The sequence below is a fragment of the Poecile atricapillus genome, chromosome Z (genome assembly GCF_030490865.1).
Source record: "Poecile atricapillus isolate bPoeAtr1 chromosome Z, bPoeAtr1.hap1, whole genome shotgun sequence".
Classification (NCBI taxonomy): domain Eukaryota; kingdom Metazoa; phylum Chordata; class Aves; order Passeriformes; family Paridae; genus Poecile; species Poecile atricapillus.
Window position 1 is genome coordinate 80,505,969 of NC_081289.1, and position 144,179 is coordinate 80,650,147.

The 144,179-nt window shown below is 39.6% G+C and overlaps 3 protein-coding genes and 1 long non-coding RNA gene across 6 annotated transcripts in view; 1 reads left to right on the top strand and 3 right to left on the bottom strand.

Annotated features, from left to right (window-relative positions):
• The window catches only part of RGMB (repulsive guidance molecule BMP co-receptor b), a 14,119-nt gene extending 11,055 nt beyond the window's left edge, over window positions 1–3,064 (bottom strand). Inside the window, exons 1-2 of the mRNA XM_058826002.1 lie at window positions 2,649–3,064; window positions 320–831 (exon numbers count right to left, since the gene is read on the bottom strand). Coding sequence (XP_058681985.1) covers window positions 320–831; window positions 2,649–2,757 — 621 coding nt within the window. The 5' untranslated portion in view covers window positions 2,758–3,064. The remainder of the gene's footprint in view (window positions 1–319; window positions 832–2,648) is intronic.
• Window positions 3,065–35,094: 32,030 nt separating this feature from the next.
• LOC131572709 (uncharacterized) lies at window positions 35,095–43,399 on the bottom strand. The gene is made up of 2 exons (XR_009276037.1): window positions 43,312–43,399; window positions 35,095–37,156 (listed from the first exon to the last, which is right to left on the bottom strand). It is a non-coding gene; the product is annotated as an uncharacterized LOC131572709 (long non-coding RNA).
• Window positions 43,314–97,635, top strand: RASA1 (RAS p21 protein activator 1). Its single transcript, XM_058826001.1, has 25 exons — window positions 43,314–44,182; window positions 59,846–59,995; window positions 61,338–61,473; window positions 62,254–62,324; window positions 65,124–65,241; window positions 66,103–66,134; window positions 68,068–68,120; window positions 68,753–68,903; window positions 71,842–71,920; window positions 74,832–74,952; window positions 76,999–77,155; window positions 78,744–78,831; window positions 81,000–81,077; window positions 82,894–83,051; window positions 83,323–83,399; window positions 86,809–86,981; window positions 87,188–87,347; window positions 87,524–87,666; window positions 88,397–88,512; window positions 89,632–89,718; window positions 92,051–92,118; window positions 93,780–93,868; window positions 94,661–94,738; window positions 95,889–96,023; window positions 96,662–97,635. Exons 1-25 carry the CDS (start codon window positions 43,323–43,325, stop codon window positions 96,743–96,745), a joined length of 3,462 nt encoding a protein of 1,153 aa, XP_058681984.1. The 5' UTR covers window positions 43,314–43,322; the 3' UTR covers window positions 96,746–97,635.
• On the bottom strand, window positions 97,331–108,299 carry CCNH (cyclin H). 3 transcript variants are annotated; one of them, XR_009276036.1, is made up of 10 exons: window positions 108,144–108,299; window positions 107,928–108,050; window positions 106,694–106,767; window positions 106,209–106,419; window positions 105,725–105,888; window positions 103,915–103,985; window positions 101,431–101,542; window positions 100,810–100,870; window positions 98,891–99,012; window positions 97,331–98,785 (listed from the first exon to the last, which is right to left on the bottom strand). XR_009276036.1 is itself a non-coding variant. In XM_058826004.1 (10 exons), exons 1-9 carry the CDS (start codon window positions 108,258–108,260, stop codon window positions 98,968–98,970), a joined length of 978 nt encoding a protein of 325 aa, XP_058681987.1. In that variant the 5' UTR covers window positions 108,261–108,299; the 3' UTR covers window positions 97,331–98,785; window positions 98,922–98,967. The 3 variants fall into 3 exon arrangements, 2 of the variants coding, with proteins under 2 accessions (XP_058681987.1, XP_058681986.1); XM_058826004.1 differs by having other exon boundaries at window positions 98,922–99,012; XM_058826003.1 differs by lacking the exon at window positions 97,331–98,785 and having other exon boundaries at window positions 98,825–99,012.
• Window positions 108,300–144,179: the final 35,880 nt, after the last annotated feature.

The following is a 144,179-nucleotide window of genomic DNA, read 5'->3' on the forward strand; positions in this document are numbered from 1 at the left end:
ATTTTTTTATATTTCTAGTTAGTGTACAGGCAGTCACAGATGTTCAATAATCAATAACTGTTTCAAAGTGTTACATCAGTATCCTTACAGGCTTGTATGGTGAAACGCACAGGTTTTCTTGTAATAAGCAGGAGCAGAGGAAAGAAAAGAACCTGTTTTGTTTGATGCCCATTAAAGAAGATGCTAAGAGTTTTACTTTTTTATACTACTGCAGAGAAGATTCTCAAGCTTCACTTCACTGTTAAGGGCTAAATAGCTTACTTAACTGACTTGGCCTTTTACCTCTCCGTGCATGCACAGTGCACAAAAAAATCTGTACCTTGTTTATAGCAGTCGCGCTGGATCCTGGGACCACAGGCACATTGGTCACTTGTACTGATAAGTAGTTATTGTCTATGAGGGGCCAAGCACCTTCCACTTTGCACGTCTGGAAGTGATCCTTGAAAGTCCTCAGATGAGGATCCCCAAACAAGCCACAAAACAGATAAGTAGGAGGAGGAGTCTTCTCTCCCCCATGATGCTCTCTCGCTTCTGTGTAGCCACTGTAATTGCAAGGATCACGGGTCATTTCAGGGTTGGTGGAGGATGTGGGTCCATCTTTGGTACAGTTTCTCTGGGTCATGAGATCACCGATCCCAAGCACTGCAGAATGGTAGACTAGGTTTCCACGGCATACTTTGGAATTGCGATAGGTACACACAGAGTACGCCCGCAGGGCCTTGCAGAACTCCAAATCAAAGTCCTCAAGAGCTGCATTTAGATGTGAAGTGAAGGATACAAAATCAGTGGTGCACTTCTGGATTCCACAAGATGTGTGCAGCTGACAGTCACCTAAGCACAAAATAGACAGCAGAAAGACATAAAAGCAAACCTCTTAGGTGCCAACCCCTTTCCACTCCCACAAGTACTGTAGAAAACAACTTGAAAGAAACTTGGAAGAAACTTGAAAGAGAGTGCTCACCTGTCAGGGAAATACTGCATTTTAGAAAAAATTAAGCCTAATTCAGCAATAAGACAAAGGGGAGAGAAACACTGTCCCAACAAAAGCCTGAAGTACTTATCAGATGTATATAACTGCTACACAGTTCCGTTTACAGAGCAAACTAGTCATGCCCTGGTTTCAGTAAAAAAGCACAGTTAACACCCTTGCAAGCAAACTGGAGTTTTTACAGTTGTCTCCTCCACAGTCTCTCACAGTATGATCTGAAACCCCTCCAGATTCCCAGGGGACTTAACAACGGCTTTCTGAAGGTAACTTTTACCAAAAAAGAACTTACCAGGAGCAAAAATTAAATTAACAAGACACACTAAGGGAAACAGAGCCACACTTTTCACTCAGGTTAAAACCAGGAAGTCCACAATCTAAGACAGATTGCATTTTCTGCCATCTAAAGAGAAAATGGACCTTCATAAAGAATATGTGCACAACTTCATGCAACAGCTGTCCAAGTCTGCAAAACTATCTACTCAAATTCATCTGTAGGAATATTTATCTGCAATTTTTCACTATCCTAAAGCGAGTTTTGAATGCCACAAAAATGCCTACAATAACACACTGAAGAGCTGGGAAAAAAACCAGGAAAAACATAATATATCTATGAAAAACTCATGAGCTGTGAGAAGTGGAAAATAGGCTGAATAACAACATTTTTCATTTTTAAATAGTTGTTTTCTGCAATGCACACAGTAACGAGAGGATACCAGCAATTTCTTTGCCTGCCCCTTAGCTGACCTTCCTATGTCAGTGCTCACGTGACTTACTCTGAATGGCCAAATCATGAATTTATAGGGGCAATACGTTTTGCCAGTGATGCGTAGCTAACACAAATCTGTCAAAATCCCAAGACAAAACAAAGTAGAATGAGGAACTCTCCACCTACAGCTATGCATGACCATGATTCATGTAAGCAAGATGAACATTTCTTGGTGCAAGCCATACATATTCTCTGCAAAATACAGAAAAAAATCCCTAACAACAATCAACTTCTGTGTTTTCAGATACACAAAAAACACCCATGCCAAGCAAAATGATGGAGGGAATCCCGAGTTTAGAGCCAGACTTTCAAAGCATCAAAAATTTTATTTCCCTTCAGCTGCATTCGTAATATTATTTTAATCACAAAAAATCAGGCTAGGTGAGCAAGTCTGTCAAGTTACCAAACAGTCGAATAAATCACATAATCACAGAATTTTTAGGGCTGGAATGGGGATCACCTAGTCGAACCCTCCTGCCAAGGCAGGATCACTTAGAGCAGGTGACACAGGAACGTGTCCAGGTGGGGTATGAATGTCCCGAGAGAGGAAAACTCCATGACCTCCCTGGCAGCCTGTTTCAGTGCTCTGTCACCCTTAATACATAGAAGTTCTTCCTCATGCTGAGGTGAAACCTTCTGTATTTCAGTTTATAAGCCATCGTTCCTCTTCCTGCTGCCGTGCACCAATGAAAGAGTCTGGTACCATCCCCTCGGATGGAGATATTTATACGCATTAACGAGATCCCCTATCAGCCTTCTCCTCTCAGGACCAGGCCCAGCTCGCGAATCTCTCCTCATTAAAGGCTCTCCCTGAAGGAAAAGGACCCGCCAGCTCCTCGCGTCTTTGGGCACCCGGCTGTGCTCCCGTCCCTTCCAGCCCCACACTCCCAGTACCTGCGCTCAGCAGCAGCAGCAGCAGCAGCCCCAGTGCGGCGAGCAGCAGCCGGAGGGCGGCGAGAGGTGGCTCAGCCCTGGGGCCGCGGGAGGGCGCAGCGCTCCTCATGCCAGGCCATGCAGGTTGCCGGGCCGGCGACAGGACAGCGCCGCGGCATCAGGCGGCGGCGCGGGCGGGCGGGCGACGTTCTCCACGGTGCTTCTCCCTCCACCTCCTCCTGCTCCTCGGTGCTTCCCGCGCCTCCTGCTCCAGCGGCGCGGCCAGGCAGCCACGGCAGCAGCCAGAGCAGCGGGATGTGACGCGACGCGCACAAAGGCACGGACCCCCGATGGGGCGGTGGCGGCTGCGCCCTCGCTGCGTCCGTCCCGCCCCTCCAGCTGCGCTGCCTTCTATTGGCTATCTGAGCTGTCCGTCACGGCTGGCCCCGGCGCCTGCAGCCCCCTGGCGGCAACGACCCGCTCGCCGCGGGCTCCGCCGCTGCTGCGTCAGAAAGCGTCGAGGGCGCCGGCAGAGCGGGCCGCGCCCCTGAGGCGGAGCGGGTGCGAGAGGCCGCTACGGGGCATTGCCGGGACAGGATGGGGAACACCGCCGGGAGAGGAGAGAGGGCCCCGCCGGGATAGGTCGGGAGCACGGCTGGGACAAGAAAGGGGATAGCTCAGGGGCACCTCAGAGATCGGACAGGAAGACCTCTGACGCAGGCAGGGGACACGGCCGGATAGGGCAAATGGCAACACCGGTGCACTGTCGGTGATAATAAAAGGTCTTAAAATCTTAGAAAATTCGGGGACTTAGGTTTGGAAAGCCCTAGGAAAAGCAGGCCCTGGGAAATGTTAGGCCTTGTGCTTGCTAAAGACCAGGTCAAGCTGCACCTGTGTAGTCAGTATATGATAAATGATACAATTGTTAGATGTGGTTAGATATAATTATTGTTTAGAGAACGTGGGGAACTATGTTAGGGGGCTAAGGGGGGATCACGAGAAATTCATGCTTGGGTAAAAACAATGCATACAATAGAACAATGTAAGTTTAATAATTAATATGTAAGTTGCATAACGATAGAGTATAAAATATGTTCGACTCGAAAACTCAAATCGGGTCAGATTTGGGTATGTGTACCCCTGACACCCAGAGCTCTTTAAATAAAGCACCTTCATATTATAATTCGTGGTTATGTGTGTTCCTGAACGCTAACATCGGGAACAGAGCAGGGGATATCGGTGGGACAGAGGAAGTGGCAGCGCAGGGACAGGGTGGGTGACAAAATACTGGGATAAAATAGGGGACCTCACCGGGGCGATAATTAGGAAAAGAATCTGCAGGAGAAGGTAAGTTCCATCATGTCAGGATATTTTTTGAGCATTCAAAGGTAAAATTCCCTTTGAATATGCCATAACAACACCCCTGGACAGAGGCTTTGTTTCGTTCTGGCTGAACTGTGGCCAGATCTAAGCAGAGGCAGAATCTTCTCGTGCTGAACTACATAGTATACAAAGTTCTACAGCCTTAGATGTTCATTATTCTGTTTTTACCACTTACCTCAATAAATAGCTTAGCAAAGAAGATGCTTCACTAGAGGTCATACAAATACTTCTTTTCTCTTAGGATCTAATACTGTCATACTGCTATGGACTTTTTTACTGGAGCAAAAAGTATGAAGAAAACAAGATAACTGACAGGGTGATACATGTAATTATGTTCTCTTAACTAATGCTGATTCATTCTACAAGCATAGCCATTGATTTATAATATCCCGTTATAGGATAACAGATTATTTTATCCTATATCATGCTCGTTTAAGTAAATTGGAACTAAAACTGAGTGCTTTTACCTATAGCAAGAAATTTTTCTCATGATCTGTAATATTACTAAATTTTTAAAGCATCCGAACACCCATCTAATGCAGTAAAAATTCCCTAGGAGTAGGAGGATGGATAGCTTGTGAGGGGGTTTTAGAAGCTGAGGCAAATTTCTATTTTACATGTCTGAAACTGTCTGAAAAATGCTAAGGGTTGTATTTTTAAATTAATTTCTCAGCACACAAATCTACAAATACACTGTAGACTGAACGATGGATTTCTTGGACTCCAAAGTAATTACAAGTGTAAATATATCTGAAGAATTGATACACTGTATGTGAGCTTGATTTATGTTCGTCTGCTTGTCATGTGGGAAAGTAATGGTGTCCTGAAAGAAATAAGATGTCCTCTTGGATTGGGGCTTTCTTTCCCTTTTTTGAAGTTGCAGTTGGAATGCTTTCCTTAGCAGGCCCTAGCAGTGTGTGTATCCCTGAATGTGTGGCTCCACTGCCTATCCAAACCCTACAGTTTCTTTCCCTGCCTTTATGGAACTGGGGGATCTGTGAGGCATGCCTGCCTATTTCCCCCCACCCCGCCCCTATAATCACCCATTGCCAAAATCGCCCTGGATCCTAAGGTAGGCATCTGCTAATTGCTTCAAATACCACAATTCAATACCCCTTTCAGTTTAAACGTTTCATTGATTATCCAATGCTTGTGACCAAGCTGCTTATATACAAATACTAGTTTCATTTAAAAGCTTACTACAGATTGGTACAAGTGCACTGACCATTTATAAAGATATAAATATCACTTTCAGTTCACACAATCAAATGCATTGCAGGTATAAAGTAGTGCATATATATGTGTATATACAAAGAGACATACATGAATTGAACTTTTTAAATATCCACAAAGCAATAACTAAACTGTACAACTCTACACAGCTTTACATAGAACTCCATACATATATAAACATAACAATCTGTGGTATATAAATATATTGACATCTGTATAAATGTAGCAATATAACGATATACATGGTGAACGTATACATAAATATGCAAAGTACCTACCGAATATACTAAAGTACCTATCTAAATCTCTATATACCCCTACTAAATAAGTATAATGGTATATAATTTGAAATACAACTCCTGACATATAGAAACATAGCTATATATAGGCAGAAACATAACTGAATACAGATATGTAGAGAACAAGATAAGGATGGAACTCGGCCTGTACATTTCCGCTAAGTTGCAATGATTCCCCTCAGTTGCAGTTCTGGAGCAGACGGAGATTTAGGAAGCAAAGGAAATAACCAAGTCACCTCCACCATGCCCTTAGCCTCGCTGAAGTCTCAGCACACCTGCGGCTCCCCCAGTCCCTTCAGAGCCTCCAAGCCCGTCGGTCCCCACAGTGCTGCCATCCCCCTCAGTGTCCCCAGTGCCCTGAGCCCTCCAGCCCATGCCACTTCTCTGTCCCTTCAGTCCCTGCCGTCACCCTCAGCTCCCCCAGACCCCTCCGTTTCAGTGCTTCCTCTCAGCCCCCAAAGCCTCACCATCCTCTCAGTACCACCGCCACCCACAGTAGCACGGTGCCTTCAGCGGTGCTGTCCCCTGTGGCAGCCCCGGCACCCTCAGCCTTACCGGCCCTGCAGCAGCTCCCCGGTGCCTTGAGCCCCGATACCGCCCGGGGGACAGTGCCCGGTGCCGCGGGTGGTTCCCTCTACTGCCGTCAGATGCGAGCAGCCGGGACCGGGGGCTGAAGGTGCTGCTCCGCCCGGCCTGGCTGCCAGCCCGCTCCCCAGCATGACAACAGGGGACAGAGGTTCACCCCACGGCAGAAGAAGCAGGAGCCGGCTGGGCTCCGGCGGCGGCAGTGAACTCTCTCTCACAAGCAGCAGCTCTGACGGTCCTCCGCCGAAGCCGCGAGAGCAAAGAAAATAGGGGTTGCACCCAACCCAGTTCTCCCCGTCGAAATCTTTCGGTGTCTCTGCCCCTCCGAGAGATACCCCTGTAAGAGAAGTGCAGCCTCCTGCCCTGAGTTTGGCCACTTCTTTTGTCTCTCTTAAGTTCCCAGTTGCTACTGTTTCCTAGCAATTTATGGGACAAAATTCTGTGAGAAGAAAAACCACAACAAAAGGAAAGATTCTAATCCCCAACAAAAATTTGCGTGGAAGCTACACGTAAATACAACTCATCAACGTAGCTACACATGTCCGGCAGGAAGGAACTTTGCACCAAGCATTGCTAGGCTGTACTGCCAGGAGACTGTAAAGGTATTGCAAGCACTAAGCTTTCCACGTTTTTTACTATCTCACAATGATTCCTGCTCCCTGACATAAGAAAACCCTTTCCTGATGTTTGGAAATTCCTCATTTAGAATCAAAGAGTCATAGACTCATTCAACTTGGAAAAGACCACGAAGATCATAAAGTCCATTCTTTTACCAAACATTACAATGTCAGTTAAATCACAGCACTAAGTGCCACATCCAGTCATTTCATAAACACCTCCAGGTATGGTGATTGATGCATTCATAGAAAAAAATTGATCCCTACCATAAATAACTGAAAATTAAAAGATTGCATGTCCATGTATTTTTCTTATCCTTTTTGGTTTTTTAGTGAGCAGTCTAATAATTAGCTCTACCTGAAAAGCTTTCTTCTCTTAAACATCTAAAATGATTTTCAGCTGCAAAAACTGGGGGGAAAGAATGTAAACTGGTTAAGCCACCAATTCCATCTTTAAATTTCTGGTTATTTCCTTATACTTGGTGGTCACTGAGATGGTGGGCTCTGTTGATCCTGAGCAGGGGCTGAGCGAAGCTAGGGCTGCCGATTCCTTGTCTCATAGCTACACTGGGTGGCTTGCGTGTCCTCAGTGCGGCTGTGAACACCAGCATCGAGCTTGGGATGCGGGACGGCTCCAGGTGTGGCTGTTGTCATGGTTTTCCATACCACCTGGTTTGGAAAAATAGGGTACAAGCACTCTTTGATTTATGACACACATTAAACTGGTGCCCAACTTCAACAATCTTAAAAACAGTTCTCTTGCACAGCCTCGCAGGGTGGGCAATTCTCTTGCGAGGCTTCTTGCAAATGGCCTCTTCAGTGGCATCAGGTCCCAGGATGAGTGCTGCAGGAAGCATTGGCTTCTGCATTCTCGAGGCTCAGGAAGGTGCTTGAGTAACCTTGCTGCACCCCAAGCATCAGGAAGGTTGCTGCACTCCTCCATCAGGAAGGCTCTATGTCAAGCGGCTGTCAACCAGAGCTTGTGGGGCCACTTGGTGGGCAGCCCCATTAAATGGGAGGGTCTCAACAAGATTTTCTTCCAGAGTTGCCCTTTTTCTCAGAGTTGTGTCATACAAGACCTTAGCTGTAGCATGTGTTCCCTCTGGAGATCTTTATCTTCCTCGGAGCCTGGGCTAAGATTATTATTTGTTGTAGTTTACACTATTGGCTCATTTCTCCTTGAAGGGACAGCCTATCAGAGAGATCCTATTTGCCATTCCCTTCCCCTTCCCCTCGCAGATGCAGGTAGACATGTCTATATGAAAGTGTGTTGAAGCCTTTCAGTTTTTAAGAAGTGGATTTTTAATTAATAATTGAATGTTTTAATCCCTTTGCTTAAATTTTGAGTATATTTTCTTTTTCTTCTTTCTTTCCCATTACCAATAAAAGAAATCATAGGAAAAATAAAATACATGGGGAAAATCTAATAATTTCAATAGTTTATTATAGTGATTATTATAAGTGGGATTGAAGTCTGTGTTACATTAACTTTCTTTGCAGTGTCCAAAGCCAAGAAATTGCCTGATAAGACATTCCTAGACACTTGTATCATCTTGTATATTTATTTATATTTTTTAATTTTTAAAAACTAATTCCTTATGTTCTTTGCCCTTCCTTTTGGTTTGCTTAGACCAGTGGAGCCTAGACATTTTTCCTTTTACCAGAGGGGTAAGAAAAACAGAGTATTTGAGTATACCAGATTAAAAAAACCTGCAGATTCAATAAATCGTGAGTATTGTTTTGGGCCTCATCCTGTTTGCATGGAAATCTTCTGATTTCCAATGTAGTTCTTAAAATTTACTTATAAGAAAAGTCTCAAACTGAAATAATTATTTCAGTTTCTGCTTCTAAGTCAAGATCACTGCTGGTTAGAAAGCAACAGTAGATTTTAATTCCTTCACAATTGTATCTTACTTTGTCAAAATATGTTCTTTAAGATCTTACCCTGTATTGAATCACCATCTGTCCAGCTGACCAATATTTTGGCAGACCTGGAGGAAACTTACCTATTACACCACTCTTCCAAAACTTTGTTCTCTGTGGCACAAAATACATTATAGAACTTAATTATTTTTAGCAAATAAACAGACAGTTTTTCTGCTGACATTCAAACTATAGGACATCACTTTCTATCCAGCTAATGACTACAATTTAAAAACAATTTAACTCTGGGTGTTGGTAATCTTCTGTTGCTTCTCATTTCAGGGGCATTAGTTTTCACTGTTTTCTGCCTGTCTGGACTTTGGAGAATAGGGTGAATTCTTTACCTCATCATTAATTAAATATGCTAAAGTCAATACATGTACCCCTAAAATTATTGGGAATGATTCATTAACTACCAGTGAAAAAAACTGCCAATAAGATAAAATCATTATATTTTTCAACAAAGAATTCAAACAAAGAAATTTTAGTGAAATGACCCATAACACTTTCCAAAATAATACAAATGGCAAAATCTACCTTTGATATTTTATTTTAAAAATTATAGTCTCTTGTGGAGAGACAATTTGAGTTTCAGGGTAAAATGGCAGAAGTACTTACTTTCTTCTGAAAATATAATTAGATGTTTGTCTTGCCAAAAACCCTTTCTTTTATTATTTTTGTTCCAGATGTTCCTAGAAGACATTTCATAAATAAATAAATAGGTGATATTATATACTTTGTGCTTAATTAATTAATTAATTCATGCTTAATTTTGTGTTTGAAAACCAGTTCAGATAAAGAGACTTGTAGTTTAGAAAAATTCTGCTTTATAACTGTGGAAGCAAGATGGTACACCATTGTAGAGGCCTTGTTTCTTCTGGTACTTCTTATCTTTGCTATTTATGAAATATTTTAGAAGTGTCTTTGTAGTTCAGCCTGTAACCTATATGTTAGGAAATCCTATTTTTATGTATAGAAGTCAAATATGAGAAACATAAACTACTGGGATTTAACCAATAAATTACAGAAATCATCCCATTGTAGTATACTTTAAAGTCTGACTAAACAAATATAAGTTAAGAATGACTGTTCCTGTTAACCTAACAGAAAAGGTACCTAAACAGCAGGTGCAGGATCAGTATTTATTTATGAGATGCTTAAATTGCTGTTTATGAAACATTGGGCTATTAGGGGAAATTACAAGGATTAGTCAGTGTGAGAGACATATTTGTAGGTCACTCACAGCTTTTTGCTGTTGCAGCTGCTGGTACTGGCTCTTACTCTTTTCCAGGTCCATTGTTTTCTAGTACCCCCAAGTACAGTTAACAGCAGAAATATTTTAGAGGGTTGCAATGCAGATTAAGATTGAGAATTAGTCACTCAAACTAAATGGGAATTGGTGGGATATTGTGTTTCAGAAAGGAATGGGTTGTAGAGCTAAAGTGAAACTAAAAAGGGACTTTGAGAGTGAGATAATTTTAAAAACTGAGCCAGAACCAGCCTGGACCCAGAGGAAAGCCATTCTTTAATACAACATATGATACTTCCTTAATGCTGAGGTTAATTTAATAATCTTAAAGCCTTTTTTATTTGTAACATTTGGCTCTGCTTTTCCTCAGCAGACTTCTTTACAGACTCAGATGCATCAATGAATTTTGAATATACTTTCTGGCATGAAATCCTTTAAGAATGATAAATTTACATTTACAAATGGAATAATTAGGTATGTGTAGCACTTTAACCATTGCAGCAATGCCTACACCAGAAACATCAGAAACCATAAAAATATTTAAAAAATGAAAAGTAACTGGAAGGCCAAACCCATCTAGAACAAGAGCTGACATTCAGATGGGTGAGATATGGCAGATCTCAGCTTGTTCCTGCTGCTGTTCTATGTTTAGAAACTAAGGGAAAACTACAGACATAAATGAGTTTCCTGGAATCTCCCACTCTTAGTGGGTAGTTTCACAGCAGGTATAAAACCTGCAGCTGCCACACATTTAATGCTGATGTAAGATAGTGGAATAAAGGGATTTGTTTAACATTATTTCTAAGCAGAAGTCTGTTGAAGCTGTCAGCTCTTCATCTCCATTTTCTTTGTAGATGACTTTTTTTTTCTTTTTTTCCTGTTTTTAGTCCCTGCTAGAAGGCAGATCTAAAGAAGCCATCTATCTATCCCCGTTGAAGTTTTTCATCAAGATATTGAGAAAATAATGCTTTGCCTGATCACCTAGGAAAATCCTAGTTTGCTTTTGCATGTCTCATCTATGCCTAACACTTTCAAAATGTACACACAAGTTTCTTGCAGTTTTCTTGCACACACCAGTAAAGCTATCGGAGAAAAGTCAGCCAAAGAGGGTCTCTTTGATTTTCTTACTGTGAGCACAAAGCAGAAGTCTTCAGAACAAATGGACTCAAATCTTTAAGGCTGAAAAAAAGATATTTTAACTGAGCTGAAGAGTCTCATGAGATGAAAACACAAATGGGAATAGTAGATCATGTAAGTTAGACACACCATATAATTTGTCAGGAACTCTAAGACTGTATACAGACATTAAGTCTGTAAATAGTAAACCTGCCATCTCTCAGGACAGGTCTGTTAACTGGAGAATCAGGGTAGAAATGTTTTTCAAACTAGTCTTCAGAACTTACACTGGGATTTACATCACTTTCCTTATTGGCAGCAAAAAGAAGTATTACCAGTCAGGTTTTATTTCTACATTTCATCCATTAGACTTAGATATTCATCTGTGCAAAAGATTAAGTCCTCAATTTAAATGGATTCTATCCCTATTTTGTCCCTTTGGTACATTACCTGCATTTCTCAGCAGTTTGCCAACTTTTCTAGCTCAACCCTTTCTCTTACCATATAAACCTTTCCCTATAATGGTATTTTGGGTTTTTTGTGGAAGTAAGTCTCCCATTTTTATTGTTTGTCTCTAATAGTCTAGTAATCAACATTACAGTGTGTTCCAGACAGGAAAGTGTCTCAAAAAAGTGACATTGTATTGTGTGCTCATTGCATTATTTTGTGCCTTAAATGACATAATATTGTATTGGATGTTCTTAATGACACAACTGTTTTGCCAAGCCTAAAGCTTGCATCCATGTGAATATATTAAAAATTACTTTGACCTTTTCTTTCTGCAGTAAACTATACTTACATTGCAGCAATGCTGAATCATATGTTTTAAAGCCTTTTATTCACCATGTGTGATATGAAAAGTGATTTTGGTTATAATACTAGGAAATATGATTGGAATATGATTGGAAATAAATAATTCAGTCTTGGAAAATAATTTCTCACTTGATGCCTATCAGCTGAAAGTCGTGTTTTGCAGCTTCACTTTCTTTTAGTTTCCTCACTTACATGTTTCAAATTAATCCTAAAATAAAGAGGGTATAATTTTTTTTAGTTCAAACCACCAGTATACAATTTGAGGTTTATGTTCCTTTGAGGTCCTTTTGTGGTATTCCTCTTTTTAAAAATCTCACAACTCTTCCTGGCTTAATAAAAAATCTGCACATTTCCTAATGTGGTGTTTGTTCCCCTTTCTGGAAACTTAATGAAGTTATTGAATAAGATCATACCTTTTACTAGTGACTAGTGTCCCATAGCTTGCATATCTGCAGAAATTAGTATGTTGTAAACATAGGTGTGAATTGTCTTAATGATAATTGTTTTATATCCTTCCCTAGATAGATGTTGTTGATGCAAAGGATGTATTATGCTGATTCCTAAGTCAGAGTTTGGCTGTTATTATGAACATATCCTTTCTTACTTGCTCCACAGTTTGTAGCTAAACACAATGTCTGCGGGCTGTTTTTTACAGCGTATTTTTAGAAGAAACAATTGAGAATTGTAGGATTGCTTCAACTTGACGCCTACCCCTCTTGCATGCATAGGAAACAGGTGAGACAAAATGGAATGAGTATCTCAGAAATGGAATCGCCAACCTGCCTGATGTTCTCTGGTGGTTATGGGTCAGGTTGAACTGCTGGAGGGAACCAATAGGATATTCCTTTAAATTAGGTTCAACGAGAGAGAAATCAACTTTGCATATGTATAAAAAACCTGAAGAAACAACTTTTAAATTTTAGATTGTAATCTTTACAGTTTGTCTGAACATATTTTGTATGTAAAAAGGTGGAAGTTAAAAATGTGACTTGAACATAGAAGTTGGATAGAATGCATCTCCAAACATCAGGTCACAGCAGGTTGCTGAAAAACACTTGGTGTGCTACCTTGAACACTCACTGTACATTCTAGGTAATGGTGGCATTGTAATTCTGCATCCTAGCCTGTGTGAGCAGGCTTTGCTAAGAAACTAAAAATATTCTGCTGTTAGAGTGGAACTCTAAATGTCTGCAAGAGAAAGGGTTCCAGTGTCAATTCCAGGAGTGGAAGACCTGGATATTTGATACCTTTAGGTCAGACCTAACCACAGTCAATGTTTGCATCACTGGAGACTCTGTCCCACAGCAGAATTTTCCATTATCTAACACTGGTCTCTGTGATCCCATGATGGGATCTTCCAAATAAATGAAACTGGCAGAATCAGAATCAGACCACTGAAATAAGTGTCAGCCTGTGGGAGGACACTGTAAAACTTTCCCTGTGAAGAGTATCTTTAAGTAATTAGATTGCTTATTAATATGTGTTTCTTTTGCGACAATCCCAGCTTAGAGACGTTCACAGTAAATGTGGGACTGTGAGTGGGGCTTCTAAAAAAGATCCCTCTCATCATACAGGTAGATGTATACTTCTCACCTACTCAAGTGAGACCCATTGATCTCAGTGTCCTTCAGTCTCAGAGTTGCTCATTCATCTTATGGCTAGTATTGAATCTTTCTGTGGTCTGAGGTTTGGAGCAATTTTGAACAAAGGAAATGTGCACTGTGACCAAAGCTGTTCAGCAAATTTGATCCAAATATGTGACTATTTTCCATCAGCCTGAACCAGTAAACTGTACAAAGCTCTGAAAGACCAGTAGTGAGAAACAAAGAAATTATAAAGCTTTATTGTTAAGCCACAGCTCTTTTGAACTAAAAAGACAAGTATCCCTTGCTGGTATAAGACAGTATAATTTTTGCAATTTGTTAGGCTGACAGCAGCCACAGTCTGACATTAGATTACTTTTGTCAAATTAAATAAAAAGTATAGTAGTGAAAGCCCTTGAAGACTATACACCAGGAAAGGTCGTGACACAATACAATGCACACTTCTGCAGTGCAACAACACAGAACCTTTCCCCTAGAAATACACTTTAACAGGAAACACAGAGTATTTTTACTGGGTTTTGTGTTGCAATGTTACATCAGTAGCTTCAAAAATAATAAATAATTGCCTATATTACTGTCTGCTGAATGAAAATTCTGTGAAACCTAATGTGTGACTTTTGATACTTGTAAAACTGCTAACTTTTGTCACTTTAAAGATTTTTTTTCAGTTGGAAAGAAGGTAAGGTATTAGCAGAGCAAAATACTAACAGTAGCTACTGAAGCAAACACAACAAGCTTGTATAAAAGCATTTTTAAACCCAAATATAAAGCCTTCTATGGGTGTGGTTCACCAGTTGCTTTGGCTGCCATGCAGGAACCCATTTAAGGAGAGAAGATAAAAACAAGAGCTGCATGCAGCTAGAGGTGACTCCCTCTGGGGAGTCATTGACACTGCACTGGAGAATGACATTCAGTTGTTTGTTATGTGTCTATAAAATATCTTACATTTGACATGCTTGTGAAGTATTTATTTTTCTGTAGTATAATTTTGATTTTATTATGTCCACTTAGGACTTGTATAAATTTCAGAATAAAGAAAATATTTAAGTAGATCACCCACATAGACGTAAAACCCATTAATCTTTGTGTTGTTTGCAAGAGACATCATTCTAGATGCTTCTCCAAAAAACCCTTTGTATTTGCGTCACATCCAAAAAAAACCTCCAGAACACAGAATACTAAGCATAAATGTCTTCAGTATCTTAACTGTTCCTTTCATATCAATGAATTTCCTCTTCATGCTAGAAGCATAACTGAGGACCACAAATGGCATTCCTTTTCAAGCAAAAGCCATAACATAATGTTTATTTTGAGGGCAGCCTATAGTGGTTGTAGAGTAGTTGTAGGGTTTTCAGTCCAGACATTCATGAAACAACATGAAAATTGTCTGGTTACCCTAAAAAGGATACACTCAAGTCCTATGCAAGGCCATTAAAAATGTGTGGAATAAATGCTCCTTGGGGAACTAAAATCTGGCTTTTGAGAGAAGGAGAAATCTGTGTACTAATGTAAAGTCTGAATACCTGTGAAATGACAAATCAAAACCCAAACTGGGAATTAAATCCCAGTAAAGGAAGAGCAGTCTGGTACCATTATTTCTATTGAGAATATTTAAAGGAATGGGAGTTTGACTGTCAGTAGGTGGGAAACTGAGAGAGCTTTTGCTTCTGGGTGGTTTAGATGGAGTCTAAATGAGATCATTAGTCAGTGTCATTTTTAGCAAACTGTTAGAGAAGACATCTTCAAAGGCTTAAAAACAATTTCCAATTTAGGAATTTTAAGAAGACTTTATTCCTGAAATAAGTATACTACTTGAAAGAGAGATACAGAGTTTTGATTGGTAACGTGTGCAGCCCTTCAATTTAATTCAGCAATGATGTAAAATTGATATCCATTCAAACTTACAAGCTATTTTTAATTTAAATGGTATAATTCACCATTCTGTGACCTTCTATTGCCTTCATGGATGCTCAAATCCATTTACATACATGTTCTTTCAGGGGAAAAAAAATGAAGAAATTGTTTTTTCAGGCACATTTCCAACAACCACAGTCTATAAATAAACAATTAAAGGCATATCAAGGTTCCACCACAAGCATCCTAACAAATTATATCCCCATTACAAAATGGCTAGCTATGAACTAAAACCACACTAACTGCAATAATTTTTGAACCTTAATACCAAGGCCAACTCCTTATGAAAGTCCCAGACCATCTGCCTTCTCAAATAAAAGACTACAAATTGTTATCTCCACCTGCTGTCCTTCTCATTGAATACCATGTGTGCAGCAGGTGCATTACAGTTAGTGATAGAAAGCACCGAGCCAGGCACATCAAGTCTATATTCTTCTAAATCTGACCACTGTGAACACAGAAATTCCCGAAGCACCTTCCACCAGTATGTTCTGAGACAAAACCCACTGAGCCAAAAATATTGCATAACCACACAAGAGATTATGTGTTATAGAATTAAACAGAGGACAAGTCTGACTTCTTCTATCAAGGATGTACAAGAGTCTTCTTTGTAATCATTTCCACTTTTAAATAAGGTCACAAATAATAAGGAATGTCACTAGGAATAAAGAAGATTGCTATAGGCTGGCTTTAACACTGCTCCACAATGTTAATGAGGATTGCAGAACAGCTCTGTCTGGAGGGGACCTGAAGAGATCATCTGGTTCAACTTTTCGTGGAAAAGGGTACCTAGATGACATTGTCTAGCACCCTGTCTACATCTGTAAAACCTCTCAAGATGGAGACTCTTCAGTCTTACCTCCTTCTCCAACCCTCTGACCCATCATGGCTTAGCTCATATGCACCAAAGCAGCACAGCAAAGGCAAGCTTAGTGTATGTCACCATGGTGGCTGAAGGCAAGAGAGTCCTGTTAGCGACACAGATGTCATCCTTTGATTGTAAGCCTGGCCATTTGGATGGCTGATGGAACATCACAGATGTTCTATCAACTGAGATACAAATCTTTGCAAATTAAATATAGGTAAACTGCTACCTTTTATTGCCCATAAAATTACTGACACCTGTGTACAACTTCAAAGTTTTCACTTTTCTCCTTAAAAATATGTTTTTAGAGTTGCTACACCATCGCTCTAAGGATTCTGTTCTGTGCATGGATGTCCACAGGCTGCAAATACTCAGCACAAATTTTTTGAGCAGTAGCTTTCTACAACGAAGACACGTCGTACCTATCAACTACTTGAGGCTTCAGAACAGGACAAGGGAAAACAAAGGAATGCATTTCAGAGCTGTGTGCAGAAGATAAAATATTCATGTCCTGATTTTTTATGAAACTAAGAAGATATTTATGTATTCTTTGCAGATTACTGTGTTAATTCAGCTGATACCATGTGGGTGGATTCAATACTTACACTAGCATTGCTATGTTCACTTAACTCTGAAAGTAAGTCCTACTGCACAGTTCAACTATAATATTCAATATAGCATCAGAAACCACATTATTTCCTCTTCTTGCATAAACACCTAAACAAAAAGAACTCTTATTTTTTTAAACTATGTTTGTGTCTTGTGAGGGAATTCAAATGTTTCTGAAAAGACTTGGAGTTGCCTATACTGAGTTCAGACTTTTAATTCTTCCTCCCTCGTAAAAACAGCTTTGTAAATTGGGAGATCTTTCCACATATGAAGCAAAATAAAACAAAAAATATTTCTGAATTATTGCAACTTGTAGCATCAGGAATTGAGGTTGTGTATCTATACATACACATGTGAATGTATCTAGCTTGAAAATTCCACTTAATTTCCAATTTACTAATAAAGCAAACTGCTGTGTTCTTATGTAAAATGTAGTAATAATCTTTCATAGATGATAGCCTTTTCTGTTCCCAGGTAAATAAAAAGCAGTTGTAACTTTCCTTGTCCTAAAGGTGTTCTTGACACCCTTCTCAGGGTCAGTAAAGAATAGAACAATAAAGTATAGAAAAATCCTTTTTTTCCCCCCCCTGAGGTTTTGATAGGGTTCCAGATTGAATTAAAAAAGGATGAAAAATACTACAAATTTAAGATATCCAGGTCCTTCAAGCAAGGGAAACTATAGGTTGGGCATTGCAAATTTACAAGTTGAATGAATAATAATTAAAAGTATCTGCTGTTTGAGTAGAAATATTCAGTGATAATTTTTTCATCTTATTTCCACAGTATCTCCTTTTCCTGACTTGAAAATAAATTCAACATTTGTAATAATTTTGATTTTTCCCATTTTAGAACAGATAATTTTGTATTTTTTTATGCCAGTGCTATGTTATGAAAAAAAAAAAAAGGTACAATAAATCTGTAACTTGTTTTGGCAGAGTTGCATGCAGGGAATTTAAATGCCAAGGTGTTGCTTCCTGCCAGTCTCATAAAACAAATGGTATTGTAAATCAGCGTAAGGGTGAATATACACTCACATGAATGTCTGCTACATTCCAACTTAAGGCTTCATATCTTGTTTCGAAAGTTGAACCCAAAAACCAGAATTGTAAGCAGCAATGACAGCTGAAAGGTCTTGCAGCCAGCCCTAGAAGCTCGGCTGTAGTACGTCCAATGGGGTTTACTTGCCATACAAAAACCCCAAACAAAACCACAGCTATCCCACAGTCCGTATCTGTAACAGCGTGTGCTGCAATAAGATCCCAGAGAGCGACCTGCATCTCTGAGCTCAGAGCATGCTGTAGAAAATGCTGACCATTTAAGACAAAGGGATGGCAAAGGGATGACACAATCTGACAGCTGGTTTATTGAAGAGCACAGCCTCAAATAGGTTCAGGGACGAGAACCAAGGATTGCGCTAAGGGCACAGGGTTAAATGAGGGGCAAAAGGGGCAGATATGAGGGTCAAGGTCCAACAGGGACGAGGGACAGTGGTGCAGGGAAGTGGCTAAAGACTAGGAGAACCAAGGGGATAACAGGTGGAACAATGCAGCAGAACAGAGCCAGTGGGGATTAAGGGAAGGAAGAACATTCTAGGAAGGGTACATAATGGTAAACAGGGGCTGAACAAGGGTGACATCAATCCCCACACACTATCAGAACACCAGCACCCAAAAGGCACCAACATATGGCTGCAAAAGACCCATGGAAGGGAGGCCTTTTCTTGTTCTATTCTAGAGTTTTCTTACTCTATTCCCCTTTTGCCTCTGCCCCACCAGGGCTGAGGTATGACCACCCTGGTGGCAGACCCTTGGGCCTCCACATTTATCCAAATAAATCTCTTACATAACTCAGAGTTTGGTAGACTACTGGTAAAATATTGATAAACCAAATTTACAGTAAGAATAGCATCACAGAGAAGAAAGAAGTCTTTCAGTTGTTGGTTCGGGCTTTTTTATTACTGCGTTCTATTAGAGCTAGTCTAGAAATGTAAGTGGTTCTTCTACAAAAAATACCCAAACAACACAAGGTCTACAGGACTGGCAGATAGTCATGTCTCTGAAGAATTAGAAGTAACATTTGTATTAGGCTTGTATCTGGTTCACCCAGGCTGAAGAAGGAAAGGGGTAAATGAGTTATGTATATATGTTACAAATGCACGAGGAAACAAGGTCAGATTTCATAGAATAGCTTGAGTTGGATGGGATCTTAAAGATAATTTTGTTCCAAACCATATGTCATGGTAAGGGACACCATCCACTAGGTGTGTACTTATTTCCAGTAAGTGTAAGTTAAAATTAAAATCATAATTCTACATTGTGAAAGACACTGAATATGGGAGATTGAATCTAACAGCATTATTAAAAGGTACGCAAGGCTGCATGTCATTCTTGGAACAAATAAAACCACTTTCATTTAAGAAGAAGATGAAACAAATTGTAAGAAATTTGGCTTCATATCTATGGGATCTTAGTGTCTGCTTCTTGGCTTTGGTTGTTTTTAAAATATAAATGTTTCTGATGTCTTTGCAAAACAAGTGAAGGAAGGATTACTTGCTTTACATTTGTTACTGCACTCTACCCAGACAGCTCCTCAGTGACTAACAGACACATGATTTGATTCAGCCTCACCCAGAGGAACATTGTCTCTTTTGCTAGGATATGACATTCTGCTGTTCAAGCAATCTCACAAACCCCACAATATAGTCTCAAAGACAAATGATCTTATGAGAAGAAGCATTCACCAATCTTGTATAGTGAAGGCTATTGACACCTGACAGTGTCAATACATCTATGCCCATGGTGAGCTCTCCTGATAAAATCTGCAGACAAGATTCAAAGCCTGCTGAAGTCAATGTGCGTATTTCCCTTTTCTGCATTTTATTTCAGTTATAAAATCCTAATTTTTACTTTTTTTAAAAAAAGTTGCTTTTTCCTTTTTCTAGCATCCAAATATCTTGGCAATAAGCGGCTTAGTGCTTCTGAATGAAAAGAAATAAAGGTCATATTAGAGCAAGCTAGAAATTGACTTAGTTTACATTACAGTGGTGCCCCGTATTGTTACTAGATAATCTCCAAAGAGGGATTCACCCCCTCTTTAATATCTGTCTCATGACGCACTGGAGGTCCTTATGTGCCTCCATTGATTTTATAAAGAATTCCCCCAACTACAATGGACAGGAATAACAGTCTTCTCTTTTCTGATATTCAAATACAATACCATCTGTTTACTTATATTTTAAATACATGTGTGATGACAATCTACGATCTTAACTTCAGAGAACATAAGGGTGCAAAAATTATATAAATGTGGAAGTTGCACATTCTGATGTAGCATATGGGATGGACAAAACCTAAATGCTGCTCACAAGTAGTTTATGGGAATCTTACTCTAGCCACTCTGAAGCAAGTAGCTCTGCATGTTATCTTGCAAGTTTTAAACTCGTGATATATTTTTAAATCTTTCAGCATACACTGTGCTTTTGAACTCCAATGATTTAAAATATGTAAATAGAATGAAAGCCATCAGAGAAACATCAACCATGAGAACTTTGCTGCATAAAAATTAAGTATATGAAGGGTATAGATTTTTCTACTATAAATTGGTTGCTTTTAACAAATACAGGTAAGCAAGAGTAATTACAAAGTCATTAATTATACAGTGGCTTAAAAATGCAAGTCACATAGCAGTGCTGCACATGGCGCCTTTCCACTAGCTGGAAACTAAAATAGGATTATTTCAGTTTTGAAAGAAATCATGAATGGTATAGAGCAGTTGTCTCATTCTCATCATAAAGAGAGGTGACACCATGCACATACTGCTTCAGTCTTCAGATATTTTCTTTATAAAAGAATCTGAACATATATTATTGCATTGCTCTAATACCATCTGATTTACTTATAAGTTCTTCTTAATTTATAAGTGATAGATGGGTGGATCATAACAAGCTCATGCATACAACAGCTGATGTTCACAGACAATCCCTCTGAGTGCTAATGCCCTTATAAATAGGAAGAAGCAATAAAAATAAATTAATGCATCTTTTTGCAACACTGAAAAAAGCATAAATAAAAGGAGAATTCCAGCATATAGATTTTAAATTTTTTTTGTATTATTTGTACCAAATGGTCTCTTAGTCTTGCCTTGGAATGCAGGTGAGGACAGAGATCATCCTTCAGTTATGACTGTCTGAAATGGCTGCTCTATGGGAAATCAGAAGCTGAATGGGATGCCAGCTTGAAGTTTGCTTTTAACTGACAGAGGGTAGGCTTAGATTAAATATTAGGGAAAAGTTCTTCCCTGTGAGGGTGGTGAGGCTCTGGCACAGGTTACCCAGAGAAGCTGTGGCTGCCCCATTCTTTGAAGAGTTTAAAACGAGGTTGGACAGGGCTTAGAGCAACATAGTCTAGTGGAAGGTGTCCCATGGCTGATGGGTGGAGCTGGATGACCTGTAAGGACCCTTCCAACCCAAACCAGTCCATGATTTTATATATCTACTGAACACTGAAACATGAGGTCTATCAGATAAAGAACTGCTGAAAGATGCTAACAGATTCCAAGATTCAATCAAAAGTCCTTCAAGGACTGTTGGATATGGTTGTTCTCAAAGCTGTATCACGATAGATTTACATTTACATGTATACATACACACACACACACACACACACATGTGAAGTTGGACTCATCTTATTTAGCTGTAGCTATTTATGACAGGGCATGGACATCCCCCATTAGACCAGGTTGCTCCAAACCTCATCCAACTGCTCTTGAACACTTCCATTATAACTCAATACACTGAGTTATATACACCAGTTATTGTACTTTTATCACATAGCCTGTGGACATATCTAAGTGCTTTAATGTGTTTAACTATGCACTCAAAACACACAAACAATAGCCCAGGACATACTAATGATTACTGATGGCATGCATTTATAAAATGTTTAAAGGTTTGTTGGTAGAATATTTTTGTTTCCTATGACATAGCTGAACTGAAGCTCCAAATGAGCTGAGAGTAATTAGAGCTGAAGGCATCTGATGGAAACTCTGGCAGCTGTCCAGCTCACTAGAATTTGAATAAAAGCAGCAAAACTTCCTTGCATCTGGAACAAAGAAATGCCATCACTGAAGTATATGAGAGAAAAAGGGGGAAAGGGATCCCACACAGAGCCCTGGAAAAATTAAATACAAAAAAAAAGAGCAGCACTTCCAGAGTATTTAATACAAAAAAAAAAAGGGTAAACTAACTTAATTTCAACACAAGTGACAGGAAGAAATTATTTCTTTGTTCTTCCTTATCTTTTCTGTTTCAGAAACCCTAAACAAACCAAGAACAAGTTCTTCAGGCTTCAAGCTCTAACTCATTTGCTTTAACAAAAAAATCTCAGATAACAGATAATTAAAAACAAATATATAAATAGGACCATGTACATGTTAGTCTTACAGATCTTGACCTGACAGTGGCAAGAAGGGGAACAATTAAATTAATTTTTTAGTTTATGTGTTATATTTGGTCCAATTCTTAAAGTTGATTCATAGGCAAGGCTAAATATGAGTACCATATCTTGTATTTATAAAATAATCTCAGACTTTACAGTGCACCACACACATTAATTTGGTATTTACTACAATATAAAAAACAACATTCCTTCAGCTCTAAAAAAAAAACCCACAAAAAAGGGTTAAAAAAAAGAAAAAAAGAAAAAAGGAAAAAAAGAGAAGCATTCTATTAATTTCAGGGAGTTATTACTAAGATTATTTTTACTCACTATAATCAAATTCTACATAGGCTGGGATTTTTCTTCTCTCTGAATGCCATGAATAGAGTTGGAAATATGTTTTCATTGTGCAGCAGCTGTATCAGCTCTTTGTGCTTTTTAATTAAACTAATTATTTAACTCATTGTGACTGTTCCTGGAATTTGTTTTGAGGAACATATATCTCTGGAAATTGCTTCCACTCATTTTCAGGAGAGGTACTGTGCCTAAGTTTAGCTACTTGTGTTAAGGCATAGAGTACTATCTGTGGAGAATCATTTACTTACGGAGATCTAACATGTCTGTTTCACAAAATTACCCTTTCATTCTTTAATGCCCCGCACCACCTTCTGCTGCCCTCATAAGTCTATTACATTTCCAGGTCCTAACTCAGGTTTCTAGGTTTAGCTACAATTTACCTGTCCTGAATCTGTCCTAAAATGAGTGCATGGTCATGGGATATGGCTCAATGACAGCAAGTCTCTACACATACTTCTTACAACTTTAGGCTGAAAAATTTAAGGTAATACTAAAACTGTTGGAGAGTTATGCTTTCAAAATTATTCTTTGCAATGTTATCTTGCACAGAAAATATGGCAATGTAATTTCACAAACTGAAATAACAAAAATAAAGAAAACAACTTTAACACCTCTTGACTGGTAGATGAGCAAATGTTTAAGTAAAAGATGAGATAAGGATCAGATCTTAAGCAGCTGAGTCAGGTAAGAAAGTGCAAGACACTTTCCTAGAAGAGGAAGTTATATGTCTAAATGGAAGGTTGGGTAGGAAGTAATACAGAGAGAGGATTCAAAGGCTGCACTATTTGTTTGTTTAATTGTTTTGGGCCTTTGATATAAAAATTATAGTAAAGACACTGAACACATGATAAGAGAAGGGAGGCAAAGGGTACTGAGTAGTAGCAAATTAAAAGCAGTTTGGTACTACTATGGCACATGTAATTTTTTGTTTATGTTATTGTTATTGTTATTGATAATTTATTACATAGTTAATAATAACGATGATGAGATGATGATGATGATGTCAGTAGTAAAGAAGTTTAACTAGTAGTGCTAATTAAATCTATTTAAAATGAAATTATGCTATCTGATTTGCTTGATAGGTTTCTTGGATTATATAAGATTATCTTTACTATCTTTATATAATATCTTTTTATCTTTGCTATAGAGAACAGCCTCCTCCTCACAAATCATTGGTGAGAAAGTCAGATAACAATACAGGGGGGCATAGGGAAGAGAACAAATATCTACAATAATTCATAATATATTGAGTGAGGTCACATCCTGAATATTTTGTTCACTTCTGATCTCCATAGCACAAGACAAGGAATTACTGTAGAAGGTCCAGATGGGCCACAAAAGATGATGAGGGGTTTGGAGCATCTCTCATGGTGAGAGACTGTAGGAGCTGAGCCTATTTAGTCTAAAGAAGAGAAGATTGAGAGGGAATTTTGTTAACGCAGATAAACATCTTGAAGTCGGGTGCTGAGAGAAAGGTGTCAGACTCTTTTCAGCGGTGCCCACTGACAGGATGAGGAATAATGGCCATAAAATAAAAGACAAGAAATCTCATCTCAACATGAGGAAGACCTTTTTTACAATGGGGGTGGCAGAGCACTGGGACTGGCTGCCCAATAAAGTTGTAGGATCTGTCTGGAGATATTCAAAACCCACTACAACCTTGACTTGGCAGGGGGGTTGGATCTGCAGATATCCCTTCCAACCCTAACTATTCTGTGATTTTACGGTATTTTGTTTAAAAATATTATATTCTTTTTTTCCCCTCTAGTTATGACAAGGGCATGAATCTGAAACTGAAGGAAATCTGGTGTAGATAACTCACATGTGAGCCAAACCACAAAAAAAGCAACATGATGGAAATAGCACCCTGAGACAGGATGCTCAGATGACTTAGTGAGTATTTAATGACTCAGAAATTCTGAATTACTTTTAAAAAGGATGTGGTTATTTCTGTATGGGGGGAAAAAGATATCAACTGTTGCATGACACTTCACCCTACTTTTACTCAGGACCCTAAAGAAATCGCCTATGGTTGCCAAAATATAAGCACAATGTGCTGAACACATTTCTCAATATTGCCATTACAGGAGTAATGTCAGGAGTAAAGGAGGAAAAAACACTTAAATTTAATCTAATCTTAGCTCTGCAACAAAGAAATTATACCTTCTATTGTTTGTTTGGCACTGGCCCTCAAAGTCAGAAAGTTTTGGCTTTAAAGAAGCGCCAGACTCTTCTAATGAGAGATAATTCTTCTCCCTAGCCATTTACTTAGAGAAAACCAGGACTAATGGATACAGCAATAGGACAGAGTTTAGCTTGTCTAGATGAATCTTCAGCCTGGTGGGTTTCAAATGTTTAGGCTCACAGTTTTGAATTAGCTGGAGGACTTGCTGAATTCTCTCTTGCACATAGAGTTGGAAAAGAAAAGTCAGGCTTTCACTCTCTATCACTGGACTATGAAGGAAGACCATAGTAAGGTAACATTATTACACAATTTTGTATGCCAAACATTTGCAAAGCATAAAACAGTTGTAAAATTTGTACATCAACAATTTGGTATACAAACATCTTGTCAAGCCAGCCATTTATTATTATTATTCCTGTATGACTGTATTGTTATGCCTTACTTCTTATAAGAACAGGTAGTAACTCACTATTCCAGTGCTTGCCCACCCTCAAATCACATGACATGAGTTAAAATACTTGCAAATTACCTGGATGGTGGTGGAAAGTGCACCCTCAATTTGCTGGGCTATGACACTTGTGAGGACAGGCAGATACTGGGAGGAGTGGGTGACATGCCAGAGGGTTGTGCTGTCATCCAGAGGGATGGAGAAATGGGCTGACATAAAGATTGTGTAGTTCAAGAAATGCAAAATCATGAAGCTGGGAACAACAGCACCAGGCACCAGTATATACTGGGACCACCCAGCTAGAAATCAGCTCTGCACTAAATCCTATAGGTCCTGTTGGACTAGAATGTAAATGTCAGTGAGGTTGTTAAAGTAAGCACCCAAGAGTAATAAAATTATAAAATTGCAGAATTTGGAGAAATGGTACAACTTTTTAAATTTTTTTGGGGGGGGGGAGGATGTATATGTGTGTGGGTATATGATATGAGGTTGTTATTATTCACTAGGTTACATGGTTTTTTCCCTACCCCTTCTGGGATTTTATAAACGAAAACTACATTTTGGCATTTTGCTGCGATTTGTAAAATCTGCTGGTAACTTCTGAAATAAAGGAAAGTTTTTAATGATTACACATAAATACATGGCTCAAAATACAAGAAATTATAGGATTGGACTTGTAAACAGAGTAATTATAACCTCCTTTAATGCTACAGCACTTGTGCATTTTTTATTCCCTTGACAGCTCTTTCCTCTTCAGGTTAATCTCCCAAAACAGTCAGACAACTGGGTTCTCCCTGTATTTCACTAGAAGCATTAGGTTTTCCCTTGCATTTGTTAAAAGCTGGGTACATTCCACTCAGAATGACTAGATTTGCTATTTGTAGGAACTGATATTTCAAAATTGTAAAACAAAACTCAAGGCTGAAACACATACTTAGGAAAGTAAATGTTATCCACATAGTAAAAACAAAATCAAGAGAGGAGACCTCCTTTTCTTTTTCCTTTTTTGCTTTTCCTTTAAAAAGCAATGAGATAGATCAAATCAAACCATGAAACACAAAAAATGGAAAGAAAAATCCTTGTATTCTTAGATTATAACAATTATATTGTTACAACAATATTATATAACAAACAGTTATATTTACAAGTGCATGCCTGAACAAATCTCTCCCTTTTCTATAGTACTAGATCTTATTGAAAAAACAGAACACTTAAGAAATGACAATAACCCAGTACTGTAGTAAATGTAAAATACAGAAAAACACATAAAAGCTATGGTCTTCCATGTGCAAATGTTAAACCTTTACTGTTGCCTTTAAAACTAAATGGGAGAGAAGACTTTGAATACAAAGAACATTAATTCTCTCATCAGTGAAACTCAGTGGTATTTTTCTGGAAGATAAGTATAACCAAAAAAAAAGTTATTGCAGTTTTCAGTGAAAAATAATGCCTTTGTTCAATGGTATAATAGCTGATAAATGACAGCTATATAGAACACCAAGAATACTTTGTGTTTTTACACAAATTACAAAGCTGGTTTAAGAGCATTCCCAAATATGGAAATGAGCTAATACATTAGCTTTAGTGATGGTTTCCTCTACAGATGGACAGTGTGGGATATGGTTCTGTCAGACAAATTCCAGAGGGTCAGCAGAAAAAAAATCTTAAAAAGAATACCTTTTTATCAGGCTCTGCTATTCTTTAGTCCACTCACCTTCTATGCAAGAAAACTCCACATGACTCCCCCTTTTTACTTCAATGGAGTGGTTACATTGAAGTATAGCCAAGTATAAGTACATATATGAAGTGTGTATATGTGTATAGACATATATACATGAAGTATGTATAGCCAAGAACTAAAGAAAGCAGATATACTCTTCGTTTGGTGTAGTGTGATTTTGCCTGAGTGAGAATGCTTAAAATACAATTCCATGTATCTGTTATCATTTATATTAAATAATTGCAGCAACACTTTTTAATTAAAGAAATTATTCCCACCTTTCAACAATTAAACATGAAGTATTGTTCCTTTTATGAAAGCAGAATTATTAACTGCCAAAATCAGAAAATTAACTTGATATTAGTCATTCAAGATATATAATTTTGTTTCTAATAGCAGCATACAGATTTAAAGCACTTTATCCAGACTCCTCCTTGTCCTCCTTAGTTACCTCCTTTTTATGTACTTTTTATGTGACTGTACTTGCTACCTCACAAGTATTCAAATAACCATTGTTTTACATACTGGTTTTACAGAATCTAGCCCACTCTTAGAGGAACATTTCAATAGAATTTAGTGCCATATTTCACTACACAGGATTTGAAGGCTTTCATATACATTGGTGCTTGGTTTTGTTTGTTTATTTTTTTTTTATTTTATATTACTTTATTTTTAAATAGGTACTTGCACTCAAAGAATTCAGTTTTTTAAAGGAAAGACTGCAATATGGTATTTCAGATGGAGCATCTGTACAATTTTTCTTCCAGGCAGTATTTAGGATTATTTCAATCTCTGCTCTTATAACCATCCCGACTTATGTTTCTATGTAAATGCCAGCCAATGTGGGGAGAAATATTCATGGCATACAACCAAGCAGTTTGCATACTCTGAATAAGAGAAAAGACACACTAATCTTCATTGAAAAAAAAACCCCACAAAACCAAAAAACCAAAAAGCATAATTATACATTCAGAGGGCATTAGCAATTGTGCAACATATCCTCTAACTGTGAGTGAAAGTGCACATGGTTTTCACTACAGAGAGTCTGTAGTCCATCAGATCCTATTTGTGCTGGTTTTGTATTAATTGTTTTTTTGGGGGAGGAAGTGATTTTCTAAGAGAAGCTGCTAACACCTTCCTCTGTGCCAAGCAAAACCAATTGCTGGTTTTGAATATTGACACTAAGAAACTAGGAACGCCTCTGTGGAGACACATGTAATACACAACATAAATAAATTCATGCTGAAGTTATAATCTTGTCTGATAAAGATCGTAGCACGTTTCCAGGAAACCTTCTATGATGAGATTATAGTGATATGCAGCAAGGCCAACATGAATATTCATCTGCAAGGAGCATACTTCCAAGAAACCTCTGTCCGATAAGATTGTAACTCATGAATATTTGTCTGCAAGAAGTGTATTTCCAAAAAACCTGACAAGATTACAACGCATACACCCAAACCAACATGAATATTTGTCTACAAGAAGTGTATTCCAAGAGACCCCAAAAAACCTAAAAACATATAAAAAGCACCTTGGGATGGTTGCAGTTTGTGAAGCATGGTGAAGTGGTGCTAGCAAGCCCTTCCCTGCCTCACCCGATGCTGTTCACCTGGTACAGCATCTAACTGAATTTTGCTTATGGCTTTTCACGATTATATTTTTTAATAAATTCTTTTTTATTAATCAAATTGGCTACTCATTTATAACACATCTAAAAGGAGGAAAGGCCAAGAATCTCTCTCTTGCTTACCTTGAAAAAGTAAGCGGAGGCAGGGCCGGGCCCCAGTGGCTGCCAGGCAAGGGAGGCCATGGGCTGCTGAAGCCTAGCATGGCTGCTGAGATCCAGGCCACTGCCGAAGGATCCTCCACCATAAACAGCTCCGGCCGTAGGGTCAGTCCCAGCTCTGTGGAGATCATGCAGCTGAGACCAGGGGAGGCTCTGCTGCCCACGCAGAAAGCAGTCCTGCGGCTGGAACTGAACACAGCAGGGGCTGGAGACCAGCCAGGTGGCCAGAGCAGCCTGAAATCCATCACTGTGACTGCTTCGTCCACTGCCCAGCAGAGATGACATGGGCATCTGCAGGCCCAGGCGAGATACTAACCTTTTTAATGCACAGATGAGACCTGCGAACATCAATCTTCTCATGAGTGAGGAAACATATAATGAAGTCACGTATAGAGAACAATATGAGATATGAAGGTCAGTAAAGAAGGAGCTGAATCCCAGATGGAAGGAGAATGAGGAGATGCCTTAGTCTTGGTCTGAAATTCTTTGTAAGGCCATGGTGATAGACTATTTAATGAAACATGGGGGAATGGAGCATTCATGCTCTACACATGAGCAAAGGCATCCATGCTGAAAATAAGCTGATGTTGAAGTAGCTGTGATCCAAATCAAGAAGCTTGAACAGAGAGAGATGAGAGTGATGAAGACTCTCTGCCCCCATGTAAGAAGAAAACCTCTGTTCACAGAGATGAAGATGATCTTAGAGACAGATGAAGAGAACTTTTGCTTCTGAACAGCTCATCCTTAAAATAATACCCAATAAGTTGACATAGTCCATAAAAGCAGCGGTGGGAAGGCTGTGGAGTATGGGAAGGATTTTAACACTGCGAACAGATTTTCCTTTCTTGGGTGGCTAATGTGCTGTGACATTGAAACCACAAGAGAACATTTTCTTGTGGAGGAAGTCTCCATGGCATGGCAAGAGAGACTCCTCTCCCTAAAAGAACTGAAGAAAGACTATTTTAGAGGGGGTAAACTGACTGAAAGTCCCAGGTTTTGTCTCTGCGTTGTCAGTGGGAAGGAAAAGAGGCTGTGGGGGGAGGGGAAGTGTTTTGAAGGTTATTCTGATTTCTTACTTTTTATTTTTCTTTTAGTTCTTTTAATTTTTTTTTTATACCCTTTAAAGTTTGAGCCTGCTTTGCTCTCTTCCTAAATCCTATCTTACAGTAGAGAAATGAGTAAATAATTCTACTAGGTGCACTGGCATTTGGCCAGCATTAAACCCACTACATAAATTGGTGTGTTGGCTGGGAAATTCAAATTGGTGAACCAAAACCACTACACTGTTTGCAAACAAAGTTGTAAAACCAGCTTTTATTAGGGTGAAATTATAATGCCATTTTTATATATATTGAGTGGAAATCTGAAAAGGTTGAAATGTTTCCTAAAATACATAGAGGCTTTGGAATTTAGCTTTGCTCTGCATTATCCTCTCAAAATATCTGAAAAAGAAGATTCAAGAGACTGAATTACGCCTTTTTGATTATGACAACATACTGTATTTCCTATGCAACATGAAAATCAGAACAGAACTAAACTATTTCAAATTAACACAAACATTTCCTTCCCAAAGCAACAGAATCTTAAGCAATCAAAACAAGGGTGAGTTGATATTCCTCCTTTGTTCCAGAGCTTGAAAATGTGAGGCTCCCACAAGCTTTTAAAATGGTTTGGTATTGACTACTTTGCATCACTCTGATCCATTAAAATAACTCTTCTAAATTGAGTGGGTGTCTACAGGAACACTGTTAGCAGGCTTTGTTCCTTGTCTTAACCTAAATAGGTTTTAAGGAATGACACATCCCATCTGGATTTCTTAAGTTTATTTCACCCTTCATCCTCCATTTCTACAAGCAGAGGGAATCAGTTCCTGAAAAATGAGATTACTTCAAATAGGTAAAAAAATTGATTCTCCCCCTCTGCTCTGGTGAGACCCTGCCTGTAGTACTGTGTTCAGCTCTAGGGTCCTAATTATAAAAAGGATGTGGGTCTGTTGGAGCAAGTCCAGAGGACCCACAATGAGGGTCAGAGGGCCAGAGCTCCTCTGCTATGCAAATGGGCTGAGAGAGTTGGGGGTGTTCAGCCCAGTCCACCTGGAGAAGAGAAGGTTCTGAGGAAACCTTAGAGCGCCTTCCAGCACCTAAAGGCCTCCAAGAGCTGGAGAGGAACTCTTGGCAGGGGCATAGAGTGACAGGACAAAGGGGAATGGCTTTAAATTGTCAGAGGGCAGGGTTAAATATTAGGAAAAGATTCTTCAGTGCAAGGGTGGTGAGGCCCTGGCACAGGTTGCCCCATCCCTGGCAGTGTTCAAGGCCAGGTTGAACAGACCTTGAAGCCACGTGGGATAGTGAAAGATGGCCTTGCCCATGGCAGAAGGGTGGAATTAGATGATCTGTGGTTCCCTTTTAACCCAAACCATTTCGTGGTTCTGTGATTCCATGAATTGCTGCGTTAACTTTCCACATTCTTAGCTATTTTAATAATTTCTATTAGCCTTTTATGCTGTTACTTTTTTAAAAACAAAATAAAGCAATGAGGTACAGTTAACATTGGTGATTTTCAAGATTTGGACAACAGTCTGCAATATTAAATTTCCATTACACTAAAGACTGTGGAGAATGTTAGTACAACTTCTGTCTTCCCAGAATGCCATTTGTGTTGTTAGATTCTTTTGTTTGTTTTTAAATATTCAAGGCACATGCCTTTCTATCTGTCTTTCTATGCACTTTAAAACATGCTGTGGAACCACCCATGTCAGAGATATCTCCATTAGCAGAGTACAGCCTATGTGCCATATTGGATACACTTGATTATAGATGAGCTGCTCTTCAACTAAAATAAGGATACAGAAAGATGGCATAGGTCTCTTAGTGCCATCTTTGAATTAAAAAATAATTACAGCGTGACATTGAGTTAAGAGGAGTTTTTATTTTGAGGCTTGTTCAATTCATCATTATACATGATTTTTAATATTGAAAGATATTTTGCTAATCTGTGCAACAAAACAGCAAAGGAAAAATGTAACTCAGTGAAGGCTGAGGAAGACATGACAAAAAATACAACTGAAGGTACAAAAAATACAAGCAAAGGTACAAAAATAAAACCAAAGGAAAAATGCTTCCGATCTCCCTTCTTCCCTCTTCCCATCTTGGGGGGATGTCTGATAATTGGTTTCATGACACAGCTGAGAAACCCTTCTTCCAGATGTGGGCCTGTCTTGGCCCTTCATACTAATTACTATCACCTTGGAAGATATTTAAGAAAGCAAGATGGAGATAGGCAGTTCCTACTGCTTTTATATGGCAATTTTTACAACTGAAACATGGTATCTTGTACACTGTGGATGGATTAAAGTCTGTGTGAACAGGATTGCTGTTTTTCAATGAGTCTCAACAATTTAAGATCTTAAGCAGTTGGTAATGTGTAAAACTCTTGATGTGACACTGATAACAAAGTTTTCATATTGCTGCTTATGGAATTGTTGGTATAGTACTCTCACAATAACACTGCAGAGCAACTCATGTGAGACCTTGCTTCTCCACTGACATGGTATTACTCTCAAATATGCCATATTTTCTGTACCTGCTAGGTAGGAATCGCCTAAATTTCATCCTAGAGTCTGATATGATCCATCATCGTAAGTTATGTGATGAGGCATGGTAAAGGTCTAACAAAAAGAGTGTATATTCTTGCTATGCTGGCATCCAAACTCAGAGACAGAAAAAGGCAGAATATGGCCAAATGCTGGTATTCGTACAAGGAGGTAATGCCAGGCATTCCTGTTGTCCAGGTACTCTATTCCCCTGGAAACACAGGTGATGCCAATAGGTGGATTGGCTGGTTAGGACAGTAGAGTGGTTGGAAGGGTGAGAAAGAAAAGGAGGAAGGCAAATGCAGAATTACTAGAAGGTTTGGCATAGAAGTAACTAAACAAGTTTATGTCAATGCAAATTTTCATTCTCACAAGAATACATTATCCAGAGGAAATCTGAGTTACAGATATGTGAGTTCAGTTGTAGACTGGAACGGTATCTTGTGCAGTATCTGCTGTAAATCACATACACAAGCCTGTAACTTTTTCAATTATTATCTGCTTTGATTGAGGCATGAAATAGCCAGGCTTTCAAAGGTAAGCCCAATTACCATAGGAGGTGATCTGTCAGTCCTTCTCTCCCCTGCTAATGAACAAAACCTCAGAAGCATCAATATTAAGAAGCATCCTTTCTGAGTGACAAGGGACACTTGTGCAATGTAATATGAGCTAATCTGCTGCTATAGAGAGATCTTTCCCTGCAGTGAGAACCCGATTTAAAAGATGGAGCAACAGGTTCAAATACCTACATGGTGAAGACCAGTGAAGACCACTGCCAGCTCTAAATTCATTAGAAAGTGACTGTAACCTTATCTGAAATCTGCCAGTCTGACTTTGTTCCTCTGGGAATTCCTGACCATCACCTGGCATGAACTTAAGCAGAAGCTAGAACCCTTTATTCCCATAATGGTGCCCCTATGCAGACTAGATGTGCCTAGTCCTTGTGTATTTCAAGGCATCTCCTTGTTTCCTTTTTACCATGTACACTGCAATTTCTCATTAGTTAGAAGGATACTAGTATTTAGCCTCCTCTAATTTTCCATTCACTGTGCTAAACCCTGCTACTGTTATAAGCATATATACAGTACAGTTTCCAAAATACAGCCAAAGCCTCTTGTATTTATATTATATATTCTGTGATTAATACACTTCTCCAAATGGCTCATCTTTCACTGTTTTACAGAAAAAAACTTTGAAGAATTAATGTGTCATTGCTCATTATGAGAAAATGGATATTGTGGAGGGTGACAGGCCCTCCAGCCTAGAGACTCCATGTTCCCATGGAGAAGACGAAGCCTGAAGTCTGGAAAGCTTGAAGAAGCCCCCTAAGTGAAAGCCCTCGGGCAGGCACCACTCTCCGTCATGGTGGTGTGAGGAGCTGCCCCCAGCGTGCCTTGCAACACATGTTAATCTTATGAATCCTATTTGCCCTTCCCCTTTTGTTCTGCCCCTGAGCCCTCAGTCCATTCGCCTGCTGCTCTACCCCACCCCCTGCTTTTCCCATATAAACCCCTGCACCCTCACTTCCCGGAGAGTTCTTGTCCCTGGAACCCTTCATGGAGTGCTCCCTTTATAATAAAGGCTCTGTCTCTGAGGATCACCATACCAGGCTCTGTCTCTTGTCTCCGCATCACCCAGAGCCGACCTGCTGCTCTGCGCACCCAGCTTGTTGTGCCAGGGTCCTGCCTGTGCCTCGATAGCGTGCCCATTAGGGTGCTTCTATAGGAAGGTCGTGGCATGTCAAGACCACTGCCCGTCGCTACAGGATATCCCTGCAAGTTGTGCAATATCAGTGAAGGTTGCAAAGCTATTCACAGGTGCTGACAAAGCAGCAAATGAACAACTATATACCAGAACATCTTGGAAAATCTTAGATTAAATTTAAACAGTGTTAATGAGTTATCATTTAAATGTCAAATGAAACTAGCATTTTTTGCAGCTAAATGCTGCTAGAATAATTGCCCCTATGGAGCAGATGCCATACATCAGATGCAATGTTTAAATTTCCCCTTTTTTGAACGTCATGTTAAAACATATTTATAAGACTTCTATGCCTTTCAAAGCAATTGGGTTCAGCATTATCACCGTTACATTTTTAGGTACCTGTAATTTAAATAGAATAGTGAAATGACTGCTAGTTTAATTGTTTAATATCTTTTGGAACTCAATCCACAGTAAGTAAAAATTTAGTAGTCACTGTGTGAGTATGTTTAGGTTATTCTAGAATGAGTTACAATACTCCTTGAAACTATAGACTACATATGTTCCTACTGCTAGTAGTTTCATGCTCTGGAACTGATTTCAAAGTCAACAACAGAAATACAACTACTTTAAACAAATTGCTTCATAAGTAAATTCTATCACAAACAATAAACATAATAGTACTGGAAAGAGTGATAAGTAGACTATGTGAGAAGTCAATGTTTAGATTAACACATTATAAGGTTATGGATGGGCTTAGCAGCTGGTCTGTAGGCTCAACAACTGAGTTAGTGAAAGAAGAAATTGATAAAATACAACTTTATCCAAAGCAAGGCTGTTAGTACGGAAAGTGATAAAATAGGTACATAAGAGATATTTGCAGTTAGGGGATACATGCCTTCTGAGCAGCATACATGCCTTAATAATCTGTTGTAAACCCTTGACAATTAATTATTGAAATTAATTGCTTTGTACCAACAAAATACAATTATTGAAGGACCCCCGAGCTATTCACCAGTCTTCATAGAAGTAATTGTGAATGCTGTTTATTTCTATCTTTAGCACACCTTTTATAGGGTTCTACAGGGTCTGCGGGCAGAGCAAGATACACACACACAGTTTACACACAGGCTAACACACACAGTTTACATTTTTTCTCCTACACACAAGGATATTGTTTTACTTTACTCTGTCTTCTGCATGAAGGTTTCAAGGACTTTAGCCTTTAATATCACGACTTATGTCGAAGGCTGGTTTGTGCATACAGGCCTTTACTAATATATAAAATATATCAACAATTCCCCCTTTCTCTTTTTGCACAAACCAGGCTTTGGATAAGATAACATACAACCTAGACTGTCATCCTGATTAACATTGTAAGTAAAGTCCATCCCCCTTCTAGCACAAGAGACCTCAACCATCCAGTGATGCCGCAGCTGGCGAACCAACCTCCGATGGGATCACTATCTTCTTTCAGGGCATGTAACCCATCCTGTAGCTGTTATAGTTGTTTATGGATGGAAGCTGAATGCTCAGTAAGATCCAAGCAGCACATGCCTTCAAACTCCTCACAACCATGTCCTTGTGCTAAGAGCAAAAAGTCAATTGCAGCTTGATTTCATAATACTGCATGACATACACTACTCACATCGCCTGAAAGCTCACTTAACATTGTGGAGGTTAAGTTTAATTCTTTCCTAGTCCAGCAAGTGAGCCTTTTTAGAGTTGCTAAGTTTTAATTCATTCAGGCTTCGCTTTGACTGTTTGATGTTCTTCATTTTGCTAGCTGTATTCAACAATCGGTGTAAGCTTGGGTGGAACAAAGTAAATCTCCCAAGATAACAGGGTCTTCTATGTGGACTAGCAGGAATCTAATTCCATGCTCTATCTCCACAGATTAGGAATATGGAACTAGGTAGTCGCCTTGGTAATTGTCTTGTGAGATTGCACCACGAACAAAGGCTTTACTTTCAATGGTAGTAACGAGATCAGCTATAGGGCTGACTGCAGCTCAGTGCCACATTACTTTGTTAGAATGACTTTTTGTCGGGGGTTCAAACATTATCCATCCACCTGAGGTATTGGTGGACCTTAACAAATCTAATTCTTCTGAGGGTTGTAACATTGAGAACTTTGGTAATTTTTGCTTGCCAACAGGCTTCAAGTTGTCTTAATGTGAAGCCAACAGTGCAACTGCACTCTTGCAACATTGCCAATCGATTCAGTTGAGTCTCATTACTGATTAAACCTTTAAATGTTGGAGGATCCCATTCGGGACTCCTATGAGACAGGTGCAAAAGGATCTCCAGGGGTGGCTAAGCTTAGACACATTGACCTTTGGCCAGTTCAATGTGCCAGAGTGACCCATATGTTCTGTCGCTTTTGGATGTTAGTTAGCAGACAGTTGGTCACGACTATACACAACACAATTACCATAAGCATTTTACCATATAAATGACACCATATTTGCAAACTCACAGCTAAAACTTCAATCGTTAAATGAACTTTCAAAGATGCTTACACTACCTCTTGAAGGGGGAATACTTATACTTTATACTAACATAGCAATTACTACACAAACTAAACTCTTTATCTTAAACCATTATCTAACCACTTTTAACACACGTGCTCTGGTATATATGTAGTCTAAGCGTGAAAGCAATTTGCTGAAAGAGTAAACACACAACTACAATTTGCTTTATATACAGTTAGATGGAGTCTCTACACTTTTCTTAGATCTTCTACAGAATTTCTCTAACACGATTCAGTCTTGGAACGTTCACTGCTCCCATGATGTCAGCTGGCAGTTGATCGGTGACTGAGGGCTTTGACGTTCAAGTTGTTCTTCACATCCTTCTAAATCTTAAAACAAAGGATAACTGAAAAATTGATAGAGACACAACATCATAATAACAACATAAAATTTCTGTTGGCAACTGTCTATGTAGTGTTCAGACACAACTGTGTCCTGACAGGTCCACTTCTGATCCATGTGTGGAGTACCAAGGCTGTGTGGTGACTTCTCTGTTCACTGGATCTCGTGTGTTCAGAGGCAGACAGTCTGGTCAGATGGACAGGTGACCTTTCTGAACCTGCCAACAAAACACAGACACGTCTCTCCTTAAAGTTAATAAATTACACTAATTAAATGCTTTTAGGGCATCCATTTCCCCTGTTTTCTTAAAAAAAAATAAAAATGAGATGTACTTCTGTTATAAACATCAACAGCAACACACAACCATATACACAATTAATAAGAACTTATACTAGTTAAAAATCAATTAAATCATAAACATTATTAATAAGACATGTAATATAAAACTACTATTAATTACTAAAATACTGCACTAGCATCCCATAGTTAGCAAACAAACAGAAACAAAAAAATCATCAGTGAAGGACTGGATTATCACCTCCGGAAATGATTCTCCAAGCCCACTTCAAAATTGATCCAGCTGTCATATCAATAGGGTCAAATTGTTGAGTCAAAAAGTGACTCAAATACTCTTTTGGTACAGAAAACATCTGGATCTGTTGACAAACATTCCATCCAGGTAAAGTCAAGGCTTGGCCAGGGCCTTAGGCTTTAAACTGGAAAGATGCCTCTTAACATATTTCTAAAACAAAGTTCTCAATAGTAGCAGCTATGAGATGCTTACAGCTCAGCAAACTGTTAAAATGCATTTGTACAAAGCAAATGATCAGAAGCTTTAGGTACCAGACCAATTAAACCATGCAGCAGTTGGTTTAATCTGAAGTCTCTCCCAGGGCAGCTGATCCTCAGCAATGGTACATCTTCTTAAAATTCTGGAAACACTGAAAATAAGAAAGCTATGACAAACAAAACTGCAGAGATTGCAACAACCAATAGAACTCCCGATGAAGTCAAGGGTGTCACAGACTGCATTCACTTCTATCCACAAGCAGGTGCTCACCAGTGTTCCATCACAGCTGTCTCAGCTGTGGCCGTCCTTCTCTCTCTAGGAAAACAACTATACTTTGCAGTTTAAACAAGTGTCTCCAACAAAACACAAAACAATTTCAATCAAACAATATCTAAACTCAACAATAATTATATATGACAAAAGGAAATAACACACTTAACCTTAAAAGAATATCTAAGTTAGAAAACTTAACTTAAAAACATTCAAGCCTAAACATTATAAAACTTGACTATCCTTAATTCTATTAACACTTAATCTATATTAAATAAAAACACAACTTAATCTTATTCTGTTACTACAAAAGACAACTACAAGTTTGATATATACCTTTTAAACACAATATAACAGTAACATGGATTCACTATAGAGATTATAAAAATGTAACAAATCCATCACAATTCTATGTCATCTAGCTTTGAGAATAACCCACAATAACTGCAAATGTAAATAAAAATACTTATTCATAACAGGAATTTGCCTAGTATATGTTTAAATTGGTTAGGATTTTAAAGTGCAATTTTTCTAAAGAAAAACCACAACAACACAAGATTTGGCAAGTTGCCATCCAGCTTTTGTAGCACTTTTCAGAAACATTAAGTCCAATTCTTAAACTAAAACCCAAAATCCAAATTGCTGTATATGCAGTTATATGTGTTTTATATAACAAAAGAACTCGCATTGAAATTACCTTATTAAAATTGTGGAAAAAATAAGCAAATAGATAAAATATGCTCTAACTTAACTTTGTCTTGTACAGTAAAGTTCTCTTAACTAATTATTTTTAAACCACAAATCTCTTCTGTAGATAACATTAATTGGAAGGTTTTCTTAGGAGCTGTAAATCACACCATGTTTTAACCTTGGGTTCTAAAAGCAATTATTGCAAGGCAACTTCTGTTAATATTCACCTTAAACACTTTTTTTTTTTCCTTAACTTTTAAAGAACCACAATAATTTCTGTAGTAAAATCCTAAAAACTGCAATTGCATAAACCCATAACTACTCAAAACACAAAACTAACTCCAAAAGGGTATACAAAAACACTCTGAAAACCCAAAGCCCACTTCAAAATTGATCCAGCTGTCATATTAATAGGGTCAAATTATACTGATCTGATGTCCAGGGAATTAGATCTGGCTACATCTTAGTATAAAGAAAAATCTGTTACATGAATCAGCATTTCCTCTCCTTACTTTTCATTTTTCAGTGACACAATCCATGAAGATGTTAATTTAAAAATGTAAGTCAAAAAGAATTAGTTTTTTTTCCTAGTAACTTACATGAAAATTTTAAATTCATGTTATCAAAATTCATTCAAATTATCAAAGTGACTTCCACTACTGCAATTTTATAAGCTTCATTATATAAACATTCCTTGAAAAGACCGATCTATAGCTTACATATTACACTACATTATATTACAGCTACATCTAGAGTTTTACCCTTTAATGGTTCCATTAAGCAGGACATCAATTTCTACCATCAATGCAGAATATGAGCCTGCTGACTAATATATGCATTAAAGATTTTTCTTGATTTTTACAGGTTATATGTATAGCTACGCCTGACAGAAATATCCTTTATTTAAATACAAGGTAGAGGTAGATGTTTTTTATTAAGCCATTTGAACTAATAACCACAAACTGAGAAATTATTTTATTGAAATGAGTGAGAATGATGCATTCCTCAATGGTGTTACTGACTGTTTATTTAAAAATTTCAGAGTAAACAGCACAAAAAATTACCCAAATTTAAAATGAAAGACAGTCTTCCATGCAACAGCTGGGTTTATCCTGCGCAGGTTATATCACTGGTCTCAGAGGAGGTTCTGTAGTTATTAAGAGTGTAGCTATATTTTCCTGTTTGTTCATTCTAATCATGCTTTTTTTCCTTTCCTAGCTGCTGTAGAAGCACCTATACCATCATCCAAGATACCTAAGCAGCTACAAAAATACAAAGATGTTTGTCAACATGTAACTTTTGTCCATCAACAAGCCAGAGGTACACTGCAGAAACCTAAGCTCCATCATTACTTAGAACCCTTATGGAACTTAGATGTAATTAACTAAGCATGAAAATTATTGCATGGAAATATTTTCATGTTTAAAATTGAAAAAAAAAAAAAAAGCTGTCCTTTGCAACTCAGTTTTTCATTTATTCTTACTGAAAAAACTCAATAAAAAACATATCAGCTTCCAAAGATGAGGATAATTTTAGTGCTGCTTAAAATGTAACACAATTGTTCAGTGTATCTATACATGGAGTCAGTATATACAGGCTCATGGGAGAATCCAAACATGCTTTCTATGAAGGCATAAATTATAAATACAGATAAATATAAAAAGAAATGTTTCACTTGCATTTATACACAGACAATAACATGGAATTTTAATAAAAGGGTCACAGACATTAAGAAAGACTGGTAGAGCAATCATGTAGCACTTTTTGGTATGCTACTAAAGGTAAAGGAGTGTTGGGCTGACAGGATGTCATGTACACAAGCAAGGAATCAATTCACCACTTCCCAAGGAAATATAGTTGTTCAGCCATCTTCAGGAGAGTGGGCCCCATCATTTGTAATGGTGACTTGGGAAAAAACATGCCATCACTCTGAATGTTCTTCCTCCTCCTCCTCCTTATCTCTGCTTTATGTACTGAGTCCGATGTCACATGCTCTGGAATACCCCTTTAGACAGTTGGTGTCGCCTGTCCTGGTTGGATCTCCTCCCAGCCACCATGCACCCACAACTTCCTTGCCAGCGTGGCAAGTGTATGAAAAGCAGAAAAGCAATATATGTAGCATGACAGCTGTGCAGGTAGGAAGAGACAGCACTCTCTGTAACTGTTTATTTTACACCTGTGGGAGTACAAGGGGAAGAACTGGAATAGTTGGAGCATTACAGGTTCTTCATTACGAGAAAGCTGCTTTCTTATCACTCCATCCTATGACAGTAAGACTGAACATTCCTCTGCTGCTATTAATTTCTGAAATAGCATATCACTTTAGAAAAGCGGAAATAAACTGTGTTCAGACAGAAGAGAGAAACAGGAAATAAGGAGTGAAAGTTTTGTGGTATTTGTATCTACTATCCAAGCAACACCTTCTATTTTAATAACTGAAATACTGTGTTACACTGGATGTGGCTTTTCACCCTAATAAGCATTAATGTTTAACAGCTTTCAAATGTTGTAAAAAACCCTAATTGATTCTCTGACACATCTGTGAAATAGCTTCTTACTTTACTGATGGAGAAGGAATACCCTTGCTCAAATTACTTGCCCAATGCCATACAAGCCAGTGATAAAGCCTGAATACCTGAGCTCCTAATTAGGCATACATCTGCCTGCCTGTCACTGTTCTCACAATATGTACTATTATATTAGCTCAAACTAGGGAACATACAAATAAACTTTTCAGGGAAGCTAGCCTGACATCATTCTGACACAGCAGGGATGAAGGACTGACTATCCTAGTGTCATTTATACCAGGGATTTCAGAAAAAGACATATTTGCAGAAGATCAAGAAGAATCAATAGAAATATTGTTATGCTTGCCCCTTCATCCAAATACATCCATTAAAAAAAAAGTCCCATGAAGGCTTATAGCTATAGTTTTGCATAGTCCTGAGAGAAGGATGGAGTTGGACTCAATGATCCTTATAGATCACTTCCAGTCTGAGATATTTCATGATTCTAAACAGGGAGTTGACTTCCAATGCTTAAGAACTGACACGAGGTGATGTGTAAAACCTCCATCAGCAACTGACTTGGGATGGCAACCTTGCCTGCAAAGTAAGCAGAAAAGGTGTGTTGGGTGCAGAGAGATAACAGCTCAGCTTTTCAAATTTAAAACTGTTCTCACCAAAATAAACCTCCTGAAAGAGTGTTGTAGACACATTACCCCCTCCTGAGTGAAATTCTTAGCACAGCTGTCCTAGTCCCCACACCTCCACACACATGCTGCTGCCCTGGAAGGCACTTAGAAAAGCTTGCCTCATAAAGGGAATCTTATAAATATTTACACTGCACTTCTATATTTAGGCTTATTGCTACTACTGCAGTGACAAGGCTGTGTTAAAATTATTTTGCTTAGAAATCTGTGAGGGAAAGCAAGAAGCAGTAAAGGGAAACCCACAGAAAGAGCAGCCTACAATATTCTTTGAAAATACAATTTCTTAAAGCAAAAAAACAGCAGTAAATGGATGTATTCCAATGGTATACATAAAACTGAGGGCTAGAGCCAACTTCTCTTTTCACTGTGACTCTGGGCACAAAACCAGCATAACTCCATATATCTTAATACTGTAAGTTGGAAGAAGAGTTTGCCCTCAGAAGGAAAGACATGAAACAATTCCAGTAGATAAAAAGAGCTTGAGAGCTGTGAAAGTAGTAGCAGTAGTTTGTTTTACTGGCCTTAGGAAAAATTCACTTAATACTTTTGGGTAATGCAAAGCTTTGAAAACCTGAATGTTTAGATGCCTTCTGAGAACTATAGAGAAACATGCAAGTGTAAATGTGCTGCTATTTGTCAGCTCTGTTAACACTGGGGAGGGAAAAAAAAAATTAAAGATATCTACCTATTGTATTGCCTGGTAATGACAAATATATGATCCCAGAGGTACTTCGGTGTAAAGTGAAGCTGATGTACCAAGCAAACCCGCTTAAGAGAGAAAAATGGTTGATGATGAAGGTAGGTATAGGTTTGCAGAAGATGGGGTTGACAGCTTACAAACTTGAATAACATGAAAGACATAGTTTCAGGGAAGTAGAGAGTAAGTAACAATGGAGTCACAGTTCTTAAAAGGTAAACAGTACCACCTACCAGGATGTATTTTTAAAATTTATTTTTAGAGTAGAATCAGAATCATTAAGGTTGAAAAATACCACCAAGATCATCGAGTCCAACTATCAATTTAACACTGACAAGTCCACCATGAAACCATGTCCTCATGCACCACATCCACGGTTTATAAACACTTTCACGGATGGCGAGGCCACCGTTACCCCAGAAGCCTCTTCCAGTGCTTGACCAACCTCTAAGTGAAATATATTTCCTAATATCCAGCCTAATCCTCCCTTGACAAAACCGTTTCCACTTGTTCTATCAATACTTGAAGGGAGAGCGTAGTGAGGTGGGGACTGGTCTCTTCTGCTGTGCCTGCATTGGTAGGACCAGGGGAAACGGCCTCGAACCAAGACGGGGAAGATTCAGATTACACAGAATCATACAGAATACGCTGAGCTGGAAGATAGCCAACGGCGCTTCTTCACTGTTAGGGCGGTCAGGCACTGGAACACGTTACCTAGGGAGGTAATGGAGTCATCATCCCTGGAGGTGCTCAGTAGGCATCTGGATCTGGCGCTGGATCACACGGGTTCACAGTCACAGTGCTCATGTCGGCTTGAACTAGAGGATCCTACCCTAGTCCCGCGAGTTCCCAGCCCCTCGGCTCCGCGCCCGCCGTCCCGCACGGCCCGCCCGCGCCTGCGCCACCCGCGCAGGCGCAGAGGCGCCGCGCAAGCGCGGAGCTCCCCGGGCAGGAGGGTGGCGCTTCCCTGGGGCGGCCGCGGGCCGAGGCAGCCGCGCGGGGCCCTGCGGAGCGGCCCAGCCCCCGCCCAGCCGGGCATTGTTCCCGGCCCGTCTCCGCCGGGAAGTTTCGGCCGCGTCCCGGCTCCGCTGTCTGCCGGGGCGGGGGGGGGGGCGGGGTGTGGGCAGGGGCCCGGAGCCCCTTTGTCTCCTCCTCCCCGGCGTGAGGCGGCCGGTGGAGGGGGGGCGAGGCTCAGCATGATGGCGGCCGAAGCCACGGGTGAGGAGGGCGGCTCGGGCGCTGCGGCCGGGACGGCGGGAGCCGTCGCCGCCGGGGAGTCGGGGCACTGCCCCGCCTTGTGCCGGGGCCGGGCGCCGGAGCCGCAAGGCCCCTTCCTGGCCGGCGGCGGCCCCTCAGGCGGGCCGGCTTTGTGTTCGGTTCTGGGGCTCCTGGAGCTGGGCGCAGGGCCGGCCCCTCCAGGGGCCGCTGGGGCTGCCGATCCCGGCTTCCCCCCGCTGCCGCCACCGCCGCCGCCGCCCCCGTTGGCCGGGGGTCTGGGGACAGTGGACGAGGGAGACTCGCTGGACGGGCCGGAGTACGAGGAAGAGGAGGTGGCCATTCCGCTCAACGCGCCCCCGACCAATCAGTGAGTACCCACCGCCCCCGCCACCCAATCCTTGTGGTGAGTGGGTACCGCACCGCTGGGCCTCCACCGCTCTCCGAGGAAAGTGTGTCAAACTCGGCTGGAAGTCTCGCAAAAGTTCTGCGTCCCACCCCTTCACCTTCCGTCTCTCCTCCGGTTCCGTTCCAGCAGGAAGTTTCTTTCATGGGGACACTGCCCGGGGTCTGCGGAGGGCAGCCCGCCCACAACCCGGGAGGGTGGGCGGCTGCAGCAGGGAAGTCGGGCTCCTTCCCTTCACCGGGAGCTGGTCCTCCGGTACTGACTGGGGTCAGCTCAAGGGAAAAAGGCGGTTGACTTAGTTTCTTGCAAGTTTTCATAGCAGTATTTCAGGCTGCCAGGAAGAGTGAGCTGTTCTGATTGTGGTTTAAAGTACCTGTAGGGGAGACTTTTCCAGTCACTGGTAGCCCCTTCTTAGTAGAGCCATAAACTTAGCTTGTGTAAATGGATTAAAAATCCCTATCCGTGGCATAGAATACTTTATTTACCGTGTCATCATTTTGTATTGCATTGCTTTCTGCTAAAAAAAAAAAAAAAAAAAGGTAGCTTATTTTTTCCATATCATATAAAAACACAGCCAAAGTGATGCCCCCATGTTGGATCTTTTTAAAAATTCAGGCTGTCTTGAATCAACGTATATAAAATGAATGAAAATAATTTCTAATTTTAAGAGCATTCGCAGAGGGATATTTTAATAAATGTTTTAACTGCCTTGCTGCTCAACCAATTTAAAGTTGTTTCATGTAGGTGATGCTTAGAGAGAGGAGACATTTGGAATAAGCTATAAATTTATAGTTAGGTCTTACTGTATTTATCCCTACATCAGGTTAATTTGGATTCCTGCAGTGCTGGTAATAGAAAGAATCTTGCACTAGAGGCAGACTAGTTCTTTGTTTATATTGTGTGAAATAGAAGATCAGATAATGTTATATAGGGTCCATGTAATTAGTAAGTACTCTAAACACAACCTTTGGATTTCACTGTAGAAAATCTGCAGGTTTACACAAAACACTTATAAGGTGTCTATTAGAGTAGAAAATAAACCTCCCATATCCTTATCATATTCTCCCGAAAATGAAACTTTTTCAGAGTTTAAAATTTTTTCATTAGTACCATTAATATAAATATGTTGTTCCTGAAGTTCTCGCGAATATAGTGGATAATTAATATTTGTATTAAAAGAGATATAGGCCAGAAGATTAACCTAAAAATCTGTATGAATTTTGGGTTCCTTCTTTATATTCTGTCATAGCTTGACTGACAGTTAACTTCTGTGTTATATGCTTTAAGGATTTCAGGGACTGTTACTGCTTTTAAGTAGGACATAAAATTGTAACATTATAGGATTTTTTCTGAAATTAATCTCTCTAACCTTGACAGGCTTCCTAGCAGTAGGAAGTAAAAAGGAGTAGGAAATAAAAGTAGCCTTTTAGTTCCTGAGCTTTATGTGAAAATTTGTAAACATTAAAGCCTTATTTTCTGAAGACAGTGTTTGAATAGTCTTAAACTTGTAGAGGGCCATAATGAGCTAGAAATAGGATTAGGCAGTTTTGAAAGAAATCTGGGAAATGGAAGCACATAAAAGGCAAAGTTACTTCTTCAGATTGTGTGCCGCCTGGCACGTTAGGGACAGGATTTTGCTTTTCTGGTTTGTCTCTCTGAAAGGTTCAGAGTGCTTCTGTCAGGCCTGACTAAGTTCCTCAGAGAACTGAGGAAAAAGCCAAAAAATCAAGCTTTTAACAATATTTCTGGAAAGCAGGGCAATTATTCATAAGTAATCAGATTTTGATACTTAATTGTAAAATCTACAGTTCTGAGTGAATTTTTCAGTCAAAACGTCATCTTATGGAATACCTTAACCATGTGCAACCATCATGGTTAGCTTTCAGGAAAGAGTGTTAACTTTCAGAAATGGAGTACAGGGTACTCTTTGAGGGGAAGACATCAGTCCTGATTTTGTTTTGGCTGAGAAGGCTGCTTACCTTATACAGGACCAGGGCATAGCTCTGTAGCTAAAGGGTCTTCTGTTGAAGAATGTAATACTGGAGCAGACAAGAAGTAAAACACATTTAGAAATTGATTCAGAGGTTTTTACTTCCAAATACTTAAATTTTTTCTTCGTAATTTTTATCCTTGCTGTGTGACTTTTCCATAAAATATTTGTTTGATGATTTAGAAGCTTTTTTCTGTTTCATTAATCTCTTATTTATGGCATGCAGCATCAGGTTTTACCATTCTCAGTTAAGTCATAGAGTTACAGTAAATTCTATCCTTTCAGTACTGCTGTTTTATTTTGGAAATGCTCTTTCTGTGTAATTATACCATCTTCTGTAGAGTTGAATTCCTGATTTATTACCAAAACCAGAGATCAGTATTAATCTATCATCGTATATAAGGGAAGCTCTGATACGAGTCCTTGAGAAGACTAACTGATCTTTAAATTTGTGTTACATTTCTCCAGCTGGATGTGATTACAGGACTGCTACTCCATTTGTTTAAGTATGATTGTCGGCTCCACCGTTACCCACTTCTTCCTTATTAATTCAGTTTTTATAGAGGGAATTCAGAGTAACTTGATTGATAATTCCATGATTCTGTTACATGGCTTTTTTGGTCTTAATTGCTTACAATATCTTGTGTACATCTGAAATTTGAGAGTGCCCTTCATTCCTGGTGTTTCCATAATACAAAATTACTAATCTCCTCTATAAGAATGGAAGGGTGTTATTTCTTTTATAATAGTAACAACTCACTAGGTTTCTTTGCCTTCTCATGCACTTGCTGTGCATTTTAGGATTTCCTGCATGGCTACTGTCTTTACAGAGAGAAGTATCTGATAAATGTTGCTACTGGTGTTTCTAGGTTCAAATTCCAATCTTAGATTAGATTTCTAAGAATAAAATAAAACATTCTGCATGAACTTGGGTGCAACTTTATCACTTCTTCTCAGAGCTTCTTTTGCAAATTAAAAAACAAGCCGAAAGAAAGCAAAAAACCTCAAACAAAAACCAGAGGAAATATGAGTTCCTAGTCTTCCAGGTTTTAGGCTGTAAAAATGTTACAAGTGCTTTTGAAAACATGAATATGCTTTTAAATAGTGTAAAGTTAACATTCTGGCTTTCATACTAACTAATTCTAAGAGATGGGAAATGAAGCACATGCAGGTTCTGCACTTCCCATCAGGATGTTGTAAATATAGTTTATTCGGGGAGGTCTCGGGAATATATCTTCTTTTAGTGTGTATTCTTTATTATTCAAGCAGTGGGAGGATACTAGCATATAAGAATTCTTTATTCACAAACTCAGAATTCCCCAGTAGGGTTGATTTTTTTAATCTTTTATCTGGAGTGAAACTAACTTGAGTGGAGGGGGGGATGTTTCATTTTTATGGAGCACACCAGTGGTGTGTTTATGTTGCAGCTTAATGCTAGGTGGGAGGCACAGGATACTAGGGAATAAAGTGGGCAACTCTGTGTTTGTTTTGGTCATTTTTTCTCTTGCTTTCTGCCCCATTTGCAGAGTTCAGTGACAGCTGCTTAGATAATGTAATGAAATGCCTTTGGATTTAATAAATGAATGCTGATTCTGTTACAGATTTGATTTAAAATCTTAGTTGACAAAATTATTATATATCCCAGTGTTGCAATAATGTGGCAGGAACAGTTCCAGTATTGCAGCAAAACTGCCATTTTCATATGATATGTTTTGAGCAGTGCTTATCAGTTCGAAATGGAAATCAGTTGAAATCTGAAAGTGATCAACCACACAAAATGAAATAGGCTGTCAAAATACCGTCTGGTTAAAACAAATCTTGCCCAAGGCAGATGTATTCTTAATAAAAAGAAAAAGCATTGAAGGTGAAGACAAGTAGAGAAATATTAAATAAGAATGGATTGCATTAAAGTCAGACATTTTTCTGCCTGATCATAGAGTGAAGTTCTAGTCTCTGCATATGAGTGTTGAAGGTGGCAAGCTGAGAGTTTTGTGTTTGTTTCAGTTACATTAAAAAAATTAATACACATTAAAAAATATTTCTGAATAATTGTAGAAAGCCTTTTCCCTAGACTAATGAACGAATTTGTTGCACTGTAAACTGTGAGGGAATAAGGTTCGCATGTTCAGTTAGGTACTATACAAAAAAACTGAAATGTGATGTCATTTTAGCATATGAGGTTTCTTTGTTTAGCTGTTAATGTAGTTAGCATCGAATAGTTTCTTTTTTAGACAATGAATTTCTTCATGAGTTCCTGTTGTGTGTGGAAGAGAACACCTTTTTTTTCTAAAGTTGGTGGGTAGTGTACTCTGGACTACTTCTGGCTGGATGTGTGGTGTGTACTGTCTTAAATGAGTGGTTAAACACAGCAGTACAACATTGTACCTAGCCTGCTACAGAAAGTGAAGCAGTAAATAAACTGAGTGCATTAGTTTGTAGGTAAATAAAAACTTCAGATAAATGAAACATTTGAAGCCAGAAGTTTGAAGATGATTTTTCAGTAGTTTAGTCAGTATATCTATTTAACATCAGATAATGTGATTTTGTTTAAACAGTTGACTAGAGTCTCTTGACCTGTTGTTAGAGTTTTTATTTTGTGTCATAGATTGAGCCCCATAATATCAGTGTGGGACTTTGGCAGTTCATCTACTAGCCTACCCCACTGAGAAGCATGGTACTGTGCTGTGTTTTTTCACCCTTTTTTGTCTATATGTTTTGTGGTTGTGAAGGGAAGAGGAACACAAATTTTCTAATGGGCTCTTAGGTCTCTTCAGTCTAGGACTCCGTATTTTGCTTCAGGCATAAATTCATAAAACTTCCATAGTAGTTTTCCAGTTTCTTTCATATCTTTCTCCCAGACAAAGTAAGCATCTTGTCTTATATGTCTTGCTGGTAGGCACAGTAGGAGGGAGGAGAAAGTATCTTGTTTTAACATAGTCTTTGTGCTGCACATAAGTACTGTAGGGTTGGTTCCTCAGTGTTTCTCCAGAGTATGGTCAGTAGCAGTAAAATGTTACAGTGCTTGGCCTAATTTATATACTTGACCTGCTTTTTACTTCTGTATTCTATTTGAAGACTGAAGGTGGCCTTTAATAGTTTTTATTTTTATATAAAATATATGCTCTATCACTCTTGATGGTAATAGAAGAGAAAAAAGTTTCTGTCATTAAATTAGTCTATCTTTAAGTCATATTTACTTCTGAAGGTGGTGAGGAGTAATCAGCATGGATTTATAGCGAGAAAATTGTGCTTAAACAACCTAAGAGCCTTCTGTGATGTAGTCATTGACTTGGGAGGGAAAGGGAGAGAGTTTACCATAACTTTAGTAAGGCTTTGGACACTGTCTCCTGCAGTCTCCTTATGGACAAACTGACACAGTACAGGTTAGGTGAAAGGACATGAGATGCATTGAAAACTGGTTGAATGTCTAGGAACAGAGCATGATGATCGGCAGCTTGAAGTCCAGATAGAGGCAAATTACTGGGGGTATTCCCTAGGGTGCCTCCAGGGGCCAGTACTGTGACCTGGATGCTTGGACAGATTGTATGCAACCTTAGCAAGTTCACAGATAATGCAAAACTGAAAGTGGAGTATAGCTGAAACACCGGGTAGTTGTGCTGACATCCAAAGTGATGTGGACAGACTGGAGAATTGGGAGATCTTGTGTAGTTAAACAAAGGGAACACAAAGCTCTGGCACTGGGGAGCAGTAACCCCAAGTACATGGTGGGGCTAAACAGCTGGAAAGCAGCTCTGCAGAGAAGCATGTGGGTGTGAGGATGTGAACAAAGCCAGCAGTGTGCCTGTGTGGTGAGGAAGGCAGACGGTATCTTGGGTGTCACTGGGAGGAGTGTTGTCAGCAGCTTGAGAGGGATGATCGCTGCGCTCTGGTCAGCACTGGTGAGACATATCCAGGGTATTCAGTGCTGGGCTCGCCAGTACAAGACAGACATGGAGTTACTCAAAAGAGGTCTGTGCAGGGCTGTCAGGGTGATGAAGGGGCTGGATCATCTGTCAGGTAGAGAGATTCAGAGAGATCTGAGACTGTTGAGCCTGGAGAAGAGGAAGTTGAGTGAGTCTTAAACATGAGTGTAAAAATCATGTGGGAAGGGTTGAGGTGAGAGTACCAGACTGAGCTCAGTGGTATGAGGTGACAGGGCAAGAGGCAATGGAAACAAATGGAAAAACTTGAATTTCCATTTAAATACAACAGCATGCTTTTGTTTGTTTATTTGTTGTTTTGTTTGGATTTTTTTTATTGTGAAGGTGATCAAACAGTGACAAAGATTGCTCAGAGTGATCATGAAATCTCCATCGTTGAAAATGTTCATGACCCAATGGAAGACAGCCCTGAGCAACCAGATGTAGCTGATCCTACCTGAGCTGGAGGTGGAAGGGGGACAAGATTGAACTAGATGATCCCCAGTGGTCATCTCAACTCAAGTGATTCTTTGTATAAAAATACTGTTCATAGGTGAGGATCCATTTTACAGGAGCTATTTGTTGAAAACTCTTACTGTAATTAGTCAGGAATGGAGTCAGGACAGTTGCTAGTAAGGGAAATGTGTAATGAAAGTACAATAAATTTGTAGGTTGGCAAAAAAAATATTTCATTACTTTCTGTATAGACACATGTCTTAATTTCTCTGGTAAAATCTCATCTTTAAAAAGATGAATGTGCATTAAAAAAGATTTTTCTAAAGTAGCTAACTAGTGCCTCTTAAATATTCAGTAATTTGTTTCAAATACTTGGCCGTTCCATCTAGGGTATGTTTTTATTATGATTATTCACATGTACAAATTAATGTACCCAGTGTTGCTAGATTAATTTAGAAGCTCCACTCATGTTTCAGTATTGGGATATTAAGGTTTCCAGGACACTTGGTGCACACAGTGTGTTATGCCAAGTTACAGTCTGATTCTTATGAGGATCAGACACAGAAAAGTAATTTCTGTGTTCAAATTTCAGTATTTTCACCTACTTTTCAGGCCAACTTCACACCTTTTTTTTTTTTTTTTTTTTTTTTTTTTTTGTGGTGGTGGTGGTGGTCTTTTTTTTGCTAAACTGAAACAGCAATAGTTGTTCATCCTCAAGTGCTAATAGTTTGTGGCTTTTTTTGTGAATATAAAATTTTATCAGGGTTGTAATATATAAAATCATAGAACTGTCAATCAGCCCATATTGGGACAGACATTCAAAGTTCTTATGTCCCAATGTTTTGGGGGGTCAGGGAGTAAACTGAGATTGTCTTCCAACCTGTCCAGTCACATCTTAAAAACTTCCAGTGAAGTTTTTCTTCTTACTGAGGGAGGTTGTTTCAGTGAATAATTTACTGGAACATTGTGATGATGTGCCCCTGAGCCATTTCTTCTTCAGAGAGGAGAGGTCTGGCTCATTCATTCCTCATGGGACAGGTTCTCCAGCTCTTTGTTAATCTTAGTGTCCCTCCTTTGGGTCTTCTCTGGCCTGTTCACATCTTTCTTGGATTATGTAGCCCAGAACTGGACACAGAACTCCAGCTGCAGTTGCACAGCTGGGTGGAATGGGATGATCTGGGTTTAGCCAACTCTTGATAATCAACTTGGGAATCATATGGTGATTATGTGTAGATTTGTGTAAGATGTGTCTCTGAAATTTCGACCTTTTTTATTATCTTGAGTCTACCTCTTGCTTTCCATAAAATTATGCATCTGTATATAAATGTTTAGCCATATAAAGGAAATTCAGTTTATGGCTCATTAGGCTTTGTATGGTTATTTTATAGATAAATGGCATTATATTTTTTATTTATAAAATGTAGGAATTATCATAAGTCAGTCAATTTCTCTTCAATATTGCCATCTGTTAGCAGAGTTAGCATGGATATGTTACAAGATTCTAAGCTGGATACTTTCCTGATACTGAACATGAAGGAATTCTTGAATTATCTTATTTAAACCACATTTTTTCCCTCAGTTTTTTTCTTGCATGGATTTTTGTGCTTTCTAAACATCTGTGGATTTTTTTGTTATTTCCTTTCCTTAAAATAAAACAAAAAGGATGCTAGAGAAATGTCTTTATTCGTCTAAAAGCAGCAAGTTACCAAGCCTCTGTAGGAATCATCTCAACCTATATTCCAGTCTAGAGACAGTTTTTTGTTCTTTTTCTCAGTTTTACACACATTTTATTTTTATGTTATGCTGTGAGATTTGTTCTGTATGAGTTCTGCTCGAGGTTATATTCCCCCACTGTTGTTCCTAGGGCCTGTTGGAAGATGTGAACATGTTCAGATGTTCACAATTCAGGTGGCTGTTTGATTTCCAGTGTATAAATAACTGTCAGGGTTTTCTCATTATAGAGGCTGTTAATCCATCTGTGAGTTTAACAGATCTCTCTCTCAACAATCCAGCTTGCAGGAGGAAGTGAGAGTAGAGCACAAAACCAAAACCTATGTTTGGTTAGAGAGGGTGAAGTGCAAGGAAGAGGATGAAGATGAAAGAGCTTCTAGTACATTTACTGAGGCTAATGGCAGACAAATTGAACAACATCTTAGAAATTCCTTAGTTATTATCAAAAGTATCTGATAGTTTATGTAGCCTTATTAACATTGTTTCAGAACTAATTACTCAAAAAAGGTATGTTTTTCACCTGAGAGCACAGATACTTAGCATGTAAAAACAGAAAAGTTCTTGCTAAGGCCTTTGATGAGTTCCAGAATTAATTTCCTAATCTGATTCTTTGGTAAGAAAAATGCAGCTGTTTCAAGAGCCATTTTTCATGGAGTTTAGCTGTATTTCACTTGCTTATCGGTGGTTCTTGCTAAAATGAGATAGGCAGTCAGTCTTTTTCTCAGTGTTGGATAGTGTGTGGTTGTCACACCTCTGCGTCTTCTAAAATTATGGCATTGTTTGGTACAGTATTCTGCCCTTTGTGAATTATGTAAGTGCATTATTCTTTTTACTGTATACTTACCTTCCTATCTCATGTTTTCTCATAGTCCCTTTGCTAACATACTGCGGTTTTTGATTGATCTGTTTAGTTCTAGCTCAGAGATGACATAAACTCTGCTGTGTTTTAATGGCTTTTTTTGTGCAGGTGTGTGCAAGGCAGAGGTGTAACAAGGTGGCTTTTTTTGTGGAGGTATGTGCAAGTCTCACAGTTAAGAGTTTGATACAGCTAGTGTGCCAAAAGGTGCCTATGGTGGTGACTTTCCATGTTAGTTGGCTGGTCTTAGTCTTGTAGCACAGCACAGTTCAGTTTTCCCCTTGCTGTTTTTCAGGGATTTTGGAATAGTCAGATGAGGAAAGCAGAATGAGTCTTTGTTAGTCTTACATGGGTATGCTTAAGTGCCTCCTAGAAAAATGCATAGGAAAGCAAAAGGGATGAAAATCTCACCCTCATGTTCCTCGAACTGTATATAACACTCAGGGTCATGCACACTGGACAAAGAACACTTACTTGGCTAGAAGTTAGTTTCAACTGCTTCTCTCAAAGGTGCATCTGTTCTGGTACATTTGTAGGTCTTTTTCTGGTAGCACAGTTTTGTGAAGTGGAGAACTGCAAAGACTTGGTTAAAAGTTGGTAACTACTGAATAATAACTAACAAGATGGAAGAAGGGTATGAATGTAGTATAATCTAACTGAAATTTAGTCTTATCTCTACAAATTAGGTGCACAAAGGCAGTATCACATCTTACAGATATGACAGAAATGGGGAATAAAGTGACAAAAGGCAGAATCTGGATAAAAATAGTTAAACTGAGAGTGCAGTTTTAGGCTGGGAGATGCTATAAGACTGAAATTAAACTTCAGCAGTAAATAGGAGCATTAAATCTTGTATTGGCTTAAAATCTATTACGGTTAGTATCTGCCAATGAAGGTGCAAGCCTTCCTGGAATTGAAAAACAACCCCTCCCTCCAAACTATTGTGACTTCAAAAATTACAAGGCTTCCAGGTAAAAATATGGGAAAAGGAATAACAGTTCTTTACTAGCAAATATATATATATATAATACATACACATACATATGTGTACATATATATATATATATATGTCTCAGAGCAAACAAACAAGCAAAAAGCCCCGAAGTGTTCTAATCTGTTGAGGGCCGCTTTTCCTCTTGAGTGTAGTTACGACCACGACCTGCAGGGGCGCCAGTGAGTGGGCAGCGGCAGTGGCGGCGTTGCGGCCGGCAGGAGGCGATAGCGGGCCCCTGTGTGGCAGGGACGGCGCGGCCGCTGTCGTGTGGCCAGCGGCGGTGATCCCATACAAGAGTGGCACCTTCGCGGGTAATGATGACCTTGGCCCCTGGCAGTATCCAGGCGTTGGCCCCGGGCTCCCATGCGGCAGAGAATGAGAGAAGCAAGCAGGCAGGTTTTGGTCGCACTGCTGAAAACCACAGTGGGGTAACAGTAGCCTACGCCAGCCACGCTCACCTGCCATCCATGTGGCCCTTCTCCTCCATTGCTGAAGGGAAGGGGCAGTCCTGGCTCCACACCCCACAGGATTCCAGGCTGAGTTTACACCTCTTGTTATATCCCCTGAGCTTTGGGGGTGCTGGTGGGAAACTGACAATTCCTGGCATACATGACTGCGGTATATCCCCATCACCATGAGCCACCCCCCAAGACAGTCTTCACATTGAAGGCTTGAGAGGAGGATGATTGATGTTCAAGAATAAGAAGACAAAAATAATAATTCAGGATTTTTTGTTGTGTAATTTTTTTCCTTTGTCTTCATAAAATGCCTTGAGATTTTTGTGTCTTTTTATACTGAGGATTTCCCCAGTTCAAAGAAATCTTTGCTCTCTTTTGCCTCTAATTGAAACAGAGCTCACAGTCTAAGGTGGTAACAAGAATCTCTAAAGTGTGAAAGTGGCAGTAAGGCAGAGTCTGAACTCATAGTAATGGAGCTCTGACCATGAGTCCTACAAGTTCTCCATCGTTACTACAGGTTTTCTTGAAGCATTATGGTATGGCTGAGAAGAGTCTTGAGTGAAGTGGATGTGGCATTTAAAGACTGTTTTTCCTGTGTGCCATAGCTTTTGCTAGATGGAAATAGAGAATTCTGTAGCGGTTACCAACATCTGTATTTGTACTAAGTTACTGAAACTGACTTTTACTCCCCTTCAGCACTTCCTCTTGCATTCTCTTCTCCCTTACCTACTGTGTTCCTAAGTAAAAATCGCAGTATACTGTAAGAGCAGAATGCTTTAGTAGAGCAGCAAAGCTTCATACTTGCTTTTCCCACATGTAAAAAGGAAATATGTAAATAAAGATTTGGTTGTACAATTTGACATGCTTCCACAGGTAAGAGCAGCTGCCTCCTTCCTTACAGTAAATTCACCATCTGCTACCTCTTTGTGAATGGCTTGTTCCTTGCATGGGCCTTGTGGTGTTGGGGGCCAGAAACTATATAGCTATACTGTGAACTTGCTAAAGGGATGCAGTGTAACTGCATTCCTCTTCACAGCAAGAGGGGCTGGCTGGGCCTAATGGGGTTGGTGTGACCCAACATCTTCTGTAGAGCATGGGAAAACATAGGAATCTCTTGTTTGTGTGTGGACCAGAGGTCACAGCTCTGCAGTGCAGCTCATTCCATGAAGTTCATAACTTGGCATATGGTTGTCAGCCCTTCAGTGTGGCAGTGGTATAGGCACCATTCTTCTGCATACCTGCATGTTGCTTGTGTGGATATAGAAGCTCTTTGTGAAATTGTGTCTTTGTTCTGTCTGCTGTAACTAAATTGTGATAGATAGGGTTGGAGTTTTGAACATGCTGCATTTGAAATAAGCTGGCAGATGGGAGTATTTTCATGCACAGATTTGATAGGTTTCTGAAACGTGGAGGCCTTTTACTGATATTCTCTAGAAGCAAAGTAAAGAACAATTACACAAGTTTCTTAAAGCAGGCAAGTTAGACAGGTGGTCACAGAAAAAAACACCTGAATTGTAACTTATAATGGATAGGACATTTTATAGTTAAATAATTTTGTAATATATGCTTACAAGGCTACTTACTGTCTTTCAATGCATATCATAACAGCAGCTGCATTGTTAAAGTACTAGCTGATTCATAATGTCACTGAATTATGTTTGCTCAAAATACAATTAAATTAGTGGATTGCCAGCATTTAAAAACATGCAAAGCTAATGTTAGAAATACAGAAGGGTTCCTAGGTAGCATTAGGAAAACAAGCAGAGGTGACTAATGAAAAATTATGGGCACCTTGTCTTTGGCAATAATGGGGGATATACATCTAAGTAATAATGAGTTAGAGTTTTGAGTGCAGGCACTTGTAAGTCACAGTCTATTGGCAACTTATTTATGAACAGCTTGGCAGGTTTTTAATGTGATACTTTCCTACCTTCCTATCTAAATCTTAATTCCTTTCATGAGACTTAGAGTATACCATGTGTAGCAATTCCTTTTACGTCCATTAAGAATCTCTATTAGAGATTGCATTGCTCATAGCTTCTGAAAACATTAAACTTGAAGCTGTTTCAATTGCAAAATATTTAAGTTGTAAATCTTGACATAGAAAACTCAGAGGGAGAGGTGTTTTTTTGTGATGTATTTTTGCATAACTACTGAGCTCAGGCTTCACTCAGATACCTGATTGAAGCTTAAAACCAAAGGATCTGGGGATTATTTTATTTCACTTCAGAAGTTATGGTAGCCTGTTTTATATCCTTCAGAGTGTTCTGCACTCTATTCTTAGATGAAATTAGGAGTATGGCTAGCTCTGTAGCTTACTCATTTCTGTTGTACTTTCTTTGGATAGCACTGACTGTTGGAAGGATCTTTCTTCGTAACTGATAGTACAGAATTAGAGATCTTAAAATCTTTCATGAGTGTTCATTAGATTAGCCAATATCCTCCAATGAGGTTGAGTAGTACAGTTTTGTAAAATGGTCTTTACTGTTTGCTGTCAAAGTCCTTGAAGATAATGATGGGAAGTTGCAGAGTCTATCTTTCTATAATACTGAAAACTGGTGATAACTGGATAGATTATAAGACATGCACTTCTGACATTGATGTCTTTCAGTGCTCCTAGTTCATATATTGCTTGAATAAACTGTTTTCATCTATGATGAAACTTTGCTCTCTGAAAAAATGCCGTTATTTCATGACAATCATTTTGCGTACTCTAATAGTATATACATGTTTGCACTTAAGTGTGTATCCCATTTTTTTAAAGATGTGTCAAATCTACAGAGGTTTCCTGAGGATATCACTTGAGCTATTTTCTCATATCTTTGCTCAATATTGACTGCTTTACTGTTGCTTGTATTAAATTTAGGGTTTTTATTTCTCTGGCTAGTGCTATAGAGTAATTTGGTACGTTACACTAATGAAGAGTGAGCTGTAAAATACATTGTTTTTTTGCAGTCAGAAGTTAACATCTTACATATGGGCCCAGTGACACTGAATTTAATTGCATTCAGAAATTAATATCTTTATTTCAGAAAACAAAGTTCCTCTGCTTTACCAGGTAATAAATGTCTTCTGGTACACTTGATAGAAAAGTGTAGAATGGGACAAAAGATATATAGCCTGTTCAGTGTTAGAGAATGTGATCTCCAATATGTGGGATACACCAGTATATATATTTTGCTGTCACCAGCAAGGAGGGTGTCCTTTTTGTTTGAAACTTCTTGTCTGAAAATTGGAGCACCTGAATTTGTGTATTGTTGTTAGAAATCCTGGTCCTTACAGAAAAACTATTTCATTTGCATAGAATCCTGCCTTTCTGTTTACTCTGTAGGTTTTTTAGAGATAATTTGTATTCTTATTAAGACTCCCACTTGTCCATTTTGAAACTGTGCCTTTCTTTAAGTTTGGCATTGTAATGCAGTGTGTCTCTCAATAGAATTAAGATTATTTTCCTCGAGTGGGTGATAAATAGGAACAAATAAAAGCTCAATGAACCTATTATTAATCTAAAATAGATTTCATGAAATGGAATGTTCTTTTCTTCATCAGGGAAGTTTCTTTGGTCTCTGGGAAGTTTTATACTTCATGAAAGTCTGTCTCTCCAGGAACGCAATGCCTAATTGTGACCTGTTGAGAACAAACTTACTCAAGTTTCAGCTGTGATGTGCACACGGATGCACAGAATATTTCATCCCAGTTATTCAAAATCAACAGTCTTGATTTTGCTTCATTTCCTAAAAGACCCTCATAGTAGGGAAGGTGTGATCCACTTCTTTGTGGACTGTCTTTGAACAACAGGTTTCTATTCATGAGGCTGCTTTGCTCTGGAACGGAATGACACAGGCTCTTGCTAATATAACTAGGCCTGCAGCAGTTTCAAGTTTTAAAAGTTGTACAGACACAACAGTGCTTCTACTGGTTTAACTTGTTTTGATCAGGGTGAGGAAGAGAAGCGAAGGGCAGCAATGCTAGCAAACACCCAGTTTTGCCAGGTTAAACTATATCTATGCTTGTGCTGCTCCTGCTGGTGAAATGGTGTTTTTTGGCTTAGTTTATCAGGGTTCTGTTCTGATAAAAGCTCTCTAAGCTTTCGTTTCCATTTTGTAGGAAAAAAAATTGCTTTTGTTCTTTTTATCATATTTCAGATTTTATCAACAGCTCAGCTTTTAATTTTTTATTTTTTTTGAAGTGGTATGCTGTGTAATATTTGATATTTTTGCATATATTAGTTCAAGAGATCATTTACATATCTTCTAAACTGCATGTTTGTGAATCTTGTAAAACAGTCTGTGAACTATTAGAACTAAGTGGTATGTGTTCTGAAATGGTGAAGGATTTAAATTGTCTGAAACAGTGTCTGTTTTGAAGCTGACAGTTTCTGAGTGTAAAAATTAAAGGTTTAATCAAGCAAAATTAGGTGGAGGAGCTAATGAATTATTGCAGTATATAGCTCTGGAACATGCTGTGGCTTGGTGAAGGTAATGAGAGCAATGGCTGTCTATGAAAACTGCTCTCCATACAAAAAAAAAAGAGTTATACTTGATAATTTGGAGTAGAACAAGTGTTCTGACAAAGGGTGTGTAAATAAACTGAGATAGGTGATTGAATGCTTGAATGGTAGCAGTAGATTAAAGATTTCCTTTGTCATATTTTGCAGTCTGTGATTTACCATGTATTGGCACTCACTTTTGATTGATAAGGGTGCACATTGTGATTAGGAAGGGTGGTTTTGGGGCTGGATGGTGGCCTGGTGACTGTTGTCCAGTTCTTTACTGGCTTTGCTGCAGCAGCATCTTTGTCAGCTGAGGAACAGTCTGACAGAATTCAGTTCTCTGTGCTTTTGAAATATCCAGCCTGAACTGATGCCTGTGTAGGCTTAAACTACAATTCTTTCAAGTCAGGTCAGTCACCTCAGTTCCTGTTTATTTAAAGTTAACAAATTAGGGAGGAGCTAGAAACTGATGATATATGTAGAGCCTCTGCCTCTTAGTGCTGTTCCTTGGGAAAAGCAGGTTATTTGAAAAACTCTGCTGTATTAAAAATACTGGTTTTTTGGAAAGAAGTAAACTAGGAGGTTGAATATGTAACAACGTGATAGCTTTGAAACAAACTTTTGGAGTTATATGGGTTTTGACTGAAAGATTTTCTTTCATAGGTCTATTTTGTGAGAGTAAACAAAATCTTTAAGTTCTAAGGCGATACATTGTTACTCATTTTTTCAGGTGGTATCATGGAAAACTTGACAGAACAATTGCAGAAGAACGTCTTCGACAAGCAGGAAAACCTGGAAGTTACCTTATTCGAGAGAGTGATCGGAGACCAGGTTCATTTGTGCTTTCATTCCTTAGTAAAACAAATGTCAATCATTTTAGGTGAGAATTAAGTGTTTTATTTTGAATACTGTGATCTATCTACTTTATGTTTCAGAACACAATAAAGTGAACAATGATTGTATTATAATGCACTATTTTTGACTCTTTATGCTTTCATGGTACAGCTTTTTACTTGTGTTTGGTTGTTTTAAAACATGCTACTTCAAAATTACTTTATAGGATGAAGAACGAAGTGTGAGGAAACCAAAAATATCTGGGTAGAGAATCTTGCCTAAAGTGGTTTGAATAGACTTAAATCACCATGCAGGTTTCATTAGTCAGTCAGAGATTGTTTTGTGTCTATACCATCACCATAGTAATCATTGTAGTTAGCACAGTTAAAGTGCTAGTGCGTCTAGTTGCTTCCTTAATTTTGAGGGGAAAAAACCCCACCCAAACCAAGTACCCCCCAAAACAAACAAAACAAAAGCCACCAAAAAACAAACAAACAAAAACCCCAAAGCAAAAAACACCAATAGATTACATGTTTAGTGATCTAAAGCTTTGCTGGAAACAGCTTTCAGCATATATCCTGAGCATTGTTTTCTGATTCCCCTTGCAATGCTATATGCTTATGAGCTTGGATTTAATTTCTGAAGATTCATCTTTGTAGGCATTTTACATTACTTCTTGTGAGAAACATCTTTTAATTCAAGTTATGCACTAAAGAATCTCTCCTTTAAGAAAATATGCCTTTAAAGAAAATAAACAGTTTTGTAAGAAGGCTTTGTTTTTTTAAACTGCTGAAATGATTATGTGAGCTTTTTCCCATTAGATATCAAGTTTTTAAATTGAGTTTAAGGAGATACTTTGATTATTCAAAAGTAATTTCTGAACTTTTAATATGGATGCTAAACCAACTGTAATAAAATGACTAATTTTCGATGGTGTTTGTTTTTGTCATTGTATAGTCTTGAAGTGTAGTAATTTTTTGTTAAAGTACTTTGCTACTGTATGCCTGTTATAAAAGGTGTATGTTGTGCAATTAATAATGCTGTTGTGTACAAGTGCATTATTTCATTTTTCCAGGATGTTCACGCTTACATTTTTTTTCTTTCTGATTTCATTTGGTCCTGACAAATGTACCATCTTTTTCTGTGAATCAGCACTTTCGATAAAAAAATGATAGATCATACTATATATATATATGTGAATATTTTGGTAAAATATTCATTAGGTTTACTTATATGTTTACAGAGAACCTGTAATACTGTATTTTGCTGTGTATAGGCACTGTTTTAAGAATTAAACATGATCTTAATCTTCTTTTCTTCAAAAAAAACCAGAAACTGGTAGCAAAAAGTTTCCTAATGTCAAGCTTCTGGGGTTTTTTTATTAACAGGATTATTGCCATGTGTGGAGACTATTACATTGGTGGGCGTCGCTTTGCTTCACTCTCAGACCTGATTGGTTATTACAGTCATGTGTCCTGCTTGCTGAAAGGGGAAAAGCTCTTATTTCCAGTAGCACCTCCAGAGGCAAGTAAAATAAAAAATTCTGAAGAGTAATTTACTAAAATGTTTGTAGCTTTAATCATTATTCGGAATTTTCTTTGGGAAAAAACTTTTAGACAGTTACCTGTAGTTTTTTATAGGCATATGTGGAACTATAAGTGATATAAAAATGTATTTTTTGCATTTAAATTATTAAAATTATAAAAATGCATTAAATGATTAAAAACATTTGCCATTTAATAAAATTACATAATGTCGAGGATAGAAGTATTGCAGTTATTGCACAATGTAGTAAAATAATTTTAAGTAGACAGAGAAAAATAAGATAAATACTGAGCTCTTGGCTAATAAAGAGCACTGTTGTAATGTAACCATCGCTGTTTAGTGACATTTTGCATATCTAACAGTGGTTTCAAGTATGAATCTTGGAGATTACAAAGGTTTCTTTCACATACCCATCTTTAAAACAATAGAAGTAATGAAAATGAAACAAAACACTGCAAAATATCCCCTGTAACAAAACCCAAAACCTGAATAAAGATGTTTCTGAATGTTAAAATTCTGGATGTTCCTTCTGCTCTAAGTGAAAAAAAAAGTAAAATAAATGTTCTCTTAGCCAACAAATTACACATTCCTAGCTGACAGTGGTTTTGAGCTTTGGAAATATAAAACTGGCAAGGTGGGTATTAGTGATGTTACCAGTTCTTTGCTTCAGAATAGCATAATGCTGGGGAGAATGATTCTGCAGTACAGAATATACAGTACACGGCAGAGAAAAAACCATTGCTCTCTTTTAAACTGTAGCCTGTGGAAGACAGAAGGAGAGTTCGAGCAATTCTACCTTACACCAAAGTGCCAGAAACTGATGAAATAAGGTATGTTTGGATAACAGTAGTCGCTGTGAAATTCTCAAGAGTATTTATAAATAGTAGTAATTTAGGTAGGTGTTTGTATGCAAATACTTTCCAGTTGCATCTTAAACTTGACACAGTTAGATTAAAGGATGGTTTATCTGTGTTCTTTGGGGAAATAAGACATTTTGTTCTTAGCATATATGTTTGTATTAATTGTAAGGGAACGTACATTACATAGAATTAAATTACATAGAATTAGGTACATTGAATTAAAATTAGTGATGTTATAATTTTGAAATACATTGAAAATAATAAACTTATGTGCCAAAGAATTCTATACAGAAATGCCTTATCTGAGTCTGTGAAAGAAATGAGCTAGGCTTTTTTCTGAACTGCTACAGAACTATTAGTAGATGTTATAACTAAGGGAAACAATTCAGATTACTAGAAAGAGAAAGTGAGCCTTGACTACTTACAAATTTAGAATTGAAGAAGTGAGTCTTTCAATAGAAGACCATTATCTGGTTACTTGGGATTGATACTGCATTCTTGAGATAATTTTTTCCAGATGAAAAAACAGGAGGATTTCAAAGTGATTATGGTGATTTCTGGTCTCTCTAATGAGGCAGATTTCATAAGATGATGTAATATACGAGTTTAAGAAATATTGAATTGAGAATTTTCTTAGGTTTTGGATTATTATCTTAAAATGTAGAGAACTTTGAATGGAAATTTATTCCAAGACTCACAGTCAAGTCTCATCCTTTAAAGGATGATATGAGGATATTTGTTTTTATAATTATGTGTTTTAGTAAGGTACTAGGACTGGGAAGGGCTCCCTAATGGCACATTACAGCTAAGGCTTTCTAATACATGTGAGAACAAAAAAAAAAAAAAATGGAGTCCTTTACATGCCTTATTGCACCTGTCAGCTTAAAAGGAAATATCATTTTACTGTTCGCTATCATAACAAAAATTGTAGGCAATTAAACCTTTTCTTCCTCTTTTAGGATAGAGCTGAAATGCACACTTGGTATTTGGGTTTTGAGGTCTACATGGCATAGCTGAGACCAAAGTTCTCAGTTTGTTCTAGATTTAATTAATATGCTCTTGAAGCCATTATGTATTTCAGAGAATATTGACAGAATTCTAATATCATAGTTAATATTTAGTAAGTTTGAAGTATTACTGGATTAATTTCAGCATGTCTTCCATGCAGTAACTATACGGTAATGGAGGGTGCTCTCGTCTGTCACCTGTTAAAGCTGAATAGCAGTTAAATTTATTCTTTGTTTTTGACAGTGGTTTGTTGCTTTTTTTTTTTTTTCTATTAGCCCACTTCAAATGCAAGCCATGCCATAGACTTTTGCTATGAAATTTTGAGTTGAAATGGTACTTAATAGTAGTTAATAGTTCAACTGTTTATTGTTTTTCCTATACCTTGGTGCATCATGAAACATGATTGAGAATTCTGTGCTGCAGTGAAGGTTTTCTTGTGACCTGAGTGTGTGTTCTTAACATTTAAGAAGTAACTTGCAGTAGTCTTCCAGGAATGAAAACTCCCTCAGACCAGGTGCTGGGTCCTGCACTTTGGCCACAGTAAAACCCTCTGCAGAGCTACAGGCTGGAGGAGGACCAGCTAGAAAGCTGCCCAGTGGAAAAGGACCTTGGGGATGCTGGTCAACAGCTGGCTGAAGATGAGCCAGGTGGCCAAGAGAGTCAGTGGCATCCTGGCATGGATCAGCAGTTGTGTAGCCAATAGGACTATTAAAGTGATTCTTTCCCTGTGCTCAGCACCTTGAGTACTATGTCCACTTCTGGGCCATCAATTTAGGAAAGACATTGAGGTCCTGGAGTGTGTTCAGAGAAGGGTAATGGAGCTGGTAAAGTGTCTGGAGCGGCTGCAGCACCTCAGCCTGGAGAAAAGGAGTCACAAGGGAGATCTTATTGGCCTCTACAACTGCTTGAAAGAAGCATGTAGCCAGTCAGAGTTCAGTCTCTTCTGCCAGGCAACCAGTGACAGTATGAGAGAATATAATCTTAAATTCCCCTTTAGTCTACAGGGCAGCTTTAGGTTGGACATTAGGGGAAAATTTTTCCCAGAAAGGGTGATTAGATATTGAAATGTTGCCCATGGACGTGGTGGAATTACTGTCTCGGAAGGTGCTTAAGGAAAGACCGGGTGTTGCACTTAGTGCTGTTATTTAGTTGACATGTGGTGTTTGGTTGTATGTTGGACTCAATAATCTCAGAGGTCTTTTCCAACCTATTTGATTCTGTGATTTGCTGATTTTGAATGTTAATGCTTATGCTTGTAGTTAATTGCATGGCATCTCTGGTAACTGTTCCCTATTCTCTTTGCATCACTTGTTTTCATATGTGAGAACATAATGAATAAGTATTCCACAACGTACATTGTGCAAGGTAATTTTACAATGAAAGAAATATTATTTTCTTATAGACTACTAAGGATTATTTTACTTGTGATTCCTATTTGAGTTCTTGATAAAAGAACAGTATTACTATATTTTTATATTGCTGTGTTATTTTTGTTTTATACATTATCACACTTTGACAGCACTGAAGTATATATTAGATACTAAACATAAATCAAAACTATGAAAACTTGTTTATGGTAGCCACTTAACTGTGAGGAAAAATACACATGTGTCTGGAATATCAATTCCTTTGATATTTCATTTGTTGCAAATAGGTTTTCCCAAATATATTGTGGAAATTATACTCAAGAATTCATTGTGTTAATTAAACTTTATATTATGATTGTATCTCTGATTTAAATCTTGCTGTAACCCTCTTCAGTTTCCTTAAAGGAGACATGTTTATCGTCCATAATGAATTGGAAGATGGCTGGATGTGGGTTACAAACCTACGGACAGATGAACAAGGTCTTATTGTGGAAGACCTAGTAGAAGAAGTGGTAAGTAATTTTTACATTCAGATTTCCTAAATGAATGGGATTTTTTGATAAAACAATATTGAACAAGACTTAGTGAAATTTATTTGCTTGTTTTCTAATTATATATTTTTCTAAACTAATAAATTTATCTAGTAGTTCTAAAATACTAAAACAAACCTTTAAGCCTAATTCATTATCAAAAAATGTTTATTCATATGTTGTCCAAAGATAAGTGCAAATGAATGGTACTGTAAATTTACTAGGCATTTCCCGAAAACCTGCTGTCCTGGTGAAGAATCATTAAGTTGCATTTCTTTCTTGGAATTGCCATGAAATGTTCATTAAATTAACAGAATGTAATTGTGCATTATTGTAGGTCTTTCTCTTTATTCAAGGATGAAATTTGGTTTAAAAATTTATTGGTGAGGAAAAAAACCTGATTTTTTGTAATATCTTCTTACATAGTCCATATTTTGCTAATAGCAAGGTTACTGGAGATGCTTCTTATAGATGGCCTGTGTCAGGATGTGAATAGCTAAACTGAAGTGGCAGTACTGGACTGTTGATCTGCAGACTGATAGGTCTGTGGGAATTTAACCTTAGGAAGGCTGAGCAGGTTGAAACTTTCTAACGAGTTACCGCCTCTAAAGCACTTAGATCATGACTGAAGTAATCATCAGAAATAACATTTTTGCTGAATTTTCACGTAATGAATGAAGAGGAAGATTTTTCATAGGGCTGCAGTAAGCCCTTTAATTAAAAAATGCCTCAGACTTCTAAATGTCAATTTTTTTTTCCTACAGAAGGCCTTAACTTACAATTTTTTTTTTTTTAATTGAGTTGTACTGTTGTCATTCACTTGATATGTTAATTTTCTCATAGGGAAGAGAAGAAGATCCCCATGAAGGCAAAATGTAAGGACTTTTGTTTTGTTGTTTAAAAGGAATTATAACTGTTTGTAACCTTCCACTATGAGATTTCTAAGTTTTTGAGAAAGTGGGCAAAGACATGTATTTTTTAATCTCAAGATATATACTAACTGCTGCAGATCCAGGGATAATTAACATGAAAAAATCCTGTGATAGGTATGTCTGTTGCTAATGGGTATTGCAGTGCTGAAATCTTAGATGAGGCTATGTATGACCACTTTCAGCTAAAATGTGCACAGTGGAGTATTTCTTGAACACAATTGCCTTGGAGATACAATGCTGTAAATACTCTAAATACTGTACCAGAGTGCTATTAGAATGGGGTCTCAGTTTGCCTCATGGGCAGGAGTGTTGATCTTCTGGAGTGTAGGAGGGCTCTGCAGAGGAATCTGGAGAGGCTGGGTCAGTGAGGCCAGTGGTATGAGATCCCACAAGGCCAAGCGATGGTTCCTGCCCTTGGCTCACAGCAATCCCTGCAGTGCTACAGGCTGGGGCAGTGGCTGGAAAGCTGCTCAGCAGAAAACACCTGCTCAGCAGTGGCTGAACATGAGCCAGTGTGGGCCCAGGGGACAAAGTAGGCCAATGACATCCTGGCCTGGGTCAGCAATAGTGTGGGCAGCAGGACCAGGGCAGTGACTGTCCTCCTGTACTCATGACTGGTGAGGCCACACTTCCGAGTTCTAGGTTCAGTTTCGGGCTCTCACAGCAAGAAAGATGCTGACATGATGAGGTGCTGCAGTGAGTCCAGTGAAGGGAAATGGAGCTGGGGAAGGATCTGGAGCACAAGTCTGATGAGCAACTGAGGGAGTTGGTGGGCTCAGCCTGGAGAAAACGAGGCTCAGGGAGAATCTCATTGCTCTCTACAGATGGCTGAAAGGAGGGTTGTAGCCACAAGAGGTCTCTTCTCCCAGGTAACAAGTGATAGGACATTCACAAGTGAAGATGAGTGGCAGATAGTTGTGAAAAATGTCTAGTGCCTTGATGACTTAATCTGCTGTCCTCACTTGTTTATCATATTGGTGCTTGCTGTTTTTTTGCTATTTCCCACTTTCCAAGAGGCTGGTGGCAGAAGGAGGCATTTTAGTGGTCTATTTGGTTTACTACGTTCTGCTAGTAAATTTGGCAGTATGGATTTCTTCAAAAGTGGAAATTTTCTATTTGGAAGGTAGCCTGTAGGAGAGACCTGGAGCTTTGATTCTGTCTTGCAGCGGTTGTTTGTCTTTCAGAGGAATCCTTAAATTAGTATCTGAAGGCAGTAGAGAAAGAGTTAGAGTTAGAAACTAGGATCTTTTCTCATAGATAAAAGCACCATATCTTTAGCTTTCCTTTAAATACAAATTATTAAGTTGCAGCATGTTAGGGTTTTCTGAATAGTGCTAAGTATCAGGCCGAGACTAGGCAGAGGCTGTGAGCTTTTGTGCGGTACTGCTTGATGACGCAGGACTCTGGGAAAGGCCAAGGTGTGAGATCAAAGCAGTTTGTATTCATTAATCTAACAAAGCTAGATTTTCTTTCCACAGCTCTGGCAAATTTGAGTTTGAGGTTTTCTGTATGTGTTTAACCTCTTGTTTGAGCTTTAGATTTCATGATTCTAGTACATTGCTGTATGACTTCAAATAATGCCTATCAAATTATCTACTTTTTGGACAATTCATATCAATCTCTAAACAGAATTGTATTTGAACATCAGCTCTACATGTTGGATATTTTTATTGAAAGTAATTTATTTATATACCTATGAATGCTAATCTTTTTATGCTATTGGTAGAAGAGAATCATTAAGTAGCATATACATTGATATATTGGGTCTTTTTAAATAAAGATTAATTCATAGGTGCCAGAGCCCTGGATGTCACCACAACCAAAAAAAGAGAGCTGGTAGTCTTGCTTTCTAATTTTTCTCTTCATCTTTGTTAAGATGGTTCCATGGGAAGATCTCCAAACAAGAAGCCTACAATATGCTGATGACAGGTACATGTATTTCTGATGTGAAACATAGTGATAGTGAAATGGCACAAAGTGATCCTATTAATATTAAACCGTGGCAAAACTTCCTTTTATGTCTGAACATATGACTGTTTTACATTCCTCCGCCCCTCTGGGTGCTGTCTCAGTAGAATACTACACTGGAAGAAAACTTTAGGGGCTGTCAATACTGAATATATTCTCAAGTAAAGTTAATTTAATAATTTTTTCTTTAATTAATTTTAAAATTATTATATATGGACTCAATTAGTTCACTTTCATAAAGCAAATATTTCTTTAAATGAAAACAGTACTTCTGACCCATATTGTTTAATACCGTCCTTTAAATACTGGGACAGAGATCGTGATTTTTTGAAAGTGTTATCAAACTTTGTTTGTGCGCTATTCTAAAGAGATGGTGAAGATGTGGCTATGTTGCAGGCTACAGCTGAACCATTTTTCATTAATTTTGGTGGTTTAGTACTAGTTCTTCTAGTATGAGATCACTACTGAAATTTACCTTTGTAGGGTTTGTATTTCTTCAAGTGTGCTGTCGTTCCTAGTTTATGTAGAAATAGATTTAGTAAGGGTTTACATATATCACTAAGAAAAATAACACTATTATGATGTCTTTTCAGTTGGTCAGGTGTGCAGTTTTCTTGTGAGGCCTTCAGATAATACCCCTGGTGATTATTCACTTTATTTCCGGACCTGTGAGAATATTCAGCGTTTTAAAATATGTCCAACATCAAACAATCAGTTTATGATGGGAGGCAGATACTATAATAGGTGAGTTCTTGTGGCAAAAGGAATTGTGCATATCCTATGCTTGTATAACTTGTTCCTGATAATTATTTACTATGATTTTAAGACTGTAGTTTCCTTTATACTAAATATTTTCCCTGATTTCCTTAGTGGTTACTTCTAACTGAGCAAAATCTCACAGCTTAAATAGTCTAGGTGTAACTTGTTTGTCTTGAAGTATTTGCGCTTCTTCTGCCAACCAATTGCTTCACTCTGTAAATTGAATGGATCGTGTGACTCCATAAATTGTGTATCTCTAACTAAGAGATTACTCTATTTGAAGCAGCTTGGAAGCATCTCCATGTGTTCTTGTCTGTTTGTAAAGGGGAAGATAAAGTAGTAATTTTATCTGAGACAATCAATAGAGTTTCCAGATAGAAATAGGTATTTACAAGAAAGGGGAAAAACACCTTCATTGTTGGAAAAAGTTACTAAACTGCATTGAAATATCTACTCGATACTTGGAACAGAAATACAGATCAGTTCATTTAGAATGAACAAATCTAAGATGCATTTCTTTTACCATTTGTGCAAAAATAGAGCAATTTGTATAAAAAGAAAGAGATATAATGAGGTGTTTCCCCTTTTGTGGGAGAAACTATCAGTGCACACCCATCTTTGATAGTATTTTTTTAGAGCTGTTCTACCCAGAAGACTTCTCAGTAGTGAAAACTCACTTTCCTCCTTAAACAGAGGTCATTGCCTGCCTTAAAAAATCAGCATTTTTCCAGTCCTGCTCACCCTAGGACTAGGGCATTATTACCCGCACAGAGAATTTCTGTCACTTCCAGCTTGGCTTCTGATTTGGGTAGAGATTCAGCAGCTCAGGTGTGTCTGAGAAAATGTCAAGGTCTCCTCACTAAGTTAAGTGGTCTTTTTCATATGACTTCACTCACATGATGATGTGAGGCTAAACAATTGGATCCTTATGAATCTGTGCCCATTTCACACCCAGGCTGCTTGAATACCTTTTTCATTAATCAGTCTGGGCTCCAGCCATCCTCAGTGAAAACCAGGCTATCAGCAGGGTTAGGCTTTCATGAAGGTAAATGCTGATTTCCAGTTGCATGGCTTATTATGTGGATGATAGGCCAAGAGCCCCCCACCCTTGGTGATATCAAATTAATCATCAATTTATCAGAACTCTTATTAGTCTCAGATGGATTTATAGCATTAAATAGTATGCTTCCGGAAAGTTACTATATTGTTACTGCTTCAGATTACTTTTTAATATGGTGTTGGATTCATTTGGGGTGTAGATTACATTTGTCTGAAAAGAGATTCTATGCAGCTGAATAGAAAGTAAGATTTTAAAGTTAAGCAGCAATAAATTATGGCAAAGTGCTTAAAGAATATTTTTTAGTATTTTGGTACGTAGTTTGCAGACATCTTCCTCAGTCTGAAAGAAAATCTTTGTTTTTGTTGTGTGTTTGGGAGAATTATCACTATACTCTTAAGTTTACATTCAGTTGGTAATTAGTTGGAAGTTCAAACATGTAATGAAGAATAAAGCCCTGAGGTGCTCCATCAGGACTTATCCTAGTCTATGTTACTCTAACTACAGAATGAGTTTTTAAATGGAACTGAGTTTATTCCTCAGCCTATATTACAAAATTGCAGAAATTTTGCAGGCACCTGCTTCTTACGTTGAGGAACTCCTAATGGCATTTTTAATCAAGGAAGCAGATGGTGCGTTGAAGGTCAAGGTATTCCTGATTGGATGAGTGAGAAAATTCATACAATGCTGTTTCATTGATGAGAAAAGGTTGGTAGTAGCTGTTCAACCTGTGAAGTATAATGACCGAGTCATTATTTCTTGTAGTGTGTCACAGTTGAAATTCTTATGTAGAAAACGGCACATGCAGACAGCATCTCAGTAAAAATTGAAATTAATTACTTAATTTCATTAGAACTGGAAGAAACATTAATCTCATTTTTGGTGCCTGAAAAATAAAAACACTTGTGGGAAGGTCATTTTATCAAGTTCGCGCTAGTTCATCACTTCAGAATGAAATAGAAAAGCCTACCAAAATGCCTTGATACAGCCTTATTTAGAAGTTTTTGAGATTTTTTTTTATAGTATCAGCTATTGTTCCTGTGTTGCACACATGCCTTATTTGTATCTTTGCACACACAACTGAGTATGCATGCATTGAGAAGACATGCTGAGTATATTTTATCTACGTAATTACTTAGCTCTTTTTCTAGATTGATATTTTGCATGTAAATTATTAATTTCTGTTGATGTCCCTGTTGCTGTTCTTTATTACAGTGTAAGTTCCAGTAGTGTGAAAATAAATTAGAGTAACTGAAATGCCTTGAATTTCACCTTGTATCTGTCACTGCTTCTCTCCTGAACCTTCCAAGTGCAATTGCAGTCTGAATTGAGTAATTAGAATGAATGCTTCCCTGCAGAGAGGAGTTCCAAAAGGATAGCTTAGTGATGTCCAACAATAATCTGTATAAGCCCTCTTACAAACCTTTTCTGTTTTCTGTTCCTGTCCTCCTAAAAAGAGATTGTGCTTCACTCAATGTCCCGTTCCACTTAGCTTATTACTCTAGGACTTCCTTGGAAAATTATTGCCAGTGGAATAGCAATTTTCAGCCTGGTTGGAAAGTAGGTAATGCACATGTACTACCTGAAGGTGGAAAGTGCAGTGTCCTCATTTGACATTTTAAGCAAGTCATTAAAATATTTTGCAGAGTTTAAGGTTAATACATTCTGAATACAGTTTTGTGAACTTTCTTGACTTCAGTATATTAGTAAATCCTCATTCCTGCAAATAAGATTATGATGATTAACACCTAATTTTATTAAAACTTTGAGGGAAAGTTTTCTGTGGGTTCATGGAAAAACAGATTCTCAAACAGTGGAAAAATTAATGTGTTTAACATTTCAATATTCTTTTTCTTACTGGAACAGTATTGCTGACATCATTGAGCACTACAGAAAAGAACAGATTGTTGAAGGATATTACTTAAAAGATCCTGTTCCAATGCAGGTATGATTTCATCTCTGAGCCTTTGATGTTGAAGTCACAGACTGAATCATTGTCAAATCAATTTATGTTCTAAATTACAGCTGAGATACCAGTGGTAGTTAAGGAAGATCATCTTGAGTAGTCAGTCATCAACACTTTCAATGTTTTCAGCTCATCTGTTTCTTTTGTTTTATTCTCAAATACATACACTTACTGAAGACTGGCTTGTAGTCAACAGAAAATATGGTAAGTTCTGTCTCTGGTGTGAGGTGTTCAGCCTCTGCTCTGTGCCCCTAGCTCTGTTCCTGGGCTCAAGCTTTGATTTAGTCCCACGTTAAGGGGAACCAGGCTGCCTTTCTCTCTTCTGTGTCTGAGGTTTTTGCCCTATCACAGGAAGCCTGTACGCACTGAAAAGCTTCAGGGATAATTGCACAGCTTGGGACTCCAGCACTTGTTCTGAAGCACTCTTGTCCCATAGCAGAAGTTGATTATAAGAGCTCACCAGTAATAAACACACCACATAATTTAGCTTTTCATGAGCTTATAGCTAGTTGTAAAATTTAAATGCCTATTTTTTTCTTTTTCTGTTTCCAAGCTTTCCTGTTTCAATGGAAATCAGAAATTTTCTCTTCCCTAAAGAGAGTTGCAGTCATTTCTTACCTCTGTGTGGAATCTTTCTTATTAATATGAGAGCATTTCCTCTGTTCACCAAGCTAAGCACACAGAAGCTGATCCTGACTCTGTAATATTTTCATGATTGCCTTGCTGCTACCAGTTTTGGTGTGAACTCACCTTTCTTGAAGATGTACCAGAACAATTTAGAGTTTATTCCCTCCAATTTATTCCCTTCCCCTCTGGAAAACACTTAATGAATATACATGTAATTTTGTGTGGTGGGTTGACCCTGGTGAGCTGCTAAGGACCTGCACCTTTCTTTGCTGTTTCCCTATTCCTGTGGAATGGGGCAAAAGCAAAAAAAATCCTGGGTTGAGATAAATACTGTTTTATAAGCAGAGGAAGGGAATCACTCAGCGCCTCTCACTAATAGACTGATGCCCAGCTGCTCTCTGAGACGTCCCTGTGCCCACATGCTTACTGCTGGTCATGATATTACATGTCAGGGAAAATATCTGTCAGATCAATTGTCATCATTGATGACAATGTCTGTGCTCCTGGCATCTTGTCCACCAAACCTCCTCACTGAGGATGGGGACAAAGTGGGAAATGGAGAAGGTCTTGAGGCTATAGCAGGTGCTGATCAACAAGAGCCAGAGTACTGATGTCTTACAAATGCTATTTCAGTCACAAACCCAAAACACAGCACCTTAGGGGCTGCCATGACAGAAGTTTTCATCCTTGTTGAGGCCATTATGTTGGCATAGCAAACAGTATCACAGCCCAGTCCTCCAATAAGTGACTCAGCTATTCGTGTCTCATTTTCTGTAAGTACCAACAGGTGCAACTGCTGTCTTGCACTAGGAGATGTGTATCTTGTTATTGCAGTCTTTCCTACACTGCTAATTGTGTTGTGTCCTTGGTGCTTCCCCATTGTTGCCTCCTGTTACCTTGTGCTCAGTAATGTGATTGGGTCAGAAAGCAAATAGGAATTCTGAGACTCCTCCTTGAAAAACTTGTAACTTCATGCTCCATCATTCCTCTTTAATCATGGCAGTAAGTCTTTATTTTAGCTTTTCATATACACAGAACTTAGTTTCTGTATTAATAAACTCTGCATTGACTCATTTTCTATGTGAGAATATGTCAGATTCTTTTAAGCTAGCCAGATACACTTGTGACTTCATTTAAAAGTTTAGTTCTCAGTGGTGCAGTTTATGTTCAGCTTTGTGTTACCTCCTTTCCACATAATACTGTGCTCTGTGGTTTTGAGGGGAAAAAATAATTCAAAAGTTTTGCATCATTTTAGGGTCAGTCTGACAAAATTCCTGTGTCTAATATTATATTTACTTAAAAATATTTGTCACTAGATCTCTTGTTTTGTGTACTGTTCCTTGTGTACTTGTGTTACAGACATTATCTTGACAGATAATTGTTATGTTACATTATCATTTCATAACATGTGGATATAGCTTCCATTGTAGGTCCTGCAGTTCCTCTTGGTATTACCAAATTATTTTTCATCTATTGTTGTTTTGAATAAAATCATTATTCTTGCAGATATATGCACAGGAAGTAAGGTTATATTATATAAGAGCCAGTTCGTATGTCTCTTTTCATATCAGCGATGTCCTTACAACTTTATAGGCTTGCTTTTGTTTTTTTTATGGCTAAAGAATTTGTTGATCTGCTTACTTAATAAGGTCAGACCTGGCTTGGGTTTTGAAAATATTTATTACTTGCATTTCTAGATGCTACCATTTTTTGTGTGAATTTCTTTTTTTTTTTTTTGTTTCCTGTTTCTGCTTTCTTCTCTTGTCTTGAGTTCTGCTCAGTTACAACATGTGAGTTCTAATGAGTTCTAATGAGATTAATGAGGGACTGTGCCACTTTGAGTCAGTTTTAATTATGATCTGTACCATTCTTATTGCTTCAGAGTTTATCCATGATTACCCAGGCCTATGAGCTTTGGTAGAAGACAGAAGCTAGATAAATCTTCAAAGACTGGCATAAATTTAACACTGTGAAGTCACAGTGAAAGATCATGTTTTTTATTTTAACATGAAAAAGACTTGCTTAGTAGAAGTTGGTCTGTATTGAAAACTTGTATTTTCTTTCAGCTTTGGAAATATGGGAAGAGTTATAGTACATTTCTAGCAAAGTGTATTGTATGATAAATGGATGCTTTAGTAAAATGTGTGAGAGAACAATAGTAGTGTTAGCATTCAGTAAGGTGATCCTGATCGCAACTTCATAGGATGCATTTTTTAATGGCAATTTCTGAGCTTAAAGTATGTTTTTCTGACATGTTTTCTAGCACCAAGAACAAGTGCTTAATGATACAGTGGATGGAAAAGAAATCTACAATACAATTCGTCGGAAAACAAAGGATGCTTTTTATAAAAATATTGTCAAAAAAGGTTATCTTCTGAAAAAAAGTGAGTTGTGTTTGCCTCTTATTTTTTTTTTGAAGGGAGAGAAATAGCAGATAAGGATCACAGAATCATACAGTATCTTAAATTGGAAGTGAGTCATAAAGATCATGCTCCTCACAGGTCTATGGAATGCTAAACCACATGACTAAGAGCATCATCTAGATGCTCCTTTAAACCCTGACAGGCTGTGAGCATTTCCTGCGTATCCTGTTCCAAGGACCAGCCACCTCCTCACTGAAGAACTTTTTCCTAAGATCTGATCTGAACTTTCCCTGATTCAGCTTGGTTCCATTTCCTCATGCCAGATGTTGGTCACTAGAGAGCAGAGATCAGCACCTCCTAGCTGAATTTAGTGAGTTTACTGGTACTAGAAAGAGCAATATTGAAGTGGGCAAAAGGTTCTAGAAAGTGTGTAAGGAGTATGACAGATCTTTTTCCTTAAGTAGTAGATAAACAGAGCAGTGTGATACATGAATTTACATGCAGCATGAACATTTTGGTTGGCAGTTCTGAAAAAATCAGCACAACTAGGCATCCTTGTCAAAGGTATTCAAAATCATGAAACTATATTTTCATGAAGTGTACTTAATATGGAACTCACTAAGTTCTAGCTGATAGAGGTTTGAGAAAGCTAGAATACTGTAAATCTGTACATTTACTGCAGAGAACAGCTGTTTTAATTTTATTATTCCAAATGAGGTTGTATGTTTTCAATCTTAAATTTAAAATGCAGCCTGCTGTACAAAGGTTATAGTGACTTCTTAGGGTTCTAACACTGACACAACATTACATACAATAAGCACATTAAAAGCTGACAGCTTGACTTATTTCAGTGTAACCTTCAGTATTACCACAAAGCATTTCCATTGAACAAGTCTTTTGAAGTTTTGAGGAAGCTAGTGCCTTGCTGAGTATTATATTTCTACTTTTTGAAAAAATCAACATTAATGGACACAGAAGAACAATATCAATAACAAAATTTCTGCAAATGACAAGAAGGATAAGTTACAGGTGGTTATCTGGATAGTGACCAAAAGCAAGAAAGAAGGTATGAGTTTACATATAGCATAATAAAAAAATTAAAAAATTTCCAAACTACCCCAAACTATATGGTATGAACAGAGCAAGGGAAGCATCTCATTTGTTGAGACAGAGAATGCTTATTCTGAGAGGTGTAGAGTGATGTTGTGAACTAAGGAATGAAATGAGAATGACTTGGAAAAATCAGGTTAAAAGACGCAAATTGGAGTACTGTTGTAGAGAGATGTCCATAGTGTATATGGAATAAATGCAATAAAATCACTTTTCCATCTAGGAGTCGTAGTATAATAAATGAGTGTTACATGTGTATTTTGAAAACAGTGTTGCTACTAGTTTATTGAGGCCCCAGTGGATTTATGATGATTAAAGTATAAAATAAAGGCTGAAAGTTTTTCTAAATAGTACTCTGATTTAAGCATTAATTTGTTGCAGAATGCTCCTAATCCATTGTAATTCAAAGAACTGTTCTCTGCAGCAAGTGGAACCAGCCAGATTCTTACATACGGGTGTGCTTGCAGGTTGATTCTGATTTAAGTTTACGTATATTTCCATTTCTGTTCTTCACCTATATGTTTTAAGGTATTATAATGCAATGTGTTAAACATCAGTCACAGTTTAGGAGTAACTTTCTAATTTCTAGAGTCCATTTCTTAAAAAATATATAATGAATGGGGTCCACACTGTCACTATTTGCCATCTGTGTAAATACAGGTGTAACACTGAGAAGAAATTACTGTTGGGGCAGCTCATATGCACTTGCATAATGCTGTTGAAAGCACTGAAGATGTTTGAAGAACCTTTTGCAACTCTACCTGCATCTGTGAAGAGGATTTGGTTTTAGTCACATGTTATATAAAATAGAATGTGTATACTGATGTTATAACTCAAGTGTGATTATCTGTACATTGCTCTTCTCTTCAGAATTTGACAGAAGCTTTACTGCCCTCTTCTGTTTTCTTAATTTACAAAATTGACGTGTTGGTAACTGTTTCCCTGATTCTTGTACAGGTAAAGGAAAGAGATGGAAAAACTTGTACTTTATATTAGAGGGAAATGATGCCCAGCTTATTTATTTTGAAAGTGAAAAACGAGCCACAAAACCCAAAGGACTAATAGACCTTAGTGTGTGTTCTGTCTATGGAGTACATGACAGTTTATTTGGCAGGTAGGACATCAGCTTTTTGTAATATAAAGAATTTTTGTAAGTTCTAAAAGTTCTACATTGTTTTGATAGGTATTTGAAAGCTAACTTGGTTAGAAGTCTGTCGGTGCTTTCTATTTAAAAATGAGTATTTTTTATTATACTAATTCATGTAAGTAAACATCCTCAGAGATTGTTTTTGCACAATTACTATACTCAGTTACTTACACATCAAATCTTATTTACTGTAATATTTTGATATTCAAAATATGCTGACAACAAGGGATGTGGTTATCAGCAGGAAAGTTGAGAATCAGAAGCCTTTTAGATATTACTAGAAATAAAGAAGAGAGTTTATATATTTTTTTCATTGGTAGTTACAAAAACAACTCCACTGCCCTGTATTATAGTGTTTTATAGAAGAATTGACTACATTTACTTATATAATAAATGATAGAAGTTAGAAATTCTGGTTATCCTAAGGATCTTAATTCATATTTATTGAAAAATTATATATAGTCAACTTCTAGTTATTTTGTGAAAAAACTTAGAGACAGATGTTTAAAATTAGTGGCATGTCTTGATCTGCAAAGACTGATGCTTTGCTCTGTCTGTTTGGGGGTTTTTTAAATATTCATAATAATTTAGAAGAAAACCTCCAACAACTAACTACTGGAATGAGGAGCACAGATACAGATAAAGATTATTAAAAAACATTACTGAAATGTTCCCTATGTAGTTGACAATTAGGCCAAAAGCTTTGGGATATATTGTAATCAATAAATATTCTGTTTTTTTCTCTTAAACGGCTTTTAAGAAACCCTGTGTTGTGGGTTGGAGCAGTTCGGTGCTAGGTGGTGTGTAGGAGGACATGCATGGCTGCAGCAGCTTAGGAGGCTGCTAGTGAGGAGCTGCAGCTGAGACAGAGTTCCTCCTGCACTTCAAGTGTCTGGTAAAAAGCTGCCATTTCCTCAGGAGTACAGTGAAGTCTGTACTTGTGTGGCATTTAAGGTCATAGAGGTTTGTGTCACATACACTCGAATGTTTTGTGTATGATCTAATACACATTTCACTGGTCATGAGAGCTGTGGAGCATGTTCATATAGGGGAGTTCTTAGGTTAATAGTTTCCCGAAAGAAAAATCCTTACTGTATGATTAACTGGTTGTGAAATAATGCTGAACCTCTGCTGCTTTTAAACTGTCTAGGAATAATCCTTGTTGACAAGTTTTTTCAGATAGCTGATTTTTTGCTGTGACTGTAAGCCAGGAGATATGCCTGTTCAGTACACACAGTTCTAAAAATGTGTCAATATTCTGAAGCAGGCTGCATGTACTGTAGCTTTCTTGAAATGACATGATACATTCAAAAACAAAATGCAGTTTTGGAAGATCTGAGAAATCTTGTTGGAGTTCTTCCTGTTTCCATGCGATGGTAATATGTAGATCAACAAAAATTGATGCAGTTGTTCAGTGCACCTTACAGACAGCAGAACAAACAGCAGAAAACTGTTAGTTCAGTGTAAACTTTGTTTTGGCACAGATGTAGTAAAGGTGTCTGTTAACATGTGAAGATTAATTAAACTTAATTTTTGTTGTTTTTTATTTTTTAAGGCCAAACTGTTTTCAGATAGTAGTTCAGCACTTTAGTGAAGAGCATTACATCTTTTACTTTGCAGGCGAAACTCCAGAACAAGCGCAGGTGAGAGCTTTTATTTGCTAAATGTAAAAACAGTAACTTTTTATCTTGTGGTGTTCAGCGATGTTGCCCTTCTGAAACAGGAAGCAAATGTATCACAAATATTTATTACTTATATAGTAGTTTAGTAGTTACATATTTTAGTAGTTGTATAGCAGGTGTTAAAATGGACTAGTAGCAGATCTCTGAGGGGAAAGGTAATACAGCACCTGTATTACCTGTTCTTCAGAGTTTCAGTTTTGACAAATTCCAGTCAGGTCCCATGCACAGAACTTCCATTATTTTCTGTTTCTGGAGAACATACATGTTTTTTGACATAGTTCAGTTCAGAAGAAAAAATTTACTCTCCAGGTATTTTCCATGTTACAAAACACAGCATAGTAAGTGAAAATTTTACTTCAGAGTGAAATAAATTAAGTGCTAATGCATGTATGTGTGCCCAGCAACCAAAGTGCATTGAACTGCCTGTTCCAGTTATTTACTGTGTATATAAACTGGTAGTCATGCATAGTCTTTGGCCCTGATGGTGCACAGTTCTGGCTTTATATGGTATCTTCAGTTGCTACCTGTCTTAACAGTTGTGTGCACTGATTAAGAATTGTGGGATAGAAGCCTATTTCTGGGAAGTTATTTTGCTAGCAGATTGTATCTAAAATGGCACAGAGTTCATGTTTATTAAGTTTTAATCTCTGCAAATTCACAGCTCTGATGTATATGCTGCATTAGAAGTTAAGCTTTGCAGTTTGAGGTTATTTGGGTGGAATTGAAGCATTTTAGAGCATTCATAACAGACTGTATTCACCAGAGCAAGAAGTCTGTATAAATATAGTAATTTTTCATGTGCTGTATATGAAGGAAAGCACAGATTTTCTTGTTAAATTAATGCAAGTTGTTAAATTTGGAGAGATGGCATAAGAATGATGTAGTGACATTTGTCATACAACTGTCAGTGTACTGTCACTTATATATATGTCAGTTTATATATATGTATGTATGTCAGTGCATATATATACATGTCAGTGCTATATTGTAATTGAGAATATATAAATTAAATTCCATGCTTCTTAATTAATCTTTGTCATATCTGTAAAATCTTTTGTTTTCTAAAAAGTAAAAGAATTCAGAATGTGTAGAAGATAGAATACCCTGTTTTGTTTCCTGAATATTTGGTTAAATTTGTTTTTGGTTTTGAAACTGCTTAACAAGCTATTCACTGCGTTTATACAGAGCACTGTTGTTTCAGGTTTCTTTATAGTATGGCTTTGGGTCAGAAAAGTCTACAAATATTTCTCTTTTGAGAAAACTCAGCTTTCTTTACTTTCTAGCATTTCATAGAAAAATAAAAACTTGGTGGGGTTTAGCTGAAAGCTTTTCCGTAGAAGGAGGTCAAGCTGAAGCCAAACTCACATCGGAGAATAAGTGCAGTATATATTCCTGTATTTTCAAAATGTGGAGGATATTGTGAATAATGGTTGAAGTAGTATTGTGGGAGTTTTCATGACATTGTTAAATTATACTTAGAGAGTACATGGCATATCTTTGAGATACTGACTGAAGAGAAGACTTGCTCAAAACCTAAATTTTGTGCTTTGCAAGAAATGTACAGAGTTTAATGGTAAAAGTAGTCTCCATTCTCCAGTAACTAGAGAATGAGGCTGTACTATATCTTCCACCTTCCAAAGACAAGCTGGAGAATATTGAATATATGTGCTATGTTTCTCTGTTAATTGTTCAGTTCTTGTTCGAAGTATACAGTGTTACAACTGCCATACAGGAGTACTGGAGAGAATAATCAGACCAGTTTGGCTTGTTGAATGTAATTTTCTCAGAAGTAAACAAGTTTTATTTAATTTTATAAACAATTTGCAATTTCTTGTAGTACTGCTACACTGGAAAATTGGCAAAGGCCACACTGTATATCCATTAGTAATGCTTGATAATTCTAAAAGAGAAAATGGTTCAGATTTGCAAATTTTTTATGAGGTTTTGCTTAGTAAAGATAATAAATTGGCTTTAATATTCAGAGTTTTATACTGTGGAATTACAGAAAACTTAGGTTTTGCCAACCTAAAGTGAAAATTCAGCTACTTTTTGCAGAACAGGTCCGTTCCACTGCAAGAAGCTGTATCTGACTTTGTTTCATTACATTCTTCTGCATCCTTCTCTCTTAGGACTGGATGAAAGCTCTGCAGGTGTTTTGCAGTTTAAGAAAAACCAGTCCAGGAACATCAAATAAACGTCTGCGACAGGTGAAGCTGATATTGTGGGGTTGGAGGTGCATATGAGGAAGGAGTATTTTGTCTCCTCTGTGTAAAATGATATTCATAGATCTCAGAATTTTCCTTTCAACAGTAGCAAATCCTGAATAAAAGTCTAAAGATGTCAGCAGCTTTTCCAATATGACTGTCCTGGTTTAGGGGAAATTTGGGAGAAAACCTCCAAATGGGGTCCCTCCAGAAAGCAAATTCAAGCAGCCCCTGCCTCCGTTGGTTCAGAAAAAGATTTCCTTAGAGAAAAGTGTTTTTTTTAAAAAAACTGTTTATTTAACAGAAATTGAATGACATTAAACAATAGAACTTCTTGCTGTTTGATGAAATGGCAAATCCAGAAAAGTCCTTGTCATGGGGTGTAGCTCAGCTCTCTCAGGTATCAGTCCCTCTGGCACTGGAAAGTGCCGAGGCCCAGGCCCCAGTGGGCCGCAAGTGTGAGCTCCTGGGGTTTGTCTGAGTTTTCACCCAGAGTAGGTTTGAACAGATCTAAGGAAAAAGTTAAAAAACAGTCCAGGGAAATACTCTGCCTCAGCTAGCTAAAAATTGACTAAAAGCAAAGGAGAGCTCTGTCCCGCTGTCTGTCTGTGCTGCAGACAACACCGTCCAGGAGCAGGATGCAGGGCAGTGAGGGCTCTTTCTGAACACAAAACTGCGGCTTCTTCTTCCTCCACTTTGCTCTCAGAGCTAGTCTTAAAGGTGCAGAACTTAATGTGTAATACAAACAAGATGATTGGGGATACAAGCATCACAAAGTCACCCCATGACAGTGCCTTACATGGCAAACTTTAAAAATTTATATGACATGTAAACAGAAAATTCTGTAAAAATTTATATGACACATACATAAAATACTCATTACTTAAGTCTTATTTACATATAAATACATGTTATTTAACATGTATTTGTTACATAAAGTGATACTCATTTTATGTAACAAATACATGCTGAGCCATGCTTGTGTCTTAATTTCTCTTGGCCTCTTGAAAGTGCCATATATGCCAGAATTTCTTGAGAGAGAGAGGGCAGTCAGTCTTAAATGGCAATGACTGTAATTATTGGAGAATAACAGGGAAATACTTCAAGAATTCCTAATATGATTTAATCTTAGGAATGTTGAATGTACTTATTTGTTACAGGCAATAGAGAAGGGAATAAAATGGTGATTAAAAAGTAATAAACCACAACTGTTTGCTTGTGAACATTAAAGAAGTTCGGATACTTCTGAATAAGTGAACTAAATTAGGTGAATTTACAGATAAAGTGACAAGTGGAAGTGGGAGCTTCAGGGTGCAAAAGCTAAGCAAAAAGGGTATTATTTTCTTCAAAAAGCAAAGAAAGTGCTTATCTACATAAAAGAATACAATGTAGTTGTTGCACAAGCGAATTTTACATAATCTGTTAGGAAAGCACCAAACAATAAACCACTGTATTTGGCATTGTTAATGGCTCTTACTCAAAGTGTCAGTTTTCCATTTCAGTAAAATTTTCTGTGTCTGGAAAAGTTGTTATTTGCAAATCGTAATGCCTCAAAAATATTCTAAAATAAAAACCCAAGATGTCTTAAAAACATGGGTCTGGATATCTGTTTTCAGTAATTGAGTTACTCTTACTTGTTCCTTGTGCTTCTTAAAATGTTCCAATACCTTTGGTCTTTGCTCTTCTAATAAGGAGTTTTCACATTGACATTATTCAGTATTCACATATTGACATTAAGCCTCTGCATAAAGGATTGAAAATAATTCATTCATGTGCTTTGTATTTTAGCAGCAAAAAATAAATAGTTTATTTTTTTCAGGTCAGCAGTCTCATTTTGCATGTAGAAGAAGCTCATACACTCCCAGTAAAGCATTTTACAAATCCTTATTGCAACATCTACCTGAACAGTGTCCAGGTAGCAAAAACACACATCAGGGAAGGACAGAACCCTGTGTGGTCTGAAGAATTTGTCTTTGAGTAAGTCTTAATTATCTTGAATTAGTGAATTTCACTTTTAATTTATTATTACACTGGTTTATTGTTTTACAGTATTTTAAAAAATACTATATATGTGTTCATACAGCAGCAGCCTTTCAGACAAATTCTGCATGGGCAGAACTTTCTGTAGGCACCTATTTTGCTAATATAAGTGGCTGATAATGGAAACTGGGGATCGAAATGCAATTAGGAAAAGCTTAAATGCCAGCCATATATAGTATTAATTGAGGCTCTCTGTCTTTTCTCCTAGTGATCTTTCATCTGATATTAATAGATTTGAGATAAGTCTTAGTAACAAAACAAAGAAAAGTAAAGATCCAGATATATGTAAGTATTTTTCTGTAAAAGATGCTTATACATTACAGCAATGGATACTTTGTGTGGTTATCGTTTCTTTTGTCAAGGATTGTCACAAGAGAATTAAGTAGGTTTTTAGGTTCACCATACTGCCTATGTGTTTTTGATGTCTGGTACTGGCTTTTCATTAATGTTTTTATGATGAGAACTTCCACTGATTTTAGCCATGAAGTGCACTATAGTCCAGTCCTGTATGTCTGACATAGCTCTGCTCTATGGTAACTATTGCTAGACAATGTCTGTGCTTATCAAAAAGCAAGAGCAAAGAGAAATTTTCTATTTAAGTGATTTCTATAGAAATTTTATATATTAGCAGTATATCTGCTCCATAAAATGTTAAGTTCCACAGAGTCTGACTGCATGGAATTTCTTTTCAGGTATTTGTTTGCTTCCAGTGACATAGGGAAAGGTGTAGTTCTTTATTAAAAAAATAATCTTGGCAATCTCTGAAGAAAATTACCCTTTTTCTTTTCTTTCCATTACCTCAGTATCACTTTGAATGGGAAAGGATCTGTATTTTTCTTCTCATATTAGCCAGACAGGTGCTTCTTTAATGTGGTTTTCTCTTCCAGCAAATCAACAGTAAGTGCTAATTTATTGATTTCTGGTTTTCTGGGTTTTATTAAGATCTGTTAGGAAACCTTAGCCAAAATAGATATTTACAACTCATTTTGAATGGTCTTGCCAGAACCTGATTCAATTTCAGATCTTTCTTCTCCTCTCACTAGAAAAGTTTCTGCATGGCAGGAGGTATAGATTCTCTGTGACAGATTAAAGGCCTATAATTGCTATTGTGACCTTGGTCTTGAATTCATTTGACCTGAAAACCTGATTATCTATCTACACCAAAGCCTTAGGAAAAGAATCTTAAATGAGTAATTCTTGAGTGGGATACTTAAGTAGCTACTTTGAAGGTTTCTTCCTCTCTGTCCAGATTAAGGAGATGCTGGTAGTTTTGTGCATTCAGGTAATGAAGTCTTCCTGTTCTTGGTTAGGGGCAGGATTGGCTGAATTTCTTTACTGCAGTTAACTACACTCTTACAGCATAAGCACAGTCCAGCAAAACTCTTTAATTTTGACATAAAGATTACACTAAATCAACTTGAATGAACATAGACCCCTGCTTACATCCCCAGCTCTGTGAAGTATGTGAAGTTCGCTAGGGGAAAATGAGCTAAACCACATCTTCTCTGACATCTGTTGTGTTGCACTGCCAGAATAAACCTGTAACCCTTCAAAAGCAAGACAGCCGGTTCCTTTCTTTAACCAACCATCTTTCCTTTTCAGCCACAGATGTTACCTGTGGAATGCTATGAAGTGGCAGTCCTGTACAGCTGATTATATTAATCTTGCCAGTTATTAATTGAGTTAACTTATATTTTCTGCTTCCTTCCATGTAATGCAGGTTGAAGGTCGAAAATTTGTTGGATTCACTGCTTTGTTTCTTTCATTGTAACATACAGAACTTAAATACCAAAATGATACATAAATGAAGGCTACCTTTTCAGTATGTAAAAATATTTCCTGAGTTTTCAGGTCTTTACATTGATGTTTGCCTATTATGAATGTTCCATAGCTACTTTAGAGTTTTTTTAAGTATTCCAGATAGTCAGAAATTATACTAAAGAGTTCAACATCAGTTCTATTCACTATTCTAACTGTAAATTGCATAAGGACATACTCAAATAAATATATAATATGGCTTGAAAAATCCAAAATCCTAAAATTTATTAGTAGATTTCCATCTGCTACTATTGACAGTTGAATTAGTAGGTCTTAAAGGACAACACCACGAAGTGTTAAACTGGAGTGGAGATTCTGGTTTAGGTTTGCACTATGGTGATTAATTTCAAATTGATTCATGTTGAGTGAAGTCTCTTACACTAGTTCAATGTAACATTATGAACAGGAAAAAAGACTTATTACTTTAAAGTAATTTAATATAAATTAAGTTAACAACTATTTTGCAGACTTTGCAACTTCTACAGATATTTGGTATGATTTTTTTTTAAAATCTAAGTCAAGTCTTATTATAGCTATGAAGTGCTACTATAACCACAGGGAAAAACTAAATCATCGCTTTATGCTAGGTCCTGTATTTCATTCAGCATTCCTCTCACTGTAGTACACGTGCCTTACATGTGCAAGTAAATAAGAAGAAAAGCACATTACTTAGTTGTGGACACTGAGCTTTGATGCCAGGGAGAAGTACGCAAGGAAAGTCAATTTATTGCATAGTCTAATGACATTCCATCCATAGTGGTGATAAATAGCAGGTGGTGATGGATTGTTTCTCATGCTGTTTGACTGATGTAAATGCATTTACTTTTATCAGTTCATCAACTCCGAAGAATATGAAATAGGCAGCAGGATTGTCCTGAATGAGGCATTATGAATATGATCTTTTTCTGTTCCAGTATCAAATTATATCCTGCTATGTATTGCAACACTGGGACAGTGAAAATCTGCTGGAACTGTTGACAATTTCTGCAAGGCAGATTGGTATATTGGCTTTGCAGAAATGTAAAAAAAAAAAAAAATCTCTTGGTTTTATGGGCTTTTTTGTTTTTCATGTGAGGAAAGTAAAAGCAAATATCTTTGTCATAGAAAGAGGGTGTTTGACCAAGAGGTGCAGACTGACAGGCTAAGTGTTAAACTAATTGTGGACTCCTCTTGGAGCGTGGTGGGTGTTTCACAGGCAGTGTTGCCTCTGAAAGTGCCTGGGGCCTTCTTTGTGGAAAATAACCCTCAACTCAGGAGCACATGTTCCTGCTCTGGATGGGCAGGTCATTGCTTGGCAATTTCAGTGTGCCATCATCACCTGTTAATGATTTGGCTATTCTTGGGCTTTCATTATCTAGTCAGCAAGTGCCTGGAAGCACTTTTTAACCTAATACACATAAACTGTTACTTAGACTGAAGTTATTATAAAAGTAATACGTATGTCAGTGTTTGGGAATACCATAGGAACGCTTTAGTAATAAATAGGAGCAGACCCTGATGGTGGTGTCAGCCCAAGGCTGGAAAGGGAGTAGTGAATTCTAAAGATTTAACCTGTTTCTGAGTGCTACCCTGTTTTACCTACTTACATGGGTGTTACAAGGAAAGCCATGTCAATATTCATGTGGCATTTTTGACTTTATTTGTATACATTCTTTATAGATTGTCATATATTTCTTCTTCAGTTTACAGGACACTGTTAAGCCATTGTAGAGAGAATTAATCCATTAATAGATTGATGAAAATTTTTTTGTTTACTCTTGCTTGTATTTTTTTCCTGAAATAAGATTATGTGCTGAAAATAGAATGATTTTTTTGTTCAGTAGTTGCACTGTTTGGTGGATATAATGTTTTATATGAACAATGCTTTTTTTTTAAGTGTTTATGCGTTGCCAATTAAGCCGATTACAAAAAGGACATGCAACGGATGAATGGTTTCAACTCAGTTCCCATGTACCATTAAAGGGTATTGAGCCAGGATCTTTGCGTGTTCGAGCACGATATTCCATGGAGAAGATCATGCCAGAAGAAGAGTACAATGAGTTTAAAGAGGTATGAATTAAGTTAAACCATCCATGGTTTATTTGTCAAAACTAATTATTTTCATTGGTTGAGAGGGATCTCAGCAACACTAGTTGATGTAATCAAATAATATTTTTGAGTGACAGCTATATATATAGATATATAATATCGTATTTTTCAAAGGTGTTACATGTAAGGAGAAGCTTCTGAATGTTTTAAAATTGTTTTTCTTTCAGCTTATACTCCAGAAAGAACTTCATGTAGTCTATGCCTTATCACATGTTTGTGGACAGGATAGAACACTGTTGGCTGGCATTTTACTGAAGATTTTTCTTCATGAAAAGCTTGAATCCTTGTTGTTACGAACACTAAATGACAGGGAGATAAGCATGGAAGGTACTACACTAAATCACACAAATTTACTGGAATTCTGGGCAGGTGGGGAGGAAAGGGTTCTGGTGCTATCTTTTTTTCCTCCTCCTTCAGTTGCAGTTTTTATGTCAAAGAGTAACCATGTTCTTCCTCTCTTCCTGATGTCTCCTTTCCTCAGTTTTTCCAATTTCTTTTTTCAGATGAAGCTACTACCTTGTTCCGTGCCACCACTTTAGCAAGCACACTTATGGAGCAGTATATGAAAGCCACAGCAACAAGTTTTGTTCATCACGCGCTAAAGGACTCCATATTAAAGATAATGGAGAGCAAGCAGTCCTGTGAGGTGATACCTTAAACTGTGTTTTTAAACATTTTGGTTTGTTGACACAGTAATCATTGGTTGTTAAGTGTTGTTTACATTAAATATTACTTGTAGAGACATTTAGTAGTTTCTTAGAACTAGACTTTGTTTAATTTAGAAATACAGGAACAGAATTCATTAAGAGATTTTTTTATGTATTTTTCCTGGATTTTGGCTTCAAACATTATTCACAGCAGAACTTACTAAGTTTTTTATTCAAAATTTCTTTAAATTATTTAGCAGGCATTCTAGTGGCTGTTAGTGAAGGTTCTAATCTAGGTAACTTGTTACACTGAAGGTATTGTAGAAGTTAAGGTCTGAACTTCTGTTTTAATTGTAAAATTCCTTATCCTGAATGGTTGTTGCTGATCTTGAAATTCTTTTGAAAATGACTCCCCTAACTCCTGTGTTTCACTTCAACTTCATTGTGGAAAAGATGGGAGTCATCAGAAATTTGGACTGAGAGAGACAAAAAAGTCACACAGATGAAATGTGAATATCCAAGCTCATAAAAGCTAGATATATATATTAGAAGTTAAAACTGTTATTTCACATTTCCTGACAAGCCACTGAGACATTCTTGAGTTTTGTAAGATACTTGTACAGCAGCAGAATACTTAATTTTCTTCGAAATAGTACTCCATGTGTAATATTCAGAAACTATATATATAGTTCTAGATAGAAGAAGAAACCAAATCTTTCTCTGTTTTAGTTAAATCCCTCGAAGTTAGAAAAAAATGAAGATGTAAACACTAATTTGGCACATCTACTCAGTATACTTTCAGAACTGGTGGAGAAGATATTCATGGCTGCAGAGATACTGCCCCCGTAAGTTTGCACTTGACTTTCCCATTTCCATGAATTACATTGTACTTTAAAATGATGTTCTTACTGGTTTATCTTAGTGTTGCTGTATAGACACAGAGGAAAATAGATAGGGGGAAAATAACACTTCTAGAAATTAATAGTGTTTTACAAAAGCCTCTAGCTGGCACATTTGGTTTTATTTAAAGGAGGAGCTGCTAGACTCAAGAGATCAGGGACAAAATAGTAATAAAATAATCAATCTCATATTTTTACAAAAAGGTAGAAGACAGTCGTAGTTAGCAGACATGTATTTGTCAGTATTTCTCCTTTGAGAAAGAGATGGAATTATTAACAACATACTACAGGTAGGTAGTAATAGTGATACCATGCCATGCCTGTTTTCGTCTGCTAGGGAAATGCAGTCTGTTTTTTCCCCACTTCTTTCAGTTGATAAAGTAACTTGTTTTCATACCTCAGATTTGAATCATAAAATAAAAAGTGGATAGTGCAGTTTCCTTTCATAGTGTCATTAGCTTTTGAAGTATATGAAACTCTTAATTTGATTCATTGGAGTGGCATGGAATTTTCTTTTGTGTTCATGCTGGCAAGATTAGCATTGAAAATTGCAGTTCAGTATATGAAGCAGTGATCAAAATTTTCTGAAATACACCACAAATGTTCTTTTGGTTTTTTAATCGGGAGAGGACTATTGCTGTGTTGCTTAACTTTTTTAGCTTTTTTCACTGTGCGTCATGTATGGAAAGAATAGATTTTGTTTAGTTAAGAGAAAAATTGAAAGATGAATCAACCGTCAAAAAGGTCTTTTTTTCAAAAAGGGAATACTTCAGGAAACAATTGCAAAACATTTAATACTCATATGAATGATCACAGAATTGCACAGAATGGGTTTTCCTTATCATGTATAAATTTACTTTTTAAAACAAATTTGTAAAATAGAATTTTTATAAATTTGCTAACTTTAACTGAGAGTTAATGTATAAATTTAAGATTTGTCTAAATTATTAGTATTTTTATATTAATTATTTTGCATCAAGTAGGAGGTTGGTCTACATCCTTTCTGAACAGCTTTTTTTATTCTGTAAGTTTAATGCAATGAATAATTAGCTACTGTTTCTGCAGGACATTGAGGTATATTTATGGGTGCCTACAGAAGTCTGTTCAAAACAAATGGCCAGCTAATACTACCATGAGAACCAGAGTTGTTAGGTACGTTACTCATCAACCTTATTCTGGAAATATTTCTTTCTAGCCTTGTTGAAGACATAACTTCAGTGTGCTTATCTGTTTCTTTCAATGATAAAACTGTATGAACTTACACAGGTTACTGCAGTGTTTAAGATATTTATGATGATGAAGCACAGTGTCCCAGTAAAAGATAGAGCTTGCTGGATGATTGGTCTTAGAGCGTTGCCAGAATAAAATGATGTAGTGTAGAGGTCAGTATAGTTTTACTTAATGGTTGTAGCTTTGAATTTACAGTACTACAGCCCAATGATGTTGAAATATTCTGGAGCTCCTCTGAAAATGTTGCTGGAGGTTACAGAACCTGTCTCTTCTGAATGCACACCAGGCACCAAAACTCCAATCTAACTGTTCAACAAATAATCTAATTATTAAACCAGGGCAATACAAAAGTTCTTTTTTTCTGTTCATTGCTAGGGCAGGTCAAACAAAAATGTTACACAAAGCTGCCATCTTGATACTTTTTCTAAATGTGTCAGGGATTTTAAAGATACCAGAGCCACAGCTTTCCTTTTTGTGGTGTCAGGCAGTTGTATGGTTAGCAGAGGTTAATCTCCCACGCATTAAATCATCTTTCAGAGCTTTTGTCTTTGGCTTGTATTTATCATTTTGACACCAGAAGCCTTATGAATGTTTCATACTGTGAAACGGCATTGCCTTCAAATGGAGACTGCTCCCATCTGAGAGCTCCTTTTACTCTGAGGGGCTAAGCTGCCAGAGGGCACTAAAGGTCAGTAGTGAATTCTGTATCTCTGGCTGTTCCTCTCCAGCTCCAAAGAGAACCATGTGGCTTTCCTTAGTGGACACACAGCTCACTTTGAGTTTTCCCAGTGGTCTCCACTGGATGCTAAAAACATTTATCACTTGCTTTTGTGGTGTTCCATTTTCACAAGTGGATACTTGAGATTTCTCTCTGGAGTGACTTCACAGCCTTCCGTGATGCTTATTACTTTTCATTGCACTGTTACTGGTTTAAAAATTATTTACTATTCAGAGCAGATGCACAGTTTTTTGATATTTGGGTATCTTCTCCATCATGACAATCAGAATGTGCTACCATTTCTCTCTGGTTTAAAAGTCCCATATAGATACTTGCTCATTCCTGATCTAGGTGGGTTGACAAAGATAAGGAGCTTCAGATCTTCCCTATCAGCAGGGTCTCTGCTACATGTGTACCTTGTTGGTCTTCAAAGTTGGGCACTTCAAAAGAGTGATTGGTGTATGTCCCAAGACTCCAAAATTAATTATTGACTCATAGCTTTGCATTCTTACCACAGAAGGTATTTTAGCTTAAGGTCTGTTTTTTTACCAGCCCATAACCTGTGTATCTTACAGAGATAAGATCCATCTATAACAGAACATAGTAGGTGTTTTGGACTTAAAAAAGGTGCATCAACCTCACTACTGTTTGTCACTTTAAAGAAATGCGGGCATTTCCCTAACTGTGTACTTTACAACAGGCAAGGTTCCTTTCCTCCTGTCATTAGGAATCAAGCTCTGGTATTGCTGTGGTGAAATCCAGCCTGCTGGTGGTGTCCAAGGACAAAATTAGATGTTTTTGATGGATTTAATTGGTCTGTATGTCACTTCATTGTACAGCAATTAGCTGAAGTTGAGGTTAACCTGAGTGATGATTTTTACCTCCGGCATTAACACGAAGACAGATTTTTCTCATGCTGCTGAAGCCTGTTCTGGGTTCCTGTAGAATGAATTCCTAGTTCTGCAGTAAGAACACAGGACTCTTTTTCCAGCTTATAAAATGGCAGCAATTCTTTCATGGTGGAAAGTAGCAGATCCCTTATTTTTCTACTGAAGTGTACTATCATCAGGATAATGGATCAGCTGAAGCTGACCTAAAGTTGTGTTCTGCCAAGAGAGGTATTTTTGCCCATCCACTGCTGTGCTCCAGCTTACAGTGGCTTGGGAAAGTGGGTGGCTGTGGGATGGATGACTTGAATAGGAGATAGTGGAGAATCCCAGGTCAGAGACCAAGGGCAGCTTGTTTTTGAGGCAAGCATGGTCTGGGATTGGCTTCATTATAACTTGGCAATTAATTTCTTCCTACATGATTTCAACAGTTCATCTTTATTGGGAAGTCAATGTGCCTCTTCTTTCAGATTTCACTGCAGTTCATAGAATCATAGCATGATGATCTTAATATTTTTACAGTGCAAAGGCTAGTTTATTGGTGTTTGTCTCAGCAAGATCCCACATTAACTTTATTCCTGAAATATTATGTAATTTTACATTAATCTTCTAATGGTTTTGAACAAAACACAATTTTATTTCATTTCAGTGGTTTTGTTTTTCTTCGACTGATTTGTCCTGCTATCCTGAACCCACGGATGTTTAATATCATCTCAGGTGACTATGTGCTTCAGATCAAATCTGTACTTTATGCAACAGGAGACATTAAATCACTGTAGTATCTATTGTAACAAAATAGGAAGTTTTTTTGAATGCTGTTTCAAGTCAAGTTATCCACCTAATCTGGCTGACTTCGCCTTAGGATACATATACTTTTCACCCTCAAAGGCTTGATTGCGGATATCCCCAGTGTAATTATAAAGTCCAAAAAGACATCCATTGTGATATTTAATAATAAAATCTGAGTCATGTCTCACATGGTTAAATGTATTTTAGCAGTGTGAAAACTTCAATTATGGGAGCTTCAGATGTCGCTTTCAATACAGAGCAATGCCAGAATTAATAGTTGAAGACAGTTGAAGACATTTCAGAGTGAAGACTCTGAAATGTACAAGATTCATAAAGTTAGTATGTGCCTACAAAGCTTGGAATACATTTGTGCACCTAGAAAATGATTCTTGAAAATTTGTTTCGAATGTCCTACTTAGATGGCTTCCAGCCACTAGAATGGTGTTTAGACTCATTACAGTTGATCTTAGATATAGAATCTTAAAGATGAGAGAGGGATGGCCTACGGAAAGGATGAGAAATAGGAAACATAGGGTAAAATAAAAAAATCTGATTCAGGAAATCTTTTCTTTATTCAAAGATAGTTTTTAAGACAGTGTGGCATGTTTTCTACCATCAGTCTTTAAACTTTACTAAATGAGGATTGTGTCAAATGAAGTTCTTTCTCTCACACAGTAATCATTTCTGTACGTGCTTTGGAGAAAGCATTTGAGAAACATGGCCTGGAACAAATGATAATTTCTTTGGCATTTTATTATCTTTGGACAGTTTGCTAGTTAGGTACCTCCTAACTTGGGTTGCACTGTGACTGCAGGTATAAAAAAAACTACTTAGAAATTGGAGTAATGCCTTTTGAGCTTGTCCATTACAATCCTGCTGAGTTACCTTGAGCTAGTATTCTTGACTACTGTTAAGAGAAATTTACAGGCCATATAACTCTAAAACCCTGTCAGTGGAATGCTTTCAAACAGGCCATTTACCTTAACTGGAGAGAAAATTAATTTTGCAGGATACTGCTGGGTAATATCACTTCTTGGAAAAGGAAGTTCTTACTGACTTAAGTGGTTAATGTGAAGTGTTTATAGTCACATTGATTACAGACTAGAGTTTCATTGAAATATAGGCCACAATTGCATGTAACATTCACTCTGTTTTCCTGCTGCCAGTAACTTAAAAGTAAAACTTGTCAGTGCCCACTTACTTGGATATAAACAGAAAAGGAAAATGTAAAGTTTCTTCTTTTTTTTTTTAATTTCAAAGGTAAATGTTTTAACAAGTAATTCTCCTTTCAGCAAAATTCCAGTTTTCAGCAAATGGTTATTTCACTTAACTCTTAATAACACTTATTTATTTTGCCTTCTTTTTCTCTGTGCTACTATTACAGAAAATAAGATGATCAGATTAACATGGCTTTTGGATATTACAAAAGCAATATATTTTACTTTACCAAGTGACATCTTTCACATGCAGTTATTTTTTATTAAAAAAGAATCTATGAGAATATGAATGGGAAAAGAATTTTTTTTCATGTGACTGCTGTTAATTTTAAATGTAATGGTCAGTGACTCTCTACTTTGCATTCCTGCCAGATTCTCCTTCTCCCACTGCTGCAAGAACACTGACGCTGGTCGCCAAGTCTGTGCAGAATTTAGCAAATTTGGTTGAATTTGGAGCTAAGGTGAATGTAATTGTACATACAGATAACCCAGAACTGTGTTTCCAGTACACTTTTCATATGTTCCTGTTCAATGCATGCAAAAAATTTGTTGCTATTTTCTCATGCAGAATGTATGACTTTCTCTTCCTCCATGTGAACCCTGCATTTAGATTGGTGTTTTCTGTGCTGGAGCACTTAGAAGTTCTCCTGTTTATACTACCATATTGCTAGACATAATGAAAGCTGTAAGTCAAGTGTGCCTATTGCACTAATAAGCCCAAGCTTTCAATAAAGTTTCTATTAAAACACGAAGAGAATGCCAGCAGTGACTGGTCTCAGTTTCCAGGCTAAAACATTGCTAAAAATAAATCTGTTGATTTGAGCATAATTAACATGACTTCTGGCTGGCATGAGAAAGTTGTTTCTTTGACACAAAGAACTTGGAATGTAAGAGTTAATGACATAACAGGAAAGAAAGCACTTGTTCCTGATGATGCTTCTGAATACAGAGCATCTGTTCACTGCAAACAGGTATTGAGAGATGCTCACCTTGATGCAAATTTGTATCTGTATGCATAAGAAAAATTATGAATCACAGGTTCTCAATCTTCTGAAAACAAGAAAATACCAAATTCTGTAGCCTTTTGACTGGCTGCACACCAGTCATTAGAAATACATTTGGAAAAAAGATAACATTATTCCAATTTACATACTCGCTTTGCAATGTCATTTGGCTGACTGCACTGTGTTCACCTCAGATGTGACAATTATCTTGGCACTGATTTGTTAATGAATACTTTTTAAAATTACTAGGAGCCATATATGGAAGGGGTAAATCCATTCATCAAGAGCAACAAACATCGCATGATCATGTTCTTGGATGAACTTGGGGTAAGTCATTTAAAGAAAAATTTGCTGAAGTTACATAGCAGAACTGCAGATGAAAATTTCTTCCACATCTTACTAACTAGCTCAGCAATGTACCAGCTCTCACGTAATTTTGAATGCTTTTATCTGAGTACATTTCTTTTAATACTTAAAAATTGCTGGTCTGTCATATGGAATTAAAACCATAAGACTTTATAGATTTAGTGCCTCCATAAATGTGAGAAGCAGCAGCAGATTCTATAACTACGAGATTAGAAATTTGGGGTAAAAAATACAAACCTTTCAAAAACATGTTCTTAAACCATAACTTTTTATATATAACTTGTCACATGGTTTGGACCAGAGACTGAAATGAATTTTTCTTTAAAAACTATTAGGTTGAGTTTCAGTTAGCACTGGCAAAAGCTTTACAGCATGCATTCTACATATTGTAGTTTGAAAGTGAACTGCTGTCACTGTGTCCTTTTGAAGTACGTGGTAGCTGTAACAGGAGTCAGGTCATCATGTTTTATATATACGTATTTTAAATCCAAGAATTCATTTTAAAAAGTGAGATGAAAAAATATGTGCTAAGCATCCTGAATTAATCCTTCAGAAGTGACCTAGAAGACATCTCAGAATACTTAATTAGTGTGGCATTTGAGTAGGTTCCAGGTATTATCCTTTCCGGATTAAATCCCAACTTCTGCATATGATGATACATCAATTTTAAGTTACAGATTTTACATGAGGTCTCTGATAACTGTTGGTTTGAAAATACCTGTTGGTTTATTCTACTGTTTTAATTGCAGCATTACTGATTTATCATCAGATTAATGAGTTACTTGATAGGTAACAGCAGATCTTGCTGAATTTTGTTGCTCTTCTCTCATTTTGATTAAAAAAAGCTCCTAATGGATGGATTTCCCCTTCATTCAGAGGGTTTGAGTCTCCACATGCTGTAGGTTTCTGGTCAGCTCAAAGGCAGAGCAATACCAGATCTTGTAGTAAGAATCTTCCTAGCACTACAAATTGCAGTATACTCACAAAATACATGCATCTGAAGAGGAGTAAAAAACCAGAATTCATAATAGAAGGATGGACTGAAGGTTTAGCTGGAAAGACCAAAAGTGGTCTTGGCACCCTACATCTGCTGTCTTCTATTTTGTTGAAGAATGTTCCTGAGCTTCCAGACACTGCAGAGCACTCCCGAACTGACCTTTCCCGTGACCTGGCAGCCTTGCACGAGATCTGTGTAGCACACTCAGATGAGCTCCGGACGCTCAGCAACGAGCGCGGGGTGATGCAGGTGAGTTAACACAAATCCTAGGGAGGGGGTGCTGTGTCCTGAGTTACACCTCAGTACTGTGGTATTTCTGCAGCAATATGACTGATGTTGTATTTCACTAGGAGGTTATTAGCTGTGAAGGAAATACTTAATCCGTAGTTTTGTTCCCTCATGCAACAAAACCTACTAGGCTTGGGTGGTTTTAAGTTTCTGGAGGAAGCCTTAAATCCACAAAATTACTGTCTCCTGGCAGACTCTGTGTGTCTTAGTTTTCAGATCTGGATTTTTTTTCAGTTGGGAACCAAATTCACTTTCTTTAGCTTTCTGTTGATACCTTATTTCTGCTTCCTCATTTGCCAGTGCACTTGTATGCTTGGCAAACTGCTGGCAAACTGTAACAGTGTGTTAGCTGTACACTTCCTCCACTTTCCTGTTAACTACAAAGAAGCAGGAAGATCCATGGGAGGAGAGTCAAAATCCATAACATCGTTTTAAGATTACCCTTATTGGCTAAGGAATCAGACATTTTCTTTTTAGTAATATATTTAAACTACTGAGTCACAGGTCTGATAGGCTGATGCTGAAAATGCTGCTCAGAGAGTCATTTTCTGTCTCCAGTACTTAACATGTAGTTTTACTTGACTCACTCTCTTTTACAGCACGTTCTTAAGAAGCTTTTGGCCATTACTGAACTGCTACAACAAAAACAAAATCAGTATTCGGTGTCTAACAACATCAGGTAGCAGCCCTCTACCTGAATTCTGCATGGATCCAGCATGCCCAACTCTCACCAGTATCACTTTCTTCTTGCTCTTGCCAAAAACAGCACACCCTGTCACATTCCCAGTGATGAGTGAACTATGCAAAAAGAAAACAAAGATCCTGTTGGTGAATGATTGTACCAGCAGCTTTTTTTAAGCTATCTGTGCAGGACATTTGCACTTTTATTTTTTTTTTCCCACTTGGAAACAGTTTTCACAACCTCTGAGCCTTGGTGTACAGTTCACCTTCTGCAGAGAACATGCTGTGACTGTGTCTAGGACTTTGAAATTTTCAGCACCTCTGATTGCCAAAGTTCTTGCTGTCTGATTGGAACAGAATTATCAACTGACATGAGAAGAAAGGCATTGTTCTGACAACCACCTATAACTGGATAAATTTCTTACTGTAATTTCTGACTGGTTACAATAATTGACTTTTGACTGTTTCAACCACTTTTAACTTTTATTTACAGTTTCCAGAATTTGATGTTATGGTAGGAACAACCTTTACTGTACACTTTTTATACCATGCTGTTTCTCTTGCTGGAATGATGCTGAAAGAGAATATGCAGAATGGGTCTTGTCAGCTTTAGTTTTTTGATGTGCCACTGATTCAGTCTGAATACTTCTTCCATCAAGAACTGTATATCCAGATAAATCACAATGCTTTTGTAAAATGTTTACAACAGTAAATAATTTGAATTCAGTAATTTTATTGATCATTATATCAGACATGCATGCATTCATTAAACCATTTTATAAAATAGGTATTGTTTGGTCTTTTTTGTACTGTAAGTCTAGCATAAAGATTATTTTTATAAGTGGAAAGCTTTTGAAATAAATCAAGCTGCACATATCTAGCGGTATGGAAACTGGCTAACTCTGGCTGCTGTGGAAATTTTTTAGTGTCTGGCACTGGCGGCATACTTTGAAGTGTTCACACTGTGTCACTTTTTAAGCGCGAGTCCTCAGATGACAACACCCTGTCCCTCTGCCTTAATTTGTACATCATTGGGTGAGAAAGTAGATATTGAAACACCTTGGGTAGACTGAGATTTAATAAAAAGAAATTATTCCCTTGAGTGGGGTGACACATTGGCAGAGTGCCAGAGAAGCGAGATAAGCCCCAATCCCAGGAAGTGTTGAAGGTCAGGCTGGATGAGACTTAGGGAAACCCTGTCAAGTGAAAGGTGTCCCTTTTGCCATGAAGCGTTTAAAAATTTGAAAAATAAAATATGCTGTTGATTTTGAGTGCATTTCATCATCATCATGTGCTACTTTCTAGGCATTGATATAATAATAGGGAATTAAAGATTCAGTGACTTTTAAAGTGTTAAAGATTAATGAGATAACCATGTAAGTAATTTTATCATATGAACACTGCCATAAACCTTTATAACACCTACGCTGTTTTTCCTGTCTATCAGAACTGCCAAATCACTGTCATGTAAAATCAGACACAGTGGCTTTTGCTGTGTTGCCCTGGTCTCCAGCTGGAACAGCTTCATGAAGGTGAGAGCTCCCAAATATCACATGTATGGCACTGGGCAGACATATGTCATGCTTTTCCATAGTGACAATACACCTGTTTGCAAGACCTTGTTACTAGAGAAGTCTTAGGATTGTCCCATAACCCTGCCAAGCCTCTATTCAAGTGCATCTCAGAGGAGTAAGTAATTGACCTTTCCATCTGTCCTACTTAGATCTTTAACAGAGTGTATAAAAGGGATTATTTTGTGGATTTAGTTGCTTTGGTATAGGCAACACAACATGGTAAAAATACAAAATGGAAAAAAGAGCTGTCTACCTAATTCACCTTTTACACACAAAATGCAACAAAGAGAATGAAACTGGGGAACACCCAAAGCTGCATACAGGTGTATGTATTATAGAACTCTAACAGGGTGTATGGAAAGGAAATAAATCAGCTGGTGCTCTAACAGTACACTGCAGCCACATCAAACTGTTTCTGAACCAAAACTGAGGGCCAGATTTCTTGAAGGAAATCTTGTAGGGTTGGACCTGTAATGGATGAAGGTTTAATAGAATCACATCTTACTATTTTAGGAAAGTAAAAGGCTTTACTGACAAGGTAAAAATTAAAAGCACAAAGACTTTATGAGATACAATAAGGAACCTGTGGCAGGTAGGGTCACACCTGATGCCAGACAGTAGTGCCTGCAGTGGTAGGAGTCCATCTGCCTTCAAAGTAATGCTGAATCCACAAGATCATCATCAGTCCACTCTTCCTAATAGAAGGGAAAATACACAACACCTTGAGTGATATCTGCGTGTGGTGGTGTGTGGTGTGCTCCTTATGGTCTGGATTTAAGAACATACAGATTCCATGAACAGAAAACTAAAAACATATTTTAACTTGGGGCAAGTCAGGCCTTTAACCTTAAAGCTAGTTATCTGTACCTGTGCTTACAGTCACAGTCATGTTAGCAGCCCCTTTTCAGCACCTGAGATAAAGAAGCATGAACTTCATGTTGGGTAACTATGCAGAGATTTCTTAAACAGTTCATACTGCACTTTCTACTAATGTCTTGTGCTTTTCATGGCTTTGTCACCTTGGCAGCTGAGTCATCTGTGCTCAACCATTACCTTGTATATTTTTTCTATCACTTCAAACTGATGAGCTTGCCATACCACTTCTGGCTTTCATACTGATACTAACCTTCAGCTGCAAACAGTTAAATCCAGAAACATCTTAGAAACAGATCAGAATTGAGTGTGCACTTGTAGACTACAGTCCAGTGTCGGCTAACTGTAGGATTAATGAAGCCATTAATAAGGTATGAGCAGTTTGCTCATTCTGAAAGCTTCCAAAAAGTTTAACACACTTTCTCCTTTATGTCCCAGCCAGCTCAGATCTGCTCTTTCATGTGGTAATTACTAAAAATGAAATTACACAAGTAGAAACCCAGTTCAGGTACATCTGTAATGAAAAATCCTGAGTTTCAGGATCTCTGGAAGTGTATGAGAGTGTATCATTAAGTGCTGTAGGCTATGTGAATATCCTATCAGGTTATTCCTTTGGAAAATAGTTACAGATAAGAATTAAAAAGAAGCTCCAAAAAAACCTGTCTCAAACCATAGCAGACTAACTAATACAAATTAAACTGGGGCAGGGAACAAGTGAAACTTCCAAAACTTATATGGAGCTGTTTTCTAAGTCATTGAAGTTTTCCAAGTGCCTGTTTTATAGAGTTCCCAGTTTCAATACACTTTTGAAGACTGGCATTTGGAATACAAATTAATCAAAAGATTTGCCACATTTTGTTAGAACATACCTTCAATGCCGATTTTATAATAATCTTGTTTAAATAATTTTCTTAGATCTTAATTTTACACTGTAGCATCTACATACTATGATAACCTCTAATAGCAGGAGATACAAATCTTGTATTTTATCTTTAGATTTTGATAGCTGACCCTCTTCAGATGTTAGCACGTTTTTCTAAATGCCACAGTCCAGTTAAAAAGTGTTCTTCACCTCTGCCAGCATGGACTCTCTCCAACTTCTTGTCCATGTTACAGACAAAAGCTCTGGAAGCTGTTCATTTCAGATGTGAAGGACCTTAATTCTGTTTTTATTTGTTGAGTCACCCTCATCAGTTTGTTTTCATCTTATTTATACCTGTTCTTACAATGCAAAGTACTAGCCACCCATTTATAATTTATGCAGCCTTGTTAACAAATTGTCTTGACACAGATTTAGTCCAACACTCTACACTGCTTTGAGCAAGAAACCTAATAAAGTAAATAAAAACTTTCAAAGCACAAGAAACAGCAAGAAGCATGGCATGCATGTTGATTCCCCTCTCCATAAAAGACAGGGGTGTTCAAGAACACTGTCAAGTGCAGACAAGTATTAAATCTGGCTCATTTAAAGTGGAAGAAAAAAGTTGAAAAAGCTTCAGTCTGAGCAACAAATAAAATCATATTACAGATGTGTAAGTTTATCTCAGTAGCTATTCACTTTTGTCTTTGCATTAATGGCAACAAAAACCAGGAAAAACTTGTATAATAGGTTTACTGACCTCATCCATTTTACATTTCTTTGTGACATATTCATCATCTTCATAACCTTTCCTCTTCTTCCTAACCCAGAAGACAAATGAAATGCTTAGGTATTTTTATAAGTTAAGACTCTCTTTATTTGACCCCGAGATTACATTATAGACATACTTGTCCCATAAAAAAATTACCAAAGCCTTGGCATGCAGATTGCTGGAAGTTCAGGGTGCATATTGAAGTGAAATGGGTAGAAAAGAAAAATCAGGAAGTCCTTTGCCATCCATGTAATTCTTAAGAAAACCGTAAGCCTTTACAGCATTGGTTTTTAATAACCTGATTTTAAAGGCCTTAGTTCTCATTACATACAGCATCAAGTGGCCACACCTTAGAAGCCACCCAGTATTCCAGTTTTGTGTTACAAAATAATCAACTTGCCCTGTGAATAAGCACTAAAGAACCTATTCACGTATTACTGAAAGCAGTACTTTGAGTCTTGGATCTCAGCTTCCAGTAGATACAGCAAGCAGGCAAATGTGTGAACATTTAAGGGTTTTCATTTTCCATCACTCACACAGGTAAGAAAATATTAATGTTTGTATGCCAATAAAACAGGCTGAAGTTTAACACATCCAAGATATACTTACGGATTTGTATTAAATGCAAGGTCCAAGCTGTGACACCTCTCTAACTTCTGTTTTAGAGCAGCAACCTCTTCAGGCCTTGGCAGTTCATATTTTTTGATGAGATTTTTCATGGCTAAAATGGCAACAACACAGCTGTAAGCACACAGATAATTTCTGCTCTGCCTTGCTGTGTTAGGTCTGCATGGCAAGATAGTGGGGGGCCTACAGGGGTGGGTTCTGTCAGAAGCTGCTGGAGACTCCCCCCATGCACAACAGAGCCAATGCCAGAGGACTCCAAGATGTATCTACCACTGGCCAAGGCCAAGCCTATTAAGTGACAGTGGATGTGCACCCAAACGCCAGTGCAACATGTAAGTGCTGCTAGAAAGAAGAATGAGAATATATGACAACAGCCCTACATCTACCAGGGTCAGTGAGGAAGCTGAGGAAGGAAGGAGGTGCTCCAGGCACTGAAACGGATTCCCCTGCAGCTCCTGGTGAATCAGCTGTGCCCCTGCATGGACGTCAACAGGAGTGTGAAGTGTGCAGCTGCGCCTGTAGAGGAGACAACTTTGGAGCAGGTGGATATGCCCAAAGGAGGCTGTGACCACTTGGGAATACCACGCTGTATAATATACCATGTTGGGAAGAGAAACCTACACTACAGAAGGTTTACTGGCAAGATTTGTGACCCCATGGAAGACCTGCACTGAAGCAGCCTATTCCTGAAGGGCTGCATCCTGCGTGATGGACCCACGTTAGAGCAGTTCATGAAGAACTGCAGCATGGGGGAAGGACTTACTTTGTAAAAATTTGTAGTGGACTGTCTCTGGAAAGGGACTCCACACTGCAGCAGGGGAAGAAGTGAGGAGAAAGGAATGGGAACATACAGTAAGCTGCCTACAGTCCCCATGCACTGTAGGGAGAATTGAATCAGGAAGATTCAACTCAGGAGTGAAAATGAATCCAGGGAGAAGGGAGGGGTGGGAAAGGTATTTTTAAGATTTGGTTTTCACTTTTCATTGCCCGACTCTGGTTTGATTGGTGATTAATTAATTTTCCCCAGTTGTGCCCATAACAGTGACTGGTGAGTGAACTCTCCCTGCCTTTACCTGAGTTCATGAACTTGTTATTTTCTTTTCTCTCCCCTGCCCAGCTAGGGAGGTCAATTATTCGGTGGTCACTTAGCATCCAGCTGAGGCCAACCCACCACACTTGTGAATCACACAACCTTATCCAGTCTCTAGTGTGGCTGAGTATTGTTTATGTCTCATAGTGAGGCTTGAGCCAACAGTTCATCCTTCCTTCCCTCACTGTAACTACACTGAAACAAGTCTCCACCATCACAGATGCTGGATTTCCTTAAGGCAGAGTTCACATTACTCTGCAAACAAGCTTCAAAATACACAGGTATTTTTTGCAATCAACATCGTACCTGCTGTCCTAAAAAAAATAATTTCCAGTCTTTTTAATATTGCAAATTAAATTTACAAGTTTTTCCCCTCTACCACCAGTACTCTGTAGAAGTTCTTTACAAATGCTTGAAAAATTTCGTTCAAACCATCTTATGAACTGTCTTTGGGCTAAAGCAACCATCCACAATAACTGAAGGGTAAGTGATCTCAGCACTCGCATCTCAGCAATGGAAGTCTGAAGACTCAATTTTAGAAGACCAGAGAGTAAAGGACAACTTAAGTTTTATAAATTAAAGGTAAATTGAATTTGTAGACCCTGTTTACTTGTATGGTGCATTCACTGCTCATGTCAGCCAGCCTAGTTTCACTGCCACCACTCCCATCTGAAGTGCATGCATTAGCTTAACACATTTAGTAACTGATTACTTACTGGGAATTTCACATCACAACCTTTTCATTTAAATACAAAAAGGTAATAATCAGTGTACTACACTCCCTTTTAGTTCAGCTAAACCATGGCAGTATTCTTAATATTGGTAAAACACACATTTCTCACAGTAGTGAGGCAAAGCAGCTTCTGAGACATCTTATAGCTGCAAAACAGATGTGCAGTGTAAATACTGGCATATCACATTAATCATTTAGCTTACAAAAGGTACCTTCTAGTGGTAGTAGTTGTTATATGCAAGCTTTGCCTGAAGTTCTAATGTTAAGATACAGTGACTTAAAAAGCAATTTCATTCTGTCTTACAGAAACCATTACCTAGTTCTCAAAATAGATTTCTCACTTTTGAATCAACTGACTAGCACTTACGTTCTGAAAGCATCAGGCAGGTTCTCTGCCTATTAATTTATTTAATTTGTTCATATGCATTTGTTTAACTTATTTGTTCATTTTGTCTCAGTCTTTTTTCCCCTTCCATCCACATGCTAGGTAGTTAATTCTACTGTCTGCAGTTTACTTATGCATGCCTTAAGGTGAAGAGAACCCTTTGAAACACACCTTTCTATCTAAAGCTTTTGTAATTTGGAAGATGTTTTTTCCTCATTTCGAGATATTCTTTATCATACTTTTCCAATGTTTACTTACATTTCATGTCATCTAGTAATCTGGATAAGCTTGATCTGTTTTCTTTCAGCATAAGACTTTCTGATAAATAGCTGCAAAGATATATGAAAGAATAAAATTTTAAAGTGTCATAATAATTTGTGGCAATTATTGTGAGTTAATAAAAAGAGTATTATTTCTTACTAACATCTCCTAGAGCTTTATAATTAGACAAGTAAGAACACTTTGTTTACTTAAGTGGTATTAAGTGATAAAAAAGCAAATCTGTCACAGTAAGAAGGTGATAAAACTATTCCCCCAACCACATAGAAATAACACTGCCAAATTAGACATTTCTAAGACTCAAGAAGCTAAGTCAAATTAAGTTTAAGATTCTGTGACAACATCACACTATTGTACAATATGCCCACAGGACAAGTGAACAGTACAGAGGTTTTCAGAATGACCAATAGCAGAGTTTGCAAGACAGGCCTGGTTCTTTTGGCAGCTGAAAGCTATTACTAAATGCTGTCTTGCATGAGCCTATGGGTCCCTTCCTCTTCCTAATGAGATCAAACTTCTCTTTAGAAAGAACACTAATGCACACTGCCTGGATAAAACAGACACGAGCAATGCTCCTCACCAATACCCACAACAACCACGGAGTTCTATCCCATCCACCATGAGAGCAACAGTTTTTCCAATTCCCGCATGTTCTGTACCACCTCTGCAGCTGCACCTGATTACAGGTCCACAGAACATCAGCTGCACCATCAGCTCTTCCCATGTCTAGCAGCAAAAACTCAAACAGTAAATAACAAGGTTATAAAAAATATATGCTGCAGACAGGTAACAAAGACTTGAATTCTTCCTGAATGTGCAAAATTCAATCACGTTGAGTCACGCAGTATCTGCAAATCATTTTAATTCCTTTTCCAAGCATGGTTTTCTAAATTTTGGGCCAAGCAGTACAGAATACAGATCTAGGAATGAGATCAAGTTTCAAGTTAAAGTAAGCATCTAAATGTTTTTACACAATTCTGAGAAGACTGAGACCTGTGGAGAATACTCCCAACACTCCTTCTTTTAGAACTAGAGAGATTTGAGATACATTTAGAACAGATGGAAGATTTTATTTTAGAAGAACTTTTTGGATTTAGAGCAGGTGTTACACTCCAGATGCAAAATGCTCACAGGCAGTGGCATGGTATTAAAACATGCCCGGTGCAGCTCCTTACAGCAGCCACCTTAGCTGTTCATCTGGAGAAAAGTGTATGTTTTGTCCTTAAGAGAACTAAACCAAACAAACCACACATTTCAGCAAAGCTGTCAAAGTGTTTGATAATGCCTGTACAAACACCAGTGGCAAGGACACAGAAGGGAAAGAAAAGATTGATTTAAAGCAATGCCTTACCACTGGTTCATATCCATGGAAAGTGAACTGTTGCAGCAGCCAAACAGCATGCCCATTAGCTGTCAGCTCAGAATAATTTCAGTTGACTCTCAGTTTCTATTGTATTTCCACTTCCCTCTGTAACCCTCAAACTGAATCTGAAAGTCCTATGCTGTTCTAATTAAGGCAAAGTCATTGGGGGTTTTTTCATAACTTCTCCAAAGGAATATAAACACCAGGCAGCACCTAACTGCTTTCATCACCTATTTGTGAAAATTAACAGTACCACTGCCATTCTAAAACATAAAGAACACACAAGTGCTATCAGTCAGTAAATACACAATTCTAGTAGTTAAGAATGTCTACAGCAAAACAACTTGTTTATGCAAGAAACAAATAAGAAAGAAAATACTAATAATACTAAGAAAGATAATACTAATACGAGAAAGAAAATACTACCTTTCCATATTAATTCCTGCTCTTGAGCCACTAGATAATATGGCAGTAAGAGCGATCTGTGAGGGAGTGAATAGCAGATATGCATCTGTCAGAGCCACTCGGTTAAGAAAGTCATCTGCTGCTTTCCTCAAAACTTCAGGATTTTCCAGCACTGGATAGCGAGTCTATAAAGTAAGGATTTAGGAAAATAAGCAGCTGTTAGTAATTCCTGTTCATGAGCTCAGAACACACAATTCAACAGTATTTTATAAAGCTAAAAAGTAGATGATCATATTTTTATTCCAAAAATATCCTAAATAACTTAATGACACAAGTGAAACAACTATCTTTCACGTATTTGACTCTCACTATAGAAATTAGATCTTTTAAATCATAGGCACAAAAGGAAATAAAGTTTTTTAAGACAATGCATGACACACTTGTATTACTTCACTGCACAGTATATACTTCACATATAACCTGTATATGTACTAGAGAGTATCACCTTGATATCAATTAGAAATCCCTCAAATGGCCTGTATGGATTGTGGATGATGAGATGGAAGTTCAGTTGCTGAATAAGCAGCAGTTCATATTCCAGTATTTGTTCAAGAGCTTTCTCCTGTCCAAGAGGACTTTCTCGAAGGTTGCCAACGAACTGTGCACTGGATACATTAAATTCATCTACTTTACAGGCCAAAAACGCACATGTTAACCTTGGAGAGACAAAAAAAACCCAAAAAAATCAAACAACTGACATATGCAGCATCCATTCACCTATCAAGAGTTCTGCTCAGAAAATTTGTGTATCTTTAAAACACCATGTTCTGAACACAGCAAAAGTGTAATGAAACTGACCATATTTTGTCTTTACTCCTACTTAAGCTCTCAGATTTTCTTTCTTGGATTTTTTCAGGTCTTTACAAATATAAAGATCAAACCTCTAATATTCCATTTGATAGAGTAACTCAAGAAGTGTTGACAACTCACATTATTATCCGAGGATGATACTCCATCACCGAGTTATTGAGGTAAAAACGTTTGAAATACATAGAAGCTGTTCCCTAAATTGAAAGAAATGGGGGGGAAAAAATAAACATGGATTCAGAAAAAATAAATGTAAGTACATAAAAAGAAAAAAAAAATACAAACCAGGCAAGTTTGGATATATATTACAGGCACACAGGATACACTGAGGCACTAAGATACATAACAGTCATTATTTGTCATTAAATATTTCAAAGTCTTTATTTTTGCCTGCAAGAACCTTACACTATAACTGCCATACAAAATAATTTTACTTTTAAGCATGTTTTGGAAAATGATGCTTAAAACTCCCAACAGTATCTTTATGGAAAGAATTTGGCATTAAAATAAAATATAAAAATCAAAGGCTGAAAAAAATCATCTTGAAAGTTGCGTGCAATTCCAACCATTTGTCTTTTTACATCAGTAAATTCTGCAGTATGTTAATCAGCATGGAAGCCGATGCTTTCCAAAATGAGACTCTGCAGGGGCTACTTCTCAAACATCAGTCTGGCTTCGCAGAACATGCCATGGCAGCGACTGCCATCTTTCAAAGGCATCCTCGAGCATGGCACTCTTCACCACACCTGCTTGAAAAAGGGAGGACTAACAGGGGACAATGTAAATCATACATCTTAATAGCTTAGTGAGAGAGAGGCACAATTTCATTCCATTCTTCAGTTCTAAGTCCCCACTTCTCCCTGATGAAATACGCTCTTCTGCATTCAAGACAAGTTAAGTTCAAGGTAATTTTGTTTCTCCTTTTAGGTTAATATTTTGCGAGTACATGATCCAGCTTATTTTGTGGTCAGAGAAGCATTAATGCTGGAGAAACCACTGAACGACAGCCCAAATTTGGGACCGTCTCCTTTACCTACTGGGAGGTTGTTTCTTTGTATCATAAAACATTACGATCTGCGACTATTTTGTTTCTACTCTCTGCTAAAGGGAAACAAAACAATTCAGTCACCCAAGCGAGTTTAAGAGCCATAAGCAAAAGATCGCGATGAAAAACATCAGGTTTTTAAATGGCTAAACGTGTCAGAAAACCAAACAAAGACGATAAACAAAGACTGTAGTACCAGAAAATATAAAAGAGGCTTTAAAGATACCCGCGCTCTCAAGAACAAGCCAAACAGGCAGCAAGCGAAGGAATAAGTGAAGGCCGAGGCTGCGGCTCCGTCCTCGCCTGGCTTACCACAACGGACCGCGGCATGGCGGGCTTGAATGCGCCGCAGAAGTCCAGCAGTCTCTTCTCGTAGTACTTGCATAGCGCCAGCTCCTCGTGCGGCTCCAGCAGCACCGGGTCGCCCTGCGGCACCTTGGGAGAAGCAAAGCCGCGCCTGAGTCCGCCGCGGTCTCACCGTACCGTGCCGTGCCGGCCCGCTCCCGCAAGCCCTGCGGCCCCGCGAACCTTGCCGCTGGCCGCCGCCCTGGCTCGGGCCCGGCGGTTCCCCTCGGCGCGGCGCCGCGCCAGCTCCTCCTCGCCGTGGAAGGTCCAGTGCCGGCGCTGCGTGCTGCTGTGGAACATGGCCCCGCAACATGGCCGCGCCCGCGCGCGGCACGCCGGGAGCCGCCTCAGCGCAGCTGGCGGGCCCGGGACGCGGCAGCGCGGGAGAAGGACGTTTCCGTTTCCTTTTTCAGACTTCTCGTTTTTAAGGACGAGCTCTGACAAAACAGCATTTCGTAAACTTTTGCGGAATAGCAGCACTTTAGTGTTTCTCCTTCGCTTTTATTCAAGTAAACTTGCAAGTTTACATTGCACTTTGTGCAGCCTCACCTCGAATGCTGGGGGCAGTTTTGGGCGCCGCAATATAAGACGGACATTAAACTATTAGAGAGCACCCAGAGGAGGGCCACGAGGATGATGAAGGTGTGGAAGGGAGGCCGTATGAGGAGTGGCTGAGGTCACTTGGTCTGTTCAGCCTGCAGAAGAGGAGACTTAAGGAAGACCTCACTGCAGTCTGCAACTTTCTCAGGAGTGAAGAGGAGGGGCAGGCATTGATCTCTCGCTGTGGTGCCCAGTGACAGGACTTGAGTAAATGGCCTCGAGTTGGGTCGGGGCAGGCTTTGGTTAGTTATCAGGAAAAAGTTTTTTGACCCACAGGGTGGTTGGCCACAGGAACAGACTCCCAGGACAGTGGTCACAGCACCAAGCCTGATGGATTCAAGAAGTGTTTGTACAATGCCCTCAGGCCCGTGGTGTGATTGTTGGGGTGTGCTGTGAGGGCCCAGGAGCTGGACTTGATGGTCGTGGCTGGGAGTTTGCCACCTCGGCATATTCTGTGATTCTGCTCCCTTAGGTTCCTTCAGTAGTCTGCTATCCCCAGAAAACCATTATATATAAAATCCAATTATGCTTTTAAGGAAGCAGCATTTCTTAGCCTCGCGCTTCAGCCATGAATTTTAGATATTACTGTGTAGTATCTAATATTTGTATTTGAAGTATGTGAGGAAAGTATGTAAAACATACTTTTGTGGACAGTCACAGGACTTGTAGTTAACAAGTGTTACCCAATAAGTTACATTCCTTTAAAAGGAGTTTATGCAGCAGAGAGGACAAATTCTTTTAACCTTAACACAATAGTGTTTGATCCGTATCTAGGATTAATGCTCTGTCGGTGCTTACTACAAATGCCAGAGATTAATGTGGCTTTGTATTAAGTCTCTACATCTGTGACTAATAAGCCTTGTGCTAGCTACTGTGGGAAATTATATAACTTGTCTCATAATTTTTCTAATTAATTCTTTTAATTATCTCTTCTAATTACTTGTTTTATTGTTGTTGTTGTGTTGTTTTATTTCTGAAGCAGTATAATTTTCCACTCTGTCATATGCCACTGTAGCCAGCATTTAGCAAGGTTGTTGTAAGCTAGTATTGTGGGAACATGGTTTGGGAAAATTACTGAAACTTTAACTTCTGCTAGAACAAGTGTAATTAACACTTTGATAAGTTTCAATGATCTCAGACCTAGAAGGATGTTAACAAAGCCTTGGAAGGAGACCTATTGCTGAAATGGGACATAGGTAATGCAAAATTCATGGACCACAAGGACATCTTGCAGAAATTCAAGATAAAGAAGAAACTAACAAAGTCAGTTCAGTACCTTCTCTGCTTGGGAGAAAGATAATAAAAAGACTGAAGAACAGGGCTAATTAGCATGAGAAATGAGAAAACAAGCAAATAGGAGATAGAATACTAACTAATGAAGAGAATTATGGAACTTATAGCCAATGATCATTAATTTATTTGCCACAGTGTATAAACCGTGAAAAGTTTTGAAGGTGGATGTGCATATTTGGTGAAGCAATCTCCACGCACCCAATATGTTGAATAAATATCAGCTTTCTAATGGAACAGACTGCTTGGAGAGTTTGTTTCCTGGTTTTTAGTGACAAAGTGGTTCCTTGCAAACAGACATGGCAAAGGTACTTCTCCTAATTACACAAAAAATAATTCTATTATCTACAAAGTCTGAATCCATCAGTACTTCGCCTTAAATACAGCAATCCAGCACATCCAACATATCAACAGTTTGAAATCTGACCAAATATGAGTCTCAAGAGCCATATGTACAAAAAATACCAAAAGGGTGTTGTGCATCTAATTATGACAATTCTGAATAAATAAATAAGGCGTATTATTCTAATACTTGGTTTACTGAGTGACAATATGTTATTTCACAAAATCACCTCTAGAGTAAAATGTAGGAATAGGAATGAAATTTGTGAAAAGAGCAGTACAGAGGATAAAGCAGATTTTTTTTCATTTTTTTAAGGCTCCATTTATTTTATAGAAAAAATATACTTCCACTTTCTTTCACTTTTCAGAAACTTCGAAGGTGTGTGGGTTTAAGGATACCAAACAACTGTGGACTTTGCTGACTGTAGTTCTTTAACTGGTATCAGGAATTATTAGTGATTCTAAAATTCAGTCTGAAAGTGGACAAAGGCAGATTTAGATAACACATTTGGAAATGTAATAATAAAATACTCAGAAAAACTTCTGGTAAGTCTGTGACCAAGCTATGAACAGGAATTTACTCTTTCCAGTCCTCTGTTGTTTTTTTCACAATAGCACTTTTCACAACCTCTTTCCCCACAACACAATTTTAATGTATTATCTTGTGGTCAAAGAGGTTAATAAAAAGTAGAAATAATGCAGTGTGATGTTTGTGCGAGTAATAAGGTCTACAAAGAATGGTATTGAATACACTGATAAAGTGCAGAATTAATATAATTTTTTTTACAAAATTCTGAAATATAATTACAAGAACTGAAAGGTCTTTTGGAAACTGAGGTCTAAAGTTTTAACACACATCAGTTTTATTGTGAAATACAGAACCGTGTTGAGCCAAGTATGTATGGGCAGCTGTGAAATTAGAGATACAGTCTGAATTATCATAAGTAGCTGTATGAGTTATTAATCAACTGCTCAACTCATTCAAATGTAAATGTTAGAGTTCTGTCCTTCATGGTGGTTTTAAACATGTCATGTGCAGGGATATTTGTTCAGAATTATGCAAGTAGCAAGGTAGCCAAGCAAAACTTATCAGCTAATAAAAGCAGTCCAGTGGCCTAGGCGTTATGGTCTGTTCAACAATTTCTCAGAAAAATTGCCTGAAGGTGTAAATAAGTATCTATCACCTGAATATGGAACACAGCATAATTTGCCTGCTTGTATCAACAAATACCACAGAGGTATTCCTCCTGATGTTTTTATGACAGCCATGGTTGCTATAAGTGATCTTTATTTTTCTCTTTGGGGGATACAGCAAATCAGAATCTCTTGGAAGATCTGGAGGGGACCAAAAAGAACCAAGAGGCACCACACACATCAGCTAAGAAAGGAAAGGTACCTGAAGCACAGAGGCTCAGTCTGTAGAGTTTACTGTTGAAAATAAACCTTCATAAAACCATTCAACTTTGATGTTAGTAGTGTCTTCTTAGAATACTATGTGAGGAAGTGGATTGTGAACACAAGAGTACAGCCCTTCAGCTGATTTATAATTAATACAACTAAATTAACATAATGGATGTCCCAATTTTTATTATCATCATTATTGTTAAGTCACACTGCAGATGCTCACTAGCCTAAAACATTCAAAGAAAGGGTTAACCTTGTTGATGCTACTGGAGAGGATTAAAAAGCTTTAGAGGTGAAAACACCTTGATTTATTCTCATATGATGTTAACACTTGCTATATTTATTGCTGCTGAGAATTTATCAGTAGAACTAAATTTAATATTTTAAATATTATCTTTTAGTTCTTACTCTTTGAATGTATTAATATCACTGGGACTTCTTGATTTTGCAGCGTTTGGCTGTCCACTGTCCTAGCACAGAAGCTAGTTAAAATCAAATTATCTTTCTTGCTTTTGCTAAGTAGTATTTTGCTTTTATTTGATCTCACTGGTATTAGTGAGATTATTTCATTGAAGGAATTTTAGTCTATATTCTTAAAATTTCCATTCAAAGCACTACAAAGTATGCATATAAAGCTATAACTCCTTGTATTTAATATGGAATACACGGACATAAACCTTACAATCCTTAGCAGAAACACAGACTTTAAACAAGCAAGAAATGGACCAGAAACAACAGTTTGGAATTTGTGACGTTTGGGTTGTTATATACTAAGGAAAACCTTCTTGTAACAGCCCAGCCCTGACCCCGATAGTAAGGCCAGCTGCTACTGTTGTCGGGATTTCCCGACAGTAGCAGCTTCAAGCAGAGAGACAGGCTTGATCCAGTCACCAAAGAGGAAACCTTTAATAAGCCCAAAAACAACAAACAGGATGCCCAACAAGCAACAGGGGGTGAGCTGGAAAAAGCAGGGTACAGGGTGGGCACAGGCATTTATACACTGTGGGACACGGCGGAGTTAAGGTGGGGTCTGAGGGAAGGATCTAATAAGAACAAATGGTTAATATTATAATCATTGCAACAAAAATTAGCCAATGAGAACATAAAGAACAAGGAACTTTCTAGTACTAGTTAACATATAGCCCATTGGGGAGTTTTGAGGGTGGATTTAAAGTACCCTCATAGAGGGAGAATTTTACCAAGGCTTGGAATCAAGCCATTCTTCAGCAGGAACAGCCCCAATACCTTTTGCATTTAACAATGTACAACTTCAAAAAGACATTGTGTACAGTTTCAAAGAAATCACAAATCACAATAGCAAAACTGAAATATGATGAAGCAGAGACGTTTGTTTAGTAAATTTGGAGCATTCCATTAATTCAGCGGGGAGGGCTGTATTCCTATGGGGCAATCATAATTCCTTTTGAGACCATGCAAGACATCTGTTGTTGTGAGTTGAGCACAAATTTGCATAAAGCCTAAGAGCCAAAGATGGCTTTTGTGGAGAAGAGTGGTTATGTTTGCCATTCTTCACTGATGTGTCTTCAGTCATTCATTGCGAAAGTTCTGTTGCTTCTGTCCCTTGTTTCTTATTTTTCCTGCTCTGTTTTTTTCCCCATACTGGATTTACCTTGGTGTTCTTGACCTTTGTTCTAAATTTCTTCACAAATCCAGTCTTCTCACCCATTTCACTCCCAATATGTCCTCTCATAAAGATATAATATATATATTGATACTGATGGTAAACAGTCATGACTGGACTTCTGGAGTTAAGAAGCTGAGAACTCCCTGGAGTTAAGAAACTGAGAACCTGGGCTTTCGAGTCACTCATACAACTGTATTCACATTCGGAAAGTGCAGCTGTGGCATGTTTGCAAAGCTTTCTTTGGAACCAAGTGTCCCTGAATTGTGCTTTAAAAGTAAGAGCCACCTCCTTAAGCAGCACCCCACACTCTTCCCCTCCCTCCCCCATTGCCGCTACTCACACCTGGCCACACGAACCCAATACATAAGTATACTTTCAATACAGAGTGAGTAAATTAATTAGAATTATCTCCTTTCTGAGCACCTAGATTCAGAGTCTCTCAGCTTTAGGACACGGTGAGAGCAGCTCCCTGACAGATTTGGGCAGTCCGGACAGTCGATACCTGCACAAATTAGATGCTAAAAAAAAAAAAAAAAATTTTTTTTAACTAAATCAGACATTCTTCCTGGTTCGCTGAGGGGAGCGGCTCGGGACCGGCCCGACCCGCAGATCTCGGGTGTCGGGGGCTTCTCCTGCGGCAGGGCAGCTTCAGGGCAAGGGAGCCCGCGGGGAAGCGGCGGCTCTGGGGGGAGCCTCTAAGGAAGAATCAAGTCTACAACAGAAATGTCAGTATCAGCAGAAGCAGAGAGGTCTGGCTCAGGTGCCTCCCGAACCGCAAGGAGCGGTCCTTGACCGGCGCCTGCGGGCACCAAGTGCAGCGGCTGAACAGGTAGTGACTGTCCTGCTGCCTGCCCCTGGAAGTGACTCTGTGCTGGCTTCCCTACTGACAGGACTGCCATGCTACAGAAACCCAAGTCATGCTGCAATGCACCGAGTGTTTTACACCCGTGTGCTTTGCTCTAGAACACATAATTTCCTCAGAAACAGGTCTCATCTGTAAGAAGCAGTAGTGGATGCTAAAACCTTTCAAACTCATTGGCGCAATATGACGCTGGGATTAATTTTAAGAAAAATCTAATAGCTAGAAGAGATACGTGGTCTGAACTTACTGACACTACACCTATTCTTCCATGACTTCAGGGCATTTTGTCTTATAACACTCAGATTCCATCTGAATAAGGTATTCTAGAAAAGAACATTCCACATAATCCAGAGACAGATACTTCTTTTCTAGTTATCCAGTTCATGTTCTACATCCTCATACTGAGGCACAGTTCCTGATCTGAGACTCTGAGAAAACTTTTATGAAAAATTCTGTCTAAGTATTTCAAATGACAGATGTTGTCTCTTCATTTTCCATGGTGTAGGTGCATCAGTCAAGTGGAGATTATTTGGTAAACACTAAAAGTGAAAACTAAGATTATTTTATTTATTTATTTATTTATTTATTAGTATTATTTTATTTATTTAATAATTAGTTACTTTGATCTCCAGTAAAGGTCCAGATTAATTTGGACTAAAACAATGGATTAGGACTACAGAGATCTAAATTTTAGTATTCTCTCTCTGGTGCAGTTCTGACATATTTTAGTTTTTTCAACTGTGAATCTCAATTCCTATTTTTTTACCTTCATAAAAGTGACAAATGAGGGCATGAGCTATTATGTTACTATGGAAATGAGTGCCACAAAAGACCCTAGAATAAATACTGGAAAAATATGCAGTCATCACCTTATCATCTCCTCAATAAATCCTACCTTACCTACCCCATACAATTTGACATTAGTATGTTAAGAAACGATATACACAATTCAAATGTTGAGCCTTACAGTCCCATCATACATAAACACAGTGAAGTTTGAAACTGTCTTCTGTCAAATCAGAAATGTATTAAGGAGAACCTCTTAATTCGCAATCTCCAACAACAATTAAGGTGAGTGTTCCTAGCCTTGCAAGAAGCTTCATGGGCTCTTGCCAAGTGTGTGTGAAGGGTCTGGATGAGTGATCCATGATCTTCCTGGTGCTGGGTGATGCATTAGAGATTGCCATCAGCTACCAGTGCCCATCCAGGAGACATTGTCTGTGTCCCCATCAACGTTCTTCCCTAATTCAGGTAGCCAGGTACCACAGAATGCTTGTAACAATGCAGGTGAGCTGTGCAAGGAAATGCCACCCTGGAGCTGGCCTTGGGGTGAGCTTGAGGCTTGGGGAGCCAGGAGGGTGTCATTACTGAGAGTCTGGACATTTCTTGAAGTTTTTCCATTCCCAGGACAGCTGGTGACCATGAGTAAGGCTATGACCCTTCAGCAATGTGTGACATCAGTGAGGGGTAGCAGCTCCTTATTGGAGTGTAAAAATTCTCGCTCGCGGTGAGAGACTTCTCCAGGGTCAAGCTGTTCAAGTATAAGCAATTTATTATAAGAGTAAAAGGAGGGGAGACCCGTGTCCGCCACCAGCCTCGGTGTCCACGTGGTCTGGGGGAGGGGAGAGAGAACAGATAGAGCAGGGGAGGTGAGGTTGGATGGGGGAGGGAGGGAGTAAGAGCAACAGAGGGAAAGCGAAAAAGCAGAGGGAGAGGGCAGGGAAGACGAGAGGGGTAGGAGCAGGGAGAGGGGGCTGAGAGTTAGGAGTGGGGGAGAGGGGTAAAGGGGTAAGAGGGAAAGGCTAAGGGGTAAGGGGTAAGAGTTAAGAGAAAAAAGCGAAGAGGAAAAAAGGGGCGAAGTTCTTGTTACAATCGATTATATGCTTTCCTATAGTGAATATTCTAATTCTTAGTAACCAATCACCATGAGACACACCCACTAAAGTATTTACATCCAGCCTATGTGCTTCCCTATATTAACATACAGTGTTGCATTTTAGATTCTACAAAACCTTACAAGTTCTTTCCTTGCTTCTTGACCTTTGCATTCTTTATCAGCAGAAGGACATTGTTTTATCAACAGGGATTCTCCTCTAGCTGGCTAAGCTATTGTTCTTTGGTTAACCAGTACTCAGTATCCTATGATTCAAAGCAGGCTTTCATTTCTACTTTGAATCTAGCCTTCATATTTCCAGAATCTTTTGTTAAACCATCACATTCATAAGGTTTCCCTGTTTCACCTTCCCCAACAGCTCTTCATTCTCTGCTCTCTGCAATCTGTCACAAGAAACAAGACATGGAAAGAGTGCCATAATGCATGAAGTGCTCCTGAGAAAGCACTGGCGTGATGCTTGGAGACGAGTCATGAGCAGCAGAGAGCACCGGGCCAGTCACAGTCTGCCCCTCTGTGACATCATCCTCCACAGTTCGGTTATGCACAGGGGATGTCTCTCCCAATGTTCCACTGACCTCTGCAGACATTGGGGGCACCTGCAGCTCCACTTTCCACTTCTTGTCACCGATGTCTTCTGCTTACCATAGGTATTTCATGCCAGTCACCAAAGGCTCTGTCTTTTCTTCTCCTCCTCAGATGCCCTTGCGCTTCACTTTCTCCAGTCCTGCCTCTACTGACATAACTCCACCCCAATGACCCTTTTCCCTATTGCTTCCAGCATGGATTGATCTGGTCCCAGACTTGGGATTTGGGACAGCATTATTTAGGCAATGTCAGACTTACATGATGTTGCAGATAGCACTGATGCTCTTCGCTTGCAAGGCTCCCCTTCCCAACATGTGTCTAGCTGTCCTGTCCAGGCTATCTGTGCATTTTGGCCACCTCTTGGGAAACACTCCTTCATGGCTTGTGAAATCCAGCCATTCCTCATAGTGCCATCTGAAACTTTTCCTGGCCTCCTGAGCCCCCTGTGCTGAACTTCTGATGAACTGTGATAGACCAAAATTTAATCTTGCTGTTTTTCAACAGCCATGGATCCATTCACTCAGATTTCATGGTTTGGTGATGCCCTCCTTTCAGGGGTGCAGCGGGGACTCCTGCAGAGGGCAGCCTCCAACTAGCAGTGTATTTCCAAGAGTCACAGGGGCAGACATGACAGTGTAATATCACTGGGTACTGGAGGTGATAGTAATCCTAATAACAGTCCTAGTAATAATCATAATCCTGGTGGTAGATTATGACTGTGACCTCACATCCGTTGCTCTGTAAATTCAGGTGCTGTCAGAACCTGGGCCAGCCTGTGGGAACAAGCACACATGGCCACAGGGAAGGAGTGGAGCTGCCCCATCTGCTTCGATGTACCTGATGACATCGCTTACGCAATGCCCTGCAGCCACCAATTCTGCCTTGGCTGCATCCTGCGTTGGACAGAAAGAAATCCTGCCTGCCCACTCTGCAGAAGTTCCATCTTGACAGTGAAGTTTTCTGATCGTGGTGGAGATGACTACCTACACTGTATCATCACACCTCCCGGAGAGTTGCCAGAGACCAGCAGCCAGACAGCAGAAGCTCCTAGAGGCCAGGCTGAAAGCAGACCCCTTGGACCTGCAGATTCCCTTGATTCTTCTCCACAAGAAGAAACAACCCCTGCTGAACAGCAGTCTGCAGGATCAGAGGCTGTGGGTGGCATCCTGCCCGAGCTTTGGGCAGAACTTTTCCGAAGACGACGGAACCTCCTGGACCCTGTGCGTCCATGGCTGCGCCAGGGGCTGGAGATAATATATGGAGGCAAGTGGTATCAAGTGAAGAGTGCAGAGAGTGGCATCGTGCTCGCGCTCTGTGTCTATGGTCCGGACAGGGAAGTCTTGATCCAAAGATTGCAGCCCCGTCTCCAGCAATACACTGCACCACTGGTCCATGGCATCCTCAACATCATCGAGAACCAGTGCAGTGAGGAGGTTCGGAGGCTGCGGCACTCTCACACTGCCAGGGAGGAGGATGAGATCCCTGCTGCCAGCTCTGATCCCCCTGCTCCTCAGGAGGGTGCTCTCACCATCAGCCAGGCCTCATCCAGGGGCATCACAAATTTCAACACTGAGGAGGAAGACAGAACATCAGACACTGCCCTCCATGGACATCCCAGCCACACCCCATCTGTGTCCATCCCTGCAGAGCAGGAAGAGGTGGGGGAGACAAGAGTGGCTTCAGGTTCCTTTGCTCCTGGCCAGTACAGTGACCATGCACCTGCGACATCCCGGTGCCGCCGAAAGAAGAGGTCTCCTAGGTCGCCTGGTGCCTCCCACTCTAGAAAGAGGCAGCGCCGTGATCTGCTCTAGAAGGGCCACAGCAAGCCTTTACTCAAGAAAAAGGAAATAAATGGCTATTTCTTTAATGCAGTCTCTGGTTGCTTTTTCTTTCCTCTTCACACTGAAGTGTTTTTCCTTTGCCCTTACAGCCAAGTGTCAGCCAAAGGCTTCTGGAGCCCTAGGGCCATATTGGCAGAGCTGCCTCCCCCAGAAGATGCTGCTGCAGCCAGAATGATGGAAGAGCTCATGAGAAAACACTGGGGTGGATGCTTAGATGCTTAGAGAGGAGTCACAAGTGAAAGACGCAGCAGGCATTCCTCAAGCAAGCAGTGGAAAGCATGGCTATGCCTTGCACCATTTCTGCTCAGCCTCTTAGGGAGAAAAGTACAGTTGCTGAGGTGGCTGGGGAGAATCACATTGCTTGTCCTGCTGAGCATCCTTCATTTAATACAGATCAGGGTCCACAAAGGCTGCATGAGATTCAGAGGCAGGAAAACCATTTGCATCCTCATTTTTGCAGCTATGTGTCTTGTCTGCTGACGAATGAGAATTGTTTTGTGTGTGTTTGTTGATTATCCCTATTAGTCTTAGACTAGGGGGCTCCAATACGTAAGATGCTGTGTGGTGCTTTTGTATCCAAAAAATGAATAAGGATTATTAAAACTCACTGACCATATTTTCAAAACTTCACTTTTTTTACCAGGTAATAGGATGAATTTTTTATGTGTTATTTGGTCTGGACCTTTAGAGAAGCTCTTATTCTCCTGAAGTCAAGAAGCTGAGTATTGCAAAGCTGCTTAGGCCATTCACGAGTCTTCACACAAGTATAGTGAATGTTGTTTATTTCTATCTTTAGCACATTTTTATAGGGTTTTACAGGGTCTGCAGGCTAAGCAAGTTACCATTGGCTAATACACACAGGTTTAAATTTTTTCTCTTATACATAAGGATATTGTTTTGCTTCATTCTCTCTGCTTCAGGAGAGTTTCAAGAACATTAGACTTTAATATCGTCGCTTATACCAAAGGCTAGTTTGTGCAGACAGGCCTTTATTAAAATATTATGCCCACCTTCTGTTAAAATATTCACTACAATTCCCCCTTTCTCTTTTTGCACAAGCCAGGCTTTGGATGCAACTTGTTCTACACTTCTACAGAGACAAGATAACATACAACTTAAAACCACTATCCCACTTCCACCACAAGTAAAATCTGTCTCCCTTCTAGCACAAGAGACTTCAACCATCCAGTAATGCAGAATCACAGTTAAGGCTTTACAGTTAAATGAACTTTCAAATATGCTCACATTAACTCTTGAAGGGGGAATACTTACACCTTATACTAATGTCTTCTTTAAACTTATCAATAACCTACAAATAACAATTATTACACAAACTAAACTTTTTATCTTAAACTATTATCTAACTACTTTTAACACACGTGCTCTGGTATTTATGCAATCTAAGCATGAAAGCAATTTGCTTAAAGGGTAAAATACAATTATAATTTGCTTTTATATACACTTAGATGGAGTCTCTATACTCTTTTAGATCTTCACAAACAGACTATGATTTAATGTGATTCAATCTTGGAACGTCTGCTGCTCCTGTGATGTCAGCTGGCAGCCAATCAGTGACTGACTGAGGGCATTGATGTTCTGATTGTTCTTCACATCCTTTCAAATCTTAAAACAGAAGATAACTGAAAAAAAATTGGTAGAGACACAACATCATGACGACAACATAAAACTTCTGTTGGCATACTGTCTGTGTAGTTTTCATACACAACTGTGTCCTGGCAGCTCCACTTCTGATCTTGTCTGGAGTACTAAGGCTGTATGGTGATGTCTCTGTTCACTGGATCTCATGTTTTCAGAGGCAGACAGTCTGGTCAGATGAACAGGTGACCTTTTTGAACCTGTCAACAAAACACAGGCACTTCTCCCTTTGAAGTCAATGAATCATTTTGGCTTAGCTGTGGTACACTTAATTGTAAATTCAGCTTATATGATCTTGCTAAATTTTGATGTATTTCATTCTTGTGGTCCAAATTTTTAATACACATATTGTACTAATCAAATGCGTCTAAGGCATCAATTTCCCCCGTTTTGTTGTTTGTTTTTTGTTTTTTTTTTTGTTTTAAAAAAATAAAATGAGATGTACTTCTGTCATACATATCAATATCAACACAAAACCATATATACAATTTATAAGAAAAACCTTATAGTAGTCAAATCAATCAAATAATAAACATTATTAATAACATATGTAATATAAAACTACCAATAACCACTAAAACACTGCACCAGCATCTTATAGTCTGCAAACAAACAAAAAAAAATCAGTGAAGGATTGGATAATCACCTCTGGAAAGGATTCGCCAAGCCCACTTCAAAATTGAAGCTGTCATATTAATAGGGTCAAATTGCTGAGTCAAAAAGTGACTCAAATACTGATTTGGTACAGAAAACATCTGGATCTGCTGGCAAATATTCCGTCCAGGTAAAGTTAAGGCTTGGCCAGGGCCTTAGCCTTTAAACTGGAAAGATGTCTCTTAACTAATTTTCAAAGCAAGGCTCTCAGTAGTAGCAGCTATGAGATACTTACAGCACAGCAAACTGTTAAAATGCATTTGTACAAAGCAAATGATCAGAAGCCTTAGACAACAGACCAATTAAACCATTCAGCAGTTGGTTTAATCTGAAGCTTTTCCCATGGCAGCTGATCCTCGGCAATGGTACATCTTCTTAAAATTCTGGAAACAATAAGAAAGCTATAACAAACAAAAACTGCAGAGATTGCAACAACCAATAGAACTCCTGATGAAGTCAAGGGTGTTACAGACTGCATTCACTTCTATCCACAAGCAGGTGTTCATCAGTGTTCTATCACAGCTGTTTCAGTTGTAGTCATCTTCATCTCTCTAGGAAAATAACTGCAGTTTGAACAAGTGTCTCCAATAAAATATAAAACAATTCAAATCAAACAATATTTAAACCGGATAAAAATTAATTATAACAAAAGGAAATAACAAAACTTAACCTTAAAAGAATATCCAAGTTATAAAACTTAATTTAAAAACATTCAAACCTAAACATAATAAAACATAACTTTGCTTAATTCTATTAACACTTAATCTATACCAAATAAAAGCACAACTTAATCTCATTCTGTTACTACAAAAAGGTAAGTAAAAGTTTGATATATACGTTTTAAACACAATATAACAGTAACATGGATTCATTATAAAGATTATAAGAATGTAACAAATACATCACAATTCTATGTCATTTGGCTTTAAAGATAACTCACAATAATAGCAAATATTACTAAAATACATATTCATGACAAAAATTTGCCTAGTATATGCTTAAATTGGTGAGGATTTTAAATTGCAGTTTTACTAGAGAAAAAACCACAACAGCACAGGATTTGGCAAATTGCCATTCAGCTTTTGTAGCACTTTTCAGAAACATCAAATCCAATTCTTAATTAAAATCTGAAGTCCAGATTGATATATATGCTGTTATGCATGTTTTTTATAACAAAAGGACTCACATTGAAATTACCTTATTAGAATTGTGGAGAAAACAAGCAAATGGGTAATATATGCTTTAACTTAACTTTGCCTTGTGCAGTGAAGTTCTCCTAGCTAATTATTTTTAAACCATAAATATCTTTTGTAGATGACAGTAATTCGAAGGTTGTTTTACTAGCAACTGTAAATCATTCAATATTTTAACATTAGGTTTTAAAACTAATTATTGCAAGGTAACTTCTGTTAATATTCATCTTAACCACTTTTTTTTTAAAAAAGAGGCTTTTTAAACTTTCAAAGAATCACAATAATTTCTCTAGTAAAACTCTAAAAACTGCAACTGCATAAACTCATAATAAAAACGCAAAATTAACTCTAAAAGGGTATATAATATAAAAACATTTTAAAAAAACCAATGAATCATGACTTTTTTAACAAACTGGGTACTGTTCCTGTGCTTCCTCTTAGAGAGGGAGCGGGGGGAGTGGACTGCCCGCTCTGCTGCTGCTCTCTGCTGCTGTTATCTTTCTTCACATCCCCCACACACTCTCGCAGAGGGAAAAATGGAGAGAAAGAAAAAACCTCACAAAGTTAACTTTAACAAATGAAGTTCTTTCTCTCAATATTTCTCACGTTGTTCACAGATAGAGGAAAAAGGGCATGATTTTACAAAACCAGGTGATGTTACACGAAAAGTCTCTCAGGCCCAGGTGGTAACAACGGTGACCATTGCAGCTTATCAACTTTTGATTACAGTGATGAATTATGAACTAGATACCATATATTTTGTGATTTTTTGGCTATTTTGTCTCTCTTTCATGCTGTCTGAACCACCTGTTTCTGTTCAACTGTTTTTGTAATTGCTGATATTTGTCCAGCATAACCTTGGAGCTTTTTCTGCACTGCCTTGCCCTGGGGTGCCTTTGTTCTCTGTGCACACTTCAGTGCTCCCCCATGTCCCCCTAGTTTGGGTGGAAAACATTTTAAATCTGGCTTCTTTTCTTCCAGGGTAGTAAAGCTGGAACTTTAAAAAGATTGTGGTGTTAAAAGTGTCTCCAAAGGTGGGGCAAATAGTTCCGGATGTATCACATCCTGCCATTGCTGAACAGATTCTCTTCGTTGTTTTGGCGTTTGCTGTGGAGTTTCTTTCTCTTTATTTTCTTCTCTCTGACTCTCCCTCCCTCTCTCCAAGGGTGGCATAGATAGGAATGCTCACCCAGCAGTGGGAGGTGAAGGCGGCTGCTGCGGGCTGAGAATTATGGCACTCACAGCCTGGTTAGATCTCGCTTTCCTGTTCTTTAAGGTATTAATTACAGTCTGCCTAGTTGGACCGAGAGACAGTGTCCTTGATTCTCCCTGTAATCATTTTTTTCCATAAATCCCCCATGTCTTTCCATTCTTCTACTGCAAAAAGCAGTGGTGGCACTGAAAAGCGCCAATTTTCATTAGCCCCTAGAACGAGCCTCTCCAGGTCCTTTTCCCTGACTGCTTTGCCTCGTTTAATGATAACGCTAAGAAGCAGTTTCCTCGCTGCCGCAAACTTCACTTCCATTTTTTGTGCGACCACGGATGGGAGGAAGGAAGCGACCCCTCCTCCTGGTGCGCTCTCGATCCACACCCAGCTCCCCCGCCCTCAGCTTTCCCCTGTTAGCCTCCTCTTGAGCCCGCCTACCCAGTACCAATTCGGTCCCGTGTCTATCCGCACGCAGATCCACTCCATCGGCCCTGGCCCACTTACACGTCTTCGGGACCACCGAACTCCCTCTGCCCGCAAAGGGTCCTTGTTTGGAGCATCAGGTATTGAAAAGCTGCTCAGACTATTCACCAAGTCTTCACAGAAATAAAAGTGAATGCCGTTTATTTCTATCTTTAGCACACTTTTATAGGGTTTTCCAGGGTCCCCAGACTAAGCAAGTACACACAGGTTTACATTTTTTCTCTTATACATAAGGATATTGTTTTGCTTCATTCTCTCTGCTTCAGGAGAGTTCCAAGGACATTAGCCTTTAATATCACCACTTATACCAAAGGCTGGTTTGTGCACACAGGCCTTTACTAAAATATCATGCCCACCTTCTGTTAAAATATTCTCTACAGCTGAAGAATGAGAAATTCATAGAATTCCTATCTGTGCTGGAGGCTGGGCACTGCACAAGAGGCTTGTCCCTCACAAACATCATTTGTGAGGTGGGCCAGCAGAAGAGAAGACCAGGAAGGTCAATATTGTTGGAGAGCCAGGCTTTGGAATGTCACAATCTGCCCCTCTGTGGCACTACCCTCCACCATTCAGTGATGCACAGGTTATTTTATGTAGCAAAACCTAGTGGGTTTTCCTGGGGAAACGTATCTGTGATGCAGGGTACAAGTTACTGGGATATGTGTGCGTTTTTCCTTCACTGGAATTTCATCTATTTTGCAGTCCTTCTATTGTTTTGGAAAATCTGGATTTTGCAGCCTAAGTGTAATTCCATGGCTGGATGAATCTATGGCCTTTGAAGTATTTCATCTTCTGCCCTTGCTGCCAATTGTTTAGTGAGTTCACAGAACAGTGAAATAAGATCTTTCCAAAGAGGGAATTGACTTTCCAAAATGGTCTTGCTGCAGAAATTTCACCTGTTAGACACCTAAAGAGATATCAGCTATTGTGTGTTATTGAAAATCAGCAGAAAAATGTTAGATTGTAGGAGTCCAGAAATGTAGAGACATTTCTCTGTCTATTCAATTCTTTAAAAAATACATCAATCCTATATAATATTGACAGAAGGGCTTCCAAATATCCCTGAGCAAGCCAAAATTTGTAAGAAATTAAGTAGAAAGTAGAAAAATGTTTAACATATCACTGAGGTGAAAATACAGATTTTAGAAGGGTTTCACACATGGAGTAAAGATGGAGGAAAAAGGGTGTAGTTTTTAATCCTTCTTCTTCCTTCTTCTCCATGCTTCTGCAGTTTTTAGAAGCACAAAGAATGATTGCTTCAGAGTTAGTCGCGCTTTTAATTACGTGAATAGATATAGAAAACCTATTTGTTAAGATATAACAACAATGCACGTGTCTGTAGTTAATAGGGTAAAATTTAGTATAAAGGTGAAGAGACTGCGTGGTTCGGGGTCATTTTGTATCATCAGAACGAAATGAGCCAGGCTGTAGTGATTTAAGCTTGTGCAGTCAGTCTGGATAGACCTGCCAGGTTTTGTAAGGATCCTTCAATAAACACGAGAAGCCAGAACCTAATGAGCCCGGGAGCTTTCTTCGAATCATAAGAACTGAGATAAGTGGGACTCCCCACAAGGGAGGATCCCAAAAGAATTCAGCCCAAAGGAGGCTGAGAGAGACTAAAGAAAAGTTACATTACACGACAATTATATCAGCAGATGTGTTTAAGCCTATTCACTCATATTCAAAAATTTTCATGTTTTCTCATTGTATTAAAATTATAATATTTTCCACACTTCCTATTCTATTTTCAAAAGAAAAAAAGTGAAAAATCTAGTCAGTGTCTTGCATATAGGTGTCTATCACATGAAGGATTTTAAAATTCTGTGTTTTGCTATGTTATTATTATAGAATTTGTTTTACTGTGAATAAAACACAACTTAATGGAATTTAAGTTCTGTATAACAAAACTATAAGCCTAATACAAATCTAATTAAAATCAAAAAAGGTATAATTTTGTTGAGGGTTAGGTGTCCTTTTTTTTTTGTTGTTGCTTTGTTGTTCTGGGCTGCCTGGGGAATTTTTACCCATTAGCTGCGGAGACAACCTAACTGTGGGTATTTAGTGGGTTCTTGATAAAGGACAAAGAGTGGCCGGGCCCAGGGGGGGAAGGGGGCAGGAAAAGAGGGTGGGGACAGTTTTTGTCTGGCTTTCTTCGGCTTCGGGAAAAGACATTCATTTTGCTGGGTCGCGGAGTTGCTGCAGTGGGGAGAAGGGAATTTTCGCCATCACCCAGATGGAGCTCCTGCTTCTTCTCTTTCTTCCCTCTTTGTTGGTGGCCTCGCACCCCCTGTCCTGCCAGGACGTGTGGCAGTGCCAGGCACCACCGCGGAGCTGCTGATCCACCTCACCCACCAGCCCAGGATCTCAGCTCGTCCCTGCTGTTCCAGCCGACTGTTCCTCAGAGCCCCGCAGGAGCACCGGGACTGCCCGCCTGAGGGGTTTGTGAAAACAAAGCCTCTCCCCCATCCCATCTCAGCCGAGAAAGCTGTCACGGGGTCCCTGTTTCTGTTTTCTTGTTAATGCTGTAGTTATTGTTGTTTGTTTGCCTGGTTATACTAGTAAAGAACTGTTATTCCTATCCCCAGATCTCTGCCTGAAAGTCCCTTGATTTCAAAATTATAAGAATTAGGAGGGAGGGGGTCTACATTCTTTCATCCCAAGGGAAGCTCCTGCTCTCCCTAGCAGACACCTGTCTTCTAGAACCAAGACAGATTTTGGCGCCCATCCATGGAGCACTGAGAGAAAAAGGGCATAAAAGGAATAACAGTTCTTAAATAAAGTAACTTTTGTGTGCTGGATTTAGAAACCTTGTTAGGTAGAACCATGTTGTTTAGCTTACCCAGGTTTGGGGGGCATGTGGTCACCGCTATATTTCTCCCATTTGCTGTACCTTACTTAAATATGGGTCCTATAACTAAGGCTACTGTGGCTATTATCCAGTTTGTTCTGTGGATTGATAAGGTGAGGAATTCATGGATGTTTAACGTCCTCTGGATGGCGGGCTCATGGATTCAGAGCTGTCACACACTAACTGGATGGTTTTAGGGTTACTTTAACAATGGTACCTACTAGGAGAAAAAGACAGCTGGGGAAATTTTCTCCCAACCTTTCACCCAGTTCCCTGGGCCTACCCCGCCAGTTTTCAAAGGGTTAAAATCTTCTCTGAATGCTAATGACATCATACAGTGGCTGGTGTTGCTGATAGGCCTGTTCTACTTAGCCTTCAGAGACAAAGGGAAAGAGACAGGGAGTGCTGCTCCAGAGCCTGGCACAGCCCCAGAGACAGGGGGTGCTGCTCCAGAGCCTGCCCCTGCCCCAGAGACAGGGAGTGCTGCTCCAGAGCCTGCCCCTGCCCCAGAGACTAAGGGTGCTGCTCCAGAGCCTGCCCCTGCCCCAGAGACAGGGGGTGCTGCTCCAGAGCCTGCCCCTGCCCCAGAGACAGGGAGTGCTGCCCCAGAGCCTGCCCCTGCCCCACAGCCCACCTCAGAAATGAACCACCCAGAGTGGGTGGGGGTGCTGGTGAAGGAGATGCATGAGATGGGCCAGATGCTAAAGGAGTGCATTTCCTCAGCTGCTGGGAAACCCTCCCCCTGCCCCAAAGAGGGAGAGTCTGATGGTGCAGCAGTGGAACCCACAGACGTTACAACCATCCAGGTTCCAGCTGAACCACAAGGTCAGTCACAGCCAGCAGCTGTTGCCCCTGTGGAAACGAGGAAGTCTAAGATGAAATCACAGCACCCTGCTGATAAGGATAAGAAAGGAGGGCCCTCACAACCCACAGGGGAGCCAGAAGTTGAAATCATCACTGAGTCTCTGACATATGACAGTCTCCGTAAGTTACAAAAAGACATTGTGAGGCGGGGGCGTGAGCCTTATACCACCTGGTTACTTCGGGTCTGGGACCTTATGGGTACAGGCGTGCAGCTGGATGGTGGTGAGGCAAGGAATGTGGGACCCTTGACGCAGGACTCAGGTGTGAATCAGGTATTTGTCAGGGATCCAGGGCCCCTTTCCCTCTGGGAGCGGCTTTTGATGAGTGTAAGAGAGAGGTTTGTCCATAGAGAGAGAATGGAAGAGCACTATCATAGAAGGGACTGGAAAACCATTGAGGAAGGGATCCAACAGCTGAGAGAAGTGGCGATATTAGAGGTCCTTTTTGGGAGGGGTGGACAGCATGATAATGACCCCGACAAAGTCAGGTGCACTGGGCAGATGTTGTGGAGTCTGGCAAATCTAGGGCCACGTGAATACACCACCTATATTGCAACGATTAATGCCGATAACAGCCGAGAGACGGTGGGTCCTGTTGCCACCAGGCTTAGAAATTACGACAGTATGGTCCATGGCCCACTGCAGGCTAAGATTTTCGCTGTGATTAAGGAACTCAAAGAGGAGATGAGGGAAATGAGGGAAGAGATGAGGAAGAGCAGTTCCCATATGGCACCAGTGCGGGTCACAAGCCCAAAACTCCAAGCCCCACGTCCCCCAGCTAGAGAGAGAGGGTACACCTCAAGAACTGAGCTGTGGTTCTTTCTACGTGACCATGGGGAAGACATGGGAAAGTGGGATGGGAAACCCACTTCTGCCCTGGCAGCACGAGTGCGTCAACTCAGGCAGGGAACCATTAACCCGAAAGGTTCCACTAAAGTGAAGGTAGCCTCAACCTCCCGTGACCAAACCGCCAGATATTACAGAAAAGAGGATGATCCCCTTGAAGGAGCCTCTAGCATGTATGCCCAGGGAGGAGAGGATGACCAGTGCTAGAGGGGCCCTGCCTCTAGGCAGGAAGAGGCACGGGAAAACCGGGTCTTTTGGACAGTGTGGATCCGATGGCCTGACACATCAGAGCCACAAAAATACGAAGCTTTAGTTGATACTGGTGCACAGTGTAGCCTAATGCCATCAGGACATGTTGTTAGCGTTCAGGATCACACACAACCACAAATGGTTATATGAAGGTGCTTTATTTAAAGAGCTCTGGGTGTCAGGGGTACACATACCCAAATCTGACCCGATTTGAGTTTTCGAGTTGAACATATTTTATACTCTATCATTATGCAACTTACACATTAATTATTAAACTTACATTGTTCTATTGTATGCATTGTTTTTACCCAAGCATGAATTTCTCGTGATCCTCCTTTAGCCCCCTAACATAGCTCCCCATGTTCTCTAAACAATAATTTTATCTAACCACATCTAACAATTGTATCATTTATCATATACTGACTACACAGGTGCAGTTTGACCTGGTCTTTAGCAAGCACAAGGCCTAACATTTCCCAGGGCCTGCTTTTCCCAGGGCTTTCCAAACCTAAGTCCCCGAATTTTCTAAGATTTTAAGACCTTTTACTATCAATGTGGGGGCAGAACCTGTTTCCATTGCTGGGGTGACGGGGGGATCGCAGCAGTTGACTCTGTTAGAAGCCGAGGTGAGCCTGACTGGGAAGGAGTGGCAGAAACATCCCATTGTGACTGGCCCAGAGGCCCCGTGTATTCTGGGCATTCCTTCAAAATGGCTATTACAAAGACCCAAAGGGACTCAGGTGGGCTTTTGGAATAGCTGCTGTGGAGGCAGAGGACATTAAGCAATTGAACACCTTGCCTGGACTATCAGAGAACCCATCTGCAGTAGGACTCCTGAAGGTGGAAGAACAGCAAGTACCATTTGCCACCTCAACGGTGCACCACCAACAGTATAGGACAAATCGAGATGCTGTGATCCCCATCCACAAGATGATCCGAGAACTGGAGAGCCAAGGGGTGGTCAGCAAAACCCACTCACCCTTCAACAGCCCCATCTGGCCTGTGCGTAAATCTGAAGGAGAATAGAGATTGACTATGGACTATTGTGCATTGAATGAAGTGACTCCACCTCTGAGTGCTGCCGTGCCGGACATGCTGGAGCTCCAGTACGAGCTGGAGTCCAAAGCAGTGAAGTGGTACGCCACTATTGACGTTGCCAATGCATTTTTCTCCATTCCCCTGGCAGCAGAATGCAGGCCCCAGTTTGCCTTCACGTGGAGGGGAGTGCAGTACACCTGGAACCGACTGCCCCAGGGATGGAAGCACAGCCCCACCATCTGCCATGGACTGATCCAGGCTGCCCTGGAAAAGGGTGAGGCTCCAGAACATCTGCAGTACATTGATGACATCATTGTGTGGGGGAACATGGCAATGGAAGTATTTGAGAAAGGAGAAAAGATCATCCAGATTCTGCTAGAAGCCGGCTTTGCCATCAAGAAGAACAAAGTCAAAGGACCTGCTCAAGAGATCCAGTTCCTGGAAATAAAGTGGCAAGATGGACAGCGTCAGATTCCCACTGAGGTCGTCAATAAGATCACTGCAATGTCTCCACCAGCCAACAAGAAGGAAACGCAAGCTTTCCTAGGTGCCATAGGTTTTTGGAGGACGCACATTCCTGAGTACAGCCAGATCGTGAGCCCTCTCTACCTGGTTACTCGGAAAAAGAACGATTTCCAGTGGGGCCCTGAACAACAACAAGCCTTTGCTCAGATCAAACAGGAGATTGCTCATGCAGTAGCCTTTGGCCCAGTCAGAACAGGACCAGATGTGAAGAACGTGCTCTACTCTGCAGCTGGGAACAATGGCTTGTCCTGGAGCCTTTGGCAGAAAGTGCCTGGGGAGACTCGAGGCCGACCACTGGGATTCTGGAGCCGAAGCTACAGAGGGTCCAAAGCCAACTACACTCCCACAGAGAAGGAAATCTTAGCTGCCTATGAAGGAGTTCAAGCTGCCTCAGAAGTGATTGGCACAGAAGCACAACTCCTCCTGGCACCCCGACTACCAGTGCTGGGGTGGATGTTTAAAGGAAAGATTCCTGCTACCCACCACGCCACCGACGCTACATGGAGCAAGTGGATCATCCTCATCGCGCAGCGCGCCCGTATTGGAAACCCAGATCGCCCTGGGATTTTGGAGATAATTACAAACTGGCCGGAAGGTGAAAACTTTGGTCTCACTGATGAAGAGGAGCAGGAACAAGTGACACGGGCTGAAGAAGCTCCACCGTACAACCAACTGCCAGCAGAAGAAACACGCTATGCTCTGTTCACTGATGGTTCCTGTCGCATTGTAGGGATGAACCGGAAGTGGAAAGCAGCCGTATGGAGCCCCACACGATAGGTCGCAGAGGCCACTGAAGGAGAAGGTGGATCAAGCCAACTTGCTGAACTCAAAGCTGTTCAACTGGCCCTGGACATTGCTGAAAGAGAGAAGTGGCCAAAGCTCTACCTCTACACTGATTCATGGATGGTAGCCAATGCTCTGTGGGAATGGCTGGAAAGGTGGAAAAGGGCCAACTGGCAACGCAGAGGAAAGCCCATCTGGGCTGCTGATGAGTGGAAAGACATTGCCACCAGGGTAGAGAAACTGTCTGTGAGGGTCCGTCATGTAGATGCCCATGTCCCCAAGAGTAGGGCTAATGAAGAGCACCGAAACAATGAGCAGGTGGATCAGGCTGCAAAGATAGAGGTGTCAAAGACAGACTTAGATTGGCAACACAAGGGAGAGTTGTTCCTAGCTCGATGGGCCCATGACGCCTCAGGTCATCAGAGTAGAGATGCCACCTATAAGTGGGCACGAGACTGAGGGGTGGATCTAACCATGGACAGTATTTCCCAGGTTATCCATGACTGTGAGACGTGTGCCACGATGAAGCAGGCCAAGCGGTTGAAGCCCCTCTGGTACGGTGGGCGGTGGTCCAGATACAAGTATGGGGAGGCCTGGCAGATTGACTACATCACACTGCCCCAAACCCGCCAAGGCAAGCGCTACGTGCTCACGATGGTAGAAGCCACCACTGGATGGTTGGAAACCTACCCTGTGCCTCATGCCACTGCCCGGAACACCATCCTGGGACTTGAAAAGCAGGTCCTTTGGAGGCATGGTATCCCTGAGAGGACTGAGTCAGACAATGGGACTCATTTCAAGAACAGCCTTATAAACAGCTGGGCTAGGGAACATGGCATTGAGTGGGTGTACCATATCCCCTACCATGCACCCGCTGCTGGAAAAGTTGAATGGTGCAATGGCCTGCTTAAAACCAGCTTGAAGGCACTGGGTGGGGGAACTTTCAAGAACTGGGAGATTAATTTACCAAAAGCAACATGGTTAGTGAACACCCGAGGTTCCACTAACCCAGCAGGCCCTGCCCAATCTGAGCCCTTTAGAACGACAGATGGAGATAAGGTTCCAGTGAACCTTATATGAGAGGTATGCTGGGAAAAACTGTTTGGGTTAATTCTGCCTCCAGCAAAGACAATCCCATCCGTGGGGTTGTCTTTGCTCAGGGACCGGGTTGCACTTGGTGGGTGATGCAAAAAGATGGAGAGACCCGGTGCATACCCCAAGGGGACCTGGTTTTAGGGTGAACTACCCATGACACTGTGCTTGTATCTGTATATGTATGTACATATGTATATAGTTAAAGTAGTATGTGTTCATGTATAATTTAAAGGTTTAATATTTGATGTAACATTTTGGTATGGGAAAAAATTCGGGATGGATAGTGTTGAGGGTTAGGTGTCCTTTTTTTTGCTGTTTTGTCGTTCTGGCCTGCCCGTGGAATTTTTACCCATTAGCTGCGGAGACAACTTAACTGTGGGTATTTAGTGGGTAAAGGACAAAGAGTGGCCGGGCCCAGGGGGGGAAGGGGGCAGGAAAAGAGGGTGGGGACAGTTTTTGGCTGGCTTTCTTCGGCTTCGGGAAAAGACATTTGTTTGCTGGGTCATGGAGCTGCTGCAGTGGGGAGAAGGGAATTTTCGCCATCACCCAGACAGAGCTGCTGCTTCTTCTCCTTCTTCCCTCTTTGTTGGTGGCCTCGCACTCCCTGTCCTGCCAGGACGTGTGGCAGTGCCAGGCACCGCCGCGGAGCTGCTGATCCACCTCACCCACCAGCCCAGGATCTCAGCTCGTCCCTGCTGTCCCAGCCGACTGTTCCTCGGAGCCCTGCAGGAGCACCGGGACTGCCCGTCTGAGGGGGTTTGTGAAAACAAAGCCTCTCCCCCATCCCATCTCAGCCGAGAAAGCTGTCACGGGGTCCCTGTTTCTGTTTTCTTGTTAATGCTGTAGTTATTGTTGTTTGTTTGCCTGGTTATACTAGTAAAGAACTGTTATTCCTATCCCCAGATCTCTGCCTGAAAGTCCCTTGATTTCAAAATGATAATAATTCGGAGGGAGGGGGGTCTACATTCTTTCATCCCAAGGGAAGCTCCTGCTCTCCCTAGCAGACACCTGTCTTCTAGAACCAAGACACATTTCTGCTGTCATGTGATGATTCTGTGTTTTTTATAACTGCTGAGATAAGTGTTCTGTTAATTAAGTATGCTAAAAACATGTTGTTTAGATACTGTGAGCTCAGTTTAGGTGTGCCTGAACCCTTTTCCAGGAGCATTTCTGTGACACCATGGACTGCAGTAATTATTCCCAGTCTCCCCAAACTACACCAATTTCCTTTCTGATTTGGTCTAGACGATTAGATTTTATCCCTGCCCCTTCTTGAAGAGATCTCAGAAGCCCTGCTGTCCCATCCAGAGACAGGAAGAATGAAAGAGGCTTCCCTAGCACCTACCACCAATTCCTACCTGCTGGGCCAGGATAGCCTGCAGCATCTGAAATGGCACTGGATACCAAAGTGTAGCAGATTTCAACCAACTCCCCTTTCATATAGATTTTTGTTTGTTTGTTTGTGGGTTTCTTTTAGGTGTTCTTGTTTTGTTTCAAAATTTAACTTGCACTGTCCTTCTTTTACCCACACTGGTCAATGCCAGTGCTGTCATTTGGACTGGCTGGAGTCAGGAATATTGATACTGTTGATCAGAGTCACATCTTTCTCACAGTGCTGCTTGAACACAAATGAGCAAAATACCCTTCAAAATCTGTAAAACAATAAAAGGGAAGAAATTATTTTCCTCTTCAATGGTAATACTCTCTAAATTGTGTTTATGGTGTTAGAGGCTGCTTTTATTGACGCTCCTAATCTTTATCCCCAAATTAACACCGTTTTAAATGAAATTAAAACATGGGGTTGCTTCTCGTATGTTGAAAGAGAGGACAGAAGTGTTACTGGTCATCCTTCCTCCATGTGCAGTTATGTGTGTTATAAAAAATTTGTAAAATTCAGGAGATACTGTAAGGAATAACAATCTTTAATACAAAACCATGATGCATCTTTGTATTAAAATTTATCCCTGAAACACGGAACTGTCAAGACTCATTGTCAAACCAGCTGGTATTCCAGATAATCCAGGAGGAACAAATTTTACTCTTCAAAATTATTTTCAGTTTTTTCTTGTGGAAAAAGTATATGTCCTTAAAGTACTGTTGGGATCCTCCAGCTGAAAATGACTGTGTCCCACAATTTTTTGATTGGCTTCTATACCATTGTCTAAACACTAGCTCTTTCATCATCAGTAACAATGGTGGTGGCAGTCAGAAGGGTATGGCTATGCTTGCCATGTTTGTCCTACCTTCTCAAAGGACCACAAACACTCTTCTTACTCCATCCTTGCTGCTTTTGTCCCTGTTGGTATATCATGAGACTGAATATTTGGCAGCTGAGGCACCTAGGTAATTTACCCTGGAAATTTAGGATGATTACACAGTGGCAATATCTAAAAGTATCTTTTAAATTTATTTTCTATTCACAGTTCTCTATGCTTCTTGACTACTACTAGAAGCAGCATTAGTGATCTCTGTAGTCTCAGATATATAGGCCAATACTAACGGTTGTTTATTATCAATTATAAACCAACAAATATTATCTAGTATCCAGTGCCAAAATAACACACTGCATCTCAAGTTTCTGTGTCCATGGAATCCAGGATCACACTCCCATTTAATCTGTTTTATTTATGTCTGTCTTGGTTCTAGAAGACAGGTGTCTGCTAGGGAGAGCAAGCAGGAGCCTCCCTTGGGATGAAAGAATGTAGACCCCCTCCCTCCGAATTATTATCATTTTGAAATCAAGGGGGCTTTCAGGCAGAGATCTGGGGATAGGAATAACAGTTCTTTACTAGTATAACCAGGCAAACAAACAAACAATAACTACAGCAATAACAAGAACACAGAACCAGGGACCCCGTGACAGCTTTCTCGGCTGAGATGGGATGGAGGAGAGGTTTTGTTTTCACAAACCCCTCGGGCAGTCAGTCCCGGTGCTCCTGCAGGGGTCCAAGGAACAGTCGGCTGGAACAGCAGGGACGAGCTGAGATCCTGGGCTGGTGGATGAGGTGGATCAGCAGCTCCGCATCGGTGCCTGGCACTGCCACACGTCCTGGCAGGACAGGGAGTGCGAGGCCACCAACAAAGAGGGAAGAAGGAGAAGAAGCAGCAGCTCCGTCTGGGTGATGGCGAAAATTTCCTTCTCCCCACTGCAGCAACTCTGCGACCCAGCAAAATGAATGTCTTTTCCCGAAGCCGAAGAAAGCCAGCCAAAAACTGTCCCCACCCTCTTTTCCTGCCCCCTTCCCCCCCTGGGCCCGGCCACTCTTTGTCCTTTACCCACTAAATACCCACAGTTAGGTTGTCTCCGCAGCTAATGGGTAAAAATTCCACGGGCAGGCCAGAACAACTAAACAGCAAAAAAAAGGACACCTAACCCTCAACACTATCCACCCCGAATATTTTCCCATACCAAAATGTTACATCAAATATTAAACCTTTAAATTATACATGAACACATACTACTTTAACTATATACATATGTACATACATATACAGATACAAGCACAGTGTCATGGGTAGTTCACCCTAAAACCAGGTCCCCTTGGGGTATGCACCGGGTCTCTCCATCTTTTTGCATCACCCACCAAGTGCAACCCGGTCCCTGAGCAAAGATAACCCCACGGATTGGATTGTCTTTGCTGGAGGCAGAATTAACCCAAACAGTTTTTCCCAGCATACCTCTCATATAAGGTTCACTGGAACCTTATCTCCATCTGTCGTTCTAAAGGGCTCAGATTGGGCTGGGCCTGCTGGGTTAGTGGAACCTCGGGTGTTCACCAATCATGTTGCTTTTGGTAAATTAATCTCCCAGTTCTTGAAAGTTCCCCCACCCAGTGCCTTCAAGCTAGTTTTAAGCAGGCCATTGCACCATTCAACTTTTCCAGCAGCGGGTGCATGTTAGGGGATATGGTACACCCACTCAATGCCATGTTCCCTAGCCCAGCTGTTTATAAGGCTGTTCTTGAAATGAGTCCCATTGTCTGACTCAATCCTCTCAGGAGTCCCATGCCTCCAAAGGACCTGCTTTTCAAGTCCCAGGATGGTGTTCCGGGCAGTGGCATGAGGCACAGGGTAGGTTTCCAACCATCCAGTGGTGGCTTCTACCATCGTGAGCACGTAGCGCTTGCCTTGGCGGGTTTGGGGCAGTGTGATGTAGTCAATCTGCCAGGCCTCCCCATACTTGTATCTGGACCACCGCCCACCGTACCAGAGGGGCTTCAACCGCTTGGCCTGCTTCATCGTGGCACACGTCTCACAGTCATGGATAACCTGGGAAATACTGTCCATGGTTAGATCCACCCCTCAGTCTTGTGCCCACTTATAGGTGGCATCTCTACCCTGATGACCTGAGGCGTCATGGGCCCATCGAGCTAGGAACAACTCTCCCTTGTGTTGCCAATCTAAGTCTGTCTTTGACACCTCTATCTTTGCAGCCTGATCCACCTGCTCATTGTTTCGGTGCTCTTCATTAGCCCTACTCTTGGGGACATGGGCATCTACATGACGGACCCTCACAGACAGTTTCTCTACCCTGGTGGCAATGTCTTTCCACTCATCAGCAGCCCAGATGGGCTTTCCTCTGCGTTGCCAGTTGGCCCTTTTCCACCTTTCCAGCCATTCCCACAGAGCATTGGCTACCATCCATGAATCAGTGTAGAGGTAGAGCTTTGGCCACTTCTCTCTTTCAGCAATGTCCAGGGCCAGTTGAACAGCTTTGAGTTCAGCAAGTTGGCTTGATCCACCTTCTCCTTCAGTGGCCTCTGCGACCTATCGTGTGGGGCTCCATACGGCTGCTTTCCACTTCCGGTTCATCCCTACAATGCGACAGGAACCATCAGTGAACAGAGTATAGCGTGTTTCTTCTGCTGGCAGTTGGTTGTACGGTGGAGCTTCTTCAGCCCGTGTCACTTGTTCCTGCTCCTCTTCATCAGTGAGACCAAAGTTTTCACCTTCCGGCCAGTTTGTAATTATCTCCAAAATCCCAGGGCGATCTGGGTTTCCAATACGGGCGCGCTGCGCGATGAGGATGATCCACTTGCTCCATGTAGCGTCGGTGGCGTGGTGGGTAGCAGGAATCTTTCCTTTAAACATCCACCCCAGCACTGGTAGTCGGGGTGCCAGGAGGAGTTGTGCTTCTGTGCCAATCACTTCTGAGGCAGCTTGAACTCCTTCATAGGCAGCTAAGATTTCCTTCTCTGTGGGAGTGTAGTTGGCTTTGGACCCTCTGTAGCTTCGGCTCCAGAATCCCAGTGGTCGGCCTCGAGTCTCCCCAGGCACTTTCTGCCAAAGGCTCCAGGACAAGCCATTGTTCCCAGCTGCAGAGTAGAGCACGTTCTTCACATCTGGTCCTGTTCTGACTGGGCCAAAGGCTACTGCATGAGCAATCTCCTGTTTGATCTGAGCAAAGGCTTGTTGTTGTTCAGGGCCCCACTGGAAATCGTTCTTTTTCCGAGTAACCAGGTAGAGAGGGCTCACGATCTGGCTGTACTCAGGAATGTGCGTCCTCCAAAAACCTATGGCACCTAGGAAAGCTTGCGTTTCCTTCTTGTTGGCTGGTGGAGACATTGCAGTGATCTTATTGACGACCTCAGTGGGAATCTGACGCTGTCCATCTTGCCACTTTATTTCCAGGAACTGGATCTCTTGAGCAGGTCCTTTGACTTTGTTCTTCTTGATGGCAAAGCCGGCTTCTAGCAGAATCTGGATGATCTTTTCTCCTTTCTCAAATACTTCCATTGCCATGTTCCCCCACACAATGATGTCATCAATGTACTGCAGATGTTCTGGAGCCTCACCCTTTTCCAGGGCAGCCTGGATCAGTCCATGGCAGATGGTGGGGCTGTGCTTCCATCCCTGGGGCAGTCGGTTCCAGGTGTACTGCACTCCCCTCCACGTGAAGGCAAACTGGGGCCTGCATTCTGCTGCCAGGGGAATGGAGAAAAATGCATTGGCAACGTCAATAGTGGCGTACCACTTCACTGCTTTGGACTCCAGCTCGTACTGGAGCTCCAGCATGTCCGGCACGGCAGCACTCAGAGGTGGAGTCACTTCATTCAATGCACAATAGTCCATAGTCAATCTCTATTCTCCTTCAGATTTACGCACAGGCCAGATGGGGCTGTTGAAGGGTGAGTGGGTTTTGCTGACCACCCCTTGGCTCTCCAGTTCTCGGATCATCTTGTGGATGGGGATCACAGCATCTCGATTTGTCCTATACTGTTGGTGGTGCACCGTTGAGGTGGCAAATGGTACTTGCTGTTCTTCCACCTTCAGGAGTCCTACTGCAGATGGGTTCTCTGATAGTCCAGGCAAGGTGTTCAATTGCTTAATGTCCTCTGCCTCCACAGCAGCTATTCCAAAAGCCCACCTGAGTCCCTTTGGGTCTTTGTAATAGCCATTTTGAAGGAATGCCCAGAATACACGGGGCCTCTGGGCCAGTCACAATGGGATGTTTCTGCCACTCCTTCCCAGTCAGGCTCACCTCGGCTTCTAACAGAGTCAACTGCTGCGATCCCCCCGTCACCCCAGCAATGGAAACAGGTTCTGCCCCCACATTGATAGTAAAAGGTCTTAAAATCTTAGAAAATTCGGGGACTTAGGTTTGGAAAGCCCTGGGAAAAGCAGGCCCTGGGAAATGTTAGGCCTTGTGCTTGCTAAAGACCAGGTCAAGCTGCACCTGTGTAGTCAGTATATGATAAATGATACAATTGTTAGATGTGGTTAGATAAAATTATTGTTTAGAGAACATGGGGAGCTATGTTAGGGGGCTAAAGGAGGATCACGAGAAATTCATGCTTGGGTAAAAACAATGCATACAATAGAACAATGTAAGTTTAATAATTAATGTGTAAGTTGCATAATGATAGAGTATAAAATATGTTCAACTCGAAAACTCAAATCGGGTCAGATTTGGGTATGTGTACCCCTGACACCCAGAGCTCTTTAAATAAAGCACCTTCATATAACCATTTGTGGTTGTGTGTGATCCTGAACGCTAACAACATGTCCTGATGGCATTAGGCTACACTGTGCACCAGTATCAACTAAAGCTTCGTATTTTTGTGGCTCTGATGTGTCAGGCCATCGGATCCACACTGTCCAAAAGACCCGGTTTTCCCGTGCCTCTTCCTGCCTAGAGGCAGGGCCCCTCTAGCACTGGTCATCCTCTCCTCCCTGGGCATACATGCTAGAGGCTCCTTCAAGGGGATCATCCTCTTTTCTGTAATATCTGGCGGTTTGGTCACGGGAGGTTGAGGCTACCTTCACTTTAGTGGAACCTTTCGGGTTAATGGTTCCCTGCCTGAGTTGACGCACTCGTGCTGCCAGGGCAGAAGTGGGTTTCCCATCCCACTTTCCCATGTCTTCCCCATGGTCACGTAGAAAGAACCACAGCTCAGTTCGTGAGGTGTACCCTCTCTCTCTAGCTGGGGGACGTGGGGCTTGGAGTTTTGGGCTTGTGACCCGCACTGGTGCCATATGGGAACTGCTCTTCCTCATCTCTTCCCTCATTTCCCTCATCTCCTCTTTGAGTTCCTTAATCACAGCGAAAATCTTAGCCTGCAGTGGGCCATGGACCATACTGTCATAATTTCTAAGCCTGGTGGCAACAGGACCCACCGTCTCTCGGCTGTTATCGGCATTAATCGTTGCAATATAGGTGGTGTATTCACGTGGCCCTAGATTTGCCAGACTCCACAACATCTGCCCAGTGCACCTGACTTTTTCGGGGTCATTATCATGCTGTCCACCCCTCCCAAAAAGGACCTCTAATATCGCCACTTCTCTCAGCTGTTGGATCCCTTCCTCAATGGTTTTCCAGTCCCTTCTATGATAGTGCTCTTCCATTCTCTCTCTATGGACAAACCTCTCTCTTACACTCATCAAAAGCCGCTCCCAGAGGGAAAGGGGCCCTGGATCCCTGACAAATACCTGATTCACACCTGAGTCCTGCGTCAAGGGTCCCACATTCCTTGCCTCACCACCATCCAGCTGCACGCCTGTACCCATAAGGTCCCAGACCCGAAGTAACCAGGTTGTGTAAGGCTCACGCCACTGCCTCACAATGTCTTTTTGTAACTTACGGAGACTGTCATATGTCAGAGACTCAGTGATGATTTCAACTTCTGGCTCCCCTGTGGGTTGTGAGGGCCCTCCTTTCTTATCCTTATCAGCAGGGTGCTGTGATTTCATCTTAGACTTCCTCGTTTCCACAGGGGCAACAGCTGCTGGCTGTGACTGACCTTGTGGTTCAGCTGGAACCTGGATGGTTGTAACATCTGTGGGTTCCACTGCTGCACCATCAGACTCTCCCTCTTTGGGGCAGGGGGAGGGTTTCCCAGCAGCTGAGGAAATGCACTCCTTTAGCATCTGGCCCATCTCATGCATCTCCTTCACCAGCACCCCCACCCACTCTGGGTGGTTCATTTCTGAGGTGGGCTGTGGGGCAGGGGCAGGCTCTGGAGCAGCACTCCCTGTCTCTGGGGCAGGGGCAGGCTCTGGAGCAGCACCCTTAGTCTCTAGGGCTGTGCCAGGCTCTGGAGCAGCACTCCCTGTCTCTGGGGCAGGGGCAGGCTCTGGAGCAGCACTCCCTGTCTCTAGGGCTGTGCCAGGCTCTGGAGCAGCACTCCCTGTCTCTTTCCCTTTGTCTCTGAAGGCTAAGTAGAACAGGCCTATCAGCAACACCAGCCACTGTGTGATGTCATTAGCATTCAGAGAAGATTTTAACCCTTTGAAAACTGGCGGGGTAGGCCCAGGGAACTGGGTGAAAGGTTGGGAGAAAATTTCCCCAGCTGTCTTTTTCTCCCAGTAGGTACCATTGTTAAAGTAACCCTAAAACCATCCAGTTAGTGTGTGACAGCTCTGAATCCATGAGCCCGCCATCCAGAGGACGTTAAACATCCATGAATTCCTCACCTTATCAATCCACAGAACAAACTGGATAATAGCCACAGTAGCCTTAGTTATAGGACCCATATTTAAGTAAGGTACAGCAAATGGGAGAAATATAGCGGTGACCACATGCCCCCCAAACCTGGGTAAGCTAAACAACATGGTTCTACCTAACAAGGTTTCTAAATCCAGCACACAAAAGTTACTTTATTTAAGAACTGTTATTCCTTTTATGCCCTTTTTCTCTCAGTGCTCCATGGATGGGCGCCAAAATCTGTCTTGGTTCTAGAAGACAGGTGTCTGCTAGGGAGAGCAGGAGCTTCCCTTGGGATGAAAGAATGTAGACCCCCTCCCTCCGAATTATTATAATTTTGAAATCAAGGGACTTTCAGGCAGAGATCTGGAGATAGGAATAACAGTTCTTTACTAGTATAACCAGGCAAACAAACAACAATAACTACAGCATTAACAAGAAAACAGAAACAGGGACCCCGTGACAGCTTTCTCGGCTGAGACGGGATGGGGGAGAGGCTTTGTTTTCACAAACCCCTCGGGCAGTCAGTCCCGGTGCTCCTGCAGGGCTCTGAGGAAACAGTCAGCTAGAACAGCAGGGACGAGCTGAGATCCTGGGCTGGTGGATGAGGTGGATCAGCAGCTCCATGGCAGTGCCTGGCACTGCCACACGTCCTGGCAGGACAGGGAGTGCGAGGCCACCAACAAAGAGGGAAGAAGGAGAAGAAGCAGCAGCTCCATCTGGGTGATGGCGAAAATTCCCTTCTTTTTCTGGCAGCAGCTCCGTGACCCAGAAAACGAAATGTCTTTTCCCCGAAGCCGAAGAAAGCCAGCCAAAAACTGTCCCCACCCTCCTTTCCTGCCCCCTTCCCCCCCTCCTGGGCCCGGCCATTCTTTGTCCTCTGTTGAGCACCCCCTAAGTACCCACAGTTAGGTTGTCCCAGTAACGAATGGGTAAAAATTCCACGGGCAGGCCAGAACAACACAAAAAAAAACAAAAAACAAAAGGACACCTAACCCTCAACAATGTCCCTGGAAACACTGTTGCTCTGAGCAACTTGATTTAGTGGAATAGGTTTTGGAAACAGATGATTTTTAAAGTTGCTCCCAACCCAAGCCATTTATGATGTTTTGAAATTAATTAGAGATCATAGAGTAACTTATGCATCTACCATGTATTAGTACTGTACTAGTATTTTAAGAGGTAAATTTTATGTGTTTTAATTCTTGACACGGCATAAGTGTTACAGCATTCAACTTTCCTAAAATATGATTTGGAATAGCCAATGTTTTGTTTAAAAATATCAGCATATTTCAAACATTTCTGTACAAAGCCTTGTGATTTCACCACAATGTTTCAGAGCAGGATGAAACTGTTATTATGGTAATGCTGTTTACATGACAATATGAGTTGATGAACATATTATTTGCTCAGAGTATCCAGTTCCTGAAGACTTTTATCCCTTCACTGCACAATTTCTTGTTCCAAAAAAATCTTGGCAGTCTAATTGAAAATATCTGCATTTTCCCATGATAAACTGAAAAGCATGTTCATTTAGTTTATTTGAGAAATTCTTCCCTTGCTATCTTGGAGTTCTAATTCCAGTTCTAATCCCGTTAAAAAGAAAACCAAGTGTTTTTAGAGTTTTACATTGAACACATGGTTCAATGGTTGGACCATAATGGTTGCAGTGCTACCTTTGATCTCTAAGTGGCAGCATTTATTTGTTGGTGCCAGCAGAATTTATAGCAGGATTGTCCGATGTTTCTGAAGTCTTGTGTATTGCTTCATTTTCAAATATATTATATGTAAATTAGCTTCACTTTCATGCCAGCAGAAGCACAACTTGCACAGTAATTGGTGGCATTTTGCATTCTGTTTTCATATTACAGCTTAGTATACATTTGAGAGAGAGGTCTTCATAGAGAAAATTCTCACAAAGCATCTCTTATCACCCTGGTGATTTTTGTATTTTTGTCCTAGTGTTTAGAAATACCTTTTTATTGATTTAGTATTCATTCAGTCAATGACTGTGCAGCAAGCATTGTAATGCTACTGCACATGTGGTTTGATGTACTTGCATCCTCCGATTTTAGCTAAGCTACACTATCTGGATCTAACTCTCCCAAGTCATAGGAAAGGGCTGGAATAGGAGGCCCAGTCCATCCTTCAGCTGCTTTCTCACCAAGCATTTACTGACCAAAATTTAAGGTCAAGTTACAGTGCAAGGTTTGTGCCTAATTTGGATGATGTCTGTATAGAAGATCTCAGAGGCATGTGCTAGTAAAGCAGCAGGAGAAATGAACCCCCACACAATCACCTTGACAAACATTTCAGGTTGGAATTGCAATTTATTAGAATGATTACAATAAATAATAATACAGTATACAATACAGTAATAATAATTAATAACAATAACAATAGCAGTAACAATAACAATAACAACAAAACAATAACACAATAACAATAACAATAACAATAACAATAACAATAATAATAATGTAATAATACAGAAACACTGGCTTAAACCAACAAAGTCAGAGTACAAATTGACACTCTGTTGGTCAGGGTGGTGGTCACAGTTCACTTAAGCAGTGGTTGCAGTCCCATTGGAGTGATGGTTGTAGTCTAGTTGGAAGCGGTTGTCCTGTGGAAAGGTCTGGTCCTCCTGTGGAAGTTCGGATCCACCTATGGATGTTCGGTGGTGGTGGTAGCGTTCCAAGTCCTCAAACGTCAAGATTATATGTGGCCAGATTCAGATGGCACCTCCCCCAGGGCAGGTAGTTTAACAACGGAATGATGTAATCCTATGAGTCATAGGATGTATTTGGAGTCCTCGATGTCACTGCAGCCCTGAGTTTTTGATGGCCCATTTACAGGGATGACCCCCTCAAAATGGGTGTGACTGTGCATCCTTGAGGGAGCTATCAGGGCTGAGTCATTAACCTGCCTCTCGGGGTTGGCTCTTTTTTTCCCTTATGGCAAACACCCAGCTCATAGTCTGAGGAGTGGCAGCTGTTGCAAATGATCCACTGTTAACAGCTCATGATGTAGATTGAAGTAGAATACATTGATTACACTCATAGTGGCACACTCTTTCCTGTGACCACAACAAGATGGCAATCCTTTTTACTTGAGCTGGCTGGGTCATCAGGTTTTAAGTGACAGGTGCCAAGTGCTGTCCCATTGTCTAGCATTAATATTTTTATAGTGTCTTGCTTTGCCGATCCATCTGGATACCTGAAAGAGCAGCGTTGGAGACTCCATAGTTGTTCTGTAATGACAGCATATCTTGAAGTGGTCCAAATAAAACCTCCACTACTGGTACTTCTATAAGCATTTTGAAAATGAGGATGTGAAATTGTGCATAGAATACTGGTCTAGGTACTTTTAGATTACATCACTCAGCAGTGA

Bases quoted from the DNA above. Each gene is read 5' to 3' on its own strand.
- RASA1 (XM_058826001.1), top strand. From the start codon at position 43,323: ATGGAGTCATCATCCCTGGAGGTGCTCAGTAGGCATCTGGATCTGGCG. The intron at 59,996-61,337 runs GTGAGAATTAAG...TTTTATTAACAG, and splicing joins ACAAATGTCAATCATTTTAG to GATTATTGCCATGTGTGGAG. The intron at 66,135-68,067 runs GTAAGGACTTTT...ATCTTTGTTAAG, and splicing joins GATCCCCATGAAGGCAAAAT to ATGGTTCCATGGGAAGATCT.
- CCNH (XM_058826004.1), bottom strand. From the start codon at position 108,260: ATGTTCCACAGCAGCACGCAGCGCCGGCACTGGACCTTCCACGGCGAG. The intron at 108,051-108,143 runs GTTCGCGGGGCC...GCTTCTCCCAAG, and splicing joins GGGCGGCGGCCAGCGGCAAG to GTGCCGCAGGGCGACCCGGT. The intron at 100,871-101,430 runs GTAAGTATATCT...CTTCTGGGTTAG, and splicing joins CTTGCATTTAATACAAATCC to GAAGAAGAGGAAAGGTTATG.